The 121,896-nt window shown below is 39.2% G+C and overlaps 4 protein-coding genes and 1 long non-coding RNA gene across 6 annotated transcripts; 2 read left to right on the top strand and 3 right to left on the bottom strand.

Annotated features, from left to right (window-relative positions):
- Positions 1-1,527: 1,527 nt before the first annotated feature.
- RIGI (RNA sensor RIG-I) lies at positions 1,528-40,544 on the bottom strand. The gene is made up of 18 exons (XM_026008995.2): positions 36,900-40,544; positions 35,268-35,402; positions 30,221-30,402; positions 29,096-29,243; positions 27,561-27,674; positions 26,034-26,132; positions 25,463-25,616; positions 24,261-24,519; positions 21,977-22,139; positions 20,020-20,139; positions 16,492-16,649; positions 15,364-15,499; positions 14,408-14,556; positions 12,137-12,227; positions 8,676-8,846; positions 7,398-7,549; positions 4,206-4,349; positions 1,528-2,127 (listed from the first exon to the last, which is right to left on the bottom strand). The coding sequence occupies exons 1-18, from the start codon at positions 37,003-37,005 to the stop codon at positions 1,831-1,833; spliced, it is 2,778 nt and encodes a 925-aa protein (XP_025864780.1). The 5' UTR covers positions 37,006-40,544; the 3' UTR covers positions 1,528-1,830.
- A 6,349-nt stretch (positions 40,545-46,893) lies between these two features.
- Positions 46,894-58,232, bottom strand: TOPORS (TOP1 binding arginine/serine rich protein, E3 ubiquitin ligase). 2 transcript variants are annotated; one of them, XM_026008992.2, is made up of 3 exons: positions 58,034-58,232; positions 56,350-56,544; positions 46,894-50,437 (listed from the first exon to the last, which is right to left on the bottom strand). In XM_026008992.2, exons 1-3 carry the CDS (start codon positions 58,034-58,036, stop codon positions 47,504-47,506), a joined length of 3,132 nt encoding a protein of 1,043 aa, XP_025864777.1. In that variant the 5' UTR covers positions 58,037-58,232; the 3' UTR covers positions 46,894-47,503. The 2 variants fall into 2 exon arrangements, with proteins under 2 accessions (XP_025864777.1, XP_072584224.1); XM_072728123.1 differs by lacking the exon at positions 58,034-58,232 and adding an exon at positions 57,436-57,846.
- On the top strand, positions 57,909-58,648 carry SMIM27 (small integral membrane protein 27). Its single transcript, XM_072728126.1, has 2 exons — positions 57,909-58,079; positions 58,429-58,648. Exons 1-2 carry the CDS (start codon positions 58,035-58,037, stop codon positions 58,534-58,536), a joined length of 153 nt encoding a protein of 50 aa, XP_072584227.1. The 5' UTR covers positions 57,909-58,034; the 3' UTR covers positions 58,537-58,648.
- A 60-nt stretch (positions 58,649-58,708) lies between these two features.
- On the top strand, positions 58,709-65,403 carry LOC140594568 (uncharacterized). The gene is made up of 2 exons (XR_011995509.1): positions 58,709-58,985; positions 65,182-65,403. It is a non-coding gene; the product is annotated as an uncharacterized lncRNA (long non-coding RNA).
- On the bottom strand, positions 59,089-70,413 carry NDUFB6 (NADH:ubiquinone oxidoreductase subunit B6). The gene is made up of 4 exons (XM_026008994.2): positions 70,113-70,413; positions 67,231-67,323; positions 62,932-62,976; positions 59,089-59,282 (listed from the first exon to the last, which is right to left on the bottom strand). The coding sequence occupies exons 1-4, from the start codon at positions 70,290-70,292 to the stop codon at positions 59,214-59,216; spliced, it is 387 nt and encodes a 128-aa protein (XP_025864779.1). The 5' UTR covers positions 70,293-70,413; the 3' UTR covers positions 59,089-59,213.
- Between the last annotated feature and the right edge of the window lie 51,483 nt (positions 70,414-121,896).

Raw genomic sequence — 121,896 nt, 5'->3', positions numbered from 1 at the left:
GACACTATCCTCCAGGTGGACAAAGTCAAACTGAGCTGTGTTTCAGGATACCTGGCTGCTGTCAGACAGCTGCTTGTTGGCATGAGAAAACCACAACCCTGGAATTGGTGACCAGAACCTCAAATACCCTAATAAAATCTAAATGGAATATAAAATCATCAAGCAAGCTGGCTTAATCCATTTCTATTGTGTCTTGCCAAGAATACTATAAATAGTAACCATTATCATGCCACTACTATGTTTATCATGGACTTTCATACATTATTTCAGTAAAAAGAAACCCTCCACTAACCCTCACAGGTATGTATTATCCTTGTTTTACAGATGGAGATAAAGCCAAAGAGAAGTTATGTAAACTGGCAAATCCTCTGACTCTTGGCCAGTACAACTGCTCATCAGATCACGTGGAGGCTGAGGTGACTAAAGCAGATCACCCCATTGCTCTGCAGGGCCTGTTTCAGTGGCCTGGGTGGCCTCGTGATCACCAATCAGCCTTTATGTAAATAGGAGCTACTTGGAAAGGGTTCTGCAATCACATGTGCTAAACATATTAGCATTTTTATGATGTTAGAGGTTTGTGTAAGCCATTGATGGTCCTGGTGAATTATAAACGACTAATCTGAATCTGTTGTAGGAAGATACTTAAAGTTACTACAGAGCCTACCCTGATTTGAACCCAAAATACCTTGGCATGCATGGAAGCAGCAAAACTCAGGCAGTTCTCCCCACGTCTGGAAAATTCCAAACTAAGCTCTCAAGCATCAGCCAATCTTATTAAATGATACAGGATTGCCATTCGGATACATATTCAAAATTTTTAAGTGGAAAGAGCCAAATTAAATGGTCTCCTCAGGGACGCCTGGGTGGCTCTCAGATGGGCATCTAACTCTTGATCTCAGCTTGGGTCTTGATCTCAGGGTCATGGAGTTTGAACTCCATGTTGGGCATGAAGCCTACTTAAACAAAAAACTGCCTCAGTTTCATCCAAGGGACCTGAGAAGAGTCCAAGCACTGATCATCAACCATTATTACAGAAGGGCTTGAGATGACCGTTCAAAGGGACAATGGCACAGGTTAAGGAAACGAATGAATAGGGCAGGATGTACAATAAACTACAAGAACAGAAATCAACTTCTCAAAAAGTACTGTCTCATTTACATGTCCCCATTACTAAAAGCTGTCCTACAGAATTTTAAGATTACATGCCACGCACTGGTACATATAGAATATGAGTGACTACTGTACCTCTGTGTAGGAATATGTACTGAAGCCTCAGAATTACCAACATTTAAGAGATCAGCATAGAGGAACCAACAGGAGAGACTGGGATAGAACTAGAAGAAATAGAAGCCAAGATGGGGTTCCGGGAAAGACCCTCAACAGAGCCAAGAGTGGCAAAGGGATCAAGGAGAAGGACATCAGTGCCCAGTGGATTTGGCAACCAGAATCACTGGTAATCGTAACAGGAATAATTCCAGTATATTAAGGGCAAAAGTCAGTTATGATAGAAACACTTTCAACATGGTATCCATTTATTCATTCTATTTATTGTAATGTGTACTGAGTGGTTACTGGGGGGTACACTGGCACTGAGCTGTGAAAGGAAGGATAGGAAAAGAAGGCTTTTTAATCTTTTCCAAGTACTCAGAGCTCCACTGGCCTATGGAGCATTAGTGCTGTGATTCATTTACTTGTGCTTTATATATAGGATACATTTCAAACTGCTAACAACAGTAAACAGGGTGAAGTTAAGTGACAGATACATGCTGGTATAAGCGAGCCATGACTAAGGTCACCCATTCCTTTTAGCTCAAGATTGAGGTCCCATGGTCATTTGGGTATTTCTGGAGAACCAAAGGGTATCTTCTCAAAAGGAAAGCCCTTCCACTTTGCATATAGTTTCTGAGCTCCAGTTGCAATATCTTCTACCACAAAGCTTTCTATTTTGATAACTGGAATCTCAAATGTCTTATACTTCACATGGATTCCCCAGTCATGGCCACAGTTCCGTCTGGCACAGAAGATCTTTGCTCTCTTCTCAAAATGCCCAAAGCTCTTTGGTTTAGGGTGTAACTTACTCACGAAGCACTTCGTGAATGCATCTCCAACCACAGTGTAATGGCATTCCTACGGATGAAGAGATTAAATGACACACAAAACGGAACGTTAGAACCAGTCCAGAACTGCGATGTAAAAAAAAAACTCCACAATAATCTGAGATGAAGAGTGGGTAGGATCCCACTTATTTTACAGATGGGGTAAGAAGGAAATACACATTCACCTGAAGGCCAGACTAGAATCCATGCAGCTTGAATCCCAGTTACAAGGATGAAGGTAAGGTGGGGTTGGGGGTACAAGTGAGGTGACAGGGGCCATCTCATGAAGAGGACGGCTAAGAAGTTTCCAGGCAACTCAGCTGGAAGTAGATACTCTTTATTAATTTAGAAACAAAAAGGGGGTATTTACTGAAGATCTCCAAAGCCTGAGTTCACCTGACAGGCACAATCCAAAGGATACAGAGAACACCAAAGGGTCAATGTGGATCTGAAGAGGGTCATGGACTGTGTCCAGAGGCTCTACCTACAGTCAACTTTAGAGTAAAGCTGAGAAAGGCCACTCTGTACAAAACAAATGCACACCCAACATACCAGCCCCTTGAGAAAACATACAGTCATAAAGGGCCATTTCAATAGAAAAATCACCCAAATGGAAGTTGAAAGAAACTTTTCCAGCTAGAGAAGCAGACTCATGAAGGCATGGGGAATTTGCTAGTATCACCCTTGATAGTATGCTTCTCGTTCAAACAGATGGACAGAGACCGCAGCTTTCTGAATGAAACCAAAGACAACCCCAATAACATCATCTGAACCAGCCTCCCCTCTCTCAGCAGCAGTGGAGTCAAATTCAAATTTTTTTTTTACATTCAATTTTTGTTTTTGGAAATTTTTCTATCCAAAATTTTTAAGAAAAAAAAATATAGAAAACTAAACTGTAGGTGTTTTTAAAATAAGCATATATTTTGTTTTCATTATAAAAGTGACCCATATCCCAAAAAGAACTAGTTTAGGAAACAAAATAGGAAAAAAATCATGGAGCCTCCTTGCAAAATAGTAATACATTTTAGTATATTTTCTGTACTCTTTTTTCTGGACAATGATAATTCTTTAATGCTTTTTGATAGTGATGGTGGTATTGTCACTATTATTTCACACCACTGTAGTCACAGTTTATTTACAATTTTGTATCCTTGTTATTTTTTCCATTTCACCATTAGTTTGTAAGAAGTTTTTTTTTAATAATAAATTTATTTTTTATTGGTGTTTAATTTGCCAACATACAGAATAACACCCAGTGCTCATCCCATCAAGTACCCCCCTCAATGCCCGCCACCCTGTCACCCCCACCCCCGCTCTCCTCCCCTTCCACCACCCCTAGTTCGTTTCCCAGAGTTAGGAGTCTTCCATGTTCTGTCTCCCTTTCTGATATTTCCTACCCATTTCTTCTCCCTTCCCCTCTATTCCTTTTCACTATTATTTATATTCTCCAAATGAATGAGACCATGTTTGTCCTTCTCCAATTGACTTATTTCACTCAGCATAATACCCTCCAGTTCCATCCACATCGAAGCAAATGGTGGGTATTTGTCATTTCTAATGGCTGAGTAATATCCTATTGTATACATAAACCACATCTTTGTAAGAAGTTTTTTATTATACATAAGCCTCATGATCATTGTGTTTAATAAACTTTACTTTGGAATTATTTTAGATTTATAGAAAGCTGTAAACACTGTAGAAAATTCCTGTATACCCTTCACTGAGCTTCCCTGAATACTAACATCTAACCTACTGCAGTACATTTGTCAAAACTAAGAAATTAGGATTGGAACATGACAATGAACTGAACTCCAGATTTTACCACTTCTTCTAATAATATTCTTTATCTGTTCTAGGATGAAATCCAGGATACCCCATTCATTTAGCATGACCATTATTTTCAATGGCTACACAATATTTAATTAAATGGCTTCTTTTTCTTCTTCATTGCTAAGGGTTTCCTTTCAAAACCTTTTCGGCTTTTTAAAATACCATAGCCATGATATCAACAAAAATAATAATATTCTTGCTATAAATAACCCACTGATAGAAAATAAGCTTTAATTAGTGCTAAAAAATGACCCAGTACTCTGTTAAAAGGCCACTTACCTCCACCACTCTGATGTCAGCTGTATAACATGCAAAGGCTTTGCACTTTCTGCAGAGCAGTTTTTTATTTTCCTTATCAGGTACAAGTTCTACTTTTTCTTGACTATCTCTGATGTTTTTTTCTTGAATCTGTATCTGGAGAACCTATATGCGAAAACCCAAAACAAAAACAAAACTCACCTCATCAGTATAATGGTATAGCTAGGAGGCGTGCACGTACTCATGTACACATAAGTACATAATCATTCATTCATCTATAACTTCCATGAACATACAGAACCTGGCTTTGTTTATAAAAATCACATAGATAATTATATTGGATTCTCCTAATTCTTTGTTAGTGCTTAATGGTGACCTCCAATGAGTCTTTTAATTTTTGCATCAAAGATGCCCATAAAAGGAGTGCCTGGGTGGCTTAGTCAGTTAAGTTCAGCTCAGGTCATGTTCTCAGGGTCCTGGGATCAAGCCCCACATCAGGCTCCATGCTCAGCAGGGAGTCTGCTTGAGGATTCTCTCTCACTCACCCTTCCCCCTCCATATGTGCCCCTCCACTCTCTTGCAATAAATAAATAAAAATTTCTTTTAAAAAAGATGCACATAAAGTACTAAAGATGTTCGGGCAGCTCGGGTGGCTCAGCGGTCTAGTGCCACCTTCGGCTCAGGACGTGGTGATCCTGGAGACCCGGGATCGAGTCCCACATCGGGCTCCCTGCATGGAGCCTGCTTCTCCCTCTGCCTGTGTCTCTGCCTCTCTCTCTCTCTCTCTCTCTCTCTCTCTCTCTCTCTCTGTGTGTGTGTGTGTGTGTGTGTGTCTCTCATGAATAAATAAATAAAAATCTTTTTTTTAAAAAAGTATTAAAGATGTTTATAAACAAGCATGTAAACCATGCTTTCTACTTCAGTAGTTGGCAAAGCTTTTTAAATCCTTCACAAATAAATATGTATTGACTGTTTCAGGCATAATTACACCCACTTCTAGGGCAGAGACCCACTAAATGGAACAGCAGGCAGAAGAGTCCCCATCACCTAAATCTTTTTTTCTCTCTCCCCTTCCAATCACAGAGGCTATCACTGAATTACTGTGAAGTTAAATATGTGTACAGTATGACTGCATTCTATTTCAAAACTTCAGGCATGCCTAAGTATAACTAAGAACCTGGACATTATAGATAAAATAAACCTAAGAAGATTCAGAAGAGTGAAGAGAGGAAGGCAAATAGCTCTAAGTTCCGAAACTCTAGGAACAAAATGGTGGTGAGCTTCCTGGATTTTCTTTTCACCTTATATATGCCAGATTCCGAGCTGACGGAACCAGCAACCAAAAATGCCTAAGGACACAAATAAAAACGACAGAAGCCTACTCTCTCTAGCTGAAGGACTGGGAAAGGGGCAGCCTAGCAAGACAATAAACTTCTAGACAATAGCTGTTCTACTCCTGCCAAAGATCACAGAATAAAACAGACAACTGCAGCCTAACCCCAGCTCGTGCCAGCAAAGACTGAGGGGGCACCTGGATCTCCACCTTGCAGAGTTGGTAACGAAGCATCTCTACACTCCCACCTAGTGGTGTCACAGGAGGCCAAGTAGGGAGCCATGGCTTTCAGCCCTGAAACAGGTAGACAGCTTTGCCTGTGATGTCAGTGGGGTCCCTGTGGGGAACCAGGATTCCCACCCCCACTCACGGAATTACCAGCTACCAATAGGTCCTAGCCACGCTGGTTCTGGGCTCTTTTTCTTTTACCCCCCTCTGCCTGTTTTCTATGGCTCTTAGGAATCCCAGATGCTATTCAACAAATATTTAACCCGTTCTGTCCTCATCCTACTCTCATCCTGGTGAGCTGGCTGCAACCGACTCTATGTCTGGCACAGCCTCCATCTCCCTCAAAGGCTTTCATTCTATGTCTCCTGTCACACATGAGTCTATGTTGTTTTCACCCAGGTGAAGAGACAAAAACTATGGCATTTCAAAATGTATTAAAGCTATTATGGTTTTAAAGATCTTTATTGCCAACATCAACATATGCTACAAAATGGGAAGGTGGCTCAGGAAAAAAAACCCCTATTCTCAGTATAATTCAGGAGGAAAATTAAGAGGAACTAAGAAATTTCCCTACAGTTCTTAATGAAAATGTGGAAGAAGTGTTTTTAAATATTTTAATTTCTAAACTTTAGGAAGAAATGTTTTTAAAAATGAGTTAATACTGACAAAGTTGTAATTTTGTGTCCTAAAATAAGTGTTAATTTGCTTTAGACCACTGCTTCTCAAAACTTTTTTGAGCAAAGAGCTTATGACTTTTTAAAATTATAGATTCTGTGGAATTGGGCTACTGAATTGTAAGGTTCATCTTTGTGAAGTTCAAGTCTGCCTCGTGCCTCTATCCATAACAACTCTCAATTTCTGAGCACATACTCTATTCCAGGCCCTGTGCTAAGCAAAGCATGTACCCAATTTCATCCCCTAAACTGCCCTGTGAATTAAATACCAACTTTCCCAACTTTATGAATGAGGAGACAGATAGTTGAAGAGACAGAGTAACTACCTAAGGTCACACATCTAAGTGGCAGAGATCCTGAGATGACAGTCTCTACAAAGGGTCTGGAGAAAGTGGGGGGTGCATGTGTATGCATGCCTGTGTGCATGTGCATGCTTGTGCTTCTTGACTTTCCCCAATCCAGTTCCATGCTTCTATGTTATAAAGGAAACTATAGTAAAATGTAATTTCACTGAGAACCAAGAGGCTGAACTGAACAGATATGCCAATCCACAGGTACATTTCTACCTAGACCTACAAATGGGCATTCTAACACATGCACCGTGCACTGGGAGCTTTTCTCTGAGGATTCAGGATGTTAGAGAGAGAGAGATCTGAGGAAAAGACCGAGAAGGGCTGTGTCTTGCCATGTTAGGCTGGAGTCCTCAAGATGAGCTGTCGACTTAAGGGTCATCTAACTCAGTTTGCCCTTTTATAACTAAAAACCTTGCTTTAAGGATTAGCACTAACAACATATATTTTAATCTCATTGAGACCTAAAGCAGAATGAATCTGATGTTCACTATAGGACAAAATTTTAAGCATAAACTTATTGTTCTAATGCAACGGAGCAATATGATGAAAGGCACCAACTATGTTCACGTTCTATTTGTTACTCATGGTCAGATTCTGAAAGAGTGACACAGATTAAAAGACTTACCTTTTCTTTAAATACTGCTTCATTCCACATCTGAAGGCTTAAAATGGAGTCATTCATTATTTTTTCTTTGTATATGTTTAGTTTTTCTTTTTTAATTACATCAGCATTGCTAGTTAGAAGGAAGCACTTGCTACCTCTTGCTCTTCCTCTGCCTATCAGAAAATAAATATTTTATTGGTGTCTTTGACTTAAAACTCTGATAAATCTAAAAAAAAGGTAAACAAAGGGGTACTTCTAAAATTCAACTTTGATTCACTGAAACCTGCTTTGATAGGAAAGCTGAGCTGTTAGAGCATAGACTCCAATGCAGGTGTGTAACTCCATATCAAACCACATGTTAAACTAGGAGCCTAGTTTATCCTAGACTGGTTTCCTGGGGGTCTCCCTCAAGAGCCTTCAAGGAAGTGGGGAGATAGATATGTTCGCAGCCACTAGGATATAGGTAGAAATAATAAGTGCAAAAAGAAAGATAAATGTAAAGGATCATGGGTATTCAAAAGTTTATTGCCAGCTGAAGGAATCGGGGACAGATGATATGGAAGCAGGGGAGGAGAGAGAGAAAAGTAAAACAAAGATTATCAGTAGCAGTACATGAACACTTTCTTCAACAAGGAGAAAATGATGAAGTCAGGTTGGGAGAAATGGATAATGAATAAAGGGGAAGAATGGAAAACAGACTGGTAAGATAACCTGGTGCTGGAATTTGAGCTTTTTGACATCATGTAAATTGGGAACTACTAGAGTTTCTATACAGGGAAGTGACATGCCCAGAGCTATTTTTAAGGAATTAAAGTGGGCAGCTGTTGTTATAGAAAATGGAAAAAGGAAGAGAAGCTAGTTAGGAGATCACCTAGTTCAAGCAAGACAGAAGATTTCCATGGAATATATCTTCTAGAATACAGGGGCCCATCATCACAAGCACAACCTGAAAAGTCTACACATTGGCTGCCAAAGTCTCAATCCAAGTGGGAACTATCTTTTCATAAATATGTCAGTCAATGTTGGTCAACTAAACAGTATTCATCATAAACAAAAATCAAAATAGTGTTTATATTGGTGGGCAAAACTGTACCCACCCAATCCTGATCAAGTAAGCTGCCATCGGGGCCAAAGATGCCAGCGTCCACTGTGCCAGAGGTCATAAAGCCACTATGGCTTAGTAAAGGAGTAAGGCCAGAAGCACAATGACTGGGAGAGAGTAAGTTTCTAAATGACAGACACGCTCACAAACCAGACAAATTCACAGTCATTTACTAATGGCATCAAAGCTCTTCTCACCTCTGGTTTGGATCATTCTGATGACATTGCCCACATACTCATACAGGATGACCAAATTGCACTGAGCAATGTCGATGCCTTCATCAGCAACTGAGGTGGCAATCAGAATCTTTTTATCTCCATCAGTTCTGAATGCATCCAATGCACACTTCTGCGCTGGGAGTGTCATTCCTGTGTCAGAGTCAGAGGGCATTATACAACTCACCAAAGAGGGAATTTTACCCTTGAAAAATAGCCATTAATTATGGAATGCTTATTACACGCCAAATACTGGAATAAGTGCTTTATAGTCATGATGTCAAAACAACACTAGACAATAGGGCCTATTCCTATCCTTGTTTAAAGAGGACATTATGGTGGTATTTAACAATTTGGACCCTGCCACAACACTGCCTGAGTTCAAATCCCAGCTATGGCACTAACCAGTTGTGGGACATCAGTCATGCTATCTCAAAACATACACTGATTTTTTTTTTTGAAAAAACTATCAACAACAACTTTCAACAATTAATAGTTTTTTGCAAAACTATTAATCACAATGCCTATGCATGTGTAAAGGACTTTATAGCTGACAAAACAGTTTCACAACAACTTATTCTCTGGAACTTCATAGAGCCCTTTTAGGTTGATGTGGTAAGCATTACAATTCCCCTTTACAGATGAAGACCTTGAGGTTTTGAAGGTATGATGAACTGACAGGTTAATTAGTGGCAGAACCAGGCCTTGAATTTAGGTCTGAAACCCTAACAGTGTGCAGTTCTCAGCCACTGATATGATGAGAAGAAAAAGAATTTCAGTGGTCTCCACTTCTGAGTTAATAGAATTTTTTAAAATATTTTTATTTATTTATTTGAGAGAGAGAGAGGGAGTATGAGAGAGAGAGAGAGAGCACAAGCTGGGTGAGGGGTAGAGGAAGAAGCAGGCTCCTCACTGAGGAGGGAGCAGGACACAGGGCTTGATCCAGGGCTCGGGGATCATGACCCAAGCCAAAGGCAAACACTTAACCAACTGAGCCAAGGTGCCCCCTGATTTAATAGAATTTATAAAAGTTCTAATTTTTTCCTAGTCTATTGGCAGCCATAATCTTTAGATATATCTGAAAAACAATTTCTTTTTACCATCATCTTCTGCTGAACAATGAGAATGCCCAAGACAGACACCATACTTCATTAATTTCTAACTTACTCATCCACTTGTTCATCAAACATTTATTCCGCAATTATAGTTTCTCAGATAAAAATACAACGGTCAGGGATCCCTGGGTGGCGCAGCGGTTTGGCGCCTGCCTTTGGCCCAGGGCGTGATCCTGGAGACCCGGGATCGAATCCCACGTCGGGCTCCCGGTGCGTGGAGCCTGCTTCTCCCTCTGCCTATGTCTCTGCCTCTCTCTCTCTCTCTCTCTCTCTGTGACTATCATAAATAAATAAATAAATAAATTAATTAATTAATTAATTTAAAAAAATACAACGGTCAGAGGCACCTGAGTGGCTCAGTCAGTTAAGCGTCTGCCTTTAGCTCAGGTCATGATCCTGAGACTGAGCCCCACATGGGGCTCCCTGCTTCTCCCTCTGCTTGCCGCTTCCCCTGCTTGTGCTCTCTCTTTCTCTCTCTCTCTGACAAATAAAATAAATAAAATCTTTTTAAAAAATACAATGGTTAAAGTCCATTTTTGTCTGTGAGGATCTCGTGGAAGAAGAGTATCAATAGGAAGCTATAATTCTATGTGATGAGCAATGAAATGGAGGCAGAACTGCATCTATGAGATGGGGAAGAGAGACACCTCTGCTAGTCTTGGGAGCCTGGAGAAGGCTGCTTGGCAGAAGCACAATGACTGATAAAGAGTAAGTTTCTAAATAAATGTGGATGGATGGAGGGACACCTGGATGGCTCAGTGGTTGGGCGTCTGCCTTCAGCTCAGGGCATGATCCTGGGGTCCTGGGATTGAGTCCCGAATGGGGCTCCTGACGTTAGAAGCCTGCTTCTCTCTCTGCTTATATCTCTGCCTCTCTCTCTGTGTCTCTCATGAATAAATAAAACCTTTAAAAAAATGTGGATGGATGGAGATGGGTGGATAGACAATGAATGGATAGATGGATAAACGAACAAACAAAATATTTTGAGTGCTTATTTGTGAAGAAATAACAAAGTTTGAAAATCAACTCATGTTAGAGTTGGATTGCAGAGAAGTTTGAATTTCAACTGCAATAATGTGGTGTTGGACTTCATTTGGTAAGCTACATTTTCAAAATCTGAATTAACTTTTTAGATTCATGAAGTTTAAAATTTGCACCAGGGTAAAGTGCAAGGAGCACCTGCATGGCTCAGTGGTTGAGCATCAGCCTTTGGCTCAGGTTGTGATCCTGGGGTCCTGGGATCAAGTGTCACATCAGGTTCCCTATTCTCCCTCTGCCTATGTCTCTGCCTCTCTCTGTGTGTCTCTCATGAACAAATAAATAAAATCTTTTTTTAAAAAAAGGGGGAGGGAGTGATAACTGACGACTGATGGGATGGGGACTGCTTATTACAAAGAAAACTAAATAGGGGGAACAAGTGAAGATCTGTCCTGGCTGGTCACTGAGGGATGGGGGTGCATGGCTAGGGGAATGTCAGGTGAGGGCTGGCACCCCAGGATCCTCCTGGAGAATTACAGAGGCAGCCTTTCATCTTTCAACCACTGTAGCTAGATTGCAGGATTGTGTGCTTGAACATTTTTTAAATTAAAAAATATATATAAAAAATAAATAAATAAAATAAAATAAAATAAAAAATATATAATACACATAAAAGCATCTATAGTCTAAAAAAACAAAAAAAGAACATTTCTATTTCTAGTTAATCTACTGGATGAGAAAAAGAGTGAATGTTCAAACAATATTTTTAAAAATACTGTTTTGGTTTCATCCATAAGACATATGGGAAGAGGAGAGGTCTGTAAGTTTTTGTATTTGAGCACTGTGAGGGCTTTTTGATGTGTCAACATGGCTAGGCTGAACTATAGTATCCAGTTATTGATCTAGGTACTTCTGTGAAGGGAATTCACAGATATAATTAAAGTTCCTAAATCACCTGATATTTAGGTTACAAAAGGTATTTCATCCTCGGTTAGCCTGATATAAATCAACTGGCCCTTTGAAAGAAGGCTTAGGCAGTAGTGTCTGAACTCAGAGATTCCAAACAGCTCATGCCTATGAGATTCAGGCCTGCTCCTGACCACCTGCCCTATGGATTTCAGACTTGCTTGCCAGTCCAATTGTGTATGCCAATTCCCAAATCCCTAGGAGTTTGTGTTTGTGTACATAAACAACATATTAATGTACATATGTATGTGTATATAATCACTTGCTGGTTTTGCTTCTGTAGTTGAACCCTGACTGATACAAGCATTAAAAAAGAACTTGAATATATTATAAATATTCTTATATATATAGTATACTGAAACTCTAATTCACTGTTTATAGTACCTGTACTGTGATTTGTTTTGCCACGTCCAGTCAATATGCCAGGTTTTAGGAAGCTGAGTTCAGAATTTTCTTCAATCCATTTCTTCAAAGCCTAAAAATCAAAAGCAATTATCTGTTGGACACTATTTGTAGAACACATTTGTATAACTATTAATTCAATATTGAAATATTACAAGAAGAAAAAACCTTTAAGTTAGTAAACAGTCTTCTGACTGACAAATGTGAGAGTAAAAAGCTTTTTTGGAATGGAATTCTATGCAATAATTAACTATAGTGGTTCAGATCTTTGTGATCCGATACAATTTAATCTCCAAGACATTTTTTAAATGAAAAGAAAGAATGTTCAGAACAGTGAGTGTGTAGAACTATTCAATGAGTTTAGCAAGGTCTCAGGACATAAGATCAATATATAGAAATCAGTTGTATTTCTATTAGCTGGCAACAAGCAACTAAAAGTACAATTTACAATAGTATTAAAAAATTCACAGGTTTAAATCTAGCAATATATGTGCAGAATATGCATGCTGAAAATGATGAAACGGTGATAAAAGAAACCAAAGAAGATGTGGTAGGTGGCCTCTCAGGTGGCTCCCAGTAATCTCTACCCCTGGTCTTCAGATTCTTGTATAATCCCTTCCCTTCAAGCATGAACTGAACTTATTACTGACCTGCTTCTAATGAATGAAAAATGGAAGGGGTCATCACTTCCAAGTCAAAGTTACAAAATGACTACTATAATCTCCATATTAGGCATACTCTGAATCTTTCTTTGGTCACTCACTCTAGAGGAGGCCAGCTGCCATGCTCTGAGGCAGCCCTGTGGAAAGGCCCACATGAGTGAGCTTAGAAGCACATCTTCTGAGGTCTGGCAATAGGCAGATAGGTATGGTTGGAAGTTGAGCCTCTTAGGTAGAACCTTGAGATGACTCAACAGCCTGGAGAGAGATCTTGAGCCAGAAACATCCAGTTATTTCCAGATTCCCAATCCATAGATATTGTAAGATAATAGATGTCCGTTGTTTCTATCCACTAAGTTTTGAGGTAATTTGTTTTCAGTAATAGGTAACTAATACAGAAACTCTATATAAATGAAGAGAGAGAGGTATGGATTGGAAGACTCCATATTGTCAAGATGTTACTTTTCCCCAATTTTATCTATTGATTCAATGCAATCCCAAACGAAATCCCAGCAGATTTTTTTTCATATATATGAATGAGCTGATTCTAAAATATAATTGAAAAGGCAAAAGAAGATAGCTAAAACAATTTTGAAAAAAGGAAAAAAGTTGAAGGACTCACACTATAAAGCTAATCAAGATAATATGGGATGTGCAGAGGATAGATGGATATAGATGAATGAAACTGAACAGAAAATCCAGAAATATGCCTACATAAATACAGTCAACTGATTTTTTAAGAAGTTACAAAGGCAATTCAATGGAGAAAGGACATTCTTTTCCACACACAGTGCTGCAGCAACTGGATATCCATATACAAAAAGAAAAAAAGCATCTCAACCCCTAACTCAAAATGGATTGTAGACCTAAACGTAAAATGAAGAACTATAAAACTTCGAGAAGGTAACAAAGAAAATCTTTGTGATCTTGAGTAAACAAAGGGTTCAAATATACAGTACCAAAAGCACAATCCACAAAAAGAAAAAATTGATAAAGTAGGCTTTGTAAAAAGTTAAAATTTTCTATTTATAAAAGAAACTGTTCAGAGAATTAAAAGACCAGAAGAAAATATTTACAAATCACATTTCTGACAGAGGAATTTTGTCAGAATATATTTAAAAACTTTCAAACACTCAACAATAACATGGTAAACAACTCAATGAAATCTTGTTTTAAAATGGGCAAAAGATGTGAAGAGTCACTTCACCAAAGAAGATATATGGATGGTTAATAAGTTCATAAAAAATGTTCAACGGCATTAGTTCAAACGCAAACATAGTGAAATGAACATTCAAACCCTAGTGAGATACCACCACATGCCCAAACAATGGCTAAATTTTTTTTAATTGACAAAAAAAATTTTAAAGTATGAAATCCTTACTCTATAGGTACCAAGACTTACTATAAACTAAAGTGATTACTATAGTGAGGTATTAGTGTGTAAGGATAAACAAACAGATAATCAGAACAGAATACATAGTCCAGAAACAGACCCACATATATATGGGTGAGTACAGAGCCGTGAGGAAAGAACACTCTTTCCAATAAAATGGTACTACGTCCATTTGTTATCCACAAGAAGAAAGAAGCTTACATCCACAAGTGCTCTGGTTTTCACAAAGAGGATAGTTCTACTCTCTGGGTTTAAGTGGTACTCCTCTTGCAAGATGAAGGAGAGATCTTTGAGTTTAGGGTTCTCATTGCTGAGATCCATGGAAATACTTTCCAGTTCCTGCAGCTTTTCTGTAAAAGGGGAATATTCTATAAATGGCTTATAAATTCTAGAAATTTAGAACACACTGTGACCTTTAGCTACAGTTCAAACCGTTAATCTCTCAATCTCTGACCAGAATCTTAAGGGTAATAGCCACTGCTTTAATGCATACAATAAACGCAGCAATCAATGCATAGTTGTTTTTCCCCAGACAGCTAGGTGCTCAATGTATAACAGCACATCACTGGGCTACACTTTTGTATACTAAATACTTGATATAGGCCAAACAAACTTATTAGCAGTAATTACCTTTGGGGCAAAAATTTTGAGAGAGGGAGAAGGATTTACTTTTCATTTCAAATATTCAAGTATTTTTCTTAATACAAAAGCAGTGGGATTATGGGCCATCTTAGTTTTCTTCTTTATATAGAAGTATACATAAATTAAAATCTCTTTAATACCATTAAAACGCTTTCTTTGCATTTTTAAAGCTTTGTTAAATTACTAAAATTTTAACAAAAAAAATGCCACTAATTATAATTATAATTATAATTATAATTATAATTATAAAATGCCACTGATTATAATTTCCATGGGATGTATCCTTTACAAATCCTATTTTTCCTTCTTCAAAATAAGAAATAGTATAAGCAGCAGATTTTTTCCATTAGTAGCAGATTTTACTGAAGCTTAATAATCCTGCTGTCCACAGTTATCTTCATAAGCCCAGGACAACTCCTTGAGCATCACTATATGCTAAATATAATACAATGTAAATATCCTGCCACTGGAGTCACCAGGCTCCAATAGCTTCCTCCTCTGGAAACATTACCCACCTTCGAATCTACAAGTGAGATGCTGCTCAATCTCATCAAATCCTGCTGCTCGGACATCAGTGAAGAAGTCTTTCAAGTAATCCAGAGCATCTTTCATTCGTGCATGCTCATTGATAATGAGGGCATCATTATATTTCTGTTTAAAATGAAAATTGAGTTTCAGTGTGTTTCCAATGTCTAATGCATTTGTTGTACTGAAATTCAATTAGCTGTACTTAGCATGGAATTAATTTTTAAAATAAACTCTTCTTAAATCTATTCCAACTTAGTTTTTTAAAGATGTTTCTAATGGTACTGCAATAAAACCTTTGAACCAAATACTATTTAAAATATCTTAATTAGCTAGAATCATTAATTAATTAGGATCATTTTGGATTCTAGAATTCCACCTTGGAGGAGAAAGAAAATTACAAGAAAAATGCATGTCAAAGATTAAAAAACAGAAAACAAAAGCAAATCAACTTCCACATCAACTTGCCTCGTGATTCAGACATTCAACTTAATCTCTTCATACATCCAGAGCCATCACTGAATTGCAACTGCACCGTTCAGAATGATGGTGCTAACTACCTACACCAAATATTCAACTAGGTTCATTAAAATTCTATAAATGCATACTGACTGAGTCCATTTTTAAATAATTTCAACAGCGTGATAAACAGAGGTGATGTTTGTTGTTTCTTAACTTCTTGGTTAACTGGAAAACGACCAAGGACCCTGTATTTCTGAGCATGTGGCTTTGCCAAAGGTAAGAAAATATATGCTTCAAGGTAAGGCAATAGGAGATACTTACTGAACTTTCAAGATGGCTGTCATCAATGGCATATCTACAGTAATGTCATCATCCCTCAACTTTTTCCAATCGTGTCAATAATGGGAATGCTAGAGGCACATGGTATAGCACCCTAGCCTTTGTTTCTATCCTGTGGCTGCTAGTATTAAGTTTCAGTAAGCAGACAGAGAAGATGCTGAATGGGATAACTTTAAAGTTTGCCTCATAGGAAGCCCTCGGAAAATTCCTAAATGAGCTCTTGAAACAGAGTGAAAAGTTGATGTTCTCTTGGCTCCCAGAGCAAAGCTCCCAGTAGGTGCTACACACTAACATATGTCTGCAAAAAAGTCACATACCCGCAAGTGGGAAGTGTACAAAAACAGTGCTTTACAAATCCTGCTCTCTTCATCTTTGTTAGGCAACTGAAACACCATGCATGCCTTCTGAACAGAAACGATCCATTGTTCATATTTCTGTGTTCCAAAATTCCTATTTTGAATTTGAGATACATTTTCTGGAAAAAAAAAAAGTTTTTTATGGTGCCATATGGTCAGTCATTTAAAGTGAGCATGCCTAAGCATGCCTCATACTCAAATTTTCTTTCTTACTCTCTGTAAGCAGAGTATTCCTCCTGAAATATTTGGTTTCCAGCAAAGTGTATCTGTGTTTGCATATGATTGCTTACTGAATACTTTCTCTGCACCATGAATCAAAGTGTCTTACACTAATAATTTCATTTTCACAAACCTCTGAGGTAGATGTTATATTTTACAGGCGAGGAAACCATTAGCTCAGAAAAGCAAAGCAATTTACCCAAAGTGACATAGCTAGTACCTGGGGGGAATGCAGGAATGCAAAGCCAGGTGTGTCTGATACCCAAGCCTTACCAGCTCTGTGAGCTGACAACCAAAGCAGCCCAGAAGTAAAACAATGGGCATGAAAATATCTAACTTTGCCTTTAAAAAATGAAGCAGTAAATAAAAATAATAGATCTCATGAGCTTCATAGGAAGATATTTAAAAGCAAGAGAGACAGAACTCAACAAAGCCTACTCTGCCTTGCTATGAACTTAAGCCACCTGATTTCCACAGCACCATTCACAGGGTGGAGCAAAGAAGAGGCTCTCAAAAGATGCTTGTCATGGAGGCTTCTGTATGTGTACATCTCCTAAGCTACACCTCAGTTGCTCCGTCCAAAAATTGAGCATCTGTTGTGGTCCAGGCTGTGTGTGTGTGCAGGGTGCTGGTGGTAAAAAGATGCAGAAGATAGAAGCCTGTTCTCGAGCGGCTCAAGTCTGTGAGTTACTCTGGGATCAGATCTTCAGGGCTCACTGGGAAAGAGCACAGTATAGTAAAACTCACAGCCAAGAGCTATATTTCCAGGTTAAATTGCTCTTCTCACCCATTCATGTTTAACAGGAGAAACAAAGGAGGTTATTCAAAATGCATTGACATGCTTCTTTCCCAGCCCCAACTACAAACAAGGTAGCCAGCAGTAAACTAGATGAATTAACAAGTATTTCTTGAATGTGAATAGGTATGAAAATGACCTAAGCAATCTGGAAATGAACAGTTCACAGGATGTGGACTGGGGAAAAGGTGGAGGTAGGGAGTTAGAAGTGGGAGGAATAAGAAGGTAGAAATTCCTATCCCTCCACCCTTCTGCTACCTTCCCAGTTCAGACCATGTTCTAATGTTCCTGAATAAAATAACGGCCTCCTAACTGGTCTCCCTACTTTTTGCCTTGTTCCCTCTAATCCACTCCACTCAGCAGCTAGAGGTAATTTCTAAATTTGCAGAGGAAACACTTTGCTACCCCACTACTTAAAAGCCTTTAGTGGAATCCTCTGGCCAAAATCCTACCCGGCTCCCAGGACCCTCTGTGATCTAGCCTCTGCCTGCTTCTGATTCTCATCTCTAGCTGCTCCACTTCCAGCATCTGTCAGAACTAACAGAAGTCCTCATACTCTCTCCGCTTTCCTGGCCTTTGCACATGTTTTTCCTTCCGCCTGAAACACCACCCACCTACCCCTATGCTGTTGCTTTATTATTACTTTATCTTTATTATTACTTATCTAATTTTGGCTTTACCATTGGACTGGAAATACCACAGGGAAGGAGCTATGTCTCAGTCTCAGGGTCCATGCTATGTTCCCATCACCTGGCATATTGCTCAGCACCAAGTAAATGACAAGTGAATGAATACGTTCAAGGTACTGCTAAATCAAAGGATTCAAGCAGGGAAAGAGTAGAAGGTAAAACTGGAAAGATGAGTAGAACCAGATTGTGCAGGCCGGGGTCAGACTGGCAGGTTAGAGGCTTAGAGAGCTTTGCTTATAAGGCAGAGAGGTTCAAGCAGGATCCTGACATGATAAAACTGCTATTTCAGAAAGACCACCCAGGGGCAGCCCAGGTGGCTCAGCGGTTTAGCACTGCCTTCAGCCCAGGGCCTGATCCAGGAGACCAGGAATCAAGTCCCATGTCAGGCTCCCTGCATGGAGCCTGCTTCTCCCTCTGCCTTGTGTCTCTGCCTCTCTCTCTCTCTCTCTCTCTCTCTCTCTCTCTGTCTCTCATGAATAAATAAATAAAATCTTTAAGAGAAAGAAAGACCACCCAGGTAATGGGAGGCTGATTGGAAAAGTGAGTGGGGTTAGGGGTGGGTGAAACAGCCAGACAGCTGTTACACTAAGTCCTAAATCAAGATGTGAAAGAAGAGGAGAAAAGAAAAAGCAAAATAAATGTGAGTAAAGGTGAATTCACAAATTCAGCATCTCCAACACTGTTCCTAGTTCTGGAACCAGCACTACTCACTGGTATACCTATAAGGGTACATGCCAGAAGCTTGGTGGAGGTCACCCCTACTCCCAACTCAGAACCAGAAGCCATGAAATTGGAACGATTCCTGTTTGCAACACTTGCTCAGCACGTGCCTCCTCCCTCCACCAGCCTGTCTTGACTGCCTCTGTTTGACTCTCTTTGTTCACTGATATCTTTATCACATCACAAATCAGTTTAAAATCTTTGGATGCTTCCCCCTGCTTTTAGGACAAAGTCAAACTCAGTTTGGCTACCAGGCCTTTCCTGGTCTTGCCCCTGCCTCTCTCTTTAGTGTCACTCCTTTCTACCACTCGTGCATTAGGAATACCATGAAATGGTTGCAGTTCCTAAAACTTTTTCTTCCTTTAAAGCCTTAATGCCTTTTCAACCTCACTTGGTTATCTTTCCTTCTTAATTTGGCTGACTTTCAAGACTGTCTCAGGCATCATCCCACCCCAAAAGGCTTTCCCAAAGGCCCATCCAGGTAAAAGTTCCCACGTGCTCCCAGGGCACACAGGTGTCCCTCTGCCCTGCCATGTGGAAGCTACTCACAACTGACTCTCATTATTTAGCTGTGAGTTCCCTGAGGATGGGACTATGTCTTTAACCTTGTTATTTCCATTAGCTGGCACAATGAATATCTGGTGAATGAATGAAAGAACAAAAGAGAGAATAGAACTTGGTAACTTCATGAGAGAGTCTCAAAAGAAGAAAGAATCAAAGATCACTGCCTATTTCAATCTGAGCCATCAAGGAAATGGTGGTTTCTTTCATATAAAGGGGGAAATCAGAACAGAAAACTAATCGGAAGATTAAGAAAGCCATGAACTGATTTAAACATGGTATTTTTGGGTATGTGTATCCACATAGATTTACTGTGGATTTAAAAAGAAAAAAAAAAAAACAAGGACTAAAGGAGGACATAATGAGGAGGTTCCCGAATAACCTATAATCAAGAAGTTAACCTCTTGATATGGTCTTAAGACCATCTGAACTAAAGAGATGCAAAAAGAGAACACTATATGGCTATTCCTAAGTGGAGAGAACATAAAATGAGATTTATCTCACCGAGAGTTATGGTACCGAGTTCATCAAAGACATTCTTTGCCAGACTCTCTGTCTCCCTCATCAGCTGAGATATGATGCATTTAAATCTGTCAGTAGTCCGTGATTCCACTTTCCTGAAAACTAGAGCCATGAAAACAAAGTGAGTATTTTTTAGGAAGAACACATCATAGTTCAAAGTAGGCATCTGCACACGTTTCTCTGCCTGTTACCTCCTCTGCAAGATCTGAGGCTCACGGGGAGATTGTCTAAAGGATATATCAAATGTTCAGAAACTTGGCAATAGCTCCCTGGTGCTTACTGCACAGATCCTAACATCTCTGTCTTTCATGATCTGGGTCTAATCCAACTTTTTATTCTGCTTTTCCTGTTACTCAACATGGAGCCTCTACTCTGACAAGGCTGGTATCCATCTTATCTCTGCAAATATAACACATTTTAACCCTCTCTTCTTTGATTTTCTCCTTTCCCACTCAACCCCCTGAAGTGCTCACACTTCCTAAAATACTATATTATTTTGGCAGAAACTTATTAACTGCCTACCATGTGCCATATTCTGGAGATCAACAATTGAAAAGTACACAGCCTGTGCTCACAGAAGACTGTATCCTCTTCTGGGCAGAGAAAGATACATAGCCAAATAATCACAGTGAAGTGCTGTAACATTAAGTATATGAAAGGTGTCATGGAGCACAAGGAAAAGAATCTCTTATTCTTTCAAGGGAGGAAGTGTTGTGGGATAAATAGGGGAAGAGGAGTGGAGGAAACACTGATACTCTTGAGGAACCAGAGGTATGCAACATGGTTGGACTTATGGGAGGGGGAGATGAAGCACAGAGGGCAGAAGGGACTTGAGGGGCACCTGGGTGGCTCAGTGGCTGAGCATCTGCCTTTGGCTCAGATTGTGATCCTGGGGTCCTGGGATCAAGTGCTGCAGGCAGGAGCCTGCTTCTCCCTCTGCCTATGTCTCTGCCTCTCTCTCTCCCTGTGTCTTCTCATGAATAAATAAATTAAAAATCTTAAAAAAAAAAAAAAAAAGAAATTTGTACTTGATACTGAAAAGTTTAGATTGGCTACCTTCCTTAAACTCTTTACAGGAAGCTCCCAGAAAGGAACTGAACTGCCTCTCCTTGGCTATTTCATGTGTATTTGTTCTGCTTTATACAGTCATACAACTATCCCCAGAGCAAGGATGAAGGCATATATGTCTCCTCTCCCACTTTCCCCTGCTGGGTTAGTATAGCATTGGAATTTATTAAATATTTGCTAGTCAATCTTTTTAAAAAAAAATCCTATTCTGATCTGCTGAGAAAAAATATGATGAACTAAGATTAATTTAATTTCAACCCAAATCATCAGATACATATTCATTTTTTAAAGGTTTTTTATGTATTTATTCATGAGAGACACAGAAAGAGAGAGGCAGAGACACAGGCAGAGGGAGAAGCAGGCTCCATGCAGGGAGCCCAATGTAGGACTCGAACCCAGGACTCCAGGATCACGTCCTGGGCCAAAGGCAGGCACTAAACTGCTGAGCCACCCAGGGATCCCCAGATACATATTCAAATAATGAATGGCCACACAGTATCCTTCCTCCTTAGGAATGCAACACAGGGAAGGACTGAGACCAGCTCTTGGCCATTTATGTGATTTGATTTTCTCATCACATCTCTTTTGCTGTCAGTATCCTTATAAGAACTTTATCAAAAACAAAAAAAGAACTGAATCAAACTGAAGAGTAAGAATGTTTGCTTTCGACAATCCACTCCTGAAGTTCACCCACTGATGAAGAGCTCAGCTGAGAAGAGAGGCATGAAATGTAATTATTTCCCAAATTTGGGGTTAAATATTTTCTACTAAACAGAAAAAGTAAAAATTCAGTATTCATTCAAATGGCTCCGAACTAAGAAAAGCAGAGGGTAACAAAGTCCTGAAGGGCTTGTTACTGGATTCCACTTACACTTCTGGGGCTTATAAATAATTTCTTCCAATTCCTCCAAGTTGTCTTTGACTGTTGCTATCACTGATGTGTCAAGAGAAGCACACAGTTTGCAGATATATTCCATGGCTTCCATTGTGTTTTTGGCATCCCCGATGCCAACTGAGGCAGTCAGCCCAACAACCTATGAGGAGCATTCCAAATTGTCAGACATCTGGAAAACAGCATGCCATTTCCACAATCCCCCATGCAACCCTTTCCTGCTAAAGTAGGGTTTTGGTTTTTGATTTGTTTGTTTCTTACTAATTTCTTTTTTTTTTTAATATTTTATTTATTTATTTATTCATGAGAGAGAGAGAGGCAGAGACACAGGCAGAGGGAGAAGCAGGCTCCATGCAGGAAGCCTGATGTGGGACTCGATCCCGGGACCCCAGGATAACACACTGGGCTGAAGGCAGGCGTTAAACCGCTGAGCCACCCACGGATCCCCCTTACTAGTTTAATATAAAGCACAAGAACACTATTTTTTCCCCTGATGTTCTCTAAGATATTTCAAATGGAAAGTCCCCACCAGGCAAAGCAGTGAATAAATGCAGGATTTTCAAATGCACAAGTTTTCAAATGAACACGAATTAGCTAAAAAACCAAGAGCAGAAACACTCTCAAGGCAGGACTTTTCTCTATTCCTATGTCCTCCATGATGTGTAGAACAACATACTATAAGAACAGGGACTAAAATCAGACACAACTTCATTCTAAACTCAACCATGCCACACTGGCGGTGGATCATTGGACAAGTATCTTCAGCTCTCTCTCTCTCTCTCTTTTTTTTTTTTTTTTTTTTTTTGGTGCTAAAACCTGGGATCGAACTTCAGCTCTCTTTAAGGCTGGGAAACAATAGCTATTTAAAATGGCAGGTGTGTGAATTTCATAGGATAACATTTGTAAAAAAAAATTAACTTAATGGTCACCTAACAATTTATACCTTACTCAAATAGCCACTCAGTAAATACTGAATAGTTGACTCATCAGCAAGGAATCTAATTAACCAGCATTTTTTTCTAGAAGAAGCTGTAAGATAAGTGCTTGCTACGGAATTTTGTCTATGGGTACCATACGAATTTCTTCTATGTTTCCGACACAGGTAGTTATTAGGGCTAGAGAATTTACCCATTGTGATATTGGTATATTAACTATAAAGTCATGGTTTCCAACTTCATCTGGATCCCCAATATGACCAAGCAATTCTTCTACATATTCCTCTTGATTCTCTCATTTCAAATCCTCTCCATGCACTCTGAGCTCCCTCCCCATTCCCATCCTGATTATTCTCAGCAAATTATCTACCTCTCATTTAAAAGAGATATTAAATGCCAGGGATTCCCTACCTTTCCTGTCCCCAACTCAGAACTACCCTCTCATCTTTACTCTTCTCACACCCTCACCTCTGATGATGCCAAAAATGCTCTCCTGCACATACCTGCCTACTTATCCCATACCTTCTGGTCTCTCCTAGAATCTTGTTCTATTGATCATTCCCTCTATTCCCCTCTGCCTCACCTACTGCTATTTACCACTTCACATTCCACACTCAAATGATACTGAAGAGCTTCAGGGCTCTTGGGCACACCATGTTCTCTCATACCTCTGTGCCTCCAGACACACAGTAGCCTTTCCTGAAAACCATCCAACTATCCACCTTGTACATTCTTGTTAGTTTTTGCCTAACTTCTGTTGGGTCTTGGCTCACTCTCATAGCACACTTACGAGTTTTCACTTCTCTTCTGACTATACCTTGTACCATGTCCATAGTATGCCATCACCATATATTGCGACATAATTCTTACATGTCTGGTTCCCCATGAAACTTAAATTGTTTGAGGTATATGCCTTTTTATATATGTAGCCCCAGTGCCTAGCACAGTGGATAACACAAAGGGGCACCTAATGCATATTTATTAAGTAAATAAATGAATGAACAAATCAAAATTAATCAATGAGGTACACCTAGGTGGCTCAGCAGTTGAACATCTGCCTTTGGCTCAGGGCATGATCCTAGGGTCCAGGATCAAGTCCTACATTGGGCTCCTTGCGAGGAACCTCCTTCTCCCTCTATCCATGTCTTTTCCTGTGTCTCTCATGGATAAGTAAATAAAATCTTAAAAAAATGAAAAATTAATCAATGAGCTAGATGATATGGACTTAGGACCTGAGAAGACTATCCTCAATGTGGTCAGTAGGGTAAGAAAATAAGATTTTAAAAGGTTATGGCTCTTCTGAGGAATCCATCTGATTCTGGAGATACCTGAGGCAGTGGGTCTGAAGATCCTCCAAGTTTCTGATCTAGATAATTAAACATGATCATATTGTAAGGATGGTGTTTACTGGTGTTGTGACATTCATCAAATATCATCAAAGTAAAGACAGAGAGTGATGGAATAGTCCCATTTCTAAGGCAATTCACAAGAATCTGTGGAGTTAAAACGATGATGTCATTGTTCTCAACAATCTGTTCCACTGAGATATTCTCAGATGTTGCTCCAGAAATACCTGCAACTTTGTACCTGGGGAATGACAGAAATTCACTATTACCAACCATGATGTGAATGAGGGGTCACAAAGACATAAAACACTAAGTCAGAGCATCAACTAATTGAGTTCTCCCTAACTCCAAAAGGAATATATCTGGAGACAAGTGCTTAGCATGGAGCTATAAACATAGTAAATGGTTGATAAATGCAAGCTAGCTATAACTGCTAGTAGAGTATGTTAATTCCTTCAAGTCTTAAGAAAAAGTAGTAGGGGCGCCTTGGTCTCAGTCAGTTAAGTCTCTGCCTTCAGCTCAGGTCATGATCCTGGGGTCCTGGGATCAAGCCCCATGTCAGGCTCTCTGCTCAGCAGGAAGCCTGCTTCTCACTCTCCCTCTGCCTGCCACTCCCCCTGTTTATACTCTCTCTCTGTCAAATAAATAAATAAAATCTTAAAAAAAATAAAGAAAATAGTACTTAAAGAAAAGAGTAATATTAAGGAAGTTATAAAATCATTAAAAAGTTAAATGTGGGGGCGCCCGGGTGGCTCAGTCAGTTAACCATCTGCCTTTGGCTCAGGTCATGATCCCAGGGTCCTGGGATTGAGCCTGGCATTGGGCTCCCTGCTCAGTGGGGAGTCTGCTTCTCCCTCTCCCTCAGCCTGCCACTCTGCCTACTTGTGCTCTCTCTGTCAAATTAAAATCAACCGATCTTTAAAAAAAAGTTATATGTGTCATTTAAATGGAAAATTGATCTCAAGTCATTTACTCACTTGGCAAGAGCTAACCAAAGGAGTTTAGGATATCAAGCATACCTAACAAAACAGACTTGCATCCATGAAAAATTAATTACATCGAGATTACATAAAAGCTAAATCTTTTATATATTTTTTAATCCCAGCTTTTCAAAAATTAAAACTGAATACACACCAGTTACATGAAGCTAGAGAAAAAGAAATGGGACCAACTGTTATACCTACCCAAGTCTTTCAAAATATTTGGAGAACACAGAATTCTGCTGTTCATACACTGGGATTTGAATAGCAAAAAAGACAATCTTCCCCTTTTGTCCTTGGGGAAATTTTTTAAGATGATGTTCACATATAAGAAGGGCAACAAAGGTTTTTCCACAACCTTTTAACAAACAAAGAAAAAAAAAGAAAATATGTAACTGATATTATACTAGAATATTTCTACAGAAAGGTCATTATTTTTGGCTCCCCTAAAACCACTGCACCAACTAGTAAACTAAGAATGTCCATGGGTTAACTGCAGCAGAATTTATACCAGGACAGAAAAATGTCAAGCTACCTCCTAGGTAACATGCAAACAGTTAAGGCATAAAGCAAGCTAAAAGAGGGCATTTTTCTTTCTTTCCTCAGGTTCCTTAAAATACCTGGACACTATACTAATAGGAAAGTTTTCTCAAAAGATATACAGAACAAGGAAAAAATGGAAACTTGCCCATTTTATCCCAGTATTCAATAAAAGAAAAAAAAAAATGAAGCAAACCCAGAAACAAACCACTGTAGGTAGTAGCAATCAACTTACCAGTAGGAGCACATATTATTGTATTTTTTCCTTCCTTAGCAGGCAAAGCAAGTTCTAGTTGGTAATTTCTTGGCTTCAGTGGGGTGCAAGTAGAAGCGGCTTATGTAATACAAAAGGAACAAAATTACCAAATAGTTACTGCTCTCAGGAATCAAGAAGAGCTATCTATCATCAAACAGACTGAAATTGACTTTAGCAAAAAGGCCTCATTTAAGAAAATTTAGAATCCTTGTCTCTTGTTAACCATTCCAGCTTCTGCATTGATATGAAGTCCAAAATTCTCCCTCAATGACAAAAGTACCAATGGCAAGAATTCTTTCAAAAAAGCCACAAAGATTTCTTTCTTAAATAATCTTGGAAGTCTAGTAAGGAGAAACTAAAGCAAGAATGGCCTAATTCAGGGCAAGACAGATGGCCACTGCTTAAAAGGAAATGCTATGTGGAACAAAACAACAAATCCCTCCTAGATCTCTGAAAAGCAATAAACTGTAAACATTGAATTTTCAAACCAATCTCTTGCTGAAGAGCAACCATGCTTTATAATTCTTCAGGTTCTCACATGGTATCTTCTCTCAATAGGACCAGAAGTTTCAAAAAATAACCAGAGGCTTTTTCTCACTAACATAAGCATATAGAATGTTACTGCTAGAAAAGACCTTAGAAACCATCTATTGACTCCAACCTATTTTAAAGAAAAGGAAAATTTCTAAAAGGTTAAGTGAGTTTACTAAGGTCCTTTACATGTCAGAAAAATTTAAAGCAACTTACATTCAGTGATTTTTACCCTGAAATAGCAAAATACTTGTATCATTTGATTGCAGAAGTAATTCTTCTGCAAAAATGACATTTCTTCTGCAAAATCCTGGGGTCCTGGGATTTCTTCTCATACTACTCAGAATGTTTTCCCTGATGTCCTTATGTAAATAATATTTTACTGTGGCTCATTATGCAACTTTCTGGTCTCATGAAAAAATGCTTCTAGAAACAGAAGGTGGGCCTTATAACTAAGTATAGAGTACCTTTATGTAAATTAGAAAAAAAGAGAGCCTCTGGGAGGATACAGACTCTTGGTGCATTGTTTGGATCTCAAACTCAGCTAGGTACCTTTGTGCAGTATACAAACATCAATAACTTACACTGCAGCCCTGGGACAGTAAGGAGAGTGAGCAAGCAAGTCACAAATAGAAGTATTTCTTTGGAGAGCAGGGCTGGTTTGGGATTTCACAGACACTAAGCTTCTGGGAGGACCCTTTTTGCGTTTGCATTTTCAATGTAGACATGCACAGATGTTCTTAGTGATGGAAGAAAATAAGGCTGACAACAGCTTTGTAAGAGAGAGACTAATATTTATAATTACAGAAAAAATATCTATTTTAATATAATTTATCTTTTCTTTTAAATAAATGATCTTTTCTTACTTCTCCTTAAAAAACTTTTCATAACACTGTGACTTTTAGCACTGTAAGATGTGTCCCCACACAAAAAAACCTGAAGAACATCGTTATGGAAAAGAACATTGCTGGGTACCTGAAGGTGGACATGGGTCCTGACTAAGATTCTGGCATTCTGGTTCTTCCTTATAGAAAATCTGTACTTCGGAAGTTTCTATTTCATCATCCTCAAGAACTTTTGGTTCAGCATCTGTATGAGACGAAAAAACATCTTAGACTCTTCATCTAATCTGATGATTTTCTCTTCATCTAATCTGATGATTTTCTCGACAGCGCAAGTCCTACAAAGAGGTTATAATACTAAAATTTTCAACTTCCATTCAGATTTCTTACAACTACTCCCTTCACCTTCTAAAACAATTAAAAGAATCTTTTTGAGGGATCCCTGGGTGGCACAGTGGGATCCCTGGGTGGGGCAGCGGTTTAGCGCCTGCCTTTGGCCCAGGGGGCGATCCTGGAGACCCGGGATCAAATCCCACGTCGGGCTCCCAGTGCATGGGGCCTGCTTCTCCCTCTGCCTCTCTCTCTCTCTCTCTCTCTCTCTCTCTCTCTATCATAAATAAATAAATAAATAAATAAATAAATAAATAAATAAAAATTAAAAAAAAAAAAGAATCTTTTTGAGTGTGATGTCTCCATGTGGAGCCTGAGCTCCAATGTCATGGAGGCCTTTATTATTCAAAGTGTGGAACAAGGGCCAGCAATTTCCAGAACTTGTTAGAAATGCAGGCTCTTGTATCTCTGAGTCAGAATCTGCATTTTAACAAAATCTCCAGGTGATTCTCATGCACAGTAAAGAAGCACCACTTAGCAGACATTTATGGCTTCCATTCCTGACCTAACCCAAGAAATCAGATGTGTATTTATACAGACATTGTCTAGAACAACTTGTGATCTAAAGAAGCTTAGGAAAAGCAAAGACCAGGGATCCCTGGGTGGCGCAGCGGTTTGGCGCCTGCCTTTGGCCTGGGGCGCGATCCTGGAGACCCGGGATCGAATCCCACGTCAGGCTCCCGGTGCATGGAGCCTGCTTCTCCCTCTGCCTGTGTCTCTGCCTCTCTGTCTCTCTCTGTGTGACTATCATGAATAAATAAATAAAATCTTTAAAAAAAAAAAAAAAAAAGGAAAAGCAAAGACCAGACAGTTGGATTACCAAACTCAGACTTTAAAAAACAATGCTCTGAGCAGATGTTAGCTTCAGGAAACCACATGATGGTACAGGTATCCTGAAGTTCGAACCTTTTACTCTAGAATTTTAAAGCTATTTCTCTGAAGATCTAAACCCAGAGAGTGAGCTCAGATTCTTCCTTCCCCAAATCCTTTGGGCTAGAGGGCTAATTCTGGGTGAAAGCAGTTTGCCCGGGTCCACCTTAAGGGTTATTTACAACTGAATTACTTCTGTAGGCAAGTTGCCACTTGTCTCCCAGAACTCAAATTTCATGCTGCTCTCTCACTAGAGATGTAGCCATGGGTCTCTGAAGGGCAAAATGCCTCTGACAGTGAGTGAAAGACAGGTGGGAATGGAAGAGACCCTAAGTAGAACTATGAAAAAGGTAGAGCATGTTTTCAGACCCTCCCAACCCTTCAGAGCTCTTCCCTGGAATATACTACCTTTGTCCACAATCCACAGTTGACTGAACTTGCTCTCTTCTGTCTCCAAAGCAAGTTTCAAAGTTTTGGGCCAGTTTTCCTTGTCTGATCTGAGAAGGCATTCAACCATTTTCTCCGCACCTGCCATCAGCCCCTTGTTGGAACAAATCTGAGCAAGACAACTGCAGTTGATCAATCAATCATTACAAAAGTTTTCCTTTTATGACTTTATTGAAGAAATACCAATTCCAGCACTGATTTAAAATCATTCAGTCCTATGGTTCAATAGGTCTTATTCATGATCATTTTTGCCCCATCCAATACAGTGTCTTTTAAGACCCTCTTTCTTTTGTCTTTGTCTTTACACCTGGCATCGCTATGTCAAGCCAGGTGTTCTCAAGTCCTCTGAGATACTGTATCTATCATCATCAGCAATATTAAGAAACAATCCATTTGAAAACCATTCAAAATATGGGTATATTGGCATAGATATTTGGAAGAATATAACAAAATATTAACAATTTTTTTCAGGGTAGTGGGACCTACATGATTTTTATTATTAATCATAATAACTAAAATGTATTGAGAATTTATTATTATGTGTCTGGCATATGTAAGCACTATACATATGTCATCATATATCATCTCATTTAATCCCCATAAAAATATCATGTTAATAAGGTACTATTATTATTTCCATTTTACACATGAAGAAATAGGTTTAAAAAAACTAATTTGCTTAAGATCTTACCACTAGTAAATGGTTGAACTAGGATTCTAACAAAATTTGTGTCCAGAGCCTGTAGGCTTAACCACTAGAATCTATAGCTTTTGTTTTATTTGCTAAACTGTTCAACTTTATTTAAATTTGCAAAGATATTATTCACAAAAGTAATAATTTTAACTAAAAATAGGACAAACCTGAAAAAAACTTGTGACATTAAAAATTACTTGATTCACAACCAAAAATACTATTCTAGGTAATTATGCCTTAGATTTGAAGACTTCTGTGGATTTCAATGATATTTCTCAAGTCAAAATCAGTGGAGAAAACCGAAAACATTTCCTATGTTCAAATAACTTCCCCCCAATTTAGTATTTATATTAATTATAATTATATTAAATATATTAAACTAATTAAATTACCTGTATAATTTCTTCACATTCCTGACTAATTAAACATTCAGATATTTTAGGAAGAATATCATTTGGATTAACTGTAGTTTTAAATTCTGGTTGTAAACGCTTTAAAAGCAATCTATACTCCTCTAGACTTTCAATTTTTTGGAAATTCCAACTTTCAATTGCTTCATAAAGTCCAGAATAACCTGGAAAGAAGAAGAAAATGGGGGCTTTTATAAAACCAACTAAAAGACATTTCAAGATTATTATCATAGAAATCATGTTTGAATGTATAGTTAAGAGAACTCAAAAGAGATCTATAAATCACCTCAATAATTAATGATCTTCCAAAAAGAAAATTCAACATTCATTATAGGCACCCAACATTTTAGGTCCTCTAACAACATTTATCATCTCTTGGGAGAAAGTACTAAGAATAATGTGAAGTCTTACTTTTGGTCTTAGTATAAAATTCTCCTTCCAAAGTGCACCATGGACTTTACCTACAACCTCTGACTTGTCTTCCAGTGAGTTGAATCATTATGCAATTTTTTAAAAAAGATTGTATTTATTTATTCATGAGAGACACAGAGAGAAAGAGGCAGAGACATTAGGCAGAGGGAGAAGCAGGCTCCATGTGGGGAGCCTGATGCAGGACTTGATCCCAGGACCCTGGGATCACAACTTGAGCCAAAGGTGATAGCCACTGAGCCACCCAGGTGTCCCAAATCATCATGCAATTATTAAGTAACTTCCCAGTGCAAGATAGCAAAGCTGGCAAAAGGAAATATAAATCTTAATTCCTGACCCTGAGGAACTTAACCTTCTATATTACTCCCAGAAAAGGATATTAAGTATAATGGGAAATTTAAGGTGGAAAAACAATTATTTCCACCTTTAATAATTCAAGAATGCTTCCATCTAAGGTTCTCAAACAAAATCACTAGATTTGTCTGACTATAAAGCCCACACTCTTCATTTGGCTACAAAGAACCTAGCAAAATGAACACATGGGAACCCAGTATGCAACTAGAATTTCCCAACACTTTTGTGGGAGTGTGCCTTTTCCCTACCCTTCTACCTCCCTGCAAAGAGACTACTACCTTGTATTTCATATGTTATTCTCTTCATTTTTTTAATAGTTGCATGGCATACATTTGATTCCTTCAACAATCTGTGTTCTGGGGCACCTGGGTGGCTCAGTTGGTTAGGTGTCTAGCTTTGGCTCAGGTCATGATCTCAAGGTCCTGAGATGGCATCTGGCTCCCTTCTCAGAAGGGAGTCGGCTTCTCCCTCTGCCTCTGCCCCACCCCCCTTGCTCAACCATGCTCTCTTTCAAATAAAAAAAAAATAAAAATAAATAAAACTTTTTTAAAATAAAGGCTTTAAAAAATCTGTTTAGTTTGACTTGTTTAGAATTTCATAATTATATCCTACTAAATGTAATTTTCTCTGCTTTTTATAGAGTTTAATATTACATTTCAAAGCTTCACCTGTGTTGTCATCTGTAGCTGTGTTCATACATTTTCACTGCAGTATAGTGGACCATCATGTGACTATCACAGAATTTTATCATCCATTTTCTTCTTGAAGGACATTGGGTTGCTTCCAGTTTTGTTTGCTTGCTTTAGTTATTACAATTATTCTATGAATATTTTTGTATATGCATGATGGAATATATGCGTAAGAGTTTTTCTAGGTCACATACTTAAGAATGAAACTGTTCTACAGGGGGATATTGAAGATAATTGAACTATATATGATGCCAAATTGTTTTTCAAAATACTTGTATTAAGTTATACTCTATATAGTGACAGTTACGATTTCCCATGATTAAATATTCTCTTCAAGCCCTAGAATTGTTGGACTTCCTAAGTTTTGCTATCTAGTAGTTAATAAAATGCTATTTTATAGAATTCCTAAAGTCACAATTCCCTAATTGCTATTTGGGCTAAGAATCTTTCCATGTTTATTAACCTTTCCTTATTTACTATTCTTTATAATGTCAGTTCACACTTTTGCCCTGTAGTTGTTTTCTTTCTTTTTCTAACTGACTTTAAAGCTTTTTAACATATTCTAGATATAATCATCTTGGTAATTATATATTTTGCAAATATCCTCTCCCAGTTTGTATCTTGTTTTTTCACTTTCGTGTGTTTTGACATATTTTTAATTTTAATGTCATCAAACATATCAATTTGTCTTTTATGGTTAATGCTTTAATGTCTTGTTTCATAAATCCTGCCATACCTCTAAGGTCATAAATTATTATTCTATATTCTTTTCTAAAATTGTTCAATTTTTGCCTTTTTAGAATTACATCTTTAATTCTTATGAATTCATTTCATGTGTAAGTGTGAATGCAATGAGCTAAGAAATACAAATTTATTTTACATGGATATGTAATTTAGGGTGTTTTTTTTTTTTAACATTATCCTGTTTATAATGGCCCACTGCAATGTTTCTTTAAAGATTTTATTTATTGGGCAGCCTGGGAGGCTCAGCAGTTTAGTGCCGCCTTCAGCCCAGGGCCTGATCCTGGAGACCCAGGATCGAGTCCCCTGTCGGGCTCCCTGCATGGAGCCTGCTTCTCCCTCTGCCTGTGTCTCTGCCTCTCTCTCTCTCTCTGTGTCTCTCATGAATAAATAAATTAAGAGACAGAGAGAAAGAGAGAGAGAGAGAGAGAGAGAGGGGCAAAGACACAGGCAGAGGAAGAAGCAGGCTCCCTGTGGGAAGACCCAAGCAGAACTTGATCCCTGCACCAGGATCATGCCCTGAGCCACCCAGGCATCCTGGCCCACTGCAATGTATTAAAAACCCTTCTATTCCTAAGGATTTTCCTTTCCCAGTTATCTCAAATATATCAGGTTTTCATTTATATATGAGTTTAATTGAAGGCTCTCCATTCTATTTCACTGGTCAGTTGGCAGATGCCAGTACCAATGTTACATATCGAGATGTTACACTGTTTCAATGCCTATGGCTCTATAATAAATCTTGCTACCTAGAAGGGGAAGCCTCAGCCTACTTAATTCTTCTTAGGAATGTCCTGACTATTCTTGGATCTTAATTTTTCCATTTCCATTTTAGAATCATTTATAAATTTCTCAAGCACATGAAAAAGCATATAGGATTTTTATTAAAATTGTATTGAATATAGAAATCAACGTTGGGAGAGCAGATATTTTTATGGTATCAAGTCTTTCTCTCCGTGTGCATGGGTATGTATTTCCACTTAGATAGGACTTCTTTAATATTTTTCAATAACATTTTATAATTTTCTCCATTCAGACTTGACACATCTTTTGCTAGTTTTTCCTTAATACATTTCTTCCTGCAAGGAGCCTGCTTCTCCCTCTGCCTGTGTCTCTGCCTCTCTCTCTCTGAATAAATAAATAAATAAATCTTTTAAAAAAAAAATTCCCCATATAAATAAAATCATATGGTATTGTCTTTCTCTGACTTATTTCACTTAGCATTATACCCTCTAGATCCATCCATGCTGTTGCAAATGGCAAGATCTCATTCTTTTTTATGGCTGAGTAATATTCCATTGTATATATATAGCACATCTTTATCCATTTATCTATGGATGGACATTTGGGTTGTTTCCATAACTTGGTTATTGTAAATAACACTGCAATAGACATAGGGTTCCTGTATCCCTTTAAATTAGCATTTTCATTCTCTTTGGATAAATACCTAGTAGTGGAATTATGGGACCATACGATAATTTTATTTTTAATATTTTGAGAAACTCCATACTGTTTTCCACAGTGGCTGCATTAGTTTGCATTTCCACCAACAGTGCATTAGGATTCTTTTTTCTGCACATCCTCACCAACATTTATTATTTCTTGTGCTTTTGATTTTGGCCATTCTGACAGGTGTGAGGTGACATCTCATTATGGTTGTCATTTTCATTTCCCTGATAGTTAGTGATGCTGAGCATCTTTCCACGTGTCTGTTGGTCTTCTTCGGAAAAATGTCTATTCGTGTCTTCTGCCCCTTTTTTGGAGGGGAGGGGTTTAGCCAAACTTTTTATTTAGTATTCTGTAGTTGCTTAGCATTCTGCCGATTTTTTAATCAGATTGTTTGACTTTGGGGCAGCCCCAGCGGTTTAGCACTACCTTCAGTCCAGGGCCTGATCCTGGAGACCCGGAATTGAGTCCCACATCAGGCTCCCTGCATGGAGCCTACTTCTCCCTCTGCCTGTGTCTCTGCCTCTCTCTCTCTGTGTCTCTCATGAATAAATAAATAAATAATCATTAAAAAAAAAAAAAAAAGGTTGTTTGACTTTTTGGTGTTGAGTTGTATAAGTTCTTCATATATTTTGGATATTAACCCCTAATTGGATACATTTGCAAATATCTTCTCCCATTCAGTAGGTTGTCTTATTTTGTTGATGATTTCCTTTGCTGTGCAAAAGCTTTTTATTTGGTGTAGTTCCAATCGTTTAATTTTGCTTTATTTCTCTTGCTAAAGTAGATAAATGTAAAAAAATGTTTCTATTGGGCAGCCCTGGTGGCGCGGTGGTTTAGCGCCACCTGCAGCCTGGGGTGTGATCCTGGAGACCCGGGATTGAGTCCCACGTCAGGCGTCCTGTGTGGAGCCTGCTTCTCCCTCTGCCTGTGTCTCTGCCTCTCTCTCGCTCTATCTGAATGAATAAATAAATAAATCTTTAAAAAAAAAATGTTTCTATGGCTGATGTCAAAGATATCACTCCCTATGTTTTCTTCTAGGAATTTTATGGTTTCAGGTCTTACATTTAAGTTTTTAATCCATTTTGAGTTTCTTTTTGTGTATGGTACAGAAATGCAATTAATTTTTGTATACTGATATTATATCCAATAAGCTTGTTAAACTCTCCCAATAATCTGTCTGCATATTCCTTTGGATATTTCAGGTAGGCAAATTATGTCATGACTGAAAGTAATCTTTACATTGCCTCAGATTAAGCAACATGAAGCACATGAGGATAGCTCAAAATTAATAGCATTTCACTTTTACCGCATTCTGAAACAGTCAGGTAATAAATATCCTGATTTATGAGTAAGAAGAATGAACTAACCTGCATGACCAAGGGCATCCAAAAAGCCACGGAACCAGCCTTCCTCTTGGAGCTCCAATAGGTACTTAAGAAAAAGTGAGGCAGCCTCCATCGTGCCTTTATTGTTCTTCTCAGCCTGAATATACTGCACCTCATCTACAAATAGAAGAGTGGCTCATCAAACTGCAGAACCACTAATCACTGAAGAAAAAAAAAAAAAAACCTTAAAAGGGTTGTCAGATTTTCTCAAATAGGGATGGCAAGGGACACCTGGGTGGCTCAGCAGTTGAACGTCTGCCTTCAGCTCAGGGCATGATCCCGGGATCTGGGCTGGGGACCGAGTCCCACATCCGGCTCCCTGCAAGGAGCCTGCTTCTTCCTCTGCCTATGTCTCTACCTCTCTCTCATGAATAAATAAAATCTTAAAAAAAAAAAAATTGGGGATGGCGATTGTAACAAATCCCAGGAACTGCAAGAAGGCAGCAAAGTCTCTGTTCAGGCAGATGATGCCCATTCTTCATCAACCTACCTTCCTTCCACCCTGCATCCTCTCTAGAAATTTCTTCTAGTTTGGTGGGAAGTCTGGGAACATATTCTAGGGCAATCCTTTAAAAAGAGAGTTTCTTAACAAATGTGTGGAAATAGTATACCCACAATAAAGGAGATGGGACCACTCCATGGCATCTTTAATTACACCAGACTCAGAAAGCAGAGTTAGAAATACTTTCATGGTCCTCTTTCCAGGTTTTTGCTTAGACAGTATGAAATATGGGAGAAAAAGCAAGAGGAGCTTAAAAAAAAAAAAAAAACAAAACAAAACACAAGGCCGGGGAACAGAAAACTATCCACCAAACTGCTGGTGGTCACATGACTTTGTACACTAACTCCATGGGGCAATGACCAAATGGTTGCCTTCACATGTCCTGCCACTTGAAGCCTGAAATTTCTGCACTTGGAGCCTGAAAACGAGTGACCAGATCCCCCTTTCTCCTTTCAGCTCCTTCCAGTCGTCACCTCCTTTTTCCTCTTTCCTCAAAGCCTCTGTTCCTCTCCAGTGCAGTGCACCTGGATTCAAATTAACAAAGATCTATCATCAGGTGTCTCCAAAATCTAGACAGAAACACCTGAAATGAAGCCGGCAGCCATTCAGTCCAGAGTCTCTTACGCCTGGCAAGCTTCCAGTAATTCCTAAGTGCAAAGAAGACTCGGCAAGAGTCACTGTCAATTACCTTGAAGCATTTTGCAATCATTTACATACTCAGCAGTCCCCACCCCCACAAAATCTTGGGCTGCAAAGTATTTTAAAGAGGGACCTACATCTTACTCCTGAATCTCTACTGTCACTACAAAGCTGAAGACACGGTAGACATTAAGCATTAGAGAAAGTAAAATGGACAATGGTTTGTTTCCCCCTTCTTGAACCTAAATAGAGGGGCACACCTACACAAGTCATTTCCCTTCTCTGAAGCTGTTTCTCCATCTGGACCCCTAAAGGCTCCTCAGACTGTCCTGGCGAACTCCAGGCTACAATCCTGAGGATCCTGCCTCAACATCCGCGTTCCTAGCATGCTACTTGTGTTGATTAAAAGGGGAGAACAGAGTCCTGAGTGGTTTCCTTGCTCCGAGGGGCAGGCGTCCCTGGGGACCACTCACCATCCTTAAACCAGGGGGCCATGTAGCTCAGGATGTAGGCAGGGTCCAGAGTCTTGATGACATAGTCCCGGAAGGCGTGCAGGTTTCGCCGCTCCTCGGCCGTCATTCTGCAGCTCAGCTCCCGGGGACGTCCGCACCTCGCCCGCGCTCACTTAAATGCCTGTGCCGGGCTTGCAGGGATCTCGGGCAGCCGACGCAGACCCAGCGCTGAGAGGCGGGGCCGCCGCCGGGGAACCCCAACTGCGGATGGGAAATCGAAACCGCAACTGGCGGCCGCGGGCCAGGGGTGTGGGGGTGCGCTGCCGCTGCCCCGCCTCCCGGCCAACCGCACTCTTCCCGAGCTTTCGTTTCGCGTCCTCCGAGTGCCTGGCTTGCCAATCTGGAGGCGCCCGCGACCGGGTCCCTCTGGGTCCTCCGGAAGGACCGAGGACAACCCCCCGGGAACTTTTCGGATTATCATTTGGGGTTTCTTTTTCCCCCCATTTTGCTTTTATAGCAAAGTTTAGATTCAATAAAATGCGCAAATTTTAAGTGTACGATTCCATGAGTTTTGAAAAATGTATATGGGTGGTAACTGCTTCCCCCAGGGCGTGTAGGTCCTATGGTAAGTGAATGTTTAACTCCACAGAAACCTGCCACCCGTTTTCGAAAACAGACGTACCATTTTGCATTCCTAGCGGTAGACGAAGAGATCCAGTAGATCTATATTGGTCAATTTGCCATCATTGTCTATCATTGTGGATTTGACTTTAACTCCTCGAACAGTTAACGTGAGCATATTTGCATGTGTTTATTGGCCATTCATCTTCTTTTGTGAGGCATTTGTTCCCATCTTTTTGCCTGATTGTGTTTCCTTTATATTATAGATTTACAAGTTATTTATTCTGGAGATGAGCCCATTGTCGGATGCATGTATCCCACCCAAATACCTTCTCCCAGACTGTGACTTACCATTTCATTTTCTTAAAAGTGTCTTTCAAGCAAATATGAAATGATAACAAAGAAAGCAAATAGGGTCCGAGACAGAAAATAATGGAGATTGGAAAAAATTATTTTAATACAGTGGTAAAGGCATATAATATCTCTGGGTAGGTCACATTTCAGCTGAGTCCTTAAAAATGGGGGAGGAATTAACTATTCAAAAAAGTAGGAAGAGAGGGATTCCACGCAGAGGGACAGAGAGCACAAATGAATCAAAGAAAAAAAAGGTGAACAAGGGATAAATGGCATGTAGTGTTGCTGCATTGGTAAACAGGGCCTTGTAAGGCAAGGGATAAAGTACAATAGGAACACATAGCAGGACTTTAAGGAGTAATTTGATCACATTTTTAGAAAAGACTTGCCCCCTGGCTCCTATGCAGAACAAGTGTATCAATGAGAGGAGACTCAAGTAAAAGATGATGGGATCACAGATAAGGACAGTAGACATGGAGAGTGTAAGAAATGAAATGTTTCAGATATACTTTAGCAATAGGAGTGAGCAGCAGTGGAAAGGAAGGGGGGAGGGGAATCAAAGCTACATTCCAGGCATCTGGTTTGAGCAACTAGAAGAATGGTAGCACCATGACTAAAATGGAGAAGACAGGTTTACAGCTTAGTCTAGTCCAGCGTGGCAGACAGACAAAATATATAAGAGTAAGTTCAAGAAGGAGAAATAAAGCCAGATAAGAGAATAGAGAGTCGTGAGGGCTGCTTATATCAGATGAACTAAAGGGGATGACCTAAATGAAGTGAGAGAGCAGGTCATTTGGGTGAAAAAGCATTCTACTAAACAAAGTGCAAAGGAGGAGAAGGAGAAGGGGAAAGGAGGAGGAGAGGAAAGGAAAGGAAAGGAAAAGTAAAGGAAAAAGGAAAGGGGAAAGGAAAGGGAAAGTAAAGAAAAGAAAAAAGGAAAGGGGAAAGGAAAGGAAAAGAGCACAAAAAACCCAGGAGTGAACCAGGCCTGTGAAAGTAAAAGAGGTGAGCAGAGTTGCTAGAGTGAAGTGGTCTGAGGGGAGGAGAGGTGGCCAAGGCAGTTCACATACAGTCTGACAGACGACAGGACGACAACTTTGGCTTTGGATTTTATATTAAATATGACAGGGAACCATTGTAGGATTTTAAGAGGAAGTAGAAGATCTGTTTTTAAAGGAGCACTGTGGTTGACTGGAAGAAAACAAGCTTCAGGGGAACAGGTTGGATGCCGAGTAACCAGGTAAGAAGTTGGGACCAGCACCAGAGAGATGATGGCATCTTGGATCAAGAACAAACCTGTAGAAGTGAAGTTGCAGGATATATAATTCTAAAATCACACAATTTGGTGATGAACTGGATGTAGGACATGTGAGAAAGAATAATTCCTGTTTAGCTTGAGCAGCTGCATGAATGGTGGTACCATCACTAAAGTGGACACTGGAAGATAGATGGGCAGGCTTGGAGGAGAAAAATCAAGAACCTGCTCGTTTGCCTGCTTAGAATGATCCACAGGCAGGGCTTCTCACACATGAATGCCCACATAGGTCTTTTAAAGTGCAGATTCTGACCTTGTAGGTCTGAGACTCTGCATTTCTAACAAGCCGACACTGATGTGATGCTGATGCTGCTGGTCCACAGACCTTGTTCTAAGTAGCAAAGTAACTAAAAAAAACATGAGATAAAAGAAAAATGGAGGATACTTCAAAAATCAGTATTTCTACTAAAGTGGGGTAAGTGAAATCCTGAGCACACGTGGAGGGAATGACCTAGAACAGTTTTTTTTTTTTTTTAATTTTTATTTATTTATGATAGTCACACACAGAGAGGGAGAGAGAGGCAGAGACACAGGCAGAGGGAGAAGCAGGCTCCATGCACCGGGAGCCCGACACGGGATTCGATGCCGGGTCTCCAGGATCGCGCCCTGGGCCAAAGGCAGGCGCTAAACCGCTGCGCCACCCAGGGATCCCTAGAACAGTGGTTCTCAAACTGTAGTTTGTAGGCCAGTGGCATCAGAACCACTTGGAAACCCGTTAGAAGAACAAATTCTTGACATCACAGATGTTCTGAATCAGAAACTGTGGGTGTGGGCCTCAGCAATCTGTTGTAACAAAACTTACAAATGACACTGATGCATACAAAAGTGTGAGAACTAAAGGCCTAGAGAAAGAGAGCTTCATCCACTGATGGAACAAAGATGGATTCTATGGTAGGTTGAAGGCAAAAATTACAATTCTTTACCTTTCCTAGTATTTACACCTCTTGCTAGAGAGGTATTTTGGTAAACAGCGTTTGCTTACCCAAACTTTGTGCTGGCCAGAACTGCCCAGCCCTATGGAAAGCATGTGATAGAGACAAGTGGGAAGGGTGAGGTATGAAATATATCCATTGTACCAATGAGCAAGAACACTAGAGAAACTTGTCCACTAACGTATGAAGTTGAAGCTGGAGATTGTGTTTTCACCGTGACAGCAATCTGCAGTTACTGATTTCCTTCAAAACACTCAACAGGATGCATGCAGACACAACTGAAGAGTTGGGTTGATCCAGATAGAGGTCTTACTAGGTAAAACTACTAGGAGGCAGGGTCCAGGGTCCAGAGTTGCAGATCTGGCATATGACTTATTTTTAAACAGGCCACAAGCTAAAGATTGTTTTAATATTTTTAAAGTGCTGCAAAAAAAAAAAAAAAAAGACTATATAACAGAAACTACATATAGCTCATAAAGCCTAAAATATTTACTATCTGGCCTTTACAGGAAAAGGTCGCTGACCCCTAAACTAAGTGAACGAGGAGAGACAGAAGGTCAAGAGGGTTGGAGGGTACTGCAAGGGAGTGTCTTAAACATAATCTTGAAAATCATAGCTGAGCATGAAGGAAAGTATAGAGGAGGGTAATTAATAGGGCAGGGTCAAAAGATTGTACTTCCCAGTCGTGTATTCTAAAAATGGTATTAGATATTCTTGTAGGTGGCCTAATCTGCTCCACCCAGTAGAGAATTCCGTGATTCAATGATCACATGAAGGTAACAGTGACATGCTCCAAGAATTTAAAAGTAAGATTAACCTCTTGGAAATTCTGTTTATATCCTACTGCATGCAGGACACTGCATTTGATACAGGAGATACAACATAAAATTGAAGAGGCAAGGAAGTATATGGGACTAGAGGGAACAATTCTTGGTCTCTCTTGAAAGCTTTCCTTCTGCCAGCCTCCTTAATCTTATATTTTCTAGTTTTCATTTATGCCTGCTTCTCTTCTTGTTCTACTCTCTGGGAGAGCTCATCCACTTCTACAACCTTACTAGTACTCCCTAGTTTCCCAGTGACTCCTAAATCACCTCCCTAGTTCCAACCTCTCCTCCAAGATTCATACTATTTCTGGCCACCCACTGGAAATCTTCATCTGCCTCAGTGTCCTCCATGCTGTCCAAAAGAATTTTCTGTGATGATGGAAATGCTCTCTACCTGTATTGGCCAATATGGTAGCCATGAGCCTCAATAAACAAAATTTAAAATTCAGTTCCTGTTTTACTAGCCACATTTCAAATAATATTCACATGTGCCTAGTAGCTACTATACTGGCAGTGCAGCTCTAGGCAGCTCAATATCAAACTGAAATGTCCTCCCTAAACTATCCCTATTCTTTTATTTCCTACCTTGAATGTTATCACTGAACTCTAAGGAATCAAACTTTCACATGGGGGTGGGGGTGGTGGTGGTGGTGGTAAATCTCATACCAGACTTTTCCTTTTCTCATAGCCCATCCTCATCTACTCAGTACTCAAATTGGGTCTAGTCTACTGCAGAAATTTACTGAGTCCAGCCTCTCCCCTGGATCCCTATTCTTCTTCTACAGGTCCTTCTCGATTTCTGGTTTGAGCTACTGCAGTTTCTCAAGCAGTGTCTCATCTAGGATTCCCCACTCCACAAACTTCTACATTACTGCTGGTTAAGAACAAATTTAATTGTTCCATTTCCATCTTCTATAAAATTCCTGTTGGTTTCACCCTATTCATTGTTAAACTCCTAGCATTTAGCACAGACTTGAACCACAGGTACTCAATGTTTGATGAATAAATGAATTTTAGAGACAGAAAAGCAGAGAGATATCCTTTTGCCTAGGAGAGAACTGCTTCCTTATTTAAAGTACAGATGGTCGGTCAGAGAAGCAGCCTACTCTAAGCAAATATTAGATACGAAAATCTGCCCCCCTCGTGTCTGTATAAAAGTACACCATCTAATGTTCTGGTAAACATCACAGCTGCAGCTTTTATGGGGATAAATTTATCAACTCAGACCTTGACCTAACAACTTCCATTTTCCTGGTCTCTTGCTTTTCTCAGGCATAGATCCAATGGATTTACCAGCCCCCAATACCCCTGGCAGGTAGAGTAAGAATTTCTTAAGTTCCATGACCTTGTAAAAACCAATCTTACTGTACTTTTTTAAATGGTCTTATCTCACATACTGTTTTCTAATATGTAAATGTTCCAGGCATTGACTAAAAACTCAGAATAATCAATTATTTACCAAGTTTTTATCTTTGTACACGTGCCAGCTGCTACAGCAGAACACAAGCATAGTTTAAAGGACAAGATATAATACCCATGACACAACTCCCCCTTTTCTTCTCCATCCTTTATCTTCTATCACCCACAGTATCTTTCATGCAGAGGACACTTCCAGCTCATTGATCACTAACAATTCCAATTACCTTCAACTCCAGCCCTACCCATTCTAGTTACTTCCAATGATACCTAGAATTAGGCACTCTCAATTTCTTCAGGCTTCTTACACCTACTTCCATTTTATCTATTTGAACCTCACTGGAAAACAAATTCTTCAACCCCCTGCTCACCTCATAGCTTCACTTCCTTCCCTACACAGCTAAGATGCCAGAATGCATCAATTCACCAGTAGCTTACTCAACTCCCTTGTCCCTCCCTCTTTTACTAGTTACATTCAGAACTCCAACCATAAACCATCCATTTATTCATTCACCGTATAAATACTGAGCACATACTATTTGTCCAACATTAGTTTCTGCTTCTGCTCCCACAGTGGTGAATGCTACCAGGAAAAAAAAAAAATCACAAATCTTGGTGTCCCGTAAAATATCCTGTGTCTTAAGGGGAGGCCTCTGGTCTCAGCACTTATCAGTAATTCTTAGCTAACCCTCTCCATGACCCTCAGTGGCCTTTTTCTCATTCCTCTCCTGAAGCCGTTTTATGACCCACTTCTCTCAGAAGACAGGATGACAGGTTTTACAGTATGGACCACCTCATCTCAACACATCTACTCACAAATGTGCATTACTTCAGTCACTTTAGAGTAATAAGACTCGCCTCTGCTTCTATCCATCACGAATCCACTCACCTGTGTTCTGTGCTCTGCCATTCAGGAACTCTGCTGCATGTTACTACTCTGCTTTGCTTTAAACTTTTCCTGGCCCAGGATCTCCTTCCTAGAAAGCTTGTCTTCCCTCCATCCTAAATTTTAAGAACTCTCCTTTGATTTTATACCCCTCACAGCTTGCTTCTGAGCATGGAAACAAGAGCAGTTATAACTGTGTATCTCAGACTAAGATCCTTATCTCAACAGGATTGGCCTTATAAATGGGACCAGAACATCTCCCTAGTGACTCTGGCTCTTTCTCACAAAGTGGCTTTAATAGTTACTGCATGTTTGTCTGACATTTTCCTTTTGCTGAGTATACATAGCTGAAAACTCTGACACACACACACAGGTAACCTTGCAGTCCTGTAAGGGCAATTTTATTAGCCTGTTCTTTTTTTAAAATATTATTTATTTATTGGGGGGGGGGTAGAGACACAGGCAGAGGGAGAAGCAGGCTCCATGCAGGAAGCCTGACGTGGGACTCGATCCCAGGTCTCCAGGATCACACCCCGGGCTGCAGGCAGCACTAAACTGCTGCACTACCGGGGCTGCCCTTATTAGCCTGTTCTGAAATTATTTCAAACTTACAGAAAAACTACAAAAATTAAGCATAAAGACTTCCTACATTTTGATCCTCAATTTTTAACATTTTGCCACAATTTACTTTATCACCATCTCCATCTATATACGCAGTTTTTTTCTGAACCACTTGAAAGTAGGCTGCATACACAATAATCATGATTTAGCTTCCTACATAGGTTTTCCTAAAGGCATCAAACAATGGACATGTCTAAAGAACAGTGCTCCCTCATCCGCAGTCAACTATGATTCAGAAGCCTTTTGAAGTATGTGGAGGTCAATAGTAGCCTGATGGTTACATCACAATGCCTAGGTCATTCACTTCACTTCATTCCTTAGGCATTTTACCATTTCACATCACAAGAAGGGCAAGTACAAGTTATTTTGAGAGACCACATTCATATAACTTTCATTACAGTGTACTGCTATAATTGCCCAACTTTATTGTTATTAATCTCTTCCTGTGCCTAACTTATACACTTTATCATAGGTATGTATGTATAGAAAACAGTACATACAAAGTCAGGTACTATCTAGTTGTAGGCATTCACTGGTGGATCTTGGAACTTATCCTTTACAGGTAAGAGGGTACTACTACATAAGTTCTGGTCTCAGTGATAGCTACATTACAGTAATTTAATCAGTTAACGTTTCGATTGTGCATAGCTCAATGAGTTTGATGCTAGAAATGGACCCATGCTCAGAATTCTGATGAAATCTGGTGTGTGAAGAGTAACCCTTCTCCACTTCCCTTCCCCTACTGTCACTGGTGGGGACATTGGTGAGGACACTGGGGCTGGTGACAAACTGAACCAGGTTATACTTTATTTTTTGTATCTTGGAGAATCTTCTGAAACTTCTGACTGGCTCTGGGTGTCCATCCCACTGGCAGAGGACTGCAATTATTCCCCATGATGTAAGAACCTGCAAGAATGGGCCATCAGCTTACCTTGAATAAATTGTTGCCCCCTTTGTACACACAGCCCATCTTATTACACATTAAACGGGTTGAGGAGGCCCTTGGACTGGCTCCCACAGAGTTTCCTGAGACTGGGAAGTAAAAGTAATAAAAAGTTTTCCTGTTGTCAAGCTGAGGACTGATGAACGAGAAAGTGCAAATGCTTGACTGCATTTCCTTTAAACAAAGGAAAAGTCAAAAAGACACTGAAAATCTGAGGTTAAGATAAAATATCTCATACACACTGAATCAGGTGAACAGCTTAAAAGAATATACTGGTAGGCTAAAAGTTAAGACCATGGAACCCTCTAAAAGCAGACAGCAGGTCCCAATTTTTAAAATCCCTACTATCTAGTCATCCATCAAATGCTTTAAATATTTCCTATATGAAAGAAAACAGAAGTGGTTTACCAGAAATTGTACGTATGGTTGCCAAAGAACTTGCAGACAGGTGAGAGAACACTTAGTAATGAATTACTACAGGCCTCCAAGGTTATTGAGAGCATAAATAATTGAGGGAAAATAATGGAGGACGGCACACTTTACCAGAAGCTTTCTTTTAGGATGGAATTGTTTCCAGAAGAAAAATCCACATGAAGGCTCTGCATTAACAGGGAGCAGCACCTCCATAGACTTGAAGATTAGGATGGCCAGAGCACAAATGAGGTGAGAGAAAAGCTGACAATGAACCAGAATCTGATTAGGCAGAGGTATGTAAACCATATTATGCTGGATTTTTGTTTGCTTTCATTAACCATCTTAAGAATAACAGAAAATTACTGAAAGATTTTTAAATAGGGGAATGAAACAAAACAAAAACTTTAAAAAAAAAATATTTTGACTGCTACATCAAGAAAGGCTGGAGGCAAACAGGTAGGTTTAGAGCAACAATGGATGCAGGCCGACCCACTGTAAAAGCACAGGTAAGAGATCATGGCTACCTAGATTGGATAACCATGTAGACACATTAGAAATATTTAGTGACCAGGATTTGGGGATTGAATGAGAGGGCTGAAGGAGGAGAATCAAAGACCAGGAAATTTTTGGCCTGAGCCCCTAAGAGGATGATATGATGCTGCCACGTATTAAGATGAGTTTCATGTGTTTAACTGACAACACTAAGATAGGTTTTCACTAAATGTTTAAAAATGTAAAATCATAAAATAAAATAGCATTGTTTTTAATACTTAAACTACAAAATCATAATTTCAAATTATATTCCTTGATCAACTATAGTCTTCCCATAATTTCTCAATGTCTAATCTTATAAAAATTGCAAACATCAATTTTGATTGTCCTTTTAAAAGAATTTCCTACCGCCATTAGGACAAATACAAACATGACCTACAAAGCTTAGTGCCACACTCTGCCCTGTGACTAACTTTGCCTTCTTTCAATTCTTGGAATACGCAAGGCTATCCTTCTGCTTTTGAATCTTTGGATATCTTTCCCTTTGCTAAGAACAACTCTACTCCTAGCTAACATCTGTTTTCTGAATTTCAATTCAGCCATCATTTCCACATGAGATTAGGCCCCCACTGTATGCTCTTCTAGGAAATCATACTTTCCCTCCAAAGAACTTATGGTTTGTAATGTTTACATTTATGTTCCACGATGGCAAGGAGCATATCTGCTTTGTTCTACCACTAAAACCCTAAAAACATAGTACAGAACCTGCCACACATCAGGCATCCCAATTTCTGTTGAACAACAAATGAATATGGTAGCAAGGCAAACTGAAGGCTGAATTAGATTTAATCCAAGTTCTGTTACTGCCAATCTTATTTTAGGATAGATGGAGAGCAATTTGTCATTTCTAAAACAGAATAAAACATAAACATAATTACTTTGTATGTAAGTACCAATGTAAAAGAACTTTGGCAAGGATCTTTTGTTTTTAGTAAGCTAAATGCTACATAGCTGCATTCTGCTGAAGATATTCCTCATAATCAGATTAAAGAACTAAATTAAAATGCAGATCACTTGAAATTTAGTATTAACAAGTATACCCTTAACTATTTTGAAGATTTTAGCTCCTCTAAGTAGTTCAAGTAATTCGATTTTTTTTTTAAGGCAATACTGCGTAGGAAAATTTCTAGATTCTTGTTTTAAAGTGTTACTGTTTTATTTTTTTATTTTGTTGAATACACATTTGTTTTACTGGCAGTCCAGATAAACAAGTATATAAAGGAAATATTTAAATTTTTCTTTTGGCAGGTGTCAAACTGTGCAGATTAAAATGCCTCAATTTAACCTGAAGAAATGGTTTTGAATCATACAAATTTTTAAGAAGAAAAATAAACTGTCCAAAGGGATTCTCCTAGCTTATAACACATTTCCAGAATAACTCTCAAAAAAAAAAAAATTCAAAAATACTCATTGACTACTTTAAAAATATGTCAATACCATATGGCTTTATGAAATAACTTCTAAAATTTATATTTTTTTATTTAAAAAGGATCCCAAGTTTTAAATAAACTGCTAGCAATATCATTTTCCTCACTTAAAAGTGCATATCTCTGAGGGTGGGACATACATACGTTTTGAACAAATAATGATTTTTACAAATTTTTAACACAAAAAAAAATTACTTAAAATATTTTTAAGGGGCTAAGAGTTTTCACCAAAAGTCATCTTTAAATAGACTGCAGTAGATGACATTGTTCTTTTTTTTTTTTTATACCATCAGAATTCTCAATGAGATGCTTTGGCAGTTTTAAGACATATCGTGGTCTCTACCAAGAGATACTGACATTAACGATGTCCGTGGAGACGGCAACTGCCTTGATGGCTCAGTGTGAATAGCAACATTACTGGGCTGGTTCTCCAAATCAGAGGCAAAAGTACTCTCTTCTCTTACATCAAGAGTTTGTTCAACTGAAGATGCCTGGGGTGGAATATCATCCACAGTTTTGTTGGCATTATTCAAGTTGTCATTAAGTGTGGAAATATTACACTCCTTGTCTAGGATGCCAAATTCATCTTCTATTGTAACTACATCTTTAGCTTCAAATGGTTCCAAGGGAGGAGGCAAAAACTCATTTTGTAGAGGGTCCTGAGGACCACTATTGTCACATTCTGTATCCTCCTTTACTTCAGAATCCTTATCACTATCACTGTCAATGGTAATTACAACTGGCGAACGTGAACCATTGTCCCCGTGATGTTTCTTATGCTTCTTCTTGTGCTTCTTCTTTTTCTTTTTATGATGCCTAGTTGTATCAGTAGCTTTGCCTTCATAAACTATCTCTACACTTAGGCTCCGGGTCCTCCTTTTTCTCCTTTTGTGTTTTGTCTCTCTGTCTGATGATCGGCTGTCTGAAAAGCTGTCACTCTCATTTTTGTGGTTGCCATCCAATTTTGATGAGGACTTTTGGTAATGACTTTCCTTTACTTTAGAAGCAAACTCACGAGAAGGTTGAGCCACTTCATTAGTACCCTCCAAATGCCGTGTTTTATATTTTCGTTTCCCTCCGGGCTTTTCATTTCTTACCCAGTCGGGCCCTGTAGACGCAGTTTTTGATCTATTACTGGACAGGCTTCTTGATCTGTGCCTTTCATAGTAGTAATACTTCCTTTCACTGTGATTATTTTTTTTCCTAGCATTTGTTCTTTCAGAAAAGGACTGAATTCTAAATTCTGGACTTGAGGATTGTCTGGAATAATGAGCTCTGGACAGAGTCCTCCTCCTATAAGATGATTCATAGCCATCCCTGTCCTTGTTTCTACTATAGTAAGTATACTCCCACTTATACCTGCTTCCATAATTATTTCTTAAATAATAACGATCTCTATTTCTGCTCCGTGATCTTCTTTTACCATGATCACTGCTACGAGATCTTGATCTGCTTGTGCTTTCGCTACTGAGAGAGAGAGTCTGGCTTCTTCTTGACCAACTGCTGTCTCTGGTTCTTGATCTCTTCTTGTCTCTTCTACCTCTAGGTCTGCTACTCTCCCTGCTCCTGGACCTTTTGCTTTTCATCCTTTTCTTCCCATGATGCTTTCTACGACTCTTCTGATCATGCCCACTTCTACTCTGGGAACGAGAATCTGAACTTCTTGATCTTCCCCTCCTCCTGTGTCTACGGTTATATGGGGAATATACCCTGTCTCCTCTGATAGACGAGCTCAGGTCTCTGGGAGATGACAATGATGTAGAGTGCTTCTCTTCTTTCTTTGACTTGATTCTTTTACCAGAACCACAATGACCTTTATTTATTTGCTCATCCTTTCCAAGGACAGAGTGTGGAGATGAGCATCTACTAACATCACTATCACCAGAACTATAAGACTGTTCTTGTGTCTTCACAGTCTCCATTTTCTCATAAGAGCCTAACTCCTCAGAATCAGAGGACAGTTCAACAAGTTCTGGGGTCCTCTCAGCTAATGGTTTAACAAACCCAACAATGACACAATTATCTGAAGAAGAATCACTGTCATTATTGAGGTCTTCATTAGTTTGTACTCCTTGTATCTGAGATGTGGCTCTTCCTGTTACAAGTTCTTCATCTGAACTATCAGAAGTATTTAAAAGGGAAGACATGGCAGCGTGTACCTGTTCCGAGCTTGAGTAAGATGGCCCTGGAGTTTCATCATCCCACGGTGCCTGACTAACAGTGGTTACATTGATATCTAACTCTTGAGTCTCAGCTTCGTCAGGAGATATTGTTATGACTGAAGAATCAGAATGGCTACCTTCTTCATATGAAGGAGCAGGGCAATCATAATTAGCATGCTGGTCAAAAGCTGCCATGTTAAAAGGAGATCGAGCAAAACTGATAAATTCATGTATAAAATGCTCAGTCCGATTAAGCAGAAATGGTCTTAAGTCAGACACAAATTCCCGACTTTCCAAGTCATAGCGAGTAACATTACTCATGATGATGTGCTGGACAATATTCACTAAAGATCCATGAGCTCCAAAAAGAACTGTAAGTTCACGTTTTAGCCAGGGGACTAATCTGTGAAGGCAAGCTGGATTTCTACGGAAAAATTCAGCTGAAATATCCCTGCAGCGACCACCATCTTCAATATTTCTAACACGGGCGCCAGCACGATAAAGAGTTCGTCTAAAATTAATAATATCCTGTTCTTGAATTTTCCGCAAAGATCTTTCATCTGCAGTAGCTGGCCTCCTTACTGCAATCTGTCTCATAAGTTGAGGAATTTCACCATTTCTAGGTCTTGTTGAAATGCCTAACCCCTCAAATAGTACTCCACTATCTGGTGGAGTTGTTGTTCTTCTACTCATAGTACTATTAGGTGAATAAACAGAAGCACTTCGATCTCTTGTCATAGTTGTACGATAGCGAAATCGTGGAACATCAGGGGTTGCAAAAGAACCGTTATATGAAGGCCTTAGGACATACTCCTTGAAGTCATCTTCTGCCCTCACAGAATGGAAAATAGAATCAAAGGGCTGTTTACAAAGTGGACATTCAGCTTTGTTTTTTGACCACTCCTGTACACAGCGAAAACAGAACTTATGTAAACAGCGATCTAAGTAAGACACATTATCAAATCTATCCAAACATATAGGACACTTAGAATCAGGAGATGCATCAGCTGGTACTGTCTGTTGCAATTTGCTAGTACCAGCTTTAGGTGAAAAGTTGTCCATTTTAAATTCCTTAGCAGCTGATGCCATTATCTGTAAAAGGGAAAAAAATACATCAGTAACCAGAAAAAAAGAACAGACTAAAATCTGAAAAAAAAAAAAAAAATTCAAATAAATGATTGTGAAACATACTTTGGTGAAAATAGCTGAGTAGCTCATTAACCTTGTAATATGAAGGGACAGTGTAACATAGTCATATAGTACTTAAAACACAAGCTCTAAAAGTCACATATTTCCTGGGTTTGAATCCTGGTTTCACACCAGCGGTGTGACTATGTATCAGCAATAATAGAACCTGCATCACAGGGTTTATGAAGATCTTAGAAAAGGTGCCTGGTACCCAGGAAGCTCTCAAGTATTATGTAGCATTCTGTTCTTTTAAAAAAGAATTTAACCAAAAAGAATTTTATATACATATAAATATATAAAGGTATATATACTTATATACTTATAGACACACACACACACAATCTGCCAAGTACCCATGTATCCACCACTCAGATTTAGCAACATTTTTTTCATGGCTATTTCAATATTTTTTAAATATCCCTTATCTTCTCCTCCTATCCCCCTCTAGAAAATAAAAACCAAAAACACCAGTCCTCAGCTGGTGTTCTTTCTATCTATTGTTTTAATTCTTGCATACATATCCCCTGAGCAATACAGACTACTGACTTGCTTTATTTATGTAAAATACTGAATGTATACCTTTAAACATAACTACTGTGAGATAATTTGCATACCAAAAGTTTACCTGTTTAAACCAATTCTGTAGTTTTTAGTGGAAGATTCTTTCACACAGAGAGAGTATCTTTTAGTGAGGACTAAATGAAATAATATATGTAAAGGTGTCCAAAGAATAGTTCCTGGCTCCTAGCAACTGCTGTGTAAATATTAGTTGCTGTTAGTATTATTATACTATGGTTACACTACTATATTCAATTCCTCACTGATTCCTTACATTACTAAGTCTTTGAGCTTTTTTATTTAATCCAAAGGCAGCCACAAAGTTTCTTGAAATCATGCTTCCAGTGCCCTTCCCTTATTTTTCCCCCACAAGGATCACTAGAATCTTAATTAGTTTTGTTTTCTTTAAATGTATCAGTTTATGTTGACCCCCCCCCCCTTTTTTTAAAGATTTATTTATCTGAAACAGCGCACACGGAAGCACAAGCAGGGGGAACAGCAGATGGAGAGGGAGAAGCAGGCTCCCCGATCCCCTACCAAGCAGAGAGCCTGACAGGGAGCTTGATCCTAGAATGCTGGGATCATGACCTGAGCCAAAAGCAGATGGATGTTTAACCAACTAAGCTACCTAGGTGCCCCAACCCATTAACTTGCAAATTTGCCAGAGCTGAAATTTGGTATGCATCACATTTTTGGCCTGGTTATCTTATAAATCACTCTTTAGCTGCACTCTATATTAATCATTGAGTATATATTAAAAATGTTTCTTTCGGGACGACTGGGTGGCTCAGAGGTTGAGAGTCTGCCTTTGGCCCAGGGCGTCATGCTGGCATCCCAGGATCGAGTCCCACATCAGGCTCCCTTCATGGAGCTTGCTTCTCACTCTACCTGGTCTCTGCCTCTGTGTCTCTCATGAATAAAATAAATCAAATCTTAAAAAAAAAAAAAAAAAAGTTTCTTTAGGTTTCCTGGGCCTATTATTCATCTTTCTCTACCTCCTCTATCATAGAAAGTTCCATCAGCGGTCAACTGCTATCAATTTAGTCTAATGGAATTATAACTTTCTAAACACTGGCCAGGGAATGGATCCCTGGGTGGCTCAGTGGTTTAGCGCCTGCCTTCAGCCCAGGGTGTGATCCTGGAGTCCCGGGATCAAGTCCCACATCAGGCTCCCTGCATGGAGCCTGCTTCTCCCTCAGCCAGTGTCTCTGCCTCCCTCTCTCTCTCTCTCTCTCTCTCTCTCTCTCTCTCTCTGTGTGTGTGTGTGTGTGTGTCTCATGAATAAATAAATAAAATCTAAAAAAAAACCAAAAACACCCAAAAAACTGGCCATACCAAATTCTAACAAAAACAAACCCACAACAAAAATTCATGATTGTGAAATGTAACTATTTCATCAGAAATTTCAAATTAAACTTGCTCATCTAAGGGCATCTTAACTTTCTCAGAGACATAACTTAATAGGAAATCAATTAATACTGAACAAATGTTTCTTCAGGGATCCAAATATTTCTAGTCTTTTATTTTCTAGACTAGAAATACAGAAATCACCACTGCTCTTAAACAGCATGTAATTATAATAAACTGCTTTCAGTAATGTATTTAACTATATACAATAATAACTGTCATTAATATATCTAAACCTTAATAATATTTAAATTTCTCGGCATTTTCTCCTACTCCTAACATTTTTATTCTTCCTCCCAGGAAATAAAAAGCCTAAAAATAAAAATTTTTAGGATCACAGACAGAGTCTGTACATTAGGGGAAGGAATGAAGAGTGGAGAGAAACTGGATAGGTAATCAGGGAATCTGGACTGACCACGTTTCCCCTAAAACTATAAACTGGAAACATTCAATAAAATCTAGGTATTTTAGTTTGCCCTTCTATATAATAGAGAGATTATTAGACTTTTTTAAAAGACTGGTGAATTTAAAGTTAATACATTGTACCTTGATTTATGTCATGGAAATACAGAACTGTAGCGTTTACTGAACATTTGCAGTTCACATAAAAATTACAACCCTGAATGCATTTTATTAAAGGAAATTTGTATGTAGTAAACTTAAAATTCAAATAAAACAAAATCTCAACTAAGTAGAATTTTTTTTTTTTTTAATGGAATCTTAAGGGATCTTAGGTGGCTCAGCCAGTTAAGCATCTACCTTTGGCCCAGGTCATGATCTCAGAATCTTGGGACTGAGCCCCAGCCCCCCATGGGGCTGCCTGCTCAGGGGGAAGTCTGCTTCTCCCTCTCCTTCTGGCCCTGCTTGTGCATGCACTCGCTCTCCAATAAACAAAATCTTAAAAACGAAAACACAACTTTTCTTCCCTTCCCTAGTTTTATAATAAGCCTGTTAACCACTTCGACAGTATAGTATAGGGCAAAAGAATGATCAGGAATATCCACAAGATATAAAAAAATAGAGTTGTATTTCTCATAGTAATATCTTTAGATATAAAGAACGGTATTCATCAGAAACATCAAACAGTGGCAATGCATATACATCATCAAATAAGAGATTTTCCTTCAAAAGCATCACTAATGCTAAAATAAACACATTTACTAATGGGGCATCTGGCTGGCTCAGCCAGTAGAGCATGTAACTCTTGATCTCAGGGTCATGAGTTCAAGCCCCTCACTGGGTGTAGAAATTACTTTAAAAAAAAATTTGCTAAAATATTTGCTGAGATACAAATGAAATAGAATTACCATATGACCCTGGAATTCAATACCCATCCAAGAAAACATACTGTCCATACCAAAACTTAACATGTGAATATTCATAGCAACATTTATCATAAAAGCTCAGAAGTGGAAACAACCCTACCAACTTATGAAAAGAAAAATAGAATGTGGTATATCTGTACAGTGGAATACTATCCAGCAATAAAAAGGATGAAACAGATACATGCTACAATAAGAACGGAAACTTTTCCATTAGGCAAAATGGAAAAAAAAAAAGTCACAAAAGACCACGTTGTATGATGCCATTTATATGAAATGTCCAGAATAGGCAAGTCTATAGATGGAAATAGACTGCTGGTTGCTGGGGGAGGGAGAGAGATTACACAGTTTATTTGTGGAATGATGAAAATGTTCAATTATTGTTGCACAACTCTCTAAGTATACTAAAAACCACAGGGTTACACACGTTAAACAGGTAACTTTATGGATGGAATATAAACTATATCTCCATAAAGTGGCTTTAAAAATACAAATTAAGGCATAATACAAGCTAGGGGACAGATTAAGATTACTAGTTTCTTTATAAATTCTAGGTTTAAGTAGCAAAGGTGGAACAGACGGCAGATTTAGTCCTTCAGGTTCTAGAAGCCTGCAATAAGGTTTCTGTATCCTGGCACTCCAGGAATTGGGACTTCAAGTTAATTTTCCATAAACATAAAGAAAAAATCAGTTCTTCTGATCCTATTTCCTTAACCAAGCCTCCCAAATTCTAAATAAAGTTTATCATCTTTAGGATACACTGACTAAGCCAAACCTTCCCCAAATTTTAAACCTATTGGCTTTAACAAGGTAAGAACGCTTCCTGTCACATTTTGGGGGAATTTCAGATATTAACAAGCATACTTACCTAGGGAAAATAGATGGGGGGGCGGGGGGGGCGAGGAATCAAGGGCTGAAGGCTAAATTATAGACGGGACATTCAAAAATGGTGATTACATATAGGGGAATGATATCAATTCTAATGCAGAGCCAGGGTGAAAATCAAAACCACTTATTAATGGTGTGATCTGGAGGAAATTATTTAATTTCTCAAAACCTTAAATTTCTCCATTCTAAAATCGATTAAGTACTAATCCCCGCCTGAAAAGATGGTTGTGTGAAGGCATATATACTCTATGTAAACTCTTAGCATGATTAGTATGGGGTAAGAATTTAATACTGTTCCCCCATGTGAAAATAAAGTTAATTTTAGTCCTTTCCATCACCTATAGCTGATTATAAAAACTCATAAAACTAGAATAATCTTTTTTCTTTTTTTAAAATTTTTATTTATTGATTGATTCATAGAGACACACACAGAGAGTGGCAGAGACGCAGGCAGAGGGAGAAGCAGGCTCCATGCAGGGAGGCCAACGTGGGACTCGATCCCGGGATCACACCCTGGGCTGCAGACGGCGCCAAACCGCTGTGCCACCGGGGCTGCCCACAAATAATCTTTTTTTCTAAATATAATTACTGCATTTCGTATATCCACGCAAGGTGGCTAAAAAGGGTACAAAATAAGATGCACTAGAATAAACCCCAAGTATTAAAAAATAATTTGGGTTCTTTTTATTACCTTAGCGAAATCACTGTACCTCCTTCAACTGCAATTTAATCACCAGTTCCAAAGGATCATTCGGATCTTAAAGGATCTATTAACCAGATCTTATAAATTTTAATTCCAATACCAGACATAAAAAGAACTTTTAGGGAACCATTCCCAGCTAAAGCCACTCATTCCAGCTAATCATGATGGTTTTGGCTGACTACAGCTTTGAATTTCATGGACTACAAGCAATAAAAAGTTAAAAAAAAAAAGAAAAAAAAAGAACCCAAACTTCGCCGTTAACTTAAATCTCGGGTAACTCTTAATTTAACTTAAATAATCTTGAAATTTACCTACCAAAAATTCTGTTCCCTTTTGCCCTTAAGACATTGTTCGCTTCACCTCAGTACTGCCCCCTTCCAGCCTACGACTCGGCAGCCCGCGAGGAAAGCCGCCCTGACTGGAAGGACGGAGACACCACAGGCAGGCGAGCCCGGCCCCGGTGAGAGTGGCCTCCTCCGGCTGAGACGGCCACCGGCCAGCGCCGCAGATAAGCCCCACGTGCATTACATAACCACAACGAACTACAACACCGCTACTCCCATTTTACAGGCAGGCAGTGAGAGGAGGACGCTCAATCCAACCCCCGGCACGCCTCTGAGGAGACGCGAACGTTGTGCTCCGAGCGGGTTCCCCACCCCCCACCCCCTCGAGGCCAAGCTCTTTCCAGTACACCGCCAGGCTCGCGCCCCTCGGGAGGGCTTCTAGGAAACGCAGCCCTCCCCCGCCCACCGGCACAAATCCACAGGTGCGACACCGGAGCCGCCAGCCCGCCCGCCGCCAGCCCCGCCCCGCCGAGGCCCGGCCGGCCCCTCAGGCCCAGATCGCAGCTCCCCGGTGCCTGGGCCTCCTTCCAGGCCCCGAGCGCCGGCCGGCCCACCCCTCCGACCCCGCGCCCCATTGTTCCGAGGCTCACTCACCTCGGAGGATACCGGCGCAGGCCCGGCTGGCGCGCTCGAGCCAAGCTCCCGGCGGCCCAGAAAGCTGGGTCGATGACGGCAGGATCCGCGAAGGCGTACCCGGCGACTTCGCCGCCGGCCCTCAGGAGCGGGAGCAGGCGGGGGCGCTTCACCCTCCTCGCGAGACAGCGGAGACCCCGGCGGCTGCTGCGACCCCTGTGACGTAAAGCGCTCATCACCAATGGCAGCTTGGGGGGAGGCAGCAGAAACGAGACCCACTCCGCAGCTCCCCGCGCGTCAAAACACAACACCCGCGTGCGTAACGCATGCGCCGTAGAAGGGCGCCGGCATGGAGGGCGGGGCCTAGAATGCTCGCCCGAGCCCCGGCCCTTCCCCCCCACCCCCGCCCCTACTCCCGGAGTAAAAGCTCCGACAACCTCCCAGGCACAAATCACTAACCGCCACCATCATTCCCGTTACCAGTAGTTTCCGGGGCCTACAGGCGCGATACTTGACGTTCGCTCCTAACTTAGCTTGGTCTCGTTTAGAACTGACCAAACTCTGCGAGAAGTCACTAAAATTACCTCCAGTGTAAAAAGGAACGGAGTTACGTGGAGGGGATGGGACCGCCTCCAGTCGCACAGCTGGGACACAACTCTGGGATTCGAATGGAATCCAGAGCCAGGGCCCAAGCAGTGACCTACGCGGCCTTCGTAAAGAAATCTACTCCAGCCTAGGGGGAGACAGGAATTACCTAAGAGAACGGGGCCTGAAAATCTTCCCAAGACGAGGTTTTTCCTCTCAAAGGAATACTTTACTTCCCCCTTCCCCGGAATCCGGGTTAAAGCCCTCTTTAGGTGTGATGAACCCTGTATCTGAAACGTACAGGGACAGAACGTCTGGGCCTAAGGCCGCCCACGGCCCCGTTCTACCCACAGGCCTCACACCAGAGCGTCCCAAAACATTGCAGAGCTAGACTTGCTACAACCGCCCGCGTACAAAATGCCGTCTCTGGCTGAAAATTTGATACGTGCTACCGTCCTAAGCACACAAAAAGCGCTCAAAAATCACTTGTTGATTGGCAGTTACGTTATTTCTTAGAAGTACCATTTACATCCACAAGCCATTGCGTTCTCCAAGACTTTTGTTTCTGGAAGAAGGGCTCAATGAACAGGGACTCCCCACCACGACTCGTCGCTGTTCTATAAAAGTGGGTGGTACTCTTAAGTCCATGATGAATATGCGAACGTCTCTCTGTATTACGTGGAAAGAAATGCGGGAGGAAATGTTCATCTCTCCGGCGTTAGAAGCCAGTGTCATACTTAAAATGAAGATTATTTTTTTCAAATAAATTTTTAAATGCACACGACGGCATATTATCTTGCACGAATATTGCACTGCAACGGAAAGACCAGTTGACAAGGCACGCCCATCTAAGCGGCGGAAAAGGCCATTTTTAACACGTTTCCTCCTTTATTTTACCCTGTCCCCCCACGGCGAGCTAGGCCCCCGGATCACGTGAGCCCGCCTCCAGCGCCGGGCGGAAGAGGCCGGCCTGGCTGATGGGAAACGCTGCCGGAGGCGAGGGGCGGGCGCTCGTGCCCGGCTGAAAGATGGCTGCCGCCGCTCGGCAGCCGCCGCCCCGGAGGTGACTCTAGGGCCTACAGCTTCCCTCCGTTCCCGCAGGCCGCCGCCGCCTCCTTACCATGAAGCCAGTGAGTCGCCGCACCCTGGACTGGATTTATTCAGTGGTAAGTCCCTGGTCTGGCGGGGCTCCACGCTGTCGACTCCCTAGGCCCGCAGGCGGAAGGCCCCCTATTTCTTCAGCGCCCAGAAACTCCCAAATCCATTCCTGTATTAAGGCTTTCACTCTCTCACCTCGACTCCGCCTCTTCCTGGAAGACACGCTCTTCCGCTTCTTACGTAAGGGCGCGGGGTGTACTTGCCTCCGGGACCCCATTTATTCGAGTTTTTCACTGTAATTCTCACCTTAGCAACGTACCACCTCGGCGACCTGTCGGTGCGGGGGGGAAGGGAGGGAACTGAATTATCACTTACGTAATTTTTTTGGCCTTTATTCCCCCTCTTGCATTTTTTTAGTTGCTCCTCGCGATCGTATTGCTCTCCTGGGGATATGTCATCTATGCATCGACAGTAGCTGCACGACGACAGCTAAGCAAGGAATACCCAGACAAATCTTGGGGATGAATATTTGTAATTCCTCTGGATTTAATGCTGTGCACATAGTTCTTTACCTGATGCTTCCCTGGCACGTGTCTAGATTTAAAGTAAAATCCATTATGCGAGGCTTATAAATTTATTTTTGCGTAGTCCTTTATAATCACCACCAATCTAATTTTCAGAGGTTTTCTTTTACATTCTTATATAAAACAAACCAACCTAGATCTGACAGCATGTGAGTACTGGACCATAGATGGAATGACATGCTTTTCAACCTAGAGTTTCTAAAGTACCTCTTAAAATGCCTCAGTCTTCTTTAAAACAGTCTGTGGAATTGCTGTTCTTATACTTGTTTATTGCAACATTTCATTCTGTTGCATACCTTCACATAAGATTAAGTACCATGTAAGAAAAAAAATTTGGCATGTGACTACTTTCTACATCCTGTTTTTCAAGTCAAGAATGGCCAGAAAAAGGTAATCACTCATATTTTTTTGGCTTGTCCAGTTTTTACTTATCGTTAAATAACTCAAAGAGTTGCAAATTGTACAATATTTGTGAAGAAATAGACCACACATATCTCAGAGTAAACTTTATTACTTTTCCAGAAAATATATTCAGTAAATACAGTAATGCATCAATAAATGTGGCCTCATATGCCTTTGAAATTTTTTTTGTATGCCTTTGAAATCTTAAAGTAATCTTCAATGATGTTGATCAGGAAATTCTTTCATTGGTGGAATTACTTCTCCAGTCTCCAGAATTATATCACCCTAAAAAAAAAAAAAACCAAAGATGCATTAGCAGAAAAATCTTGCCTGCAGAGATGATAGTTTCACTTGGTCAGATCTCACAAGGGAAATGTGGTTCAGTTGTGGCATTCACATTTTGAAAGAGACTTAAAGTAGAAGCTGTCCAAAGATGAGCAATATTCAGAATATTAAAGTATACGTGAAGGTGAGGTATAAGTGAAGGAAGTATAAGGGGAAGTTTCACTCAAAATTTCCAGAAAGAGCAAGAAAGTGGTCTTCATAGGTGATAAAGAGGTAATGTTTATTTTGTATAGCCTCAAGAAATAGGAAAAACCCTAAAAAGTTATGAGGAAACAGCTTCAATCCAATAGAAGGAGGTAATGTATTCCCACCTGTTTACTATTTGACTCAGATATGAGAGACAGAATGCAAACTTTGCCTGGGTAGCTGGTTCACTGTTATCTTTTCAAACCTAGATACAATATGTATGGTAGAACGGGTATGGGCTTTGGAGCCAGAATCAAGTGGTGAGAATTCTGGAACCTTCTCTAGGAAGCTGTATCATTTTAGGCAAATTACTTAGCTTTAGTTTCAGCTTTGTGTTTTAGACAGATTTTGTGAGCCTAACAGTCTTACGAATTACTGGGTAGACTAAAAATAACCCCAACCCCACCCTTGCCATTCCTTGACTTTTATTGTGTGTAAGCCATTATACATTTGGGGAGTAATTTGTTACACAGTTAGCATTACCTTAAAGTGGTACTAATGCTACTGTAATAAAAATCAAACCAATGGCACTGGCTTAACATTGGAGGGAAGGAGGCTGGAATTGGAGGCTAAAAGATGGGGCAGTAGTAACTTGGAAGCAAAGTGTCTAATGAATTGAGGTTCTGGGAGAAGTAGCTAAAAAAAAGTTATAGTATGTTTGACTACTACTAGCTACCTTGGGAATATACTTTAAGAAATATAAGCTCAGGCAAGAAGAGGCAGATTTAAAAGGAGATACAAAAGTGGAAAGAAAAAAAAATTCAGGACCTTGCAGTACTGGAAAATAAGACTTTCTGAATCTCTAAAAACTAAGAGCTAACAATGAAGACATATTGAGAAACAGAAGCCCAATAAAACCCAAACAAAAGGACTCTGTCCTATGGCAAAGTTCAGACTGATCTTGAACCAGTTCTTCAAATATCTTCCATATAACTCCATGGAGTTAAAGAGGCAGCTGTATGAGTACAAAGAAATGAGAGAACTTGGCAATTACACAAAGTACAGATGCATGTGAGACTGACTAGAAGCAAATAGACTCCCATCAAGTATTTTTCTTTACATAATTACCAACTGTTGTGGGAACTAGATGATCAAATAAACATATAGGCAACAAAAGTCTTTGAATGTTTGAGCTTAAAACAACCTCTGGCACTCAACCTTGTGTGCAGGAGGCAGATTTTAAAGGCTATCCAACCCTAAGAAGGGCATGCTTCCCACTACCCATTTTAGACGTGGTCTAGGTTGAAAATGGACAGTATTTTTACGTGAAGATGAGGTATAAGTGAAGGAAGTATTTTGGCTTGTCCAGTTTGGACTGAAAATGGACAAGAAAAAGAAAAAAAAAAAACCCCAAAACCCTGGATGGACAGAGCCAGGAGCCAGGAAGAACAATGAACAAAGGTATTCCAGAAAACAAAATCAGTGCCCATTCAGCTACCTTACTGCACTCGGTTAGGAGCCTTGATGTTTGACCACTGGGATTTAGGAATGCCAAGAACTAGTGACTGCTTGCTGAATTCCACCACTGAGCAATGGGTGTGTTTGGGGGCAGTGAGGGGAAGACAGGGCATACAGTTAAACTGGCCTTCTTAGTTCATTGACCCTCAGATCTCCAAAAGAAGTCACATCTAACCCTGGCAGACACTACTGTACAATGTCTGGAGATCCTGCATTTGGGGCTGGTTGCAGCGAAGGTACAGGACTCGGATTTCCCTGTAGAGAAAGAACTATATTATATGTGTGGGGAGAAGGAAGCGAAGAACTATTTGGTAATTAGAAGGATGGACTGGGGCACAGACACCAGGCATGGTAGGCTGGGAAATATATTTTTAAAAAAAGCACAGAGAGGGGCACTTGGGTGGCTCAGTGGTTGAGCGTCTGCCTTCAGCTCAGGGCATGATCCCGGAGTCCCGGAATCGAGCCCCACATTGGGCTCCCTGCATGGAGCTTGAGTTCTCCTTCTACCTATGTCTCTGACTCTGTGTCTCTCGTGAATAAATAAATAAAATCTTAAAAAAAAAAAAAAAAAAGCACATAGATCTATGTGACAATGACAATGAGTTCTGGACAATAGGATCTGAAGAGAAGTGATGCACTAAGCTAGTTCCAAGCTTAGACCTTAAAATCCTCCTGAGATGTTCAACCCACTCTGCCTTAACATGATCTTTGGAAGCCTCATAGGCCAGATGGCATTAACTATAAGATTGTGGAGATCACCTGATGTGTATCAGTCTAAGATGTCAATAAGAAATAGACTTTTGTTAAGTCACTGAGATCTGAGGGTTTGTTACTGCCTTTCCTATTCTAATATATGTACAAATGAGCATTCTTTAGGTCCTCACAGGGGAAGTTTTTCAAAGGGTCAATGGCACAGAAATGAAGAATGGCGAAAAAAATACAGGACTAGGCAAAATGCTATGGGATCACTGTGGTCTTCTAAAGAGAGCCTCACTTTCTTTTCCTTTGAACACAATGGCAAAATAAGTAAGTGATAATTATTTCAAGGGAAGATTAAATAAATTACTCAACTGGTGAAACCAGTAAGATAATTTGCTATTTTGAGACTACCAAGGCCCTGACACATGTCAATTATATGCTACAAAATATAGAAGAAATCCCCTAATTCCTAAAGCAGAGGTCCACCTGAAGGGTTAGTTGGTTTTGGTGCTTTGCCCTAAAGTTCCCTTCTGTTGCAGATGATAATGGATTAATGAGACCATGTCATTTGATTGAAGCAAGAACCAACACTGAGTTTTGCTTTTTAAAGTCACAGGACTTAGAGATTGATGGTAGTTCATTATCTACCTATGACTAGAAATAGGACAAGAACCTAATCTGTATTTTGCTATGCTTAAACAATAACCTCACAAACAACCAGTAAATATACCAACTGATGACTATGTAATCTTTTAATGCTGAAAAGATTCAACTTTAAATTAGGATAATAGCTTACATATTCAAACACAAAACTTAAAGTACACATTAACAGATTTAAAATCCACAAATGGAGAAGTTAATGTCAAACTGCCCTAAGAAATGACAGTTTGGAATTAATAACAGAGGAATTCAGTTGCTGTTACATGCTCAAGTGTCTGCTCAGGCTAGTGCCCTAAATCCTCAACCCTACATGAAACAGGGTATCAGTAAAAAACTGTTGGTATCTTCAGTTCACTTTAGGACTATAAAGGTCATTTAAATTTTACAGCCAGCTTCCAAAGAAATATGCCCACCTCCCATTTTCAACTGTAACTGCTGCCTTACAGTATCTCCTTTTTTTTTTTTTTTACAAGAATGTACAAAACAAACTTATAATGACAAAAGAAAGGAGCACTTTAATGATCACTTAGGGAGAAAAAGGAGAGAGAAAAGTAATAAAAGAAAAATCAGACATATTAAGACTTACTGGGAATATTCTGGGCTTCCTTTCAACAATGGCATATGGTTTTGCCTGCAATAAAAGTAATGCTCTGTTAATTACAGTTTTAGATTGTCTTCTAAAATAAAATAGATCATATCCCAAATTTTTAACTTAAGCCCCAAACTTTCACTGAACTCCAGACTCCTACATTTAACTGTTCACTCTTTATTTGGCTATCACCAGTAGTCATCTCAAATTTAACCAGGTCCAGCTTGTAACCTCCCCCAGCCCCAAATGTTTCCTTATTGCAGCAAATGGCACTTTCATTCTCCTAGTCTGAAAGGCCAAAAACCTTGACTCCTCAGCAGATGCTGTTGGTTCTATCTTGAGATTATATCATGAATCCAATTATTTCTCACTACCTAGTACTACTACCGTTATTCAAGCTTCTATCATTTCTTTTATCCACTAGTGTCCTGGTGTCCACACATGCCCTCTTCGTCTACTCTCTACATGGCAGAGTAGAGTGATTCTTTTAAGATGGACCACTCCTCTGCTCAGTTTCAGAATTCTTAGAGAAAAAACCAAAGTCCTTGCTGTGATATCTAAGACCCAATACAATCTGGCCCTTGGCTATCTGATCTCTCTCTCTCTCTCTCTCTCTCTCTCTGTATTGTAGCCACAGTAGTTCCTTTGCTATTAGTGCAATCAGTTGGGTCTGCTTGTGCCTTAGGGCCCCTATATGAAAGGATTCCTCTACCTGAAATGTTCTTTTAGATATCTGCTTGGTCCATATCCTTATTTCATTTATGTTTCTTTTCTTTTTTAAATATTTTATTTATTTATTCATGAGAGACACACAGAGAGAGGCAGAGACACAGGCAGAGGGAAGAGCAGGCTCCATGCAGGGAGCCCGACATGGGACTCGATCCCGGGCCTCCAGGGTCACGCCCTGGGCCGAAGGCGGCACTAAACCGCTGAGCCACCTGGGCTGCCCTATGTTTCTTTTCAAACAGCACTTTCCCAGAGATATCTAGTCTTTTACCCTGCTTAGTTTTTCTTCTATAGATTACCACCCCTTATAACATTATATGCCTCCTTATTTATTGCCAGTCTTCAAGACTAGAATAAACATTTCATGAAGGCAGAGAGACTCAATCTGCTTTGTTCACTGCTATATCCCCATGTTTAGAACAGTGCCTTGCACACAAGAGATACCAAAAATGTTTGTTAAATAAATGTATTTATTAAGATACACATCTGCATAAGATATCACACGAACAAAATTTTATTAAAAGATGATTGGCATAATTTAAGACTCAAACTGGAGCCACAAGCAGGAAATAAATTCAGAATACAATGTAAATACATTAAAATGTCTTTGAAGTACTGGGGCCAGAGGCAAGAAGACACTGAAATGTCCCTAGAATGTAAAATTCAATTAGTCAGTAAAGGTGTTAACTGAAGCAAACTGGCTACAACATAAATGAGGATGCAGATCTACCCAAATCCAGAGAAGGAATAAGGTAAGGGAGAAATTTTGGGACCTCTATTGACATTAAAACCTTTAGCTAATTATGTCCATCTGTGGTTCAGGAAAATCTCCTGGAAGTATGACTCCCTCAGATAAGCAATTACATTAAAGTCTCTAATTGTCAAACCAGTAACAGCACCTTATTAAATCTACTTCTCTTAGAAGATGTCTTTCCAATCCTAGAAAAATTTAGTTAAATATAGATATAATAAAGATTAAACCTAGAGAATAAACAGATGTCAAATTTAATAAATTCTTAAAACACCAGGACAATCCATATATTCTGTTATTTAGAACATCTGTATTGTTTAAGGTAATCAATCTGGCTATTAGAGGTTCTAAAAGATTAATTTTAGGATTCTAGTTAAATTGCATAATTGATTTAGGCTTGTGACCATAAGTTTAAAAAGATTTTGCTTCCTAGTGTCATTAACTTGCCCTATAAGTGCTTAAAAACAAAATTCAACATATAAATATAAAATGTCTAAACACAGCTTAAAACATGTAAGAGAATATGATTATATTTGTAAGTGGAATTTAGGAGAGTTCAACTTGAATTACTCCAAAGATAATAAGAACAAACAAAGGAGACTGCTCATATTTTACTAGATGTATAAGTAACTTAACAGAATTTTTAAGAATAGGAAAAAAGAATATAAAGAATAGGAATAGGAAAAAGAATATAAAGAATATAAAGAATAGGAAAAAAGGAGATTTTTAAAATTTGAAACTAATAAACTGAATTTTAATTTATATTCCAGGTAACTGTGGACAGTTCTTTCTGAACATAAAAACCACTCTTGGATATTAAAAAAAAAAAACTTGTACTGGATTGGTGACTCAGTGGATGAGTGTCTACCTTCAGCTCAGGGCGTGATTCCGGAGTCCCAGGATTGAGTCCCACATTGGGCTCCCCACAAGGAGCCTGCTTCTCCCTCTGCCTCTCTCTGTCTCTCATGAATAAATAAAATCTTTAAAAAAAACTGCCCTGATAGTAGTAATAGATTTTTCTTCTCTAGAGTCTTGCATGTTAAGACAGTAAAAAAATAACAGACATATAATGATTATGAAATAGCCTGTGGACTTGCAGGTGAAAATAAATATAAAATTTTGCATAAGCCCATTAACAAGAGAAACATAAACTATCCTCTGACCCTCAGACATATAAATTGTTAGCCCTCTTTAATGGTTGCAGGAAGATTTTCTGTTGGTTTATAAAGTGAAAACACTAAACTCCAACTCTAATTCCTACCGGCCTCCACTAACTTCATGTTTCTAACATAGAAGACAGGCCATGTCCACTTGGACATCCCTAATACTGATGCTGACAGCACATGCTCCTATACAAATTTACTCCTTTCCAAAACCCTATGTATATAACTTCCAAGGCTAGAAATTTTATAGTCATTACCTGCCTCTGAACTTTGGTTTCATTCCCAACTTAACTTGAGTTGTCTTCCTTAAACAATGTATTCTGGCAATTTAATGAAATAAAATTAATTTTAAAAATAAGATGCTTGTCATACAAAAAAAAAAAAAGTCTTCGGGCTTCACTCTTCTTTTTCACTTCTGCTATCTTCACCCTAACCAGATTCTCATCAACTAAAATCTATTAAACTGCAACAGTCTCTAGTTGATTTACCTCACATCAGTACTTTCCTCCCTTCAATTACCTCCATATTAATGTTTTTTATGTTTTCCTAAATATAGCACTTTATCAACTCACTCTCTAAATGAAAAATGCAAAGCTTCCTCATTCAGGTCCTGACATCTTACTATAGACTGTCACTCCATCATTGCCCCAAACCATCCTTCTTACAGATGTCCTCTTCCCCTTGCTCAGGTTCCAATATCCTACCCCAGGTTACTACCACTGCTGCTCTCCAAACAGGTATACTCACCACCACCACCCCCAACATCCCCCTCTCCCCGGGACCTAATAACCTCACTGGATATAAGAATGGGTTTGGATTACAACACTCCATGCTGGGCAGCCACCACTGCGCTCCCTTAAATGTACTCCTTCTTCACCCTGCCTTGGATCCAACACCTATACCAGACTATCCCTTGACTTTAAAATATGGCAACTGCCTCAGTTTAATCACTACATGCAAGATCTTCCCATGACAAAGTTCAAGCTTTTGGACATCCTGGATTCTAAAGAACGAAAATGGTGAAAAATCAGAATGAAGGGAAGGGAAATGGGACGATAACAAAGATAACCTTTGTCTATTTTGACTTTATCCTGTATCATATGTATGCTCAAAAAAGGAGCAGAAATTCTTTGCTCCCTTCCTACTTAGAACCCCAAGTTTACACTAGTATTATGAGGTTGATTTCATTCTTATCATTTAAACATTGTTTTTATGAGAAAATGCACTTCAAGTTATAATAAACTAATATAAAGATTAATTTTTTAAAAAATCAGGGATCCCTAGGTGGCTCAGCACTTAGTGCCTGCCTTTGGCCCAGGGCATGATCCTGTAATCCCAGGATCGAGTCCCACATCAGGCTCCTTGCATGGAGCCTGCTTCTCCCTCTGCCTGTCTCTGCCTCTCTCTCTCTCTCTCTCTGTCTCTCATGAATAAATAAATAAAACTTAAAAAAAATAAAATAAAATAAAAAACCACAGTTTCCTTAAGTTTCAATAAAACTTTTACTTAACTATTTTATTGAAAGTAGTTCAAAATCAGTTTTAAGTGGCAGATTATTTCCACTAAGTAAAGCAGGGTAAGGCATGCCCACATAGGAAATAATTTTGTACAATATTAAAAATAATTCTGAAAAATACATACTTAAAACATACTTACATTCACATGATATTTGATATAATAATGAACAATCCAGGCAGGTATAAGTACATGAGTAAAAGCAAAGATACTGTGTCGGTATACCTTGTAAATCTGGGGAGAAAAGAAACATACATGATCAGGTATCTAATTTTTTTATGTTTGTGGCAGAAAAAAATGCATCAATGATATAATAATTTCATGATTATTTTTAAATGTCTACTTGCCATATATTTCCTTACAGTCTGTAAGTAACCTCACTCATTTAAGTATTTTTATTAAACAAAGGACCTGCTAGGGCATACCTACAGAGTTCAGAGCAAACAAGGCTCAAGACAATTACCATTTTGCAAAGCTACAGTAAGGTATTTATAGATATATATATATATATAGATATAGATATGTATGTCATAGACATGTATATATATATATATATGTATTTATTTTAAAGACTTTCAAAAATGTCCTTATTATAAGTTTACTAAAGGTAAGCATGGCATAAATAATGAAAAAATAACTTTAACCAACTTAATTAGAATAATCAAACCTACAGAATTTTTCAGATAAAGTCAACCCCCTAATTTACCAATTTCAGATACCACAATCAACATCTCTTGCACCATTCTAGGTATAAGGCACAACCCTGAGCACACCAAAGCTTGAAAAAGAACGTTATACATACTGGAATAGATAGAGGTGTTCCAAGCTCACTCTGAGATGCTTTCAAGTACACTATTTTTAAAAAGAAAGGTAAAATAGAACTAAAAATGGAACCTTCATGAGGCAGTCAATTTGACTGAAACGTACCTATATTACCAGGGATAACTAGACCCTAGGTGCTATAGTACATATGATTATAGAAGGAAAATTAACTCAAAGTATGGAAAAACAGACTAAAATAATTATTTACTTCCTTATATCACTGGCTGTTGGGTGGGATGTCAGCTTTCAACCAGTAGCTGCCAAAATCAACAATGTCAGGGATAATGTCAGGGATACAAAAGGTGACAGCAAAGTTGAATTAGAGTTTAATTTTACCACCATAAATAAGTATCTAATACCACTTTCTCAGAAAAATTTGCACAAGACTTGGTAGCACAGTAAGAAAGTAGATACACTTGGATCTCAATGTGAACTCCTTCAACTCCTAACTCTGTGACCACGAATAAATCACTCGATTTTTGTAGGTCTCATTTTCTACTACACATTTAAATTAAGGATTTGGAGTAGTTTCTACCTTACAGAAGTAAAGAATTAAATAAAGTAACACATGTCACACCCTAAGCAAAATGCAGGACAGAAAGTAAGTACTCAAGTGTTACTTAATAGTGTCACTACCATTATTATTAGTCAATGTCGTGGCTTGTTGAAAGCAATTTTGAGATAAGAGTGTTCATCACTTAAATTGATGTAATTTAATGACCTAAGAAAATGTCCAGAGACCCTGAAAATAAAGACAGCTCTTAAATGAGTGACTTTCTGCAGTGTAAAGCCCAGAAATGTCACTTTTAAATTAAACAGTGTGTTAAAAGTACATAGTGGTAATTCAGAAAGGTGGTTCTTGAATATTACTCATTAAGCATACCAACAGGATCCTATCTTTTATGGTGAACACATGGGGTTAGATGACCAGTTAGAGGCTTCTTGTGTCTTCTAATAGTTGAGTGTAGTGTTATCCTCTATAACCTCAACCTTAAAAAGCAGATAGGTGTTCTTAAATAACTAAAGTTACAGAATTTTCACTCAAGTGAATCCTTCTATCATTCTGCAAAACCTAAGCAAAGATTTGCCTCTTTAAGAATATCCACTGGAAAAAGGACAGTCTCTTCAATAAATGGTGCTGAGAAAATTGGACAGCCACGTGCAGAAGAATGAAACCAGACCATTCTCCTACACCATACACAAAGATAAACTCAAAATGAATGAAAGATCTAAATGCGAGACAAGAATCCAGCAAAGTCCTAGAGAAGAACACAGGCAAAACCCTTTTTGAACTTGGCCACAGCAACTTCTGTGGAGGTTCCTCAAAGAGTTAAAAATAGACCTGCCCTACGACCCAGCAATTGCACTGTTGGGGATTTACCCCAAAGATGCAGATGCAGTGAAACAACAGGACACCTGCACCCCAATGTTTATAGCAGCAATGTCCACAGTAGCCAAACTGTGGAAGGAGCCTCGGTGTCCATCGGAAGATGAATGGATAAAGAAGATGTGGTTTATGTATACAATGGAATATTACTCAGCCATTAGAAACGACAAATACCCACCATTTGCTTCAACGTGGATGGAACTGGAGGGTGTTATGCTGAGTGAAATAAGTCAGTCGGAGAAGGACAAACATTATATGGTCTCATTCATTTGGGGAATATAAAAAATAGTGAAAGGGATTATAAGGGAAAGGAGGGGAACTGTGTGGGAAAAATTAGAGGGAGACAAACCATGAGAGACTCCTAACTCTGGGAAACGAACCTAGGGTGCGTGAGGTGGCGGGGTGGGGGTGGCTGGGTGACGGGCACTGAGGGGGGCACCTGATGGGATGAGCACTGGGTGCTATTCTATATGTTGGCAAATTGAACTTCCATAAAAACAAATGGAGAAAAAAAAAAAAAAAAAGATTCGCCTCCTTCTCGTCACACTTGACAGCGACAGGGCAGGACTCTCCCAAAGCTCCATGGGCTCCTGAACTCCAGAACTTCCAGCCCAGGACTCTCGGGACAAGTTAGCGAACCTGCTCAGCCTAAGTCCCGGTTGAACCTGGCTCTCCTTCAAGGAACCGCCTGGCCTTGCCGGCCCAGAGTGATGTCAGTCCCTGGTGAGGCCACAACGGGCAGGAGGCGCCCAGCAGCCACGCTGGGGGGCGCAGCAGGGCGCGAGCATCAGCGCCGGGGAGGCCCCTCACTCACCACGTTCTTCCAGGGGGTCTGGTCCCGCAAAAACTTATTCCAAAATTTCTCCATAGGCCACACCCGCTGCGGCGGCAGCACCGGCTCCCGGGGGCTCAGCTCCTGGTCCTTTAGCCATCGCCTTCTCAGCTGTTGGAGCTGCTGCAGACGAAGCTTCTCGTCTGGCGTGTACCCCGCCATGTCGCCGCCGGCACCAAGGCAGGACCGGGCGCGTCCCCGACCAGCGTCCGGTCACTTAGGCGCGCAGCCAGCGCCGCTCCGAGGCGACCTTGCGAGGACGCCGGGAGCGGCGCGCCATTATGACGTCACCACGCTCCTGCCCCAGTCCCTGCCCCGGCTGCAGTCTGCGCGCGGCGACTGGGCTTGCGCAGTGTCTCCGCGGCGATTACCCGCGAGTGGGGTGGCGGCGCGTCTTAGCTGTGGGAGAAGGGGAGGCCGAGCGACCGAAAGAAGGGAGCAGGGGAGGTCAGAGGGTGGAGAGGCGTGCTCGGCCCTGGGAGGACGAGAGTACGTGACCCAGTGAATGTGAGGTCCAAATGCAGATTCTTCCCCCCCTCGCCCGCCTTGGTGCTCCTCTCCCCTGGCCTGGAGAATGTGGAGGACGGGACTTCCAAGGTTAGACCCCAGCTGTGCAAGTCACTAGAGAAGTGACCCTGGGCAGCCTCAGTCTGTTCCTTCATCTGGACGGCGGAGGCAGAAAGAGTAGCTAAATGTCTAACAGAATTTGGCACATTCATGCTTTGACCCAGCCATCCCACGTCGAGGACTCTATCCCAAAGATACGGTGGTAAAAATATGAAAAGAATGTGCAGGCATATTCACTGCAGCACTATTTACAATAAAATACCGGAGACTATCCCCAGATCCACTATCCTCGATAGTGGACTGGTTGAATGAATTATGGTGCAACACTGGAATGAAGTGCTCTATGTGCAACCGTGGAACGATCTCTAGAATATATTAAGTGAAAGAAAACGAGGTGGAGGCAAGTGTATATAGTATGCTACCTTTCATCCCAAAAGAGAAGAGTGGTAGTAATACTAAATATACATATATGTTTGCTTATATTTTAAAAATAAAAGGAAGGAAACTATTGTTTTGTTTTAAAATGGTACCAATAGGGGAGGAAAGGGAATAGGAGAGAGGAGACTGGGATAGAAGGTAGGCATCTCTGAATATATCCTATGTAACCGATTTAGTCTAAAGCAATGTAAACATTTTATTATAAAACAATTAAATTTACAAAATCTCCTCTAGAAATCAAAAGTAAAAATACATGAATCTAACTGATCTGCTACATGGCATAACCTCCAGAACACACACCATTTCAATTCGTTTAATCCATCAAATTACTATACATCTATATATAGAGAGACACCTCAAAGAAAAAGGAACTGCCAAAAAAAAAATCTTAAACTGTTTTAGGTAATTACATTGTTGGTAGTGATGGTATTATTAATCTGACACTGAAAATAAACATTTATGCTGGAATTTTTGTAATAGGAGAAACGAGACACAAATGTAAGTTGCACGAGTTTAAGTAAAAACTTTGAAGTCCTGAATTTGAATCGAAAGACTCAGTAACAACTCATGATGTATTTTATCTTTAAACATATTTATTATTTATCCTAGCTCTGCCCATTGAAATGGCCCCAAAACAACTGCCAATCCAGTAACGATGAACATATCTAGCTCCTAGATTGTGATTTCTAAATACCATTTCCCATTAGAAGGAGCCAGGACTCCTGAGAACTGCAAATGTTTGCAGTTCTCAAACATTTTGCTTCTCAAATTTCTTTAAACTCTTAAAAACTATTGAGGATCCCAAAGAGCTTTTGTGTGCATGGGTTATACCTACTGATGTTTACTGCATTAGAAATTAAAACAGATTTTAAAATAACAAAATATCCATTAACAAAAATTATTTTGTGAGAAGAGTGCCATCATTTTAACATTTTTGTCTGGGCCAATAAATGACAGCAGAATTTTTAAAACCACTTCTACATTCAGTCATAATATCATACACCAGGTAGCCCTTGGGAAACTGTATATACATTTGTGAGAGACTGAAAATTTAAAAGGGCCAAGCATCTTAGTATTAATAGGAAAATAATTCTGGTCTCACAGACCCCATGAAAGGATCACAGGGACTCCCAGGGGTCTCCAGATCACACTTTGAGAACCACTGCTTTAGAGAAATAGCTAATTCCATGTCTGAGTTATAGAAATGTAAAAGAAGCCAGGAACATCTTGTGTTAGCAGAAAGCAGGGAAAATTTTAAAGGCAGGTTCATGTCAAAAGGATTCAGGAACCAACTTAAATAGACTTCCTCTGGTCAAAGATAAAATAATTTGAGCATCAGTAAGTATAATGATTTCAGTGGAATGAAAATATCAAATAGGTTCACACACATGAGTTCATAATAAGTTAAAAAAAAAAAGAAAAACAACCCATTGATCATTTTTGGATGGTATTAGGGAACCAACTCATTATTTTGAAAACTGTTAAGTGAAGGGGAAAAATCAAGCACTTTTCTGGCATCTCTATATAAATTGCATCTTGGAGTAACGAAATAGTTGACGAAGGAAAATTTAATTAAAGAAGCATAAAAACCTAATAAAAGAAGAAGGGGGAGGATCCCTGTGTGGCTCAGAGGTTTAGCGCCTGCCTTCAGCCCAGGGCGTGATCCTGGAGTCCTGGGATGGAGTCCCACACCAAGCTCCCTACATGGAGCCTGCCTCTCCTTCTGCCTGTGTCTCTGCCTCTCTCTCTCTCTCTCTCTCTCTCTCTCTCTCTCTCTCTCTCTGTGTGTCTCTCATGAATAAATAAATAAAATCTTTTTAAAAAATAAATTAAAAAAAAAGTCTTAAAAGAAGGGATGATGAAAAGCTGCTGACATTTCAGTGGGTAGAGCATTTGACTCTTAATCTCAGGATCATGAGTTCAAGTTCCACATTGGGTATGGCAACTACTTAAAAAAATAAAAAATAAAAATAAAGAAAGCTGCTGACATCCCAAAAAGAGAGCACCTGCGCCTCCTGGTGGAAAACTGCTTCACTGCCTGTGAAGTTAGTCTTGCCAAACAAAAAGCTGAACTTCAATCTGATGTTTCTCATCTAACTACTCCTTTAAAGGAAATACAGGGACAGACTCCTCTAACTCCTAAACAGCACCAAAATAGTACATTCAAAAATTCCGTATAGTCAAAACTGTAGACAATAGACTCCATTTCTTGAACAAAAATATATTGAAGGGAAAGGTAAAATGAGAGGGGAAGAAAAAGAGAAGCCACGGATTAAAAGAGATAATAACTCACAAATAAGAAAATAAACAAGCAGTGTAAAAAATGGGCTAAAGACCACAATAGATACCTCACTAAAGAAGATATACAGATGGCAAGAAAGCACATGAAAACATGTTCCACATCATATGTCATCAGGGAAATGCAAATTAGAACAGTGAGATACCATTATACAGCTATTAGAAGGGCCAAAATCTGGGACCCTGACAACACCAAATGCTGGTGAGAATGAGAAGAAGTAGAAACTCTCATAAATTATTGGTGGGAATGCAAAGTATTACAGTCACTTTGGAAGACCATTTGGCAGTTTCTTACAAAATTAAATATACTCTTACTATATGATCCAGCAATCACACTCCTTTGTATTTAAGGAAAGGAATTGAAAACTTACATCCACACAAAACCCGCATATGGATGTTTATAGCAGCTTTATTCATAACTGCCAAAATTTGGAAGCAACCAAGATGTCCTTCTGTAGGTAAATGGATAAACTGTGGTACATCCAGACAATACAATATTATTCAGCACAAAAAGAAATGAGCTACCAACTGATAAAAAGACATGAAAGAACCTTACATGCATATTACTAAGAAAGAAGCCGATATAAGAAGGCTGCATACTATCTGACTCCCACTGTATGACATTCTGGAAAAGCAAAACTATGGAGGCAGTAAAACGATCAGTGGTTGCCAGGCCAGGAGGCAGGGGTTGGTGTATGAATAGGAAGAACCTAGGGTTTTTAGGGAAGTGAAAATATTCTGTGTGATATTGTAATAATGGATATATGTTGTTATACATTTGCTCAAACCCATTGAATGTATGCCACCAAGAGTGAATCCTAAGGTAAACTATGGACTTTGGGTGATTATAGTGTGTCAAGGTAGGTTCATCCTTGGTATGAAAAAAAGAGCACTATTCTGATGAGGGATGTTGATAATGGAGGAGGCTCTGCATGTGCGAGAGAGCAGGGGGTATTTGGAAATTCTCTGTACTTTTTTCTCAATACTATTATAAACCTAAAACTAAATCCGGTCTTTTTAAAATGAGAAACAATGAGAGAAATGTGAACACTACCTTGATCTATTAGGATATTAAGGAATAATTGTTAATTTTTAAAATGATATTGTCATATTTTTAAGAGGAATTCTTATCTCTTAGAGATACTTTCTGAAATACTTATGGGTGAGAGGGTACTATGCCTGGAATTTACTTCTAAATAATTGGAGAGGGAGAATAGAGGTTTCAAGGAAATAAGATTAGTAATAAGTTGGTAATTGTTGATGCTAAGAGGAAAATGTGGGAGAGGATTATACTCTTCATAAACTATTTTGTATATTTTTGAAGTTCTTCCAAATAAAAAGTTTTTAAAGATGTATGTCTTGAAGTAATAAATATACTGTGCATTTAAGCTATTATCAACCCTCATTCTATCTTAGAAGAACTACATTTTATTTTTTATTTAATTTTTTAAGGTTTTATTCATTTATTCATGAGACACACACACACACAGAGAGAGAGAGAGAGAGAGAGAGAGAGAGAGAGGCAGAATAAGCAGGCTCCATGCAGGGAGCCTGACATGGGACTCGATCCCGGGTCTCCAGGATCAGGTCCTGGGATGAAGGCGGCACTAAACCACTGAGCCACCTGGGCTGCCCAGAACTACATTTTAGACTAAAATTCTACATCCTTCTTAGGCTAGAGCTCCCAACTTTGTTCTGATGAGACACAAAAACTGATAGTCAAGTGAGAGTTAAGCCTCTGAGTTCTCACTCATCCCAGGAAGGATATAGATCCTCAATAAGGCATTTGGTAACCCACATAAATGCTTCTTTAGTGAGTAGAGTTAAAGATATCTACTAATTTCTTGAACTTGAGACCTTCATTCTAACTTACTCTTTTCTCCTACCACCATTACCTTTAAGAAGAAAAAGAAAGAAAAAAATCAATATTGTTTTGGAAATTATATTCTTTTTTTTTTAAGATTTTATCCATTCATTCATGAGAGACACAGATAGAGAGGCAGAGAGGCAGAGAAACAGGCAGAAGGAGAAGCAGGCTCTCTGTAGGGAGCCAGATGCAGGACCGGATCTCAGAACTCTGGGATCAAGCCCTGAGCCAGAGGCCGACACTCAACTGCTGAGCCACCCAGGCATCCCTCTAAAATATATTCTTATACCACTTGGCTACTGCCTCCCATATTTCTACCCCTTCCCATTTACCTATGGCTATGAAACTCATGAAGAAGATGAGTTGAATAAAAACAAAATACAGTGAGGAAGCATGCTCACTTACCATACCTGGGAAATGTATGTAAATTCAAAAGGTCAGTAATACCTGGATAACTACTGGATATCCCCACAAGAGGGCACTCTAGCTTGTGGGAAAATTATAAATACAATTAAGTTGAGCTTTTTATAAGATCTCGTTAACCAGTCCACAAAACCAGGAAGGAGCTACAGCACAGTGGGCAAGGAAAAGGAGCCGGGAGATAAGGTGACAGGTTGTCTTCTGTCAATAATATCTCTTCTTCAACTTAGGATCTAGTAGAGTCTAACACTTCCAGGTATGTTTTTAAAAGCCAGCTTGGTGTGACTCCTGATAGAGTATACCATTTGGGGCAGACATGAAATTAAGACCATGAATTTCAGGTGATGAGGGACAGATAGCTGAACTGAGTGCAGGGCCCCATCACCAGACTGAATCTGCAACCAGGAATTGATATGCAGTTTCCTTCAAATTCCCTTTCAAACTTCCACTCAGAAATTGAAAAGCCTTTGTGCTGTCTTCATTTTAAGCACTTATTCAAGCATATTTAATTTCTTTATAAATTCCTTTATCTTTTAGTAAGTTTTTTTCATCTTATTCTTTTGCTTTGAAAAAATTATATCACCTTACCATAAAAGGCATCATTATTTCCAAGGGGGTGAAGGGGAAAAGGATACTTGCTTATGTTGACTAGAAGATCCATAAGACAGAACATTCTACAAATATACTTTGAAATTTTTTAAAAATCAATGTCTTACAAAAAGATGGGAAAACATTCCATGCTCATGGATTGGAAGTATATATATTGTGAAAATGTCTATGCTACCCAGAGCAATTTTCACATTCAGTGCAATCCCTATCAAAATACTATGGACTTTCTTCACAGAGTTCGAGCAAACAATCCCAAGATTTGTGTGGAACCAGAGAAGACCCCAAATAGGCAGAGAAATATTGAAAAAGAAAACCAAAGCTGGGGACATCACAATGCCTGACTTCAAGCTGTATTACAAAGCTGTGATCATCAAGATAGTGTGGTACTGGCACAAAAACAGACACATAGATCAATGGAACAGAATAGAGAATCCAGAAATGGACCCTCAACTCTATGGTCAAATCATCTTCGACAAAGCAGGAAAGAATATCCAAATGGAAAATGGAAATGGAAATGGAAAAATGATAAATAGTGTGGGGAAAATTGGACATGCAGAAGAATGAAACTGGACCATTCTCTTACACCATACACAAGGATAAACTCAAAATGGTTGAAAGAGCTAAATGTGAGACAAGAATCCATCAAATACTAAAGAAGGATACAGGCAACAACCTTTTTGAACTTGGCCACACCAACTTCTTGCAAGACACATCTGTAAAAGCAAGGGAGACAAAAGCAATAATAAACAATTGGGGCTTCATCAAGATAAAAAGAAACAGTCAACAAAACTAAAAGATGTGTGCAAATGACATATCAGATAAAGAGCTAGTATCTAATGTCTTTAAAGAACTTATCAAACTCAACACCCAGGAAACAAACAATCCAGTCAAGAAATGGGCAAAAGACATGAACAGACATTTCTTCAAAGACCTACACGTGGCCAACAAGCATATGAAAAAATGTTCAACAAGCATATGAAAAAATGCTCCACATCACTTCCCATCAGGGAAATACAAATCAAAACCACAATGAGCTACCACTTTACACTGGTGAGAATGGCTAAAATTAACAAGACAGGAAACAACAAATATTGGCGAGGATGTGGGGAGAGGGGGACTCTCTTGCACTGTTAGTGGGAATGCAAGCTAGTGCAGCCACTCTGGAAAACAGTGTGGAGGTTCCTCAAGTAGTTAAAAATAGAGATATCTTACATCTCTTACCAGTTGCACTACTGGATCTTTACCCCAAAGATACAGATGTAGTGAAACAATAGGACATCTGCACCCTAGTGTTCATAGTAGCAATGTCAATAGCCAAGCTGTGAAGGAGCCATGATATCCTTTGATAGATGAATGGATAAAGACGATGTGGTATGTATATATATATATATGTGTGTGTGTGTGTGTTGTTTGCTCCAAATCTGTGAAGAAAGTCCATAGTATTTTGATAGGGATTGCATGTTGGTATATACACACATACCAACAAGGGGATATGCTAAAGAGAACAGTGAGCATGTCTTTAGATAGATAGATAGATAGATAGATAGATAGATAGATAGATAGAGAATATATATACACATATACATATATATATAGAATATTAGTCATCAGAAAGGATGAATATATATATGTATATATACACATACACACATATATATGTACATATATATATAGAGAGAGAGAGAGAGAGAGAGAGGAAATATTACTCAGTCATCAGAAAGGATGAATACCCACCATTTGCTTTGATGTGGATGGAACTGGAGGGTATTATACTGAGTGAAATAAGTTGGTTGGGGAAAGACAATTATTGTATGGTTTCAATCATATGTGGAATATAAGAAATAGTGAAAGTTACCATAGGGGAAGAGAGGAAACTGGGTGGCGAAAAATTAGAGGGGCAGACAAACCATGAAATAAATACTCCTAACTCTGGGAAACAAGCAAAGGGTTTTGTTGGGGGGTAGGAGGGGTAGGGTGCCTGGATGACAGGCACTAAGGAGGGCACATGATGAGATGAGCACTGTTATACTATATGTTGGCAAATTGAATTTAAATAATTTTTTTAAAAAATTAATGCCTTAGAGGTACACAGAAGCTAATATAATCAGCAACTTCATGGCAAAGTTCATTACTTACAGAAGCAGAAGGTCACACACTCTGTGCCAGACATGGAGCTTTGAACATTATAGTTTTCATCTATGGGGCACAGTTGGCATGACTACAACTGTCTTAATATCTTACAATTACTAGAGCAGAGTAAGTTGTTTGAGAGAGAGAGAGAGTGCCAGTGAGCACACAGAGGGAGAGGGAGAAGCACAATCCTTGCTGAGCAGACAGCCCAACATGGGGCTTGATCCCAGGACCCTGAGATCATGACCTGAGCCAAAAGCAGATACTTAACTGATTAGCCACACAAATGCCCCAAATATTTTGTTTCTATTGCATTTTGTAGGCTGCTATTAAAAGATCATCCCAATAACACAATTAATTGGGTTGAAATTAATGTCATTATTTAAAGGAAAGATAAAAACAATGTTCAATGAGTCAACGTTCTAGCATGTTCAAAATCAAGGCAATACACGATGAAGCAGAAAGCCCCAAAATGCATCTTTCCACTGTTTATCATATCATTGTCTTTGTTTTGTTAAAACATATCCATTATTTGAATTTTTATTGTTATATTTTTGTTTGCACATAATTTGTAAATTAAGTTCAGTTCTCTAGATGAAACAGAATATAGACAATGAATTTATATATGTAATTTCTGTTTGTAAATATTTAAGTAATTATAATGAGAATTACTTTATTCTAGGAATATGCAAGAATTTGTTTCCCCTCCTTTATAAGGGATAATTACATTACTTAAATTTGTACAGAAAATACAGGTTTATTTCTTTTTTATAAAGTTATTAATGACCAACAGGGGGACATGCTAAAGAGAATAGTGAGCATGTCTTCATCTGCTTTTGCCTTTGGGGGACTAGATTGACAATTACCTTTATATAAATTCTAATATTCCTAAATGTAAGAGTTCATTCCATAATTTCAGCCTAGTAAATTATATTTCATAAATTATACATCTCACAAAACATTGGGTCAAAGTGTTAAGTTAAAGCCTAAAGTTTTCTGAAGTCTCCCCAGAAAGACAATTTTTCTTTCCTTCCATTTGTTTTCTTTTCCTTTATCCCCCAAGAAGCAACTGATTTTGTCTTTTTTACCTCAACTATTTTTAGTAGGTATTCTTGGATAAAAGACATGGCTTTTGGAGAGAGGTGGAATCTGAATCATCTCAGCTGATTATAATGCAAATTTATATAATTGATAAACTTTACCTTTAGTTTTCACTTAATAGATCTGACATGATAGTCTTTTTTTTTTTTTGACATGATAGTCTTAAAGCCTTAGTAGTGAAAGGAAAAAGTATTATTTTTAAAAAATTGAATTAACTTTAAAACCACCCTTTATTATTATGAAAATACAGCTGTCTTATGTTTGTTTCTTTGTTTAGAGAGAGAGAGCACATAGGCGAGAGGGGAGCAGAGAGAATCTTTTTTTTTTTTTAAGATTTTATTTATTTATTCATGAGAGACACAGAGAGAGAGGCAGAGACACAGGCAGAGGGAGAAGCAGGCTCCATGCAGGGAGCCTGAGGTGGGACTTGATCCCAGGACTCCAGAATCACACCCTGGGCTGAAGGCGGCACTAAACCGCTGAGCCACCTGGGCTGCCCGAGGAGAGAGAGTCTTAAGCAGACTCTACACTCACCATGGAGCCCAGCATCAGGCTTGATCTCATGACCCTGAGCCAAAACCAAGAGTTGGACACTTAACCAACTGAGCCACTGTTTGTATTTTTGAAATAATATTTTCTTTTTTTTTTTTTTTTTTTTTTTTGCTGTTCATAAATTATCTTTGATCTCCACACACCTGCTTTGGTGTATTCATGTGTATCTGTAATGACATGAGTGATGGGAACATTTGAATGGCTCTTGTTCTCTTTTCTGTACTTATGCATTTCATTAGCTTGGTGATATAGTGGTCATAATTTAGAAGGGTATTATTATTATATATCATCTGAATTAATGGGACGTACCTTCCTTCAATAGTCCCTAGCATGGCTGGGGTCAGCACACCTATCAGGTGGAAGTCAGTTCCTCACTGGCCCATATCCCTAAAACCTACTACATCAGAAACAATGGCTTACTTTTATTGGCCCATTTATTCACAAGAACTACTCAGAGAAGCAAGAGACTAATTACAATGGGACCAACTTGATTTATCTTATGCAGGGAGAAAAGGCTTCAATATCAAAACCCAAAATATTCATGTGGCCGGTGCAGTTTTCTTTAATTTGGTTACTTCAAGTAATATGTCATAATAATATTCTGAAAATGCTCCACTTTCAAAATTGTGTCTTACTTCTTCAAGATTATGTTTCACTATGTGTGAATATGTAAGCACTCTTCTAGCAACTATCTATAATGTATTTTTTTCATGTATTGAATTCCTCCCAAAATATCATATCACCAAATCTTGGTTATTTGCAACTGTTTACAGCAGGAATCATCCATGCATCATTCTTTCAGTAGACATTTTGCTTAGCGTTTTATATATATGCTAAACACTAAACTGTGCTGAGAGTAAATTCATGAGCAAGATTCAAGGAGACTTACAATCTGATAAAAGCAGACAGATATGTAGACAAATAAGTGTACATAATGGCTATGGCAAATGTGTGAATGAAGTCTCTGGCCTTGGGAAAATAAATCTATCTACTTTTCATTCATTCATCTGTGCATTTATTGCATATTAATCTTGAGATGGTAGGCCTTGTCCTCAGTGCCAGGGATACAGAGTTCAGTGAGATACAGCCCCTGTCTTCAAGGAATCCACGATTTGGCCCGGGAGCCAGGTAAGTAATCAATACTTAGAATAAGCAGGAGGTAGTAGAGGCATATGTCTGGTACCATGGCTGCACAAAGGAAGGAGTGGTTAGCAATCTGTGTGAGGCTTCAGGGGAGGCTTCAAAGTACAGGATTCCATAGAACTGGATCAGAGCGATGGGGCAGTGTCATCAGGCGACAAGGAGAGGGGGTACTCAAGGAAGAAGATAGACTAATACTTTTCATTATCTCTGAATGTTTAGATTTAGGAGCTGTTTGTTCAGTCAGATCCTCTCTTGGCATGAAATGCCTGTGAGTGTGCCATGGGGGAAGATGAGTGATGACAGGTACCAGAGTGAATGTTAGGGTAAGTCTAGCTTATCTAATTAATCATATTTGATTGGCCTGGAAGCACTGGACTTATAGCTTCAAATTCAAATGACTGTGATGGTTTTCAAGGCTTTAGTACCTTGCCAACACCTTGTCTATGCTGATTTCATCTTCTTCCTCTACCTCAGTCCTACATTATAGGACCAATCACCTTTCTACCCCCTAACAATATCTCCTTATTCACTAGTCTCTCTTCACCTTCTGCAATGAGTCACACTTGCCTCTTTCCTCTCTGCCAGTCAACAATTTAGCTCCAATCCTACCTCTGCTGCAAAACTGTGACCTGACCCAATGATTTCTATTTCTTTTGTCCACTTAAAGGACTCCTGTGTTAAATCTGTGTTATGTATTGCTTCCACAAATGGCCTAGATGAACAATTTTGCTAAAATCCCACTAGCCTGAGTATACCTCAAATACCTATTATTTAAAAATGGCACATATTATATCTCGTAGGACATCTTGGAATAGAATTGTGAAAAGTTTAATAAGCATAAAATGATGTATATAACATTGGTAAATGTCTGCTGGCTAAAGCAGATAAGCCCAGTTTCCATATTTCCCATGCTATAATCACTTCTTTCCAAGTTCACCATGTCTCAAGCAGTGGGAAGCATCTCCATTCAAACTTCATCATCTTCATCCACAGCCACATTCCTGACCCCATAAGCTCAAATCCTGTCAGGAAGCATTCTATGGTTCTGCTTTCCACTTTTCTGCTAGATGTTTTCAGAATTTACCAACCATGTGCTTACTCTGAAACCTTGAGAAGAATGCTCACAAATGTTTCTGAAGGAAATTTGGAACTTATTACCTTTCTCTCACATCATCTTCTTTCCTTTCCTCTGGTTGTTTCTTCTCTCCTGTGCTAATTAGGGTAATGAACAAACAATCCCCAAATCTCAATGGCTTACAGTTTTGAAAACATATTTCATGTCCACGTCACAGTCTGTGGCAGATTGTAGGGATTAGGAAGCAGGGGTAGGCCCCACACAGGCATCAAAGGACCCAGGCTGATAAAGGCTCCCATGGTCTGCCCGGGCAATGACACCCACTGGATGGAGGGTGAGAAGGGAAGACAAAAGAAACATGGAACATGATGCAGGACATTTTAGGAGCCAGAGCTGGAAAGGGTATATATCTTTTCCATCCACATTCCATTTGCCATAACTCAATCAGGGTCCCACCCAACAGGTAGGTGGAGCATGTAGTGAGGGATGTAATTTAGTTATACTTCCAGGAAGAAAACAAAATGAGGTTGGTGAACAAACTCTCCATCCCATTTGGAAATTTTATGTATCTTTCTTTAGAGGCCTTTTGTCTCCAACCAGTCCGAAGAAAGAGACTTTGACGTCTCACACAATTTCAACAATGTGTTTGATGGATCCAGTTAACGTTTGTAACAAACATCTTAATCTTATGTCATATACTGTCCTGTATAATTCTTAGATTGTCTCACCTATACATGTTAATTCTTCAATAAGATTTCATGGTGGAGGGAGTAGTAGTGTGAGAGGAAGCAGACTAGAAAGAGCCGGTTTTCATAAAGGGATAAAAATAAAGAACCTAGAACTTTTACAAGTCTTACTGAATGTATATTGACAGATTATGGTATTAATCAGCACAAAAACTTGAGGGAAAATGTATTTCTGAGCAGACTATATCAAGGACAGGTAATTTGGATTTAGAGGCATTAAAATGGGGACGCCTGGGTGGCTGAGTGGTTGAGCATCTGTCTTCCGCTCAGGGTGTGATCCTGGAGTCCCTGGACCGAGTCCCACATCAGGATCCTTGTATGGAGCCTGCTTCTCCCTCTGCCTATGTCTCTGCCTCTCTCTCTGTGTCTCTCATGAATAAATAAATAAAATATTTTTTAAAAAATAAGCATTAAAATAGATATTTTTAAACTTGAATGTAAATAAGAGGATGCACTCATGGTTTCAGTTAAGGGATGGCCCACACCCACATTTCCACTAGAGGGCCCTATTTCAAAATATTACAAAGCTGGAGATGAACAGCTTTCTGATGAATTGCAACTCTCATAACTTTTCACCTATTTAGGGCACTTCATTATCAATTGTAGCTGCTTTCCCTAAAACACTATTGATGTGGCAAATTTCATCTTTTAGTATGACATAGAAACTGTTTTGGTAAAATAATTTGGCCCAAAATTGTCTTAATAGAGAATATTTTGTTCTGAACAGATCATTTAAAATGAACAACCTGGCGGTAGTGAAATGACAACCTGTCTCCCAAAGTGCAGAATCAGCAGTGATGTCGGGAGAGTCCACAAAGCAGCACAAGCTGTAAATTTCCCTTGCTTCAAGTGGATTTTAAAACCAACACAGATTCTGTTCCTCCTTTTTTCCCAGCTCTATTTTGAGACACACATTTCAAAATCCCTGAAGTTGTTCTACTATGTTATATGGATTCTGACAACTCCAAATAAGTCAAAACCATCCAATTAAAATATGCTCTGAAACTAAAATTAGATTATAATAAAAAGCTGCAAACCCAGTATTTAGCAACTAGAGCCTGGTAGTTGCCATTATGAGGCATTTGGAGATTGCTGACGAGAAAGAAGACATTAATGTCTCTTTTTCTTATCCATTAATCCATTAATCCTGGCTTCCTTTGTATCAGGTGCTAGGTGTTAATATAAGAAGGAAGTTCATCTAATTAAAATTAAAGAAAGTCAAGGAAATAGATAGTGAGTAGTTGCTCATTCCCTGCTGCCCTTCCTGAACCCTCAATCCTGCTGAAAGGGGACCAAGGGTGAGATATCCTACCACTTCTGCTCTCATCGTCTTTTTAAGCAAATCTGATAGTAGCAACATTAGTCCATTCCTGGAAACAAAGGAAGTCAACACCAGAGCCTTCTTTCTCCATTCCTACCATCCTTCAGGATTCTCCTTACATTGAGATAGAGTCCTCACACTATACTCAACATTACTAAACCATTCTAATACACATCCACAATTGTAGATAAGAAATTGGAGTCCTAGATTCAGGCTCAAATAATTTCCCATCACTGTGGTGGTCATATAAGTTATCTTCAATATTAAATTGAAAGCATCTGCCATCCTGGTTCTTCCAAACTATGGCAGTCATATATTTCCTTGTCCATTACATTCCAGACCACAAAAATTGCACATTTGTGTGTCCAGAGAGTTAAGGGATTAAGTATGGCTAAGCTAATGTGTATGTTATGCCACCTCTGACCATGATGAAGTAACAGAGACTGAATTCACCTTTCTGCTTTAAACAATTAGAAAATCAGAAAAAAGGGATACCTGGGTGGTCAGCGGTTGAGTGTCTGCCTTTGGCTCAGGGCGTGATCCCCGAGTCCTGGGACTGAATCCTAAGTCAGGCTTCCTGTAGGGAGCCTGCTGCTCCCTCTGCCTATCTCTCTGCCTCTGTCTGTGTGTGTGTGTCTCTTATGAATAAATAAATAAAATCTTAAAAAAAAAGAAAATTAAAAAAAAGAAAATCAGAAAAAAAATGTATGAAGTAATGGTTTTCAGATATTGGATAACAGCTAACATAGGACCGTGATGATCCCTGAGAGAAGGGAAATACATGAGGTGCGCCCTATAATTGCTCCAGTTTTCTGCCTGCAAGAAATTCCTAGTACAGGAAGTGATAACCCAAACAGAGCATAGCAGTCTCACTGATAGAGATAGAGACTGAAATTTGAAGAGGCCAAGAGAACTAGACTTCCCTTCTGAAAGGAAAGAGCGAATGGAGAGAGCTCTGAAATTTTCACCTGGGTAATGATCTGTGCCTGTGTGAAGGAAAACTACTTGAGGCCACAGAAAAAAGCCCAGGAAAGCTGTACACCAAATAGTGCCCGCAGCTTTTGCAAGGCTGGAAAGAATTCATTTTCCTACTGGCCAGAGAGAAAAGAACTCAAAGTACAAATGACATCAGGTACTGACCCTTGCCCTCTTGGTAGTAGAGCTACTCTGGATCCATTCTAACAAAGCTTGAAAGCAAACCTTGAAATAACACAACTAATTCAAAATAACTTAGCTACACATCAGCATAAAAGTCCAACACTATGTAAGGTATACAACAAATGCACCATCTAAAAAAAGTTAATAACACAATGTCCAGAATTAAATTATTTTAAAAATTACCCAAATTGCAAGGTATACAAGGGAAAAAATACTTTCAGACAAAGTAAATTTCAGAACAGGGGTATTACCTGGGACAAAGAGAGACTTTTGATAATGATAAATGCGTGTGTACCTAATAGAGCTTCAAATCCTTGAAGAAAAATCCATAGAAATGAAAGGAAAAATAGATATATATATAATTATGGCCAGTGACTTCAGCACTCCTTTGTCAACAGTTGATAGAAACAAGCAGCAAGGAAATCAGTAATACAAAGGAGATCAAGTAACACTGTCAATCAACTTGATCTAATTGATATTTATAGAACATGTCACACAGGACAGCAAAAGACACATTCTTTCCAACTGCATGTGGGACATTCACTAAAATAGACCATAAGTCTCAACTTTAATAGAACTAAAATCATACAAAATATATTATCTAAGCATGATAGAGTTAAATTGATATCAATACTAGAAAAAATACTGGAAAATACTCAAGTTGGATATTAAGTTGAATATTAATATCTCATGGGTCAAAAAAGAAATCACAAGAAAATTAGAAAATATTTTCAACTGAAAGTAGAAAACAAAACACATAAAATTTGTGATATTCAGTTAAAGGATTGCTCAAAAGGAAAGTTATAGTGTTAAATCATAATATTTAAAAAGAAGGAAGGCCTTAAATCAATGATTGAAGCTTCTACTTTAAGAAACTAGAAAAAGAAAAAGCTAGTGCAAACTAAAGGAAAAAAGAATAAAGAGCAGAAATCAATGAAAGAGGAAACAAAGATAATACAGAAAAAGAAATCAATGAAATTAACAATTGGTTTTTTGTAAAGAAAAAAATAATAAATGAATACTTCCTAAATCATTCTATGAGGGAAGGATTACCCTGATACCAAAACCAAAGACATTGTAAAACACAATTACAAACCACCACTGTCCCTTGTATTAGAAAAATTCTGAAAAAAATATTTAGCAAATCACAATATGTGTTATATAAATGATAAAAAACATCATGACTACATAAAATTTATCCCAAAATTCAATTTTGGTTTATTCCTCAAAAATTGATCAATGGAATTCACCATATTAACAGATTAAAGGACAAAACCCATATGATCACTTTACCAGATGGAGAAGAAACATTCAATAAGATTTAACACTCATTCATAATTTAAAAACAAAACAAAACAAAAAAAGAACTCCAGCAAACTCAGAAGAGAACTTTCTAAACTTGATAAAAAATGGAAAACCTACAACAATGTCATACTTAATGGAGAAAGACTTAATGCTTCCCCTTAAGATTGGGAACATAGCAAAGATGACTGCTCACAACACTTCTATTCGATATTGTACTGAAAGCTGTAGCCAGTGCCATAAGGCTAAAAAAAGAAATAAAAGGTATACACATCTGAAAGGAAGAACTAAAACTGTCCATATTTACAGACCGATAAAAGTTACTAGAAGTAATAAATCAATTTAGCAAGATTACCAGGAAATAAGGTCCATATATAAAAATTGCGGGACCCTTAGGTGGCTTGGTGGTTGAGCATCTGCCTTCACCTCAGGGCATGATCTTACATGGGGCTCCTGGCAGGGAGACTGCCTCTCTCTCTGCCAATGTCTCTTGTCTCTCTCTCTGTGTCTCTCATGAGTAAATAAAATCTTTAAAAAATAAAAATAAATTTTAAAAAATTAAAATCACTTGTTTTTCTATATATTGGAATGAACAATTAGATATTGAAATAAAAAGCATGCTTTCCAATAATATTGAAAATATTAAATCTCAGCTATACACTGAGAAACCACAAAACTTTGCTGAGAAAAATTAAGGACCTATATAAATGTAAAGATATAGCATGTTTATGGAACACAAAACTAAATATTATTAAATGGCAATTCTCTGCAAATTGATTTATAGAGTCAACACAATCCCAGCCAAAATGCCAGCAGGTTTTTAATAGACATGTCAACTTCTGCAACTCAATAGTAACACAAAAATTTTGATTTAAAAAATGGGTAAAAGTTTTGAATAGACACTCCATCAAAGAAGCACTACAAATGTGCAACATAATTAGGCATTAGGGAAATGCAAAAAACCATAATGCAATTTTTAAAAGAACAATAATGCCAAGTGTTAAAGTAATCACATCAATCATACACTGCTGGTGAGAGTGCAGAATGGTGTGGCCACTTTCAAAAACAACTTGGCAGTTTCTTAAAAAATTAAACATAGGAGCACCTGGGTGGCTCAGTCAGTTAAGTCTTTGGCTCAGGTCGAGATCCTGGGGTCTTGGGATCAAGCCCTGCTTCGAGCTCCCTGCTCAGTGGGGAGCCTGCTTCTCCCTCTCCCTCTGCCCTTTCCCCTGCTCCTGCTCCCTCCCTCTCTCTCAAATAAATAACATCTTTTTTTTAAGTTGAAAATAAAAAAAGTTAAACATACACTTACCATAGTAATCCCACTCCTAGATTTACCCAAAAGAAATTAAAACATGTGTCTGCATAAAAACTTGTACTCAATATTTATAGCAGCTTTATTCATAACAGTCAAATGCTGGAAACAACCCTATGAACCAGCTGGTAAATGGATAAACAAAGGGTGCTATGTCGAAGTAATGGTGTGCTGCTCAGCAATGAAGGAAAACCTACTGATATACAAGCAGCATCATGGAGGAATCTCAGCAGTATTATGCTGGGACTGAAATAAGCCCGACATAGATTACATACCACATAACTCCATTTCTACAAAACTCCATAAAAGCAAAACCATAGGGATAGAAAGCAAATCATCCATAGCCAGGGGTTAGAGGAAGAAGATAAGGAATGTTTGCATGGAGACACGGGGAAGTACATGGAGTGCTAAAATATTCTGTGCCACGGTTGTGGTGGTAATTACGTGACTGTGTGTATTTCTTAGTACTCAATAAATTGTACACTTTAAATTGCTGGCTTTTATCCTGTGTAAGTCATACCTCAATAAAGTGAGGATTTGTTGGTTGGTTTGTTTCTGGTTTTTAATACACAGAAAGGTCAAAAATCTGCAAGGCCCACTACATAAGGATGATGACAAATTATACATATATTCTCTAGAATTTCAGTGCTAAATCCCCTAGGTAATTGGAAACTTTAATCTCACAGGCATAAGTAGCTATGCTGTTGTCAGGTATAGTGTAGAAAGGACTGAATAATGGAGGTACTCTGACATGTGACCAGCCTCAGATGCTTGGGGTGGAGGTGTGTCGAGGAGATGTCAGTCTGGTACATGATGCTAAGATAAGCACCTGCAGCCAGCTCTACAAAGCAAATTAATGTGTGGCTAAATCTGCATAAGGACCTGGAGCACCTACTATGAGTCAGCCGGAGTGTCAGTCACTAGGCAAAAGCCAAAGATGACTAAGGCAAGGTATATGCTCTTCTTAAAGGCAAAACCAAGATTACAATACAAAAATCAGGGCAAAGTGCTATTGAAATGTCAAGAGGAATCTATCTACTCATCTAAAAATTATTTATTAAGTACTACTTATATTCCAGGCACCTGAAGAGCATCTTCAAATACAATGATATGCAAGATAGCCATAGAACTTCCTCTCCTAGAGATGAAATAGCCATTAATAAATGAATCACACTGTACTATTCATCAGGATTGTTGGTTATACAAATGAAACTGACTCTGGTCAAGTTAAGCAGAAAAATAATCTTCTTCAAGAGTATCAGATAGCTCATAGAATTGATAGAAACATTAGAGAGCTAGACTAAGTTAGGAACCAAGGGAGGCCAAACATAGTCAAGACTCTGTAAAGGAGCTAATACCTGACTCACGACCACCACCCCTGGTTACTTGCCACCATGACACTGCCCAGCTGATTCTGCCCAGCCAAGAATAATAATCCATTAGCACTCTGTGTTTTTGCAGTATTTCCTCAAGATTTCTTTCTTGTCCAGGCTAAGATCATATGCCTTCCTGGTTGCAGGGAGAGAAATGACCTTCTTCCCCTTTGGGTTTTTGTAGTAGGAGCCTCAGTCTTAGTCAAGTGGGTGAAAAGGGGAGAAAAGAGTATTGTAGGTAGAGGCAACTGCATGTTCTGAGACCTCATGGTAGGAGAAAGCTTGATGCACATCAGGCCCTGAGAGTAGGATGGACCATACAGCATCACAAGGGCTACATTAGAGGACTTTGGAATTAGAGGAATTTTCCAGGAGCAATGGGAAGCCACTGTGGGATGTTAAGCTAGAAGTGAATCTTGAATTTGTGTGTCAAAAAGATTACTTTGTATTCTAGGGAACAAACTGGAAGAAATAAGAAATGAGAGCAGAGAGAAGAATTACTTGGATACTTAGATGATCCAGGCCAGAGGTGGATGCAACTGGTGGCAGTGGAAGTGGAGAGAGGAGGACAGTCAAGGACTCTTTAGGAGGTATTCAGAACAGGCTAGGATGACAGAAGATGTGGGAGGTGAGAGAGATGTGGATCTAGGATGACACCTAGGTTTCTTTTTTTTTTTTTTTTTAATTAATTTTTATTGGTGTTCAATTTACCAACATACAGAAAAACACCCAGTGCTCATCCCGTCAAGTGTCCACCTCAGTGCCCGTCACCCATTCCCCTCCAACACCCGCCCTCCTCCCCCCTTCCACCACCCCTAGTTCGTTTCCCCGAGTTAGGAGTCTTTATGTTCTGTCTCCCTTCCTGATATTTCTCAACATTTCTTCTCCCTTCCTTTATATTCCCTTTCACTATTATTTATATTCCCCAAATGAATGAGAACATACACTGCTTGTCCTTCTCCGATTGACTTATTTCACTCAGCATAATACCCTCCAGTTCCATCCACGTTGAAGCAAATGGTGGGTATTTGTCGTTTCTAATCGCTGAGTAATATTCCATTGTATACATAAACCACATCTTCTTTATCCATTCATCTTTCGATGGACACCGAGGCTCCTTCCACAGTTTGGCTATTGTGGCCATTGCTGATAGAAACATCGGGGTGCAGGTGTCCCGACGTTTCGTTGCATCTGAATCTTTGACACCTAGGTTTCTGACTGGCACAACTGTACCAGTTGAATGGTGGTACCAATCAGTAAGATAAGGAACACTAGGAAAGAGCCAGTTTGGCAGAGAAGATCATGAGTTTTAGTATTCAACCTGTTGAATTTGAAATGACTTGAGACATCCAAAAGGCAATGTCAGGTAAGAGAAAGACCTCCAACTCAAATGAGTTTTTTTTTTTTTTTAAAGAAAGATGATGGGGTGGTTAGTGATGTGCAAATTACAAAAGATCATGGAGATAGGTCATCAGACACAGCTTGAATCAAGAGCTGAAATAATATTAATGTGGACCATTTTCTCTCCTCATTGCTCAGAAAAAGCAATATTAATCCATTCAAATTAAAAGTAAAAATACTTCTTAAAAGAAAAAAACCAAACCAACTATGAACTCAAATATGTCCTAGAATCAAGTAGGAAAGAAAGGTGGACGGGCTGACTGATCTCAAAACCTCATTTAATCCTAAGATTCTATTCTGTTGTATAAGTTTTTGAATTTTCTAGAATGTAGATTTATTTCTAGTCAAATAAATTGGTTCCATTTCTTTCTTAACAATAATATATTTATTATGATTATGATTATTTCAAACAAGCTATATCAGTTTCCCTCATGTAAATTTTCAAGAAGCAGTAATGATACATTGGATAAAAGTGCAGAGTTGAAGGGCACAGAGTCCTCAGTTCAAATTCCATCAAACATTATTAGTCGTGCAAACTTACACAATGCACTTCACTTTTTTGAGCCTCAGTTTTCTAATTTTCAAAATTAGAACAACAGTAGTGCTTATATCATAATTTTATGAAGATTAACAAGGCTTTTGAATATTTTTTAAAGACTTTATTTATTTATTCGTGAGAGACACACACACACACACAGAGGCAGAGACACAGGCAGAGGGAGAAGCAGGCTCCATGCAAGGAGCCCTATGCGGGACTCAATCCCTGGTCCCCAGGATCACACCCTGGGCTGCAGGCGGCGCTAAACCACTACACCACCGGGGCTGCCCTCTTGAATATTTTTTAAAAAGGCAATGTCAAATCGGTGATTATATATATGAGTCTGGAACTCAGAGGAAAAGTCTGTGTGGGAGATATAAATGTGTGAATTGTTTACATGTCAATAATTGAAGCCATTTTATGTATGACATTACCGAGGCAAAGAGGATATGGAGAAGAGCAAGGCCTAGGACTGGCCCTGAGAAACTCCTGAATTAGATTTCCTAGGCAAGTCAGAACAGCAAACTTCTTGATGGGCTTTGAAACTATGAATAATTGTTTAGGTAGAAAAGGAAGAAAAGAGTATTTTGACAAAGCATCAACAGTATGAGAGAGGCGTCCTGGGAAAGGGGACACTCAGGCTGGAGGGTACACAAGAGAGGCTGTGGCTGACACAGTAGACCCTGAATGATTGTGCATATCAAGAAATTTAGGCTTTCCTGTAAATAGTCCATCAAATTTTATAATCAGAGTAACAAGGTTTGTTTGTAAAAAGAAAATTTGTCCCCCTCCCAAAAAAGAGGTCAGCCAAGAAAACGAAGAGCATGGAGGCAAAAAGAACCAGTCAGGAGACTACAAGGAGTTAAGAGCTCCCCTAAGGTAGTGGCAGGGACATATGTGTGACATATGTATGAGATATTTCAGAAGTAGCATCAGCAAGACTTGCTAATGAACTGAGTGTGAAGGAGAGAGAGAGGTTTTAAGAGGGGGAATTGAGGCCTCTAAAGAATCAGGTTAAAAGAGATGCACACATCCAACAATTAGTTAGCATCATTTGGGCGTAGCCTGCCAGCAGAATCATTGCAGAACCATCACCTCTAATTAATGAGGTCATTCCGTGAAGTTGGGCTATAAGTAGTCACAGTCTATGGTCCTGGAACATGTTTTTCCTCTGAAGTTCTTGGATGCTAAGTCACAGATGGTGAAAGCAGCAGTGTTGGATTGTAGCCTGTATGACCAGGTAGATGATGGACCCAGTAACTAAAACAAGGAATACCACCGAGCACTGTACACACCTACAAAATATAACACAGTTCCTAGCAGCTCAAAGAGCTCGTGGTGACTGTACAAGAATAATAGTGCTAAGGGACATATGGGGAGCAATTAAGATTCCAAGAGTAAGCAGAGGGGGAAATGCTCCTGGGAGACTGTAATTTAAACACATGGATGTTTAGGAGAAGAGAAGAGTGCCTTTCTTGGGAGAACTGAACCAGAATACTGGCAGGCAAGAGGACTCAAAGAGTAAACTCTAATGCTTTTGGCTGGAGACCTTGAACCAATGAGCACAACAGATCTGGCAATTTCTGAATGTTAATGGGGCATAGGAGCAGGATGGCAGAGCAGAGTTACATAAAGGTACATATGTCTTTATATTTAAAGTAGGTTTCTTGGGGCTTCTGGGTGGCTCAGTCAGTTAAACATCTGCCTCCGGCTCAGGTCATGAACCTGGGGTCCTAGGATTGAGCCCTGCTGTCATGCTCCCTGCTCAGTGGGGAGTCTGCTTCTCTCTCCTCTTCTGGTCTACCCACCATTCATGCTCTCTCTCTCAAATAAATAAAATCTTTTAAAAAAATTTTAAATAAAGTATGTTTCTCGTTGACAATATATAGTTGTCTTGTTTTTTGAATCCACCCTAATAATCTTGGTCTTTTAACTAATAGTATTTAGACCACTGACATTTAGAGATTATTGATCCAGCTGGATGAATATCTACCACATTTGTTACCATCTTCTATTTGTTGGTGATGTTCTTTGTTCCTACTTTTGTCTTCTACTCTTTTTTCTGCATTTTATATGATTCCATTTTCTCTCCTTTCGAATCAATTATAATTAATGTCAATTTTACTTTTTTTAGTTGTTGCCCTAGAGTTTGCATTTACAAAATGCAAGCATGCATTTACAATTTAATCCATGTCCATTTTCAAATAACACTGTACCACCTCACAAGTAACCCAAATACCTTGTAATAATAAAATATTCCTCATTCTTCCCTCTCATCCCATGTATCATTGCTGTCATTTATTCCAATTATACATAAGCTGTAATCATCAAATATATTGTTATTTTTACCTAAATCTGTCATCTATTAGAAAAATTAAGAAGAAAAAATTTTTTTTAAAATTTTACCTTCAGTCATTCCTTTTCTAACATTCTTCTTTACACAGATCTGATTTTCTGATCTCTATTATTTTGCTTCTCTCTAAAGAACTTCTTTTAATATTTCTTGCAAGTGAGGTTTACTGAAAATTACCTCAATTTTCATTCATCCAAGAAAGTATGTCCCCTTCATTTCTGAAGGATATTTTTGCAAGATACAGATTTCTAGTTTATTGTTTGGTGTGTTTTTTTCCCTCTCAACACTTTAAATACGTCACTCTTCTGTCTTCTTGCTTGACTACTTTCTGAGGAGAACGTGGATGTAATTTTTACCTTTGCTGGATTCTTTCAAGATTTTCTTCTTTTTCTTTGATTTGCTGCAATTTGAATAGTATACATTTAGGTGTAATTTGGTGGGGGGTAGGGAGGGGCATTTATCCTATTTGGCGTTTTCTGAGTTTCCTGGATCTGTGACTTTCTGTCTAATATTAATTTGGGGAAATTTTCTGTCATTATTAATTCAAATATTGCTTCTGTTCCTTTCTCTCTTTCTTCCTCGGATATTCCCATTACGCGTATGAGAGAGGCAACCCAAGATTGAAGTTTAGTTCTAATGCCAAAGCCCATGATTTTTTTTCCATGCTAATTTAATAGTTTGCTAGCAAACATTTAGCTTTAAGCCATAAATTACTCAACCTGAAAAATACAGTGGCATAAGAAAATAAAATGAGCCTGAGTGAACAAAACCAAGCCAGACAACAGTGTATAGGGCAAAGGATAGGAATGAAAGAGAGACTGAGATTCCTAAGGTCCAGTCTCAGTATATTCTTTTTTCTCTTTTATTTCTCACAACAGCCCTGTGAAGCAAGTATTATTATCTGCGTGTTATCAATGACGCCATGGGGACAGGGAGGGATAATCTGATGCAAAGTTGTCAACTTCATAAAGTGACTTTTATGCTTTGGTTCACATTTCTCACTCCTTTATCCCCGACACTTCAATCCTCCTCCTTCCCGATGCTCTCAGTAGGTGAAGTTTCCTTTGAAATTTGAAAATTGAATTCTTGACAATCTCAGCAGAATAAATGTTGATAGAAAAATTAGATGATTTAACTTCACCTCTTGAATGGCTTTTATGGTAAAAAAAAAAAAGGTGTATGATGTGTGTGTGTGTGTGTGTGTGTGTTTAAAATGAGTATTATATTCCTTCCTTCTTTCCTTCCTACCTTCCTTTTTTCTTTCTTCTTTTCTTTTTTTGCTGTGTGTTTAAAAATGTCTGCCTTTTGCCTTGCAACTTGAATGACCACTTGACTTAGCATAATAACATTGAGTCCCACATTCTTTCCTGCAGAAACTTTTAGATACTATTCCCCTGTCTTCTGTAGAAAAGTAGGAGACCAGCCTGACCTTTCCCCCTTGTCGGTGGCTAGCTGTTTCTACTTGGATGCCTCAGGAAATCTTTCTTTATCTCTAAAGGTAAATATCTTAATCAATATCAACTGTTTCATATTAAATACTTTCTGAGCATTTGGCATGCCCTTTCAATAGCAGATTCATTCTTTTACCTACAGGGAAATTTTCCTTCACTGTATTTGAGAATAATTTTTTATCTTCTATTGTTGAGTACACTGTTTCAGGACAAAAATTGTCTGTATTTTGTATCATCTAGATATGAACACTTTGTTTGGTCTCATTATTTTAATTTCTTTATAATTTTCTGCTGTGTTCATACTGATTATTTCAAGTCTCCAATTCCACGAATTTTCCTTAGCCCTGCAATTTCTCTTTCATAATTTCTGTTGCTTCAGCATTTTTGTCTTTGAGTTCTTATTTTACTAATAGCCTGTTTTTATTAAGCTTTTTTTGTTCTTTGGTTTTTGTTTTTTTGTTTAGCACTGAGGCAATCTTGGGGGAGTTTTCTTCCAGGTTTTTTTGGATTTTGTTTCCTCCAGACTATCTCTTTTATGTCTGTGCTTTCTCTCTTTCTCTCTTTCTCCCTCTTCTTGCCCTCACCTCCTCCTCTGTGGCGCATTTACAAAGGTAAATGGCATTTACATGCCATCTATGTTTATTTTGCTTAAGCTACAGTTGGGCAGTTCTGTATAATTCTTCAATTTCCCTGATCTGCAATAGTTCCTCTTGACCTTCTTAGCTTCCCTGTAAACTAGTTATCACCTCTGTGGACAACAACTTGGAGGCTGGATGTCATTTTCTATTTACTTTTCTGTATCCTGAGACTTGAGAGTGGGAAGAAGAGCCCCTCTGGAACCGCAGGCAGTCTTTGCTGGGATCCTGGACTGCCTCCTCTCTTCTGAGTCCCTGCAAATGTCCTTTATTGGGGCCAGTCTTCTGAGCAAGGGCCAGGAATTTTCTAATTCAAGGGCTCTGGTTAGTTCCTCCAACTCAGCAGTGACCTTGAAGAATGGCTGGCCCTGCCAGCCCTCTTGCCTCATCTAGGGTCTGCAGTGGTGTAGAAAGCAGCTCCCAAGTGCATAGTTTCCCACTTACTCATCCTTCAGCCACTTCTCTTCAAATCAAGGTGAATTCACTATATTGGAGCATTCCTTGGTTCCTTTCTGGGAAGCAAGTGTGGTAAATAAGGTTGAGGGTCACTTTTCAATTTTGATTACTGCTGATGAAGTTTTGGCCATTTGAAAAGCAATATTTTTGTTCATTTCATTAGGTACTGGGGGAACAATGTTATCTGATCTGATTTCCATTGCCCCAGACTTTCAGCAAGCACTGCTCATGATTCCAAGCAGGTGGTTCATGGACTACACTTAGAAAAAAAACAAAGCATGAAGTTCAGAGACAAGATAAAAATAATATTAAGGATGAGGTGGAAAGCAGAGAGGTTTACTTCATATTGGCTTTAAATGTTGAGAAGATTCCTAATTTTATATTTACTTAAATAATATATTTATGGATCCAAGAGCTAAAAAGGGAGTAGAGTAAATACTTAAGTTTTTACCTTTCCCAATGTTAAAATGTGCTGAAGGTAAATAGTTGCAGGTTCAAAACCTCATATATTAAATATATTTTAAAAAAGAAATCCAAAGCATCCTTATAATCATGTGAGTGTATCAGAGGGGCATTAAAATGTGTCCCCAAAATACAATATCCTTTACCCAAGATGTCTCCTTCTAAAAGCATCTGAGCTGAACATCTATGACTTTACTATATTTCGCATTTATTTATCTTACAGAGTGAGACAAATTCTTTCATTACTTTTAGAGATTAATTCTGTGTGCTGACTTCAACAAGACTTAATGTTTTCCATTTGTGCTCAGCCACATTTTAAGCAACACCCTGGGAGATAGAGTCAGTGCTGTGTACAGGGATTTCACTGCACAGTTCACATCGAGATCAGCAAAAAGGTGGATAAATCCCTAGCTGCAGTTTTAATTTTGTTGCCAAGGAAAAAAAAAAACCAACCAGTGTTCAGAGTCCATCAGGCTTAGCTTCTCTGATGTGCCTCTTCAAAATACAAGAGGCAGGAAACAGCACATCTTGGCGCCTGAGGCCCCCCCACCCTTGAATCACAGCTGCCAGCCAAGCTCAGGAGGCTTGGTCCTCAAGTTGGGTGATCACACTGCCCAGCATTGCAGGTCACAGGTTCCTGAGGGCTCTTATCTTCTTTTCAGCATTTGGCAGGTGTGCTTTACCATTAATTTAATTCCCCCGGTGTCCCTTAGATGATTCACAATGACTGCTCCACATGTCACCTTCACCTACTGAGCAAATTTGAGAGAGTTGTGCATTCACTTTAAAGTATTAATAATGCCTCCTAGTCAGAATGGCTGAAGAGGCCACAGAGGCCAATGGCCCTAACTAATGATTTCTTGATATACTTTCACAATAACTAGTTAGGTATAGTTATGGGGGCAAAGTAGCATTTGTTAAGCACCTGTGCTCTGGACTCAGGCATCTAAATCCTGGCCCCACCACCAACTAACTGCATGACAGGGCAATGTACTTACCCTTATTGAACCTCAGGTTCTTTACCTGTAAAATGGGGATAATAATGGTACTAATTGGAAAGATTTTTAAAAAGTTAAGATACAGGAATTCTCAGCCATGTGCAAATGGTGCAGCTGCTGTAAATGATTATCATCTTACTATCTTATTAGAGAAAGCTTGTACCTTAGAGTTTATACATTTACTTTTTTATTGAATTGTTTTACCAATGAAAATGAATACAGCGAAGTACTTCTGAAACCAGATACTTTTTATTTTCAAATTTTTTTAAAAGATTTTATTTATTTGAGACAGAGAGAGAGAGAGAGAGGCGGGGGCGGGGGGCGCGGGTGCAAAGACACAGGCAGAGGGAGAAGCAGGCTCCACACAGGGACAGGGAGCCGACGGGGGACTTGATCCTGGGTCTCCAGGATTACGCCCCAGGCCAAACGCGGCGCTAAACCACTGAGCCACCTTGGCTGCCCTTATTTTCAAACTTTAAAAATTTATTTTTCACTGTATAAAACCACCTTATTTTATGGATGAGGACATAGAGAAGTGTAGAGAATTGCCTGAGATCACAAAGCTGACTACAGATAAAATCAACACTAAACCTCCAATAACCTTAATTTGAGTCAAGTGCTCTTTTCACTGCATTACTCTGCCTTTCCTTGTATGATCATATTCATCAGTAGAGACCCTTGCACTGTAGCCATATGCCTATAGCGGCTTTCTACATATTGGTTACTTCACATTTTGGCTGTTATAACAGCCGTCAAATAAACCTGGGTTAAGCAAGATATTATGTTAAAGTTCAGGTAAGCAATCCAGGGCTGGTAGGGTGGTCCCACTATCATCAGAGACCCAGGCTTCCTTTATTTTGATGCCCTTTCCACATCAGCACATGGTGACCATCTTTGGTCCATGAGGGCTACTCCAGCCTTTTTTTTTTTTTTAAGATTTATTTATTTTTTTTTTCATGAGAAACACAGAGAGAGAGAGAGAGAGAGGCAGAGACACAGGCAGAAGCAGGCTCCATGCAAGGAACCTGATGTGGGACTCGATCCCAGGTCTCCAGGATCACACCCTGGGCTGCAGGTGGCGCTAAACCGCTGCACCACCGGGGCTGCCCCTACTCCAGCCTTTATCATCATTTCCACTTTCCATAAAGATATGGAGAGGAGTAAAAAAAGGTGGGTTCATTCTTCTGTTTAAGGGTATACAACATTTTTGTTCATAGCGCATTCACCTGAACTTACTCTTACCTGCAAGGGAGGCTAAGAAATGTACGTTTCAGTTAATTCTATTTCTATATAAGAAAAGACTAGATATTAGAATATAATTAACAGTCTTTGACCATACACACACAAAGCTTTAAGTAGTATATTTTCACAAAAGTACTAGCTGTTCTGGATTTTATTTTTTAAAGATTTATTTCATATATATATATACACATATATATACACATGTATATATACACACATACATATAAATGTGTATAAAGATTTATTTATATTTAACTTATATATTTTTAACTTATATATATATATTTTTTTAAAGATTTTATTTATTCATTCATGACAGACACAAAGAGAGGGAGAGAGAGAGAGGCAGAGAACAGGCAGAGGGAGAAGCAGGCTCCATGCAGGGAGCCCGATGTGGGACTCGATCCCAGGTCTCCAGGATCCGGCCCTGGGCTGAAGGCAGCGCTAAACTGCTGAGCCACCAGGGCTGCCCCTAACTTATATATTTTTAAATAAAAATGTTAAATTATATATTTATATATAAATATATATAAATATATATGTAAGGGCAGAGGGAAAGGGAAAGAGAAAATCTCAAGTAGACTCCCCACTAAATGTGGAGCCTGATGCAGAGCTTAATCTCAAGACCCTGAGATTATAACCTGAGCCATAATCAAGAGTCAGACACTTAAGTGACTGAGCTACCTGGGCACCCTTAGAGTTTTAATACAACAGCTGAAAGGTATATATATATATATGTATTCTAAGCTTCTTCAAAGGATAATTAATCTATTCCTTGAAATGTGATTCAGGATAGCAACTTTCACCTAAGGATCTAGGAAGGTGTCATGGGGTACCACACAGTCTTTATAATATTTACAAAGCAAACTGATAAAAAGACAGACAATAGCAAGTGTTAGTGAGAATGTAGAGAAACTGTAACTCTTGCATTTTGCTGATGGGGAATGTAAAATGATACAGTCATTCTGTAAAACATTTGGCACTTTGGTAAATGCTAAACATAGAATTACCTTATGACCCAACAATTTCATTCCTAGTTATCTAAGAGAAATGAAAACTTATGTCCACACAAAGACTTGTATGGATGTTCATAGGAACATTAGCCATAATGTCCCAAAGGTGGAAACAACTCAAATATTCATCATCTGGTGAATGGATAATAAAATGTGGTATATCTATATTATTTCAGCAATAAAAAGCAATCTAGTACTGATGTATATACTTCAATATGGATGAGACTAAAAAATGTCATGTTAAATGAAAGATGCCAAATACAAAATATCACATATTGTATGATTCCATTTATATGAAATACTCAGAATAGGCAAATATATGGAGATAGGAAGTAGATTAGTGGTTGCCTGAGACTGCAGGGCAGCAGATTAGGGAGCTGACTGCAAATAAGCATTAGGAGTTTTAGGGTGTTTTTTTAGTATATGTGCTGCCAAAGTGAGCATGCACAAGCATGTGTGTGTGGTGATAGAAATATTCTAAAATTTTCATTATGGTAATGGTTGTATAACTTTGGAAATTCACTAAGAATTACTAAACTGCATGCTTTTTAAAATTGAAGTATAACTAAAATACTATGTTGTATTGGTTTCAGGTGTACAACACACAAATTGTATGCTTTTAAAAGGCCAGTGGAAGCAGCACACATATCTTCAAATGGCTCAAACAGTGGGCTAATTCAGTGGAACAAGGCTAGGGCTGTGGACAATGTAGGTACTGACGATGCCAGAGATGAAAATACTTGTTCTCTCTTTGTAAAGGACCCACATCTTAGAGGTTGTCAAGGAAAATTTCACTGAAAAGAGTTTTTAATTCCAAATAGCAGATTGGATAAATTAAGAAGAACATTTAAAATTTCACGACTTTCAAGATTTAACATACATTCTACTGATATTTATTCTACTATTTGACAGGTTCATGACTTTTTACTTCTCGTGTGTTCATCCTCATAGCATGACTCCCTTCAAATCTGTTAACTTTACCTCAAATGGTGTCTTCTGCTTTTTGAAAACCACATTCAGACCTCTTAAAATATACTCTTAAGTGAATTTGTTCTTGCCATCAGCTTAGTGGTTTCTTCAGCCAACAAAAGGAATGAGATAGGGCAGCCCCAGTGGCTCAGCGGTTTAGCGCCTCCGTTGGCCCGGGGTGTAATCCTGGAGACCCAGGATCCAGTCCCGCGTCGGGCTCCCTGCATGGAGCCTGCTTCTCCCTCTGCCTGTGTCTCTGCATCTCTCTCTCTCTCTCTCTCTCTCTCTCTCTCTCTGCCTCTCATGAATAAATGGATAAAATCTTTACAAAAAATAAAACAAAAGGAATGAGATAGGTTTCACAAGATGTCTCAGAGCATCTTCTAAATGTAGGATTCCATGAGTCCATGTGTGTTTTTCATTTGCCATGTAGGCTGGGAAAATCTAGAATTTGAGAACACATGCGATTATTTGCTGGGGAAATTAAGTGGCTGAAAAAGCTCAGGAATGGGTAAAAGTGAGCAAGCAGAGAGGCAACAAGCAATAGAAGAGAAAAGCCAAGGTTCGACCATGTTGGACTTTTGCATGGAGAATATACATGTACAATTTAAGAGGGTATGTAGGAGAGTGTGCCAAGCATGCATTGTTCAGAGTGTATTCCTAAAGTCTGTGAGGGCTGTAAGAGTAAACCATACTGCAAGAATAGATATTACTAATAATTCATTCATCCATTTATTCTTCACATATTCAATAACAAATATGTTTTGATCCTCCCCTAGTGCCAGGAGTAAGGGTGCTCCTAAGGGCCCTGACTTGGCTTCTGTTCTGCTTGTATTTCAGGCTTAGGGGTCATCTCAGTATCTTATAAAAGTATCCTTATGAAAGTATCTTCTTTGATTTTTTTTAATTTCAAAAAAATCTATATCTTCTTGAATTTTATGAAAAAAATGAGATGAAGTCTAAAATTAGCTTCTTGTGCCTGTATTAAACCTTTCTAGAAGGTACTACCTTCCCATGTTTCTTGAGCACTTAATATTACAGAGAACTTTCCAAGTTCACATATATAGCTACGATATACAAATTTAGACTTAAATATGAAAAAAAATTAAATGACCATAACTGATTCAGTTATCCAATCTAAATACCAGTAACAAAATTAAAAAATGATCAGAGAATTCCCTCTAAAAGAACCCCCTAGCCTCAGATAGCTTTGCGGGTAAGACTTTTAAACATTCAAAAATCACGACTCTTATCCTTTGTAAACTGCTTCAAAGATTTTTTTAAAAAAGGAAACTTATCTAATTAATTATTAAAAAACTAAAAAGCTAAAATTACGTTGGTACCAATATTTAAAACAATAGCAACAACTATAAACCAAACTTACATATCAGTATAAATGCAAAAATCTTGGGTAAAACACCTACAAATTAATCTTTAAAATCTATTTTAAATGTATTAGGGAATTCCCACCATGTCCAAGTAGGATTTCCCCAAGAGAATCCTCCTGCACTGTTGGTGGGAATGTGAACTGGTGCAGCCACTCTGGAAAACTGTGTGGAGGTTCCTCAAAGAGTTAAAAATAGACCTGCCCTCCGACCCAGCAATTGCACTGCTGGGGATTTACCTCAAAGATACAGATGCTATGAAATGCCAGGACACCTGCACCCCGATGTTTATAGCAGCAATGGCCACAATAGCCAAACTGTGGAAGGAGCCTCGGTGTCCTTCGAAAGATGAATGGATAAAGAAGATGTGGTCTATGTATACAATGGAATATTACTCAGCCATTAGAAATGACAAATACCCACCATTTGCTTCAACGTGGATGGAACTGGAGGGTATTATGCTGAGTGAAAAAAGTCAATCGGAGAAGGACAAACATTATATGGTCTCATTCATTTGGGGAATATAAATAATAGTGAAAGAGAATAAAGGGGGAAAGAGAAAAAATGAGTGGGAAATATCAGAAAGGGAGACAGAATATGAAAGACTCCTAACTCTGGGAAACGAACTAGGGGTGGTGGAAGGGGAGGTGGGCGGGGGTGGGGGTGACTGGGTGGCAGGCACTGAGGTAGGCATTTGATGGGATGAGCACTGGGTGTTATTCTATATGTTGGCAAATTGAACACCAATAAAAATAAATTTATTAAAAAAAGGATTTCCCCAAGAAATGGGAAAGTTTTTTAATATTAAGAAATACACTAATGTTAGCATTTGTACAGACTAAAAATAGCCACAAATTCCTTGACATTGGGCAGCCCAGGTGGCTCAGGGTTTAGCGCCACCTTCAGCCCAGGGCCTGATCCTGGAGACTTGGAATGGAGTCCACATCAGGCTCCCTGAGTGGAGCCTACTTCTCCCTCCGCCTGTGTCTCTGCCTCTCTCTCTCTCTGTGTGTGTGTGTGTCTCTCATGAATAAATAAATAAAATCTTTAAAAAAATATTCCAATACATTTTTCCTATTGAGAGAAAGGGTCTATTTGGCCTCATCTTGAATCTAGGATGACCTGTGACTGGTTTGACCAGTTTAGAATCATGGAAATAACACTATGCTAGTTCTGAGTCTAGCTTTTGAGAGGACCAGCAGCTCTCATTTTGGTTTCTTGAAGCCCCGAGCCACTTGTAAGAAGTTGGACCAGCCTGCTAAAGTCTATAGAGACAGGCTCTGAGGCTATGTGGAGAAGGACCAGAGCCCAGCTGAGAACCCTTCCAGGCATCCCCACCAAGATGCCAAGCAGATGAGTAAAGCCACCCTCAACCCTGCAAACTAGCCCAGGTGCCAGCTCCATACCATCAAATGACCCCACTCAACATTATATGGGAAGAAGAGTCATCTGGCTGAGTCTTGCTTAAATTCCTAATCCACGGGGCACCTGGGTGGCTCAGCCCGTTAAGCACCTGACTCGATTTCAGCTCAGGTCATGATCTCAAGCTCATGAAATCAAGCCCCATGTCAGGTTCCGTGCAGAGCAAAGAACCTGATTAAGATTCTCTCTCTCCCTCTCTCTCTGCCCCTCTCCCCACCCACTCGCTCTGTCTCAAAAAAAAAAAAAAATTCTTAACCCACAAAATCACAAGATATAATAAATGATTGTTGTTTTATTTTGCCTAGTTTGTTAAACAATTGGATAAACAATAGATAGCTGGAAAAATGGCCCAACAACATGTGAACCGACAATTCACATAAAAACGAAAATACCTAATTTATATAACAAGTCTTTAATTTTGCAAGCACAGCATAGAGAAACCAACATTACTGTACTATTTTTGGATACAAAGTTCATGTGATTTTTTTTCATGTGATCTTTTTGAAAGGTAATTTGGCAATATGCATTTAAATATGAAATTTGAGGCTCGACCTAAAAATTTCACTTGTAGGCACTCCTTCTATGGAAATAACCCATTAAGGGCACAATGATCTATGGATAAAGACACTTTCTATAGAGTTATAGATAACAGAGAAAAATTGGTAATAGTCTAAATGCTCGTCAGCATAGGACTGGTTAAATAAAATACACATATCCCTCCAATGACATTGTATGCAGGTACCAAAAGGGATAGCTGGAAGATATAAACTGAAGTGGTTATGTTTATCTCTGAGGCCTAGAATTTTTTCATGGAAAACTTTCACTTTGTGCTTTACACCCTGCCCCATGATACATTACTTTTATTTTAAAAATAAATTAAGAAAAACAAAGGTTTAATATTTGAAAGGACGTTTCTATATGGTTCAGCCTAATTGGAGTTCTGCCCTGGGGCTTGGGACCCATCCTTAGAGTCCTAAAAATTCCCCAGTTGCCAGGCTTGTCCTCTGTGTATATATGCTATTTCCACTTGGGATCATGCAGGGACTAGTATTTGGTAGAGTCTACGATTCAAGTGTTCAGCGTCTGATGCCTTAGCCATCTGCCTCTCAACTTATAAATATCTATTGGCACCCAGAGATATAACTATGTATACATGCCATCTAGTTTGTAAACAGAATAATTTCATCCCTCTCTGGCAGCCCTGGAATTAACAATTTAACATGACGATGTTTCTCTACCAAAATTCTGAACCTGTATCATATCATTAACCAAAGTCTTCATTATTCTACTTCTAGCTTCTTGATTGAGTTTCTCTTAGGGTACCCGTTCCCCTGTCACTTACCTCTGTGTTGCCTTCGTTTGTGTCTTTGTGTTATTCACAAAGTTGAACACAATCAGGAAAGAACAAGCAGCCCACGGCACTGTCATACTCAGATCAGCAGTCTCTGGGCTTCCAAGGCCTCCAAGCATTTCAACATTCCTCTCCAAATCTTGTTTAAACCTCTCCAGTTATCGAGAGAACTGGACAATCCTTTCTTATTGGGATTGACTTCTACTAGAATATGTAGCCATAGCAACAATTGAGAGTTGGTGATAATAAGAAACTTTATTCAGAGGAAAAGTCTTTTATTGTCATAGCAGCTGTGTGTGTGTGCCTTCTTATCTCTCTGAGTCAATTATTCATTCCATTATTAAACAGCGCTTCTTCTTAAACTGTTTATATCTGAAGCAGGCTGATGCATATTTAAAAGAAACCTGGAATATTTAGAATGGAGGGAAAGCAATCCAGATGAAGTTGGAAGCATTGAAGGGTTGATAGGACACCAGCAGGATGGTAATGGCACTTCTACTGGAGGAAACAGTGATAGGTAAAGAAGTCACCCAGTGTTTTGATTTTAAGGTGTTACCAGTCAAGAGCTACCCTCATACCTCCTGTTTATAATCCCATACTCCTAGAGATAAGTACTGTTACCAGTTTATTCTATGCACTTGAAGATATTTTATGCATATATGGTTTATACACACATATGTGTGCTACATGTATGTGTGCATTTGTGTACATATTAAACACAAATGGGGTCTAAATAAGTTAGGATTAGATTTGGCTACACATAACAGAGACTCTTAAAAATATAATGTGAACAAAATAAATGTTCACTTCCCTCTCACAAGAAAAAAACAAAGCAAAAAAAAAATAGGAGGTAGGTAGTCCAGGGCTAATATGGTGGTTCCATAGTCATCAGGAAGCTGGCACCTTCCATTTTCTCATTCAATCATCCCTAGAGTGTGGTTCTTATCTTCAGTGTACAAGATGGCCCAAACCTCAGCCATTACATTCCAAGCAGCAGACTGTAAAAGGTGAGGAATTAGGACACACATGTCCTTTTTAAGGAAACTTTGAATTATACTTCATTGACTAGAATTTAGTTATATGGCCACATCTTTGCAAAGAAGACAGGGAATTAGTCTTTTATTTTTTTTTCAAAGATTTTATTTATTTATCCATGAGAGACACAGAGAGAGGCAGAGACATAGGCAGAGGGAGAAGCAGATTCCCCATGGGGAGCCTGATGCAGGACTGAATCCCCGGAACCACCCCTCCTCCCATCAGACCTGAGCCAAAGGCAGATGCTCAACCACTGAGCCACCCAGGCATCCTGGGGATATAATCTTTTAGCTGAGTGACATTGTGCCTAGTTAAACAAAAAGGTCCCTTGATTTGAAGAAATAGAAGGTTATTTGCAGGGAACTAACATTCTCTCCCAATATCATACTATTCTTAACGTTCTGTAACCTGCCTTTCATGCTTAATATATTGTGAACATTTTCTATTTTTAATAGCTGAATACATATTACATGTATTCATATAATTATTATTACATAATTATTATATCACTGTTACATGACTATTCTATGCTCTAACTAGTTTAACTAAATCCCTATCAATGGGTATCTCAGCTGTTATCTTTCTTTTTTTCCCCAGAAAGATATTTTCAATTCCTGGTATGCGAAAAACACAGAAGACAATTTCCAGGATACCATTAACTACTGGTGTCATCCTTCTCTCAACATTTCTAACTTTGCACCCAATTCCGTGCAATATATACTTACTAAAAGCCACTTTCCTTTCCTGTACTTTATATATAATGCTCCTTGAGGCTCTAACTGGAGCCCCTTCTTATCAATTCCTATGGCTTCAAATTTCATCCCTCTGTTGGGGGTCCTATTGAGTACATGATCTTTAGCCCACCTCTAGTAATCTGTCCTACAGATATACTTTCAAAGGTATATATATATATATATATATATATATATATATATATATATATTCATGAATTCTCACTACAACATTATTTGTAATAACAGCAAAAACAACCATGAAGGCAGGAAAAAAATTCCTATTTTTTATTAGATGGGTCAAATAATTATGCTACATTTATGTAATGAGATACGATGCAACCATAAAAAAAAACATTGATCTATATGTACTTCTATAGAAAGTTATCCAAGGCATATTCATGGGGGTTAAAATAAGATGCAAAGCATAATGTTATCACATTTGTGTTAAAAACAAACAAAAAAGTATACAAACGCATTCTGTAAAACTTGATCTTCATATTGTAAGTAGAGTCTAAAAAATTCAGTGGTTCAAGATATGGGTTTCCCTTACTGTGAAGTTAATGAAATGACACCCACCTAGCGTTAAGGTCTAGTTTGGAGACCCAAATCCTACCTAGTCCTAATCGCAGTTTGATGCTACCTGGTGGCAGTAACCCACTCCAGTTTAAATATTCCTGGGCTGCAGTTTCTGGAACAGCAATAGTGCCTCCAGAAATCCTTAACTGGTTCCATTTTATGTAGGGAGATTGGGCCCAGAAAATATTGAGGATATGGAAACCCATTTTTTTTTTTTGCCTCCCCATTTCCTGAGATGCAGCAACCTGTTGACTTCCTTTCCCTCCCACCCACCCTATCTCCCCTCCCTGCCTGAAAGCCTGGGCTGAGACAGAACAAGAGCTAAATTCATTGTGTCAGAATCCGAGCTCCTCTGGGGCCTCTCCACCAGTTACGTTGCATATGCTTACATTCAAGTTATGCTGTTTTCTTTACATTAATATGTCTTTTTAAAAGTAAAATTAGTAGAACTAGAAGGAACTACTGAACTGGAAGGAACAGTGGGTATGAACAGATAAGCTATGGTTGAAACCACTTGATCAATAGTATGTATGTATGTATGTATTTTTAAATATTTTATTTATTTATTTGCAAGAGGAGAGAGAGAGAAAGAGAGAGAGAAAGAGAAAACATGAGCGAGGTGCCAGGGAGGTCAGAGGGAGAGGGAGAAGCAGACTCCTGCTAAGCAGGGAGCCCTATGAGGAGCCAGGTCCCAGGATCCTGAGATCACGACCTGAGCTGAAGGCAGACAGTTAACCATCTAAGCCACCCAGGCACCCCAATAAATAAAATCTTAAAAAAATGCTTTGTGTGTTATTAGTCTTCATAATTATATTAATTTCTGCATAATATCATGCAGATGTGATTTACCATAAGGTACTCAAGCATTCTCCTTTTGTTAGGTTTTTTTTAAAAAAAAATTTATTTATTTATTTGTGAGAGAGACAGAAAGTGCATGTGAACAGGGAGCCCAATGTGGGGCTCAATCCCAGGACCCCAGGATCACAACCTTGAGCCAAAGGCAGTTGCTTAACCGACTGAGCCACCCAGGTGCCCCTCCTTTTGTTAGTATTTAGGTATAACAGCTTCCAATGATTATCTTGTTAAAAAAGACTTACCTTCCTTTGGATAAATTCCTTTTAGATAAATATTAGGTCAAAGGGTATAATATTTTTAGGCTCTTCATTCAAGAAATAATATGTACCAGACTTTTGAAATATGATGCCAAAATACTGTCAATAAAAGGTCTTAGTGGCAATGTATATACATGTATCTGTTTCACCACATCCTTATCAGAACTGGGTTATTACTTTAATTTGTACACAGTAAAATATTTTGCTTTTATCTGCATAGAAAGCTATAATGAAGTTAAATATAATTTCCTACTTGTACTTCCTTATATAATCATATAATAGTAAGTAATAAATATAATAGAGGTGATTTTTTTTTTTTTATGAGAGAGAGAGAACACATGAATGGGGGTGGAAGGGCAGAGGGAGAGGGAGAAGCAGACTCCTCGCTGAGCAGGGAAGCCAGACCCAGGGCTCCATCCCAGGATCCTAAGATCATGACCAGAGCTGAAGGCAGACACTTACCTGACTGAGCCACCCATTAATTAATATCAATATTATTACTTACTATTAATAAGTCGCCTCTGTTTAATAGTATTTAAAACACACATGCACACACACACAGGATGCCTATCAACATGCTGATGCTGGAGGCAGGGTCACCCCAAGAGGGCAATGAAGAGATTGACAAAAAGCTTCCCACAGCCCTAATTGGAAAATCTCCAACCTCTGTGATGAAAAGTCACACAGAAAGGACATCAACTGACTTTACGAAAAAACTAAAGGGAGCATTTATTGATCCAAAGACCCTCACCCAAAGATGACCCAGGTCCCCAAATTTGCCATTTATCATCTCTACTTATCACCAGCCATCAAAAACCGGAATAACTTGGGGAGGGGGATTAAGGAGCCTTAACATGATTCCTGAGTATCTAAAAGACAGAAGGCTGGCAATGGAACTTGTGGAAGGCATCCCAGTGGAGCACAGTGAGGTCACCTTCATACCACCACACCAGCAGGCTGACCACTCTGGTTTTGTGGTTACCAGGCCATAGTAACCGTGTGGTAATAGAATGTATGAGTAGGAGAGTATATTGCAATGACTCAAAACAAAGATGATCACAAACAGGAGATATGGCATATAACTGAAATGTCTATTGAAAATTAGAATCCATAGTTGAATGACTTTGTGTCTTAAAACATTTTTAAATCTGTGTCCTAGTTTTGTTTTGTTTTTTAAGATTTTATTTATTCATTCATGAGAGGCAGATTTAGGCAGAGGGAGAAACAGCCTCCTTGAGTGGAGTCCGACGTGGGACTCGATCCCAGGATCGCCACCCAAGAGGAAGGCAGATGCGCAACCACTAAGCCACCCAGGCGCCCCTCTGTGTCCCAGTTTTTATGGTTTTGCAGCAGAATGCCCGACGTGAAACATAATTGCAAATATTCGGCTGTGCAAAAGAGAACAATGCTTAAGGACAAATGGAGACATGATTCTTTTTTTAAATAAACACTTAAACACAACCCAGGTCCCAGAAGCACGTGGATTCTAGGGTCTGAGCAGCGGAGCTCAGACCACGAAGACGTCGTGACTGCCGCCCCCCCGTGATCCACACAGGGAGCCTGGTGCCCATGATCCATCACAACGAGCCCCTTGGGACCTTCCGCAGCCCTCTCTACTGATCTGGTGATCTGGCCGGGACAAGGGCGCTGGAGTTTCTCGAAGATCAATGGTCCGCAGCAGTTAAGAGGATTCTGCACGATTCCCTTGGCCCCGTGCCTAGGTGACTTTCTTCAGCTCGTCACACAGCCCCAGCACCAAGGCGCCCCCACGCCTCCCAGGACGCTGGGCCCGGCGCCCTTCCTTCCTCTTTGCGGATCTTCCGCGCAGTGGAGGGTCCGCCCGCCCCAGAGGTCCGCCCCTTTGCGCGGGGCCGCCCCACCTCGCGGCTGCACGGCGTGGGCGTGGGGAGCGGGAGACCGCCCCGCCGCGGCCTTCGGGGTCTGGGCCATCACCCGGCTCCGGCCGTGCGCGTGCTCCTGGGGCCCCGGGCCCCCTGTGTCAGCGGCCCCGACGCCGGCGGCCCCGGTCAGCCTCAGCCCGCAAGGCCCTGGGACGCCCGCTCCGCGCCCGGCGGGTGCAGGCCCAGCAGGGGGAGGCGGGCCGCGGCCGCGCCGGAGCCCAGGTGCCCGCAAGGAGGCCACGCCCCGCAGGAGGAGCTGCCGACGCTCAGCCTGGAGCGCAAAGGGGGGGGTCTGCGCGGGAAGCCGCGGACCGCGCCCGCCCGGCTGCGCCTCCCGAGGGCCGGCAGCACCCCCGCGCCCTGGGCGCACGGCGCAGCCCACGACGCCTGCTACGGCCGCGGCCGCTCGCTCCTGCCGCACCTGCAGCGGCGGCCTGGCCCGCGGGTCGGCCGGGAGTCCCGGAGTCGGCGGCGGCGATGCCTCCGGCCAGGAAGTCCCCGGCGAGGGAGAGGGCCCGCCACAGCGGGGCGCGGGGGGCGCGGGGGCGCGGGGGGCGCGGGGGCGCGGGGGGCGCTGGCTCAGCGCTGCCCCGCAGACCCAAGGGCTGTGTCTTTTCTTCGCATTTCTTAGAAATAGTATTCCCAGTTTTTCTCGATTCCTTTTCTTCTTGTTCTATTGTGCTTAACAATTATATTAAGAATTGCTTCTCTTTTTCCTTGTTTCCCTTAGGAAATTAATAATACGTGTTTAAATCAAAAGACATACAGAATACCTTCTGGAAATCATGTGTTAGCAATAGTTAATCATGGAAATGCTTTTTAAAGGCAATTCGGGGAAGCCCCGGTGGCTCCAGCGGTTTAGCGCCGCCTGCAGCCCAGGGCCTGATCCTGGAGACCCGGGATGGAGTCCCACGTTGGGCTCCCTGCATGGAGCCTGCTTCTCCCTGTGCCTCTCTCTCTCTCTCATGAAAAAATAAATAAAATCTTAAGACAAAAAATTACATGCTTATCATGAGAATGAAATTAAAAAATAAAATAAAGGCAATTGGGGTGTGTGTTTGTGTGTGTGTGTGTGTGTGTGTGTGTAATATATGCCATACAAAGGGGAACCCATAATAGGAATTCATGGAGAATTCTTTTGAGGATTCTTCTGTTATTCTTCATGTTTGACTCTCATGTTTTTGCTGCTTCAGGTTTTCATTAAATAGTAATTGTATTCATGGTATTAAAGATATATAATTAAATTTTATTAGTCTGTTGTTACCTGCATTTTGTTTCTATGTCCCTCTCTCCCTCTCCCCAGAATAGAAGACCTTCCTTCAGAATTTTCCTTTAAAAAAAAATAAAAATAAAATAAAATAAAATATAAATACTGTCCTTTAGAGTGATGTTATTAATCCATAAATAGAACTTACTCTCTATAAATTGCTCATGGTTTACAAATAGTCACATATAAGTCATGTTTTGTTTCTACATAGGGGAATAAATGATTTTTTTAAAATTAGCTAATTCAACTCAGTGCAAAGATGTCTCAAAAACTACACTGGTGCAGTCCTGGGATTGAGGCCTACATCAGGTTCTCTGTTTTCTGCCTCTCCAACCCACCTGCGCTCTCTATCACTATCTGTCTCTCCCTCTCAAATAAATAAAATCTTAAAAGAAAAACTACACTGGCTTTATGATATGTAAATTGGAACACTTTCAGATTATTCTTCAAATATTTCGAGATGGCTAATTGATATATGCATAATGCAAGTAATTTCTATTTTAAACTTACATGCAACAACTTTTTAATGCTTTTTTATGCTTAGTCATACATAAGGAACATTATTACTAACAACAGCAATTAAAAAGACACATGAATTGTATTGAGATTAAAAACAATTTTTAACTGAAAAAAGTTACTGTATATAAAACATTAACCTAAATGATTCAAAGCCCCCACTTAGCATCAATAAAATTGAACATGATTCGATTGTCCATACACAAGTCTTCAAACATTGTTAGATATTTCATTTCTGCTTATTCCCACTATTAATTTTAAAAATCAATGTCAATACTCACTGTTGAACAAAATAAAATAAAATGAAAACCATTAAAGCATAAGAAAAAAGAAAATATTCTATTCTGGGGAAAGGGAGAGAGGGACAATAGAAACAAAATACAGGTAACAATAGACTAACAAAATGTAACTATATATCTTTAATACCATGAATACAGTTACTATTTAATGAAAGCCTGAAGCAGCAAAAACATGAGAGTCAAACAATATAATCTTTCCCATCAAGCAAAAGGAAGTAAACACAGGAAACTTCTTCCCTCTGGACAAAACAGATACTAAAGCAGCTGTTTGTCAGGATATGGAGAAAGGGGGGGGTGGATAGGTGGTTTGGATCTACATATGTGCCCCTAACTCTCCTGAATTCTGATATTCTGCTATTCCACTTCCACCCCCAACAATTCTTCCTTTATGTAGACTCTCCATGGGAGAGCTACCATTCCTCATGGAAATGAACAAACTCCTCTAAGTATACTGGAACAGAAAAGATAGTTGCTCATCATTCTTCCAGAGTATCTGTGCATAAAAACATCTACTTCCTTGTAGGAAAAAAGAAATGAAAAGAAAAAAATTCATTGGGAAGCAAAGTATACAAAGACCAATACATATCTTTGAAATTTGTAGTTAACAATTGGTTTTTGTTCTTGGATATATATCCCATTAATCTAAATAATTGAGCATAGAATCTAGGACATAGTGTGAATGAAGAAGAATATATCACACAGCCAATATTCTTCAACATTGAGGTTATTGTTTCTCCTCCAATGGATTAAGTACAGCTCCTGCCACAACATTTTTAGTTTGCATTCAGTACACTTAAGGACACTAGGAACTAAAGTTAATATCTTAAAAGGAAATCAAACCTGTACACAAAGCAAATGTATATTGTGCACCTACCATGTATAAAGTTCTGCACTTGGCAATGCTGGGTTATAAGAAACGTAAAACAAGGTCCTGCCCTCAAGCTACAAGTCTATTTTCTCCCTCCTGCTCTGGGTGATGTGAAACACTGGCCAAATCTGTGAGGCAGCTAAACCTATAGCAAGTGCCCTTCCTGTGAAAACATCCTTGGCTGTCTGGCTATATCACAGGGGGCTATGATCCCAACCTCAGGCGACAGCAGGAACACCTGAAAGAGCATGAAATCAGGTGAGGTACCAAGAGAGTCAAATGGAAAGCAGAAATGTAAGTGAGAGGGCTGCCTGCCCTTCCCTGTATTAAAGTTTTACCATCCTCTGGCTCTCAAGAGTTTCCCTGTTTCATCAGCCATCCACAGAGATGACTGAAATGTCACACCAGTTCCGAAAGAGTCAACATAGTTTTTTAAAAAAGTGATTCTCCTTGCAAAGGAGAGTCTACTACTCAGTAGAAAACAGTAATCCATTGTATGTTTATACCAATTTGTTCATTCATTTGCCAATTGATAAATGTTTCTAGTTATTGACAATTCTGAATAAAGCCACTATAAACACTTGTAAACAGATTTTTGTGTGGCTATATATCTTATTTTCTCTTGGGTAAATATCTAGAAGTGGAACTGTTGGGCCACATGTGTAAGTGTATGTTTAACTTTTTAATAACTGCCAAACTGTTTTCTTTTTTCCTTTCCAGCCCTATAACTCCTAAACTGTTTTCTAAATTGTCTATACATTTTGTATTCCCATCAGTGATGCATGTGAGTTCCAATTGCCCTGTATTCTAACTAGCACTTTGTATTATCAGTTGCTTTTTAATTTTTTATTTGATGGGTAGCAGTGTATTGCAGTGGTTTTCATTTGGCACCTTCCCAATAACTAATGATGTTGAGCATCTTTTCATGTGCTATTTGCCATTTACCTTATAATATTTGATTATTTGCTGGACAAATTAAAATTATATTTAGTAATAGTTTGAGACTCAGCATGATGTTAGACCTTTCTTCTATACAAAATATCTAAGTATTTTAGCGGTCTAGGACCAAGCTTTGAGGGTTTTTTACAGGCTAGAATAAAATCCAGACCCCAGACCCCGTCCTTCCAGGTTGTAGCCTTTGAGTGTCTCAAGAGGAAGAGACATTACATTAGGGCTCTCTGTCTTTGAGGGGGATGAATGTCAATCCCCAAACCTTCATGTAACTGAGTCCTCAAAACCTTAACTCTGTATCTCAGCTGCTTCCAGTGGGTCACCAAAAAGCCTCAAAACTAAACTTTAACCCTTGGTTTCCAGGATATATTGTGGACTATTTCCCAAGATCTCAGTGAAGCTCTTTCAGCTTCCTTTGATTATCAGTAAATCCTCTTGCAGTTCACGTCTTGAGCGCTAAACATCTCCTTGTTCTAATTTCTTAACTATCTCATTAGGTCTCCAATGCATGCAAAAACATGTGTGTGTGTGTTTCAGCTTTTTCAATTGCCTTGAATGGGAGGTATGGCTGGAATCCTCTAGTCTGCCAGTCCTTGAATCTGAAATATGAACTAATATTCTAAGGGAGAGGCCAAAAATAAACAAATAAGCAAGTGAATAGATATATGTCAGGTGGTCAAAGTGCTTTCAAGGAAAAATAAGGAAGAATAAAGGATATAGGAATGCCAGGGATGAGGTTTGAAAGTTTGTCAAAGATCTTTCCAAAATGATAACATTTAGGCAAGTAACTCCAAAAAGTGAGAGGTAGTTATTCTAGAAAATTGTGGGTATAGCTAGAACAAAGAGTGTACAAGGAAAGCAGGGGGCAAGAGATTAAAAATGTAGAGTCAGAGAGGTAGCTGTGAGGGTAAGGTCAGATAGGGCCTTGCAGATCATACTGTTTTCAGATTTTACTCTGAATGAGGAGCTATTAAATGTTTTGAAACAGAGGTGACTTGATCTTATCTGCAATTTAAATAGATCCCTTTGGACTCTATGTTAAGAATGGACTGTGGTGGGGAAGCAGGGAGGAAGAAAGGGTCCCGTTAGGAAGTTATTGAACTATTTCAGGTAAGAGGGTGAAGCATGATGAAAACTTGGACAAAGAAAATAGAAATGGAGATGGTGAAAAGTGTTGAGATTTTTAAAAATATGGTATTTTGCAGGTAAAGCTAACAGGATTTACTAATAGATGTGCAGTACAGAGGAAGACAGGAAATAAGGTATATTCCTGGGCAAAGGAATATACCTTCCTGAGATAGAGATAGACAGAGATGGCACTTCCTGAGATGTGAGATACAGGAGAGGTCTGTCAGTGGAGCAATTGAGGATGTTGGCGTACAATCAGGGGTTTGACTTGGGACAGGTTACGTTTGAGATCCCTATTAGATATTTGAGTGAAAGTTTGAGTAGATGGTTGTCCATGAGCTTGTAATTTAGGAAAGAAGTCTGGGCTAGAAATGTAAATTTGGGAATTGTGGATGTGTAGACACTTTTAAAGTTAAGAGACCTGGGATGGCATTACCTACAGATTAAATAAATATAAAGAATTAAAAAGGTTTTAGGCTAAACCCTGAAGTGTCTTAACACTTGGCAGTCAGTAGATAAAGAGGACCTGACCAGCCAGTGGAATAGAAGGAGAACTAAGAGAAACTGATGTCTCAGCCCAAATGAAGGAAGGGTTTCAAGAAGGAAGAACAGTTCTGAGAGGTACAAGTAAAGCCATGGATTAAGTAATGTTCAGGTCATTAATGTTCATTAATGACCTGGACAGGGGCTATTTCAGTAAATGAGATTGGTAAGAGGAAAATAAGTCTTCTTTTTCTTTAAAAATGCTCTTATCAAGTTTAACACAGGAGATGATGCTTATTGTACCAACATGAGATTACTAATTTTCCTCGAGGCAATTAATGCGAATTACATTGATAAACCAATTGCTCAAAGAGGCTTTACTTATTCTGAATAATCTCATCATTATTTAAATTAGGGCTTTTACTACCCTAGAAAGACATACCTTTACTTAAGAAGGAAAGGGCAAATTTTAGAAAAGTAAGTCCAAACAATAAATGGCATTTGACAATACTGGCATTAGAATGACATTTGCTCTTTTGAGCAAAACCCAAGAAAAATAATTCTGGTAGGACCCTCTGGGCAGCAGCAAACAACAGCCTTGCTTGATGTCATCTCAACAGATAAAAGTGCCTATCCTGGAATCCCTGCCATGAAAAATGCTCAGTGGGTCTGTCCCTTTATTTATCTGAAGTATTATTTCTTTGCCCTCAGAAATAATTTTGTCTAGTCTAATTTCGGGATTTTTTTCATATTCTCAAATTTCTCTTATTTATATAATATTCTCATATTTTGTCATATGGGAGCAGGTGGGTATTACATAATTTTTGAGCTCTTATAAAAAACAAAAGTAACATTTAGAATCTTAAAGTAATACAAACAAGCTTTCATGTCTACAATTTCTCAAACATTTTCTTGAATAATAAAACAATAATAAAACCCTGAGTATTACAATTATTTCTAAATTCTGTATATTGCTATAATTAGTTCTTTCAAACTTTGGTTTAAACATAATTTTTGGGCAGCCCGGGTGGCTCAGCGGTTTAGCGCCGCCTTCAGCCCAGGGCGTGATCCTAGAGACCTGGGATCGAGCCCCTCATCAGGCTCCCTGCATGGAGCCTGCTTCTCCCTCTGCCTGTGTCTCTGCCTGTCTCTCTCTCTCCTCTTTGTGTATTCTCATGAATAAATAAATAAAATCTTTAAAAAAAAAACATAATTTTCTTTCCCCCACAGAATGTATTTATTCTCGAAATTTTCACACAATAAGAAATTAAATATTTCGTCATCAAAAAAATTTCTGATTGTCTTTCAATTAAAGTTTTTGTTGCAATTAAATATTAGATATGTTTAAACTACTTAAGATATTTAAAATTGGAAATGGTTCTTTTTAAAAACACATTTTTATACCTTTTATGGACCCAGAAAATCTTTCGGTTTGAAGGAAAAAAAGGTGATCTAAAAGCATGGTTACAATATAACAATGTTTAAGAATGATAACATTGGAGACCATCACACTTGGATTTAAATCCCATGTCTTCTATTACCTAGCTTCATAGCCTTGAATCTAGCCACTTAATCTTTCTTAGCCTCATTCCTCATCTATAAATGGGGATGATAATACCTGCCTCCCAGGATTATTATGATGATTTTACAACATAATATATGAAAAGCACTTAACTCAGGGCCAACCCTTGAGTAGGTGCTGAATAAAAAATTATTATTGATCACCACCACCATCCTCATCACTATCATCATCATTAGAACTGGACAATCTGCAGAATAAAGTAGCTTTAAACAAAACAAAACAGCTAGAGTAGGTATGATCATCATTGCCAATGGTTAGAATTAAATTTCACAAAGGAAATACCTATCTATATTAAGGCTTCAGCAATAAAAAAACACTAAAGGGGAAAAGGTCAGGATAATTCATTGCATTCTTACCAGGTGTTTTTATATACACACCTTAAGTAAGCCTGACAACAGCCCTGGAAAGGGAGATAGTATATGTACATTTTATGGATAAGAAAATTGAAACTCAGAGGGGTGAAGTGATTTAGTCAAGATCATGCAGCTGTTAACTAGTAGAATCACCACCCATGTCTAATTTGACTCCAAAGCCCTGTTTCAACTAAACTTCCAAAGGAGAGTCACTTTGGGCACTATTCCAACAGGACTCGCCCTCATCCAGACTGGATATGAATTGAAAACATGAGCTTGGGGGTAGCACAGGCTTCATCAAACCCTCAACTTTTATTCTCTCTCTTACCCATAACTAAAGGAACCCCAGAATTAAGAGAGTAACCACACCTGATGCCTGCATATTGCCTAACTCTGCTGGCTTGAATCTGCCGACTCTTCTCTGCCTGTATTTGACACATTTCACTAGCCTGGATAGTGTCCTTCCACCTCCCGAGGGAAGCCGATGGAGCCGGACCACAACTGACTATACCTCCTGTGGTCCTAGGAACGCAGTCACGATAATTACCAGTCAACTCTGAGTTGGAAAAGTTGCCTGACTCAGCAAAGCTGGCATTTCCTCCTACACAGTGCTTTCCAGTTCGTTGGCAATAGTATCCAGGAGAGGCTGGAGAATTCTGATAACAGCTTGCTGGTTAGATTCCAGGAGAATAGCTCAGATTCTGCTGAAGACTCATCAGAAAGTGGAGAAATACTGACAAAGGAAGTAATGATACCTCCTTTGGAAACTTTGACTACCTCTACAGATGCCTTCACAACTATTTAAAGCATCACCTTGGAGCTAACTGAGACACCAGAAAAATGAAACAAATCCCATGAATGGAAATTAACAATCAGGCTGTGACCCACTTAAGTAGGTGTTATGCTGCTTGCCAAAGGCCTGCCAGAGAGCACACCCTGGGTTAATGGCTTTGTGCCTTCTTTTTCATCACTTTTAGATGGAAAGTACAATTGTCTCCTAATTCTTTTGCAGAACTGTGCCCTTTTCCTTCTCACACTTCATTCTTGCTAGCTTTTCCTAACTATTTAACTGCTTCATAGAATACAAGCAAAGAACTAGAAAAGGTGACTGGCTGAAACAATTATGGATACTGATATGTTGTCATATTTACCATACAATATAGAAGTCATGAATCTTGAGTAAAGACACTGTTTTTCTGTAAGCTGTGGGCAATACTTGGCACACTCAGATTGATTCATAAATTTTTTTTTGTTTAAAAAAGATTTTATTTATTTATTCATGAGACACACACAGAGAGAGGCAGAGACATATGCAGGACTTGATCCCAGGACTCGATCATGACCTGAGCCAAAAGCAGACCTCAACCACTGAGCCACCCAGGTGTTTCCATATATGTTCTTTAAAGAAAGGCCTCCCAAGTTGATGGGGACCCAATAAACACCTCTAGTTATACCTTTATACCTCCTTTACTGTTTAATCTATGCTCTTATCTAGCACTGTCCAATGGGAATACAATGTGAGTGACATGTCATTTTAGTTTCTAGTAGCCATCTTTAAAAAAATTAAAACTGGTGAAATTAATAATACTATATTTCAACCTAATGTATCTAAAATATTATTTTAACATGTAATCAATACAAAAAATTTATTAGTGACATATATCATTTCTTTCTTTCTTTCCCTTTTTTTTTTTTGGTACCAAGTCTTCAGAATCTAGTTTTTTTTTTTTTTTTTTTGTAAGATTTATTTGAAAGAAAGCACAAGCAGGAGGGGCAAGGGGAGAGGAGGAGAGAACCTCAAGCAGACTCTGCACCAAGCATGGAGCCCAATGCGGGGCTTGATCTCAAGACTCTGAGATCAAGGCACCCTGGGTGGCTCAGTGGTTTAGCACTGCCTTCAGCCCAGGGCCTGATCCTGGAGACCCGGGATCGAGTCCCATGTTGGGCTCCCTGCATGGAGCCTGCTTCTCCCTCTGCCTGTCTCTGCCTCTCTGTGTGTGTGTGTGTGTGTGTCTCTCATGAATAAATAAATTTAAAAAAAAAGACTCTGAGATCAGGACCTGAACCAAAACCAAGAGTTGGAAGCTTAACTGACTGCACCACCCAGGTCCCCTGAAATTTTTAAATTCTGACTAGCCACATTTCAAGTGCTCATTAGCCTGATGCAGCTAATGGTGACCTCATTGGACAGTATAGTTCCAGTCAAAGAAGTTGGAAGAATAAACAAATAAGGAAGTAGTACAAGTTCTCCAGAGGAAAGCAAACACAGAAGGATTTAAGGTATTCTTGCTGTTGAATAAACTTTGCTCCCCAGGAGGATATGTTGAGGCTCAATAAGAATTCACACACACCATTTGGTCTAATTTTGAGGGAAGTAGAAGCTGAAGAAGAAGACGTCCAAGTTGTGAAATATCTTAAAGGCACAGAGCTTTATAAGCTAAGTGTTTTCTGCCAAGAAAAAGACTATTTAAATGAGCCTGTGAGAATGGTGAGAGATGTGAGGATAGGAGAGAGAAGGATCTATTACTTTTGAGATCCTTTCTAACTAGAGGTTTTATGATTCCATATCTTCTATCAATTTTGTAAATGAGTGCTTTTGAAGTGTTTTACAAATGTTTATTCTTTTTAAATAATTTAACTGTTCAATTTAAAATGTTGTCTATGCTGCAAATTCAGGATATGAAAATTTTAAGTGCCAATCCCACTCTAAACAGAGAAACATGATTCCAAGTTTCTGGAGTTCACATAAAAGATAGTTCTAACTTATTTGTAGATACTTTGCATAGTTGCCTAAAACACTGACTTTGGAATCTGAGAGACCCAGGTTCTAGTTCAGCTCTCTTAGTTACAGGAATTGCGACTTTGGATGAATCTCTTAAACTCTCTACATATTGTCTATATCATGGAAATAATAATATCTATCACCCAAGCTTGGTGAAAGAATTTACTTAGATAATATGTAAAGTACCCACAAAATTCTCCATAAATAGTAGTGATTATGCCTTGTTCCTTTACAGTTTTGATTATTCAAGTCCAGCCATTCCCATCTACTAAAGTCTTTGGAATGGCTTGTTCGTGTTGGTGGAAATTTCACTTACGGCAATAGCCAAATAAATAGCTACATAAAACAGTATGTCTTCCAACTCCAAAGGGCTCCCCTCCAAAACAGCACTTAGGAACAAAAGCCACTGAAAAGTGATTAATGTCCTCTCATCAGCCCATGGTAAGAACTGGTTTGTGTAGCAGCATCAGACTGAACTGAGAAGAACCACGGACCAGACATATCCTTTTCCAGGGGGTTCCCAGTGGAGTTCTTACACAGTATTCTACAGTGAGCTGTGGCTCAAATTCAATTCTAAGCTCTAGTTGTGTGGCTAAAACCTAAGGGAGAAAAAAAAAACAAAACCTCCAAACAGCCTCAAAATCCTTCCACTTTGAAAGACCTCTGGCAACAAGAAACTTATGGCTATCCCTCTAGTAGGGTCAAAGGGTCAAAAGAAGCATTTCCATTTCGTAGTTCTCTTACTAACGAAAAACACAGGAGAGATTGTCAAATAAATGTGTATTCATAAAGAATTAAAAAATCACAGCAGGATGTGTGGATGGGAAGCGGCACAAAATTTATTAGCCACTTTTCTTTAACACCACACATTTAGAAGTCTTTCAGAAAATGGTACCTCTCCCTGGAGGAACCATTTGCCATTTGTTCACTTTCTTTTAAGTAACAGCTTTACTGTTACAATAATGCTCATTCCCAAGGATTGCTTAGCATTTCTAAAATTTCACACTAACCAGAGTACTTTGATAAGCTCCATTGTTCATGGCCTTGGATACTTGACTGATAGGCCCCACTCAAGGAACCAGGGCATA

The sequence above is a fragment of the Vulpes vulpes genome, chromosome 12, assembly GCF_048418805.1.
Source record: "Vulpes vulpes isolate BD-2025 chromosome 12, VulVul3, whole genome shotgun sequence".
In the NCBI taxonomy this organism is placed as follows: Eukaryota; Metazoa; Chordata; class Mammalia; order Carnivora; family Canidae; genus Vulpes; species Vulpes vulpes.
Note: the sequence above shows the minus strand (reverse complement) of the source record. Positions and strands in the feature narration are given on the sequence as shown.

Excerpts from the sequence above, each read along its gene's own strand:
- RIGI (XM_026008995.2), bottom strand. The coding sequence starts at position 37,005 with ATGACGGCCGAGGAGCGGCGAAACCTGCACGCCTTCCGGGACTATGTC. Across the intron at positions 22,140-24,260 it reads CTTCAGACCCACTGCCTCAG|GTTGTTGGGCTGACTGCCTC; the intron begins GTATCTCCAGAA and ends TGCTCCTCATAG. Across the intron at positions 20,140-21,976 it reads TATTTATAAGCCCCAGAAGT|TTTTCAGGAAAGTGGAATCA; the intron begins GTAAGTGGAATC and ends TCATGGCTCTAG.
- SMIM27 (XM_072728126.1), top strand. The coding sequence starts at position 58,035 with ATGAAGCCAGTGAGTCGCCGCACCCTGGACTGGATTTATTCAGTG. Across the intron at positions 58,080-58,428 it reads TGGACTGGATTTATTCAGTG|TTGCTCCTCGCGATCGTATT; the intron begins GTAAGTCCCTGG and ends GCATTTTTTTAG.
- TOPORS (XM_026008992.2), bottom strand. Across the intron at positions 50,438-56,349 it reads CTGCGCCGGTATCCTCCGAG|ATAATGGCATCAGCTGCTAA; the intron begins GTGAGTGAGCCT and ends TCCCTTTTACAG.
- NDUFB6 (XM_026008994.2), bottom strand. The coding sequence starts at position 70,292 with ATGGCGGGGTACACGCCAGACGAGAAGCTTCGTCTGCAGCAGCTCCAA. Across the intron at positions 67,324-70,112 it reads AGACCCCCTGGAAGAACGTG|ATTTACAAGGTATACCGACA; the intron begins GTGAGTGAGGGG and ends TTTTCTCCCCAG. Across the intron at positions 62,977-67,230 it reads ATATCAAATATCATGTGAAT|GCAAAACCATATGCCATTGT; the intron begins GTAAGTATGTTT and ends CTTTTATTGCAG.